The 143212-nt window shown below is 44.7% G+C and overlaps 3 protein-coding genes and 1 long non-coding RNA gene across 28 annotated transcripts; 2 read left to right on the plus strand and 2 right to left on the minus strand.

Annotated features, from left to right (window-relative positions):
- Positions 1–968: 968 nt before the first annotated feature.
- MED1 (mediator complex subunit 1) lies at positions 969–25465 on the minus strand. Of its 2 annotated transcripts, XM_014833535.3 has the most exons (17): positions 25231–25465; positions 23123–23229; positions 20908–20986; positions 18825–18879; positions 18588–18720; positions 17854–17882; positions 15590–15661; positions 14722–14796; positions 14121–14194; positions 13413–13502; positions 12557–12668; positions 11923–12047; positions 11284–11402; positions 10303–10504; positions 8767–8862; positions 8543–8648; positions 969–7392 (listed from the first exon to the last, which is right to left on the minus strand). In XM_014833535.3, exons 1-17 carry the CDS (start codon positions 25253–25255, stop codon positions 4146–4148), a joined length of 4746 nt encoding a protein of 1581 aa, XP_014689021.3. In that variant the 5' UTR covers positions 25256–25465; the 3' UTR covers positions 969–4145. The 2 variants fall into 2 exon arrangements, with proteins under 2 accessions (XP_014689021.3, XP_070339255.1); XM_070483154.1 differs by lacking the exon at positions 18588–18720 and having other exon boundaries at positions 25231–25455.
- A 5711-nt stretch (positions 25466–31176) lies between these two features.
- Positions 31177–103537, plus strand: CDK12 (cyclin dependent kinase 12). 23 transcript variants are annotated; one of them, XM_070483163.1, is made up of 19 exons: positions 31177–32911; positions 36849–37736; positions 44394–44570; positions 45374–45513; positions 46583–46753; positions 49971–50160; positions 54815–54871; positions 55250–55351; positions 59680–59757; positions 60762–60878; positions 61353–61484; positions 63200–63411; positions 64339–64791; positions 68870–69287; positions 80957–81062; positions 81550–81646; positions 85337–85436; positions 98025–98119; positions 99919–100045. In XM_070483163.1, exons 1-15 carry the CDS (start codon positions 31863–31865, stop codon positions 81054–81056), a joined length of 4284 nt encoding a protein of 1427 aa, XP_070339264.1. In that variant the 5' UTR covers positions 31177–31862; the 3' UTR covers positions 81057–81062; positions 81550–81646; positions 85337–85436; positions 98025–98119; positions 99919–100045. The 23 variants fall into 23 exon arrangements, with proteins under 23 accessions (XP_070339264.1, XP_070339261.1, XP_070339269.1 ...); XM_070483160.1 differs by lacking the exon at positions 99919–100045 and adding an exon at positions 87882–88082 and having other exon boundaries at positions 98025–98163; XM_070483168.1 differs by lacking the exon at positions 99919–100045 and adding an exon at positions 87882–88082 and having other exon boundaries at positions 68897–69287; positions 98025–98163.
- Positions 103538–104109: 572 nt separating this feature from the next.
- On the plus strand, positions 104110–106219 carry LOC139040044 (uncharacterized). 2 transcript variants are annotated; one of them, XR_011493821.1, is made up of 3 exons: positions 104110–104247; positions 105155–105257; positions 106084–106219. It is a non-coding gene; the product is annotated as an uncharacterized lncRNA (long non-coding RNA). The 2 variants fall into 2 exon arrangements; XR_011493822.1 differs by lacking the exon at positions 104110–104247 and adding an exon at positions 104599–104733.
- Positions 106220–130088: 23869 nt separating this feature from the next.
- NEUROD2 (neuronal differentiation 2) lies at positions 130089–133358 on the minus strand. The gene is made up of 2 exons (XM_044745920.2): positions 133138–133358; positions 130089–132012 (listed from the first exon to the last, which is right to left on the minus strand). Exon 2 carries the CDS (start codon positions 132005–132007, stop codon positions 130868–130870), a length of 1140 nt encoding a protein of 379 aa, XP_044601855.1. The 5' UTR covers positions 132008–132012; positions 133138–133358; the 3' UTR covers positions 130089–130867.
- Between the last annotated feature and the right edge of the window lie 9854 nt (positions 133359–143212).

The following is a 143212-nucleotide window of genomic DNA, read 5'->3' on the forward strand; positions in this document are numbered from 1 at the left end:
ATCAGGGCTCTGGTTGGTGAGAACCTGATCCTGACGCCACTTTGGCGGGAGAAACAAGCGTGTCTGAACGAGTGGGCGGGGGGTTGCCGAGCTAAAACTATGACATTCATCTGACTTCTTGGCTCAGTCTATAGAAGCTAGCGTCTATCATCATACTTTTATACTTTAGCAACTCCAGCCCTTAAGGTCTCGAAACTTATGATCGAATTACCATGAATTAAGGAATAAGAGTTTACCCTTAAAAGAGCGACAACCTACAGAATCATGCACCAAAGATAAAATATTAAGAGCTATGTCATAAATTCCAGCAGTCCTGGCAGGACCACTGCCCCTAGTTGTATTCCAACGCAGATATGACTTTGGCTTCATACCTCTTTTAATTCGCAATTCTAGTGACTGTCTTGTTAAGAATCTGATTAAGAGATGAGCTTATTTAAGAGCAGCTAGTGCTGGAGAGCTTTAAAAATGGTCATATTTTAGCTGGAAGGCTTATAACCCAACTCTTCAAGCACTTTTTAAAAGAAAATTTCAGTTTTTATCCTAGAAAGGGCTTCCTAGGAAGGGAACCTAGTTTCAGAAACTCATTCTCAGGCCCACAAACCCAAGTCTAGATGTTAAAATCTTGTTCTGTCGCAGATACTTTTAATGTAATTGCTTCACTTCAGCCATATAAAAACAGCCTTTTAGTTCTCTCATCTAAGAGCAGTTGTCTCCCAGCAAGAACTACTGATGAATTTGGTGACTAAGGCCTGCAAAAGATAGTAAAATTGGCTGGAGCAGATAAATCAACTGAAGAAAACTCACAGGTCTGTTTCCCTATGTCAGTTATCCTTTCCAGTTAACCTATTTCGAGCAATACTCAGAGAAGACTTTTGCTTTCTGATTGAATTCTTTTGATTGGTTGGACTCTTAAAGCAAAATAAATGAAAATTATTCAAAGGTTAATTTATTACACGTAGACATATTACTTTTTATCAAAGAAATTTATTTGCATGTAAATAAACAGGTTCTTTTGTAATGTTTTGGGAAAAAAATCCCACAGATTTTGTCTACTTTCAAAAAAATGAAAAACCCCAAAGTATTTACAGAACGGCCATATGCACAGAAAACCAAATTGGAAAGATTTTTTTTTTAGAAAAGACCCTCCCCAACTGCTCCTGATGTACATTTTTAAAACTCAAAATTCAAAGCCCAACTTTTACAGCTGAGCACGTTTCCCAACCTAGCTTCTGAGATGTTAAATACTTCCTACCCCTCAAAAAACTAACTCAAGCGTAGAAATAAGGGGGGAAGGGGTTTGAAAAGAAAAAATGATGAAGAAAATGAGATTGCCCAGGGATTGTGAATAATGAGTTTCATATACTGGCATCTGCTTTAAGTGACTCAACTAGATACTATATGATTCACTGGCTCCCTGAAAGGGTTTCTTCTGAGAGTTCATGATATTGCTGCACTAAATTTTCAGACCTAGGCCTTAAGGAAAATCTTTCCAAGAGTCATCAACCTCAAGCCTGGTTTTGGCAATTAAATCCTGCTTCATCCCCCCACCCCCCCCAATACTTTTGTTTTAAAACACACTAATTTTGAACCTCAAATCTTCATGTACATCAGAGCAGGTTTTAACCAAGAACCCCTAACATGAAGCCAAAAGACAAAAGAGGAATCAGGTCAAACTAAGAATACATAAGACACCAGCAGCAGAAGATAGGTAGAAGTTGACTTCATGTCCTTGCCGTCTTTTGAAACAGGAGAATGAGTACACCTAGACAGGAGGGAGGTGTCCCAGGCTTGGTTTATTCTGCCTCTTCTCCTCCACCCTGTGGAGAAATGCAGTGCTCCCTGGTTCTCAGGCAGGGTGAAGCAGTTTAGCCCCGGCTCCCTGTTAAGCAAGTTCAGATGCTGGGTCAGTGTGTGGGGTGTGCCCATCGACAATTCAGGGGCTTATCCTTCATCCAGATCCTAACTCGGGATTCTTTGATCTGGGATGAAGACAGAAAGAGAGAAAAAGCTTCCCAGTTTACTCATTTTGGTATTTGTTGGCTCTGCTTGGGGGAGCTGAGCCCCTGATACTATGTAGTACATTCCCCATAAGATTTTCCCCACCCAGAACAAACTTAAAAACCATGTAACATTTTTGTTTTTTTTTTTTTCCTGCAGAAACCAATGGGATAGGATTCAAAACTAGGTGAGAAACTTGTGAGAAATCCAACCTGGTTGTATGTCTGAGAGGCTGCTACTGTATCAGCATCACAAGATAAAGCACTCTGGTATCACCTTGCCCACGTCCTCCTTAGTGTCACCCAAGACATTTGACTGTGATACGGTAACCGATAACTTTTCTTGCTCCACTTTGCAATGTTTCATTTCCTACTTCTTATTACCTTGGGACACAAAAGTGGCAGAGTTGTTGAGAGTTGATGACCAGAAAAGGGAGAACACTAGAGGATATCAGAGACAGTCAGGAGAGAAAGCCAAAGCTGATTTTCCAACTCTATGCTAACTCCAACCTGCAGAAGAGGCTGAATATAGAATTCTTCTTCTTCAATATCTGATGAAGTCACTCCATTTATGACACACACACACAAATGAATCACCTGGCTTTTTTTTTTTCTTTTTAATCCAGAAGAGTTGTGCTGGGGACCGTGCCCCGTCCTGCTGATACAGATCCTGAATGGAATCATCAGGAATGGCACAGTGCAGGTGTCAAAATCAAAGTAAGGCCGCAGAATTTTGAGAGGACCCTCCAAATACTGAGAACTTGTGTTGCACTCAAGTGGTCTCCTGGATTTCTATATTTATGAGAAAGGCTTCTTATTGATGTCCCCCAGAATCCAGACTCAGACCTATTCCTCCAAAAAGGTCCAATTGTGTTGCTACATAGTAGCAAGGGTTTATCTTCATGCCCACCTAGCATTCCAGGCCCCCATTACTTCAAGTGAGCTTGAAATTATTTTAAGTGAACTATGGCTGCAAATATTTTACTGTTTTATCTAAGGGAGCATACAGTGGAGTGATGTAAAGTCTGGACTCCTTCTCCTTCTGAGGAAGAGAAACAAGGAGCCCAGCTCTCAGGAATGGCATCAGTTCTCCTACAAACAAAATGCTGGGATGTGGACTTTTGGCACATTGTGGAAATAGGAGAACTATTAATTCTGTAATGGTTTTTATGCCACTGGGTCTGGGAGGCTGTCCCACATTAAACCTTACTGCATCTGAAACATGTTTCTATCCCAAGAAGCTAGCCCAGCTTTTTTTAAAAGGAAAAAAAAAAAGACTATAAATCAATACCTCCACAGGGAGGTAACTCCTAATGTTCCTATGATGTTTGAACCCTATGAAAAACCTCCTAAAACAAAAATACCATTTTGGTTTTTCTACTTAACTCCAAAGGTGGGCCTGACTAATCTGCTTGGGCTTGATACTACAGTACCAGCACAAGCTACAAGCTCACTACCACCAAATAAGCCTTACTCTTCCACCTCCCATCATTTTGAACCCTGAACCTCAAAGAATAGAAAGAAACACTGTATAAAAACAGATAAAGGGTTAAAATATTACAAATAAATAGCTAAAATTATCTTCCCTCCCCCCCATCACTCCTAAGAAACAGACACCAAACATTACTTAAGTGTCCAAAATGACCAAAGTCCTTCATTTGCCCATGCTTCAAATGGACAACTACCCAAACAAAGGTGAACAACCTTCATGCAAATGCATCAAGGAATGTATTGCTTTTTCATTTTCTGCCCAGCCCTTCAAATACATGCACTAAAATGAGTTTAAAACATGGCCTAAAAATGGAAAAAGGGAGAAAAAATATATATGAATATTTCCCACAAAACTGTTTCCCACCCTTCCCTCTCCCTATGTCCCTCCCACCCCCTCCCTTTCATAAGCAAGTATTTTAACTTTTTTTTTTTCCTGGCAAAGGAACAAGTGATTCTTCAAAACCAGAATCAAACCCTATGGTCTCTTTAGTAGGGTCTGGCTATGCCTTTCTAAATTCACCCAGCTCACTGTCAAAGCCATGCCATTTAAGATTCTTAAACACAAAATCAGACCTGTCTCACTCACCCCTTACGGTGGCTTGCCTACAACCTTAATGAGTTTTTCTCTGGCCATGTTTGTCTTAAAAAGTAAGGTTCTTAATTGCCAATCAGGGCCACATCCATAAGATCGTCATCTTCCTCCCCAATCATGAAATCAGGGCTGAGCCTTGAGGGCCTGTCTGTAGATAAGATTGTATTACTTGTCATAGACAAGGACTGGTCTGAAGAGATGGGTGATTTAGACCAACTCTCTGGCTTGATGCTATGAGATTTTTTCTTGTCTCGGTCTTTGTCCCGGTCCCGGTCCCTATCTTTGTCTTTTACTTTCTTCTTTTCCTTTTTGTGCTTCTTATGCTTCTCTGTGCTGTATTCTGGAAGTGGTCGGATGCCATCATCTGAGCTGGGACTGTTTTGATAAGATTTCTCTGCTATGGAGGAGCCTGACTCACTCTCACTGTCCAGATTCTGGGGGGTATATGCTGGTGACTTACTATGGCTGGGAGAGCCACGTTCATGCTTTGGAGTGGAACCACTGATGAGTGGAGAGCCATAGTTTTTGGAAGAGGCCATCTGAGGCCTGAGCCCTTCTCCACTACCTTCCCCAGGTTTTTGCAAAGTCACTTTGGCTTTAATGCTGGGGGATCCCCCATCGTGCTTGCTGATGATAATTTTTGCCACACCCGTGCTCCCCACATTTTTTGACTCTGAGGTCTTCTTAGACGAGTCCACTGACCCCCCGGAGCTGGAAACCTTTGATTTGTCTTTATCACTTTTCTCACGCTTGCCCTGAAACTCTCCTCCTGACATGTTATGTTTGGAGGACATAGGATGGCTAGAATTTGTGCTCACTCCCATCTGGCCATCCATTGGGTCTTCACCCCCAGGGCCACTGGTAACAACCCCATGCTTCAGTTTATCTATGACAGCTGTTAAGGACGGCTTCTTATTTCTACTGGGAGATTTCCCTTTGGAACTCCCATGCTGGTTCTGAGAGGATGACATGGAAGAGCCACTTGAAGAAAAGGAAGAGGAGGATGCTGTACAAGAATTAGATGATGGGGGAGTTTTCTGAGACAATGAGCCTGAGGATCCTAACCCTGAAGATGACTTCATGCCAGTGCTTGAACTAGTTCCAGACACATGGGAACCACCAGAACCTGAACTGATAGGGGACTTGGCTTTTGAGGATGGGGGAGTCCCAGGAACAGGCTTCATTGGAGAGGCAAGCTTATCAGAGCCTCCAGCTGGCCTTGAATGAGAAGGGGATATGTTTGGTTTACTTAAAGAAGGATTCATAAGTGATGATGGCTTCCCTTGAGGTTTCATCTTGGTGCTGCTGGAGCTACTGCTCAGTCCATGCTTGGTAATAGGAGAGGAGCCTGGCTTCCCCCCAGACTGAGATGAGTTTTTGGACTGGCTAGATCCAGAAGACCCTTGGCTAGAATATATACTGCTACTTAACTTGGAACTTGATGAACCTTCTGATTTACTGCTTTTCATCTTGCCTGAGTTGGAAGCAGAAGACGAGGAAGAGGAGGAAGAATGGCTATGGTGGCTTTTACTGCCTGAGGAAGACACAGAACCACTGCTGGTATACTGACTGTGAGAGGAGGGCTTGCCCACCATCACGGTTCCCTTAGGAATCTGAATAGTGATTTTGGGAATGGGCGGTGTGGCAACACCTGGGGGAGTCTGAGATCTTCCTGAACTGCCTGGAGATTTGGATCCACCTGTGCTGGTAGGTGGGGTGAAAGGTCGGTTAGAAGAACTGTGAGACGGAGACTTTCCCTCAGTGTCTGCCTTCTTCCGCTTTGTAGGCTTATCTTTGCTTTTGCCATCATTAGAAGGGGTCCGACTGCGCTTCCCTGGTTTGCTATCTAACCCTGGCCCTGACAGACTACTATTACTGGTGCCATTGCCTTCCTTTACTCTCTTTTGACTCTTTTCTTTCCCTAAGTCGCCAGCGGTTAATAAAGGACTCTGGCTACCACTGTGATGCTCCATAAGATCTGCAGGACCCAAAGCCTTACCAGCCACTGCTATAATACTGAAATCAACTGTGTCAGCTTGGCTATTGCCTTTAAACTTAGCCTCCCCATTATCACCTCCAAGCATTGGCACTGCCAAAGTATTTAGTGCCTGAGATGCAAATCCTTTGAAATCATCATTATCTCCACTTTGGCTGCTTTCATCAAAATATTCTTCTCCAAAACCACTTTGGCTCTGGCTGTTCAACAAATCAGGATTGAAATCTACTCCATCAGGAAAAAAATGATTGGTAGGAGAGTCACTACTGGGGCTTCCAGCAGCATCTGCAATAAGGTCAGCTGGATCAGTGTATGGATTTTCATTATTATTGGTTTGAAAGACATCAGGGTCAAAGAGGGCACTCTGAGAATGCCCAGAGCTTGAAGAATCTCGAACAGGGGTACCAATGTGTGGGCAATCGTCACTAGTGCTGGGAAGCTTAGAGGCTTCTTCTGCAATGTCTGAAAGGATATCAGTTACATCTGGGCCAATGCTGTCTGAACTGGATAGTCGGACCATCCTTTGAATACTGGGTTGGGGGTGAGGTACTGGTTGTGGGTAAGTTGTTGGGGGAGTGCTACACTGGCTTGGAGCTGGAGTGATGTGTGGCGTATCCAGCGTGTCAGCTGTCATGTTGACATCAAAGATAGGGTTCTGTGAGTCAACATCCATTGAAAATAGCTCCCTCTGAAAGTCATCTTCAGTCTGGTGCTTGGGTTTGTCAGGTGGTAATCTTGATGACTTCTTCTTCTTTGTCTTGTTGCTTCCCGAGCACATTTCCATCCGGGGTGAGCCAGAAGAGGAATTCTGCCTTTCTAAAGGGCTGCTTCCATAAAGAGTTGAGAAATCCTGGGCAGGATTATCTTTAAGAAGGTTCATGAGCATCGGGTGGTTCTTGGTGTTGCCGGCCATCGAAGAGACAGGTGGCGGCGTGTGATGAGGAGGGGTCGGACTCGAGCCAATGGTAGACCCCCCGTTCCCTGTGATTTGCAACAAACTGGTAAGAATTGGGTTCTGAGACACCTTGCTGAAGTCCTCCCCATGGCCCACCGACTCATGCCGATCTTTGATGCTCATGCTCATATTAAACAAGGTGGTAATGGGACCCCCCGGAAAGGTGTTGGTTGGTGTAGTGGTACCACTCATTGGGTTGTTGCCTGTGGTCATGCCATACCCTGGGCTGCTAGCCGGGGGCAGGTTCTTTTTCACCATGTCTTCAACTGTCTCTGCAATGAGGGACAGTGCTGGGGTGTCGGCCTGAATGGTTTCAGCTTTCCTCCGAATAGCCCTCATCGTCACAGGGATGGACATACATCTGTAAGATAAGATGAAAAAAAAAAGTTAACATTGCACTAGCTGATGAACGAAGGCAATTTTTCATTTGGGAAAACAGGCTTTAATTTTGCCTGGGATTTAGATATGCCATCAGAGGTTTGCAGTAAGCAGTTTTCAGGTAAGGCAAATAACCTGAAAGGCAGGAGCAGTTCTATAAAATGTGAGAGCTTTGGGTAAATTCATTCTAAAAAGAACCTGGACCAGCAGGCAATTGTCAACCTCTTTTCTCTTTTGAAGCACCACCAAAAACCAACCAACCAAACAAGAGTCCAAATAATCAGGCATCATATTGAACTAAAAGAAAACTGGTAATAATGAATTCAGTAAAAAATGTCCTCCTTTTGGGGCTTCATATGTGATTAATGGGATATATGGTTTATCTTAATTAATGAACCACTAGAAAAATCTCGACCTATTAAGTTCTAAACTTTAATGGCTTAGATCACCCCTAAGCTGGGTGAAAAATGTTACTACTGTTATGAAATCTTGCTTATTTTAAAGCAAAGCACTTTTTATCTTACAAATTTATATTTATAAACATATGTTTGAAAACATTTTGCTCTAGAACATGTTAGCCATCCTTTCTTAAAGGGCCAGAGAATAATATTTTAGGCTTTTGAAGATCATATAGTTTCTGCCCAACTACTCTGCCATTTTAGCTCAAAAGCCACCAAAGACAATTTGTAAATGAACAGGCATGGCTGTGTTCCAATAAAATTTATTTACAAAACAGGCCACTAGTGCCAGCTCTAGAAAAATCTCAAAGTTACATATTAATGTTCCTGGGAAGTTGACTGCCTTAAGTATCTTCCCACATACTGCCATTTGACATGTTACACATTAAAAAGTGACACAGAGAATAAGTGAAAAAAGACCTATATCTTATTTCAGCTCTCTCCCTCCTAAAAGAACCCTAATGCCAGGCCTGAAGTTACCTACCTACCTATTATTCTCATAATGGTATTTAAAAAACCAAAGCTCATATTGCTTTTGAGTCTGAAAGCAGAGAAGGATGAATTCAAAGCAGTGACTAAATGCTTTCCTCCTAAATTTCAATTCACTCTAATACTGAAAACAGCACTCCTTATACACCTCTTAATAGGACTCTGATGGAAAAGGGCCAGTGCTACCTTTGAACAACTTTGGCAATGAAGTCATCTGTGCAGATGAGTGCATCTGACAGCCCCTTGTAGAGTTTACAGCTGACATGTGTTGAGTCCTGCACATCCATTACCACTGGAAGACAAAATATATAGGAGGTATTTGAGATAGATTCAGCTTTGGACTTTTCATAAAAAGGTAAAGGGACCAAACCGCTGCCCTGAGAGAAGTGCCAGCCACCCACACAACTCACCACACACCAGGGAGTCATTCACAGGGTGCTGAAAAGATACGCTGAAACGGGACTCTGAGAGAGGACACACTTCAAATTGCAGGAGCCCAGGAGAATCTAAAAAGCAAAGAAAAGGATCATAAAATAATATAAGACTTGAGACAAGTAAATAATCCCTAAGTACACAGACTGAAATTCTTTCTCTCCCTCCTTGGAAACTAAATCCCACACATTATTTAACACACAAAATCTACTATGTCATCTACAGGAGATAGAAGGAATAGATTACAAGGAATCTGCCAGTTTATGTTATAAATATATATATAAACATATAAACTTCAATTTTCTAAAATAAAGTTATTTAATCCCTAAATTGTTAAAGACCTTGGCAGATATAAACAACCTGCCCTGAAAGTGAATTCTGAAAATAAATATGGCCAAGAGGAATTTCTCATTCTATTTGATAAGCAGACATCCAGAACTACTGCCATAAACCCTGCTTTCTATCAGTGTTTGCAGCTGTTGGCTGGGAAACCCAAAGTTTGATAAGCAGGGATGTAAGGGCTACAATCTAAAATGATATATTTATGCCAAATACACATATATATCTGTCATCATAGGTTCCTAAGCCAAACATGGTAGCAGCCCAGAGATAATGATGATATACTTTCTTGGGAAAAAAGTATGCATCTCCGTAGGACTAACTTCATAACTACCTTATTAAACCTCATTTTTAGATGCTCTGAAGCTATCTGGAGAATTCTCCTTGCACTCAATATGTGAAATAGAAGGGCCATAAGCACACCTGCATATGCCCTGTGTTATTACTCCAACTCTCTAAAATTTCTCATTTCCAAAGCAATTCTTATTCCCATAAAAGATATCTCCTGATTTACCTTCCCTGTTTCTTCTTGCCTTCCATTTGCACTGATACATCCCTATCACCGAAGTGCTTTACAACTAAGGTAAAAAATTAACTATGGTTAACTAGAGCAGCCAAAATTCACATCAAGGCTTCTAACAGCAAACTGTGTTTGAAAAACATCAGCATTCCAGAATCCTGGGAGAAAAAGAAAAGGGCACAAGTTTCATCCCTTTTCAAACAATATGATTAAGTTCTCCAAAGAATGGGGAAAGGAAATATATTCAGAACTAAAAGCTGGGAAGCACTGTCCTAACAACCTAAAATTTGGATATCAAGAAATTCTCTCTTCCTACAGCATCCCAAGTTCTACCTTATATATCTGCTGCAAAGTTCAGGCCCGTAGGTACCCAGTTATATTACTGTATGAAGCAAAAGAGTAAGTCCACTGCAAAAAAACTCGTCTTCCAGATCCCAATTTACAGATTGGTTCCATCAAAATTATTTGTGGAGTTTAAACTAGATTCTCAACTCCTCCACTGGGGTTCTAATTCAGTTCGTCAGGCTATGGAAACCAAATATCTGTATTTTTAAAAGCTGTGCCACAGGTGATAATGATGGGCCACCAAATTAGAGAACCACTAGAGTAAGCAGTTTGCAAATACCAGTAAGTATATCAAAAGGAAAGGCAGTACCTTCTTTCAAAATAGTTCTTTTGACACAGCTTCCAATTAGGGTGTTATAGGCCACTTGGTGTCTGATCAGATTTAGGATAAGAGGAACCCGGCCAGGGTGCTGAAAGGTGATTTTGCTAACAAGGGTTCCCTGTAGACTTCTGCCATCTGGAAGAGGAGCATCTTTGTTGAGGAAATAGCAGTGCTGCTGACCTGGAAGAGCCTGGGTAAAAAGAAAAAAGTAAATGAATTCTGGCTACTCACCCATTGTACTCCAACCACAAACTATCCTGAAAAGAAATCTACGTCTCAAAAATCAGCAGCAATTTCTTGGTGAATAATAAAACTCCATAGTGAATTCTTTGGTCAGCTGATGTTATAAATACCAATTACTCACTTGGCTGAAAAGACCCCTTTATTGTAAATGTTCTGCTATTCGTTTCCTAACCTAGCTAACACAAAAAATCAGAAATCTGTATAAAAGAGGATCCTGAACCATAGTGCAAAATCTGTATTTTTAATAAAACACCCTATATAAGTATAATGCAGCTTGAATTTGGGAACTGCTACTTTAATCTAGGCAATTGTCAAACAAATTCAAGTCCAGATGAGGTTTTGGAAACTGAACCTTCCTTACTTTATTCATTCCAGCACTTTCTTCTCTGTATGTACTTGAAGGACCTTCCCAGAATATAAACTCATCACACTTGAAAGAATTAAACAGTAAGGATTCTTAACACCTACTTATAAGCTTATAAAAGCTCAGAATACCATTAAAAGACTTGCATCTGAAATTTCAACAATGAAATATACATTGTTGTTTCCTGACTTGGAAGCTCATGCTCTCTTCAGTATGTTTCAGAGTAATTTCCTGCCTGACTGAGAAAATTGGATATGATCTAATAGTCCAAAGAATGTTACCTGACCTCAGTAATCCTATAAAGGAAGATTCTGATCTTGCGTCCAAACATAACCTACAACAATCCTCAGGGCCTTACTTACAGCATAAAATCGCATGTTGTGATTCAAAGGTATGGGGTCAGGGTCCTTTGACAGCTCAAATTGAGTGATCAGTTCATAGAGGGGTACGTAAGTTGGTTGAGTTTCAAACAATGGAATTCCTGGAAAAACAAGGATCAATATAATGATCACAATAAGATCAAAAGGTTGACAGCTCAGTTTTCCCTTCATGACTTTATTCATCCATTTATTCAAAAAGTACTTACTAAGCTTTAACTAGTACAAAGCACCAAGACATCTATACCCATCAGCTCTTTTCTGAGGCCTGCCAAGACTGAAAGACACCTGAGATAATCTGATTTTGAGGTTTGCTTTTCACGTTTTTTTTTTTTTTTTTCAGGAAGATTAGCCCTGAGTGAGCTAACATCAACTGCCAATCCTCCTCTTTTTGCTGAGGAAGGCTAGCCCTGAGCTAACATCCACGCCCATCTTCCTCTATTTTAGATGTGGGATGCCTACCACAGCACTGCTTGTCAAGTGGTGCCATGTCCGCACCCGGGATCCAAACCCATGAACCCCGGGCCGCCAAAGCGGAACGTGCACACTTAACTGCTGCGCCACCAGGCCGGCCCTACTTTTCACATTTATAGTAAGCATTAACTCCTAATGCTTAAAACTCACCTGTGCAGGTCTGTAGTTTCTGAACAAATGCTCTAGATACTGGGATTGGCTGGGGAAATTTCAAGAAGAAACAGGCAGGCAGATCAACACTGTTGGCACTGGTGATTGAGGAGAAGGAAGGAGTCCTTCAAAAAAAAGGAGGTGGTTGGATTTTGACTTGATATGAAAATGAAGAATCTAAACACCCATTCTTAGACATGTCTGTATCATATAAACACATACAAAGCCTATCAAAAAGCTCACTCTCTGAACTTTCTTCCCCCAATTCCAAAACATCATATTTGTTATCCCTAAAGTATTTAATCAAACATCTATCCTGAGGCATGTTCTCTAGTTATTTCTCCATTAACTCCAAATCAACATATGTTCCATAACAAAAAAATGAGCAACCATTAAACCAGAGGAATTAGCACAGTTCTCTTCATTCTCTCTCAGGATAGAGAATGTGTTCCATGGGCAGACTTCAGAGGGGAACAATTTTTAGATACTGAAAAGAGAAATTAAGTGGATAAAACAAAAAGCCAAGCTCTAGAAAGACAAGTGGGGGAAGAGCCAAGAGAAAGTAATACTTGTTTCACACTGGGCTTGAAGTTGAAAAAAGGACTTCGCTACCCTAGAATTATATTTAACTTACCATTTGTTGTCAACTGGATGTGACCCCATAATTAATGGTGCAATTGGGAGTTTATACATAGCAGATGTTCCTTCAATTGTCACTGATGCATTCATGCCCAAAGACCGAGGAACTGGGAATATGAAAGAAAAAGGGTATTTTCCAAAGGAACACAAATTATAAGGATCTTAACATTTTAAAAAAACAGGCTAACTTCTGCATAATTTGTCAGCCCTAATTTGTCAGATGCTGTAATACCTATGTGACTTAGAAATGCTAGAAGTTACCTTTGTAACCAACCAATATTTCTGTCAGTAAAAAATACCAGAAACAATGCAGTCCAAGGAAAAATTTTCGTAAAAGACTCATTACCAATGCTATCTTTTCCAACTTCAGAATGCATTTAAAATAGAATTATGATTACAGGATAGTCAATGATTGAAGCTACAAGGGAACCAAATGAGGTATTAGGCCATTATGTTTTAGCAAATTAAAATACAAATAGAAAATAACATCCATTATTGTAACTCTTGAGTAAGCTAGCTAATTTCTTCACCTTTAAAGTAATGACTAAAGGGGATTATTTCAATTCAGATGGTTTATATCTTCTCATTCACTCATTTACTTATTCAAAAGCACTATTAAACTTTTATTATTATGTATGTATGTGTACATATATGTGTATATACATATGAGAGAAACAGACTGTGTGTGTGTGTGTGTGTGTGTGTGTGTATCAGGCGAAACTGTGGTAGGAATGGCAAACTTATAGGGAGTACAAACCAAAAAAGTACAGGCAGGCTGGGCATTGAAATTTTTAAAAATATGTTTTAAACACTGAACGAAACCTTCAGTTGTTTTATGGTTAAAGTCTTACCATTATTCTCATGCAAAATGATGGGAGATGATGTCTTATCATCCAGCAGGTCAGAAGGAGAGGCATAGTACTTCAAGTTCATTAAATGACCTATGAAAAATAAAACATCACTATATCTTTATCAGGTAAATCACAAATAAAAACATTCCCATTTCTATAAACTTAAACTTATATACAAGAAAATAGTTTCACTGATATGAGGACTCATGCTCCAAAGCAGCTTATGAAATATGAGAAAAGCATAAGTATTGATTCTACTGGCAACAATTTACTTCACATTAAAAAAATAAAACTGGGAGACGGCAGATGTTGACACCTTAGAAATTATTTAAAAATATATAAATTACTGTTAATTTTCTCCCTCTCCTTATAAACCCAAGATGAATTTTTTTTTTTTTTTTGAGGAAGATTAGCCCTGAGCTAACTGCTGCCAATCCTCCTCATTTTGCCGAGGAAGACTGGCCCCGAGCCAACATCCATGCCCATCTTCCTCTACTTTATATGTGGGATGCCTACCACAGCATGGCATGCCAAGTGGTGCCATGTCTGCACCCGGGATCCAAACTGACGAACCCTGGGTCACCGAAGTGGAACGTGTGAACTTAACCGCTGTGCCACCAGGCCAGCCCCCCCAGGTGAAATTTTTAGTAATGACCCCTCAACTAGAATTAGACATTTTTCTAAAATACGCAAAATAGGATCACATACCCCCACTTCTGGGAGTGAGATAACCAACACTTCCATGAAGAATCTTATCCAAGGGGCCAGCATTGGTTGCTTTCCTGCAAGACAAATGATCCATGCTTGCTTCTGTTTAAGCCCTCAAGGTATTAGTGCACAATGTGATAAGGAGTTCAGCTCTTAAAAGTCTTGTAATATTATCCTAACGACTCTGTCCTATAATTGAGAATATAACAATCGTATTTCACCTTCAAAGTGAAGGGATTATTTCCAGGTATACACCAATATGTAATATGGTGAACAAAAATTCGACCGGACTGTAATTTATCAGATGGGAGGCCAGATTTGACAAGTCTTTAGATAAAACCTATGGAATATCAACCAATAAATTAGAGATACTGATACTCAGAAAATGGAATGCAGTCATCATTTGGGAAGTAAAAGGAGATGGACAAGATTTATAATATAGGTAAAATATAGATGTGTAATAATATAGATGTAATATAGATACATATTTATCTATAATATAAATAAATAAAATAGGACCCTACTAACCCCTTAGATGAAAAACTTTAAGAACAAGGTACTCAGAAGGGTCATACAGAATTTACACCTTAGCCAGTCTTACCAATACATAACTGCCATTTTAGATAGATCCTGTTCTAAGGATTGGAGAGCCAAGTACATTTTAGTCTTCAGTTTGCTAGAGAGTAGAAGAAGAGAATAAGAGTTAAATAGTTGAAAGATATACATACACAAACACAAACACTGATACAGAAAGCCTAAAGGACAAGTCTATATTGGAAGCAACTAAAATACCCATTAAAAAAAAGTTTTGTTTTGTTTTTTTTTTAAAGATTGGCACCTGAGCTAACAACTGTTGCCAATCTTCTTTTTTTTTTTTTCCTCCCCCAACCCCCGCAGTACATAGTTGTATATCCTTAATTGTGGGTCCTTCTGGTTGTGGCATGTGGGAAGCCGCCTCAAGATGTCCTGATGAGCTGTGCCATGTCTGCACCTAGGATCCAAACCAGCGAAACCCTGGGCTGCCAAAGTGGAGCGCACAAAACTTAACCACTCAGACACAGGGCTGGCCCCAAAAAAAGATTTTTAATGTTAAAAAAAAAAATAGTGATCTATCAAAGCTAATTTTTATCTCTGTTTAAAAGAGCCAAGCAAGTTAACAGAATCCCAGGTAGGTTAAAAATAAAAATGACAATGCAGTTCCACAAGAACTAATTTCTTTCAGCCTAGAAATTAATATGTTGAGGAAATCTCAAGATTATAGTCTACCTTTTAGCATTATAATCCATCAATGCAGATACTGTTTATTTAAAATACTTTTAAAAGGCATAAAGTTAGAAGCTGAGCTATATATTGTTGGTATGAGTAGAAATCACAAATGAGATAGGCAGAATTGACAAATTTCAAAGCACAAAATGGTTTACAGATTTATACTGATTTTTCCAACAAAAGCAAAAAGTAAAAATACTTACTTGTCACCTGGAAGGTTATAAAGATTAACAAGACCCTTAAGGTGCTTAGAAAATTCATCAAAATTTTTTTCCCTATAAGGAGTTCAGGAAAGAGGGGAGAGGGAGGAGAATAAAACATACAATTACTACTCAGTCTTAACAGCAAAGTGCCAAAAATCATGGCTATATAAAAATAATTTTAATAATTTGCTTTATTCTTTTTCCCTCAGCCAAAGTTTTCTAGAATCAATCAACAGTAGCAAAAGAAAATGAAATGTTTTCCTTTCTCTGCCCCATTTTTCTGATGAAAGTGCTAATAAGCAGTATAAAAGATAGTCAAAAAGACCTGATAATTCACATAATAACTCACTCCAATGTAATGAGACCTGGGTTTAAATAAATCACTTTCTTTTCCTCTTAATATGTAACTGAGATGATTGGATGTCATGAAGAAAACAAACTTTTTGATTGGAGAGGAAAAAGAAGTAAATAAATTGGGAAGTAAAGCACTTGCATGTATATCGCAACATAGAGAGGGAAAATGAGCACTAGGAGAGAGGTGGGACACCTAGAGAAAAGAGGATGGGTACTGTGGAGGCAAACTGCATAGTCCAAAATGTTCCTATGACTAGACATGCCCCAGGAAAAAGAAACTACCACCATGACCCCTGGCCTCCTAGAACCCAATACTATTCAGGCTTGGATTCTTAATCAAACAGGCTTTTGTGGGCAGGCTTAGAAATCCAATCCAACTCAACAATTCTAACTCTCGAACTTGAAAAAAAAAAAGTCTCTTGAAAGCTAAATTGCCCTGATAATGTCAGATACTTGGTCAGGCATTTTTGAGCATTTATTGAACACTTAATGCCCAAAGTGCCATGAAGATAGTGAAAAGAAACAAGAGCAGCAGCAAAATGTATTCCCTACCTTAAAATTACTGTCAACATTAAGTGACTAAAAACATCACGTAGAGGCTAATACTTTTTTTTTAATTTTTTAATTTTAATTTTAATTTTTTGAGGAAGATTAGCCCTGAGCTAACATCTGTGCCCATCTTCCTCTACTTTACATGTGGGACACCTGCCACAGCATGGCTTGATAAGCGGTACGTAGGCCCGCACTGGGGATCCGAACTGGTGAACCCCAGGCTGCCCAAGCAGAGCACATGAACTTAGCCACTATGCCACCGGGCCGGCCCAAAACTAATATTCTTTTTGTTGTGCCCACTGCCAAATATGCTTACAAATTAGCTCTAGAACACCACCAGTTCATAAGTTGGTGCAGTCTCCCACTCCAGAATAGAACTTGAAATACTGGCTTTCTAAACTATTTTGGTAATGCATCTTTGCTAGACTTATTGATTCAATGAAATCATAAAAAGGTTATTTTTTATATTGCACTGCAATTTTTTTAAAGCTGGTTCAAATTTGGTGCATTTGGCTATAAACCCATTAAACCAATCATTGAGAAAGCTGAGTGTAAAATTTATTTCCTCAATATTAACACCCTTTCTATGACATCTCTGTGTGTATCTGAGAACTTCACTATATTTAAAACATAAAATTGATGTAATCATTTTCTCAAATTCCCAGAAAGTTAATTCTGGGTTTAAATTTAAGCATGGAAATTTCCACTCAATTCAAAGGGAAACGATAAGCCAATGGAAAAAGCCATTAACTACTAAAAGAGACTGTCTTCAAGCCTAGCACTTTACAACGCTGGGAGTTTATCACACATATACCTGAAGTGTAAAACAATTTTTCTCAAAAATTAAAGTGAAAAAGAGTTCTTTTCATGATAAGGACTCAATTTTCTCAAGCCTTCTGATTCAGTAATTAGGTTCCATTTATTTTTGTTCCACACAGAATTCCTAAGGCTAGATCAGTAGTTCACAACCAGGAATGCTCTGGCTCTGCAGGGGACACTTGACAATACCTGGAGATATTTTGATTCTCACGACTCAGGAGATAATACTGGAAACTAGTGGGAGAGACAAGGGATGCTGTTAAACATCCTACAATGCAGAGGGCAGCCCCTTAGAGCACTGAATTTTCCAATCCAATTTGTCAATACTGCCAAGGTTGAGACACCCTGGGACAGACTGAGCAGGATGAGAACTTAAGCTAAGTCAATTCTAAAAGTGAAGAAGTACAAACTCTGAAAAATCTTGACCCAAGAAAATAAATTTGTTCCTCAGAAAAGTAACTTCTGACCAGCCTCAAAACCCAGCTATAAAGAACAGCATTGTCTGCCAATATCAGGGAATATAAATGTCATTTGCTCACCTTAGCTGCTGTACAAGCTCTGGACAGCTCTGAAATTAAAGAAATTATGTTAAAACTTTAAACTACTTTACGACTTTTGAAGACATTAAATTTTTCTCTTTTATTACTAGTACATGCTTTATAACAGAAAAATTAAACTATACAAGGTCCTTAAATTAAGATATCAAAAAGCATCTTCTTCCTACTTGGTAGACCATGGGTTTGGGGCGGGAAATGAAGATCAAAATATATCAAATAGTTTATAAATGAGTCAACTTTCAGTAGCTTGTTTAAGACATTAGGACCGCTCTTTAATGCGATCCTTAGAATTCATATCCAACTGTCTGGTTACATACATTTTAATTCATCTCCATTAAAGGATTTTTCAAGACATTAGCTATGTACAAGAGTATCTGTCCTTCTTGATTATAAGCTCTTTGAGGACAGGAACTTTAAGTTATTTATCTCTGTATCCCCAGCACCTATTCAATTGCGGCTCATGTTTGTTGATATGAAATGGAAAGGGTTCATCTGGTGTTTCCACTTGTCAAAGCCTTTGGATGATGTCAGAGATGGACCCATGTTATTTTAAATTTCATTCTATAGCTATTGACGTCATAAGCCCATCACATCATCTCTACAGTGGCTCATGAAAAAACCTAAACCCAAACTATTTCAAACCCCAACAATTCATTTTAAAATTAATGTCCCTAAGTAAACCCCACAGATTCCAGTGAAATATCAACAACACATACCACAGGATTCTCCCCATGGTGAGCCACTTTTACATCACAAAGCTGTCCTGCAGGATCTAACTGCACTTCCACATAGAACATATCTGACGTGATGTAACATTCAGTGCCACTGGCACTGAGATGAGAGCCCAGTCTAGCAGGAACAAATCAAAACAAAAATTAATAGAGGACACATAAATAAAGCCACCCAAAGTCAACACTAAGTTAAACATTTCTGCCTAGAGATAGACTACTTACCCATTCTGTCTTGCTATAGACTCCAAACGGTCAGTCATTGCTGGTAAAGATGTCACTATGAAAGGGTGAAAAAAGGAAATCACAAAGGATGCTCCAAATAAATTATATTCTTCAAATAGAGAAATATGCTGAGGAGTAGAACCATCCTTCCAAAGTCATAAACACATTCAATAATTAAAATGCTTATAATCTGCACAAAGTTCATTAGTGAGGCTTAGCTGTGACCTAGGCAGTAATAAGGGTCAAAAGAAAGTCTATTCAAAAACATTATTGGACTTTTCTCCTATCCCTTTTTCATTACTTATTTGGGACAAGTTATCTTTAACTTAAAGAAGAAACACTTAGGGGCTGGCCCAGTGGTGTAGTGGTTAAGTTTGCACACTCCGCTTCAGCAGCTGGGGTTTGTGGGTTCAGATCTCAGGCACAGACCTACACACTACTCATCAAGTCATGCTGTGGCGGCGTCCCACATACAAAACAGAGAAAGACTGGCACAGATGTTAGCTCAGGGACAGTCTTCCTCAAGCAAAAAGAGGAGGATTGGCAACAGATATTAGCTCAGTGCCAATCATCCTCACCAAAAAAAAAAAAAGGGAGAGAAGAAACATTTATCTGCTAATGCTAGAATAAGGAAGATTAACATCAAAACCAATACTCAATGTTCATAGTGGCATTATTCACAATAGCCAAGAAGTGGAAACAACCCAAGGGTCCACTGATGGATAAATGAATAAACAAAATGTGGTATATACATACAATAAAATATTATTCAGCTTTCTTAAAAAGGAAGGAGGGGCTGGCCCGATGGCACAGCAGTTAAGTTTGCACGTTCCACTTGGGCGGCCCAGGGTTTGCCGGTTTGGATGCCTGATGCGGACATGGCACCACTTGGCACGCCATGCTGTGGTAGGCGTCCCACATATAAAGTGGAGGAAGATGAGCATGGATGTTAGCTCAGGGCCAGTCTTCCTCAGTGAAAAGAGGAGGATCGGCAGCAGTTAGCTCAGGGCTAATCTTCCTCAAAAAAAAAAAAAAAGGAAGGAAATTCTGACATATACTACAAAATGGATGAACCTTGATGACATTACACTAAGTGAAATAAGTCAGTCACAAAAGGACAAATACTGTATGATTCCACTTATATGAGATATCCAGAGTAGTCAAATTCTTAGAGACAGAAAGTAGAATGGTGGCTACCAGGAGCTGGGGAAAGGGGGAAATGAGCAGTTATTGTTTAATGGGTACAGAGTTTCAGCTTGGGAAGATGGAAAAGTTCTGGAGATGGATGGTGGTGACAGTTGCCCAATGTGAATGTACTTAATGCCACTGAACTGTACATTTAAAAGTGATTAGGCGGCCAGCTCAGTGGCATAGTGGTTAAGTTCACGCACTCCAGTTCAGTAGCACAGGAGTCACTGGTTCAGCTCCCAGGCCAAGACCTACACACCACTCATCAAGCTATGCTGTGGCAGCATCCCACATACAAAATAGAGGAAGACTGGCACAGGTGTTAGCTCAGGGCCAATGTTCCTCACCAAAAAAATTAAAAGGTTACTAAAGTGGTAAATTCCATGTTATGTATATTTTACCACAATTGGAGGAAAAAAAGGAATATTCAGCTGAATCAGCTCCATTTGTGGTGGATCAGAGTAAAATCTGTTTTTATTTTCATTTTCCCCCTAAAATAGATAGAAGTAGTAATCAATGAATAATCAAGCTCATGATTTAAATTTTGTTTGCTTTCCTGAAAACATTGTCCATAAACAGTCTTTTAGAGTTAAAATGTCCATCTTCTAATTAGAAGAGAACATGTGAAGAAAAAAAAGGGAACTCTTCCTTGCTATCATATAGTTAGCCTTCATCAATTATCTTTTGAGTCCCTACCAGCCTACAAAATAGGATCAAAAACAAATGTTTCAGAAGTTCAGATAAGAGCTCATCTCAACTCCATAATGAAAGCAAGAGCAATACCTAGCATAGAAAGTTGACCTACCTCAATTTATATTTCTAGTGTAAGTATAAAACAGTCTTTCTTAAACTGGCGGTTTTAAGAAATCAGCATATTTCAAAGATGTTTACAAACCTTTGAGAGCTTTCTGCAATGTCTCCAAACAGCTGACCAAATGTTGGTGCCCTCCAGAACTCATCACAACCCTCTTCTCCTGTATTAAGTGGGAAAATATTTGAGGTAAAAATTAACCAAGCCAACAGTGTTTCAGGTAAACATGCACATTATCCTACTAGTAATATTTCAGGATAGTCTATAGACAATATGCTATAGTCTCTGTATTCTATATTCTCTACATACTCTAGTCTATAGACTTTTAACTGTTGCTCTGTCCATCCATCCAAAGAAGGAAAAGTTCATATCCATAGATACATCCATATCTATATACATTAAGGTAGGAAAAGGTATTCCCAGATCTAAAATAAGATAACCTGCAGGAAAAATTAGGAAGAATCAAAATGTAATAAGTAAGATCAGCCTTCTGTAGAATTTAAGTATATCCTAAGATTTAGGCACTTAAATGGGTGGCTTAGGAGATTTGGCAATTCCGAAATCCAACAAGGTGATTTGCATGTAATCTAAGAAATATAACTAGACCTTGGTCAAACTAGATTGACTCTAAGAAACAAATATGTAGTCCAGAAAAGGGACTCTCAAAGAGCAAAAAATTTGGCATAGTTTTTCTAACCCTATCCAAGGAAGAAGTTTCTCTCTGCACAACAGTCCAGTCCCTAGAACTGTGAACAGTTTTATAATAACTGGGTAGTTTTTCAGCCTTTTCCATGTCCTAAATCCATCTCTCTTTGCTCTAATTCCACCCTCACAAAACAAACATCTGATTAATTAATAATCCGGCTTCCCTTGTACCTTGAATAGACAAAGGGGTGCTCTGGACAATGGATACCAGTATTGCGGTAACTGGAAAGATAAACCCTCTGTTGTAAATTAATAAATTGGCATTCTGATTTACACGTTAATCTACTGAGATTTTGTTAGTATGTCAGTTTTTGAAAGCTCTTCCAATAAAATTAGGATTCTGAATCTGTAAAAGTGAGAAGTAGACAGTGGAAGCTTTGGTGACCAAACCAAGACACTGGTATCCCAAGAGAGGGTCTTAGTAGCCACCTGAAATTCGTCTATCTCATGATGTGTCTCTAATGCAACATCATTTATAGAACATATTTCAAACTAGAATATGGCTGCCTTGTGGTATAAAAATGACAACCTCTGAATTCCCAGACTGGAAAAATTGCCATTCTTTTATTTAAGACATTTTTTAAAAAATACCTTCTATGTACACAATTCTGAACCAGAAGATACACATACATTTGTAGAATTTACAGTTACAGAAATCTTTTAGCAACACAACACTTTGATACCCATTGTCTCATTTGATCCTTACAAAAAAACTGGTATTGTGTGCATCTGCTTTCTAGATGAGGAAACTGAGACTCAGAGAGATTACATAATTCATCCAAAGTCATGTAGGTCTGGAGTCAAGCCTAAAATATAGGTCTTTGACAACAAATTCAGTTCTTTTGCAAGTGCTATACTGATATGACTATTTTAAACACTAACAAATCTACTAAACTGAACTTACTCTGGACCCAAAGTAAGATTTAGTGGGGAGGAAGGGGTACTTTCACTGAAGTACAATATATATACAGAGAAGTATATGAAGCTTAAGAGAGCCATGAGTTATCACAAAATGAACACACCCATTGCCCAGGTCAAATCATAGAAGTAAAGGTTTCCTACGTTATCTAACTACCACTGGAATCATATGGATGAACTTTCAATATCCTACCACCACCCCTGGTCTTTCACTTAACTGGGGCTCCCCATATGGTAAATGACTCAGGAAGAAGTAGTACTGTAGAGAAAGACGTTGACAGGGTGAACAGGTGAAGCTAAGAATAAATTGCAAACTCTACTAGTAGTAGAAATACAATAAAAGTACTATCACAGTAGAATCAACAAATTTGACAGGAAGTGAAGAATAAGTCTCTCTACACCAGTCTATCATGTGTCTCTCTATAGGTGTATCTCTCATCACCTTTGCCTAAAGTAACCCAGGGTACTTTAACTCACAATTAACACAATTTTATAAATATACCTCCCTCTTAGGCAGACTCTTAAAGTTGATAGCCACCATATACTCAGGTATTTTATGATAAATAAAACTGAATACACATTATAATAACTATTTTGAAAAAGCCTACACAGGGAGCTTAGCTTATTAAAAAATTATCTAAGCACAACACTTTATCCACTTCACCACAATCCTCACCATGACTTGACGCACAAGCTTAATGGTTTCACTCCAAGGTCTATTTTGGTTAAATTTTGCATGGAGCCGTTCCAAGAGAGAACTCATCTTACTCAGCTTTTCCGACTCTATGATATAAATCAGAAATATAATTAGAAACTCTTCTTTCAAGTCCTTCCACAGTTTTTCCCACAAATGAAACCCCCATTCTTCATCCTGGTAAAAACTCAGTTAAAATATTTTTCAACATCATTTACTTCAAAACATACAAAGAATTTATTTTTAATGATAAGAAGACACACAAATTATGGGTCTATTCTAACGAACACCATAGAACGAGACTGCTTTCTATTCAAACTTTTAACGAGAACCAAAAAAAGAACCATCTCTAATTATGTTTCAGGATTGAGACTACAATTTAGTGGCACAATCATTTCATGATATGCATGAAATCCCTTGCATGATATATGTACAGCATACATTTGAACATGGCCTTACTATGGTTAGTTCAGTTTCAGTGTGAAAATACAGACTTTCTTAATTTTCTGACATAATTTTAAGAGATCAATTTATAAGCATTATCAAGAAAACAGGCTTTATTTGCCATTCAGATTTTTCCTATTTGAATTCGAATTAAAACAATATGGACAGGCAAGACGCCAATGACTAAAGGATGAGTTTCTAGCAGAGCTAAGAGAAAGGTAGAAAAGACTGGCGTCTGAATTAGGCATGTGAACAAACCTCCTCCACCCTCCAACCCTCCTCTAATTCTCGTACTGCTCAGTATGAGCAAGGACCTGTGCTGGAAACCACTGGCAATGCAAAAACACACAATATGCCTGAGATGACATCTGTGAGGGGGTGTGGACAAGTTAACGTGGAAATAACCATCACAAAAAGCAAAAGGAGATATGCTCTTAAAAACAGAAACATTACTAATGAAATTCAGAGGAGGAAAAGTTCCTAACTAGTTGCAGAGATGTTACAGAAAACACGTCATTGAAAGATGAATGGAATGTCAGCAATCAGAGTTAAGGCAGTGCCATCTTCTAAATCAAGATCCAAACATCTTCCCGCAATTCCCTCATCTTCTGGAAAACTGGTTTGGGGCTCTTTCAGCCAGTTTATAGTTCTGGACACAGTTTGGGCAATTCCCATTTTCAAGACTCATTCATTCAAGCACTATTTTAAGTGCTGGGGATACAACAGTGAGCAAACTAGACAAAATTCCTGCCTCATCGAGTTTCCATTTTACACTTGTCATTCCTCTACACCCAAGGAGTATACCTTTCTTTTCCTCTCCTTCAAAATACACCCCCCCTTATTTTGCTTGAGAAGCCTGATGATAGATATCTTTACACAAATGCTCAAATCAAACACTTTTTGAGCAACTATTATGTGCCAGGGACTATGCAATGATGAGTAATGCAAGATCCCCGATCTACAAACCTCAGAATACAGTGGGGAAGATGAGTAAATAAAAATATAGTAAGCTGTATTAATAGAACTATGTCCAAAATACTAAGGAAGCATTTAAGCTGGAATGTGGAACTTTAGAGGATCTAAGTAAGGTTTCACAGAAGAGTTGTTCTTCAGCAGTTCTGAGTTAGTCAAGTCACTGAAAGGAAGAAATTCAGTGCATTTTTAAAATATACAATAGCACAAGATCTGAACACTGTGACATTCTAGGAAACTGCTGGCTTTTAATATCTTAAGGATCCAATCATTTCACTTAGGCCAAAACATCCTCCGGCACTTTCACACACAGCTCTGCATTATTTTTTTTTTTTAATGTCATTATTCAGATGTCTCTTGAGCTGTAATCAAGTTTTAGATTCACTCGCCTGGTCTCCCATCACTTGAGACTAAAAACGCTCTTGAGGCCCAAAAGATTGTCCCTAGCTATAGCGGAAACCTTCACAGAAGTTGGGAGCCCCCATCACCCCAAAGTCGGAGCTCTCCATCACCAGTGAAGGCACAATCAGAATCTGAAACTCACACACATCCCGCCTCCTGGACTCTGCGCCAGGGGGAGAGCGGCCCCCGCAGGGGCATCGGCCTCCCCTCCTCTTACAGATTGGCTCCCCCCAACTGTGTCCCGCCCCCTGCATTCCCCCTCAGTCACTCACCCTCGGTTTCCCCCTGAGCCTTCATCCTGACAGCGGGGAGGGCCTGAGTCCTACGCAAGAGGATAAGCCCTTCCCCACCAATAACGGGGAAACCAAGTTGGTTCGGGCTCCCGGGACGCAGGGCACCAGCCGTCCCCACTCTTCCCGGGAAGGCTCAGTCTGTAGTCCCCGGCGGCAAGAAGAGAAGGGTGCTCGCGGCCGCCGCCATCTTCCCCAACGGAACTTGCCAAAGATCGCGAGATTAACCGTGATCCTGCGAGAGGGAGGAAAAGGGCTGGGCACCAAAATATCGCGTAAAATGGTTAATACGGTGCTTCTCGCGAGATTATTCCAATCCAGTCTTCCCTCTCGTTTGTCTCTGACTCTTGCTGCTAGGTCTGGAGATTGTTACCGGGTGGCCTTCGGCTCATCTGCGAGACCTGGCGTTTTCGTTTTGGAATTTAAGCAGGTCGCAAATTAAAATACCTGACTCTTTACTGAAAAACTAGCTTTTCGAAGAATATTGATATCGGGAATATTTTACTGAAGATAATACGCTTTCTTGAGATACTAGATGGAATAATTATACCGTAAAAAAGATACTGGCTATCTGTAACACCACTTTCCAAGCCAGCCCGGTACGCTTAATTCCTATTTGCTAATTTTCTTTTTAAGTTTCAGACACATTTCTTAAGCAATTCCAATATTTTTGAAGATCTGGGAGGTTTTGGATTAAGGTAAATTGTTTGCAGCAGAGCATCCGATTCTATTAATTATATTTAGGGTTCCAAAGGTGTTAACAATTGATTGTGTCCCTTTTTTGTAATCGTAGTGAAAACAAGCAGGTTAGCTCGTACTCTACAGGTCACAAAGGATGTGTAGTCATATCTCTCGTGTAAGTAAATCCTCGCAAAGAGAAATTTGGAGTAATGCTGAGAAGTTCATGGCCAATAGAACTGAAGAACCAGGCTAGAATACAACAGTGCTTGCATTAGGTGAAAGATGTTAACATAATAAAAACTACTTTAAAAAAATTTTTTTACCATATACTTCCTTGAAAATAACTGCTGAAAAGTTGGATTTTACGTAGTTTGCAGCAAGGATTCTAAGGAGTGGATTTCTGCTGGCTCTCTAGTTTCAGACTTTCCTCACATTTCAAAAATGCTATTCAAACATCCTTCAAAGCCATTCCTGCAGATAACTGTAGTTCAGGTGAGCAGGCACATCAGTGTAAATTTAATAAGAACAAATCTTTGGAAATGTCTGGGACCTTTTTTTTTTTTTTTAAAGATTTTATTTTTCCTTTTTCTCCCCAAAGCCCCCCGGTACATAGTTATATATTCTTCGTTGTGGGTCCTTCTAGTTGTGGCATGTGGGGTGCTGCCTCAGCGTGGTTTGATGAGCAGTGCCATGTCCGCGCCCAGGATTCGAACCAACGAAACACTGGGCCGCCTGCAGCGGAGCGCGCGAACTTAACCACTTGGCCACGGGGCCAGCCCCTGGGACCATGTTTTTATTGCCACAAAGATAATCTATAACCATGCTCCTTGAAAGTAGAATTCAAATTTTATTTCTTGTCTAGTCCTCTTATCCTCACTCCCTTGAGTCACTAGGTAGTGAGTTTCTTGGGGCAGGAATTGCTGCTTGTTTCTGAATTCCCACTACCTAGCACTGTACCTGGGCTTAGTGGGCAAATCTTACTGGGCCTGCAAAGCCTTGCTAGACCCAGCTCTTCTCCCATTGCCAATCCCCAGCCACACTGGCCTTCTCTCCTGTGCAGAAAATTCTTGCACTCTTTCCTCTCCCAAGGTCCTTGAACAGGCCTTCTTAACTCCTGGGAAGCTCTCCCCAACCCGCCTCTCATCACCTCATTAAGGCCCTCTTATTTAGATCCCAATTTAAATGTCTCTTCCTCTAACTAGAGAAGCAAGCCTTCTCTAACCCCTGACTTGATCAGATCCTCTCTTAGTGTTTCTTTAATAGCACTTTGACTATCAAAATTAATTAAGTGCGTGATGATTGGTTTAATGCTTGTCTTCCCTGTTAGAATGTCAACTTCAGGAGGGCTGCACTGCGTCTGTTTCTTTCACTGCTGTCCAGTGACATTGCCTAGCCCAGCTCCTGACACATGTCAGAGACTCAGTGCATATTGTTGGGATAAATTGATAGGGTTGCCAGATAAAATACGGAACTCTCAGTTAAATTTGAATTTCTGATAATCAATGATTATTTCTTAGTATAAAAATATGTTCCACATATTATATAATATAAATCTAGCAAGCTTAAAATTGATCAAGTATAGAGAGCATGTATCCAAGTGAGAATTTTCAAAGATAGTTCATATTTTAAATGCTATTGCCTTCACTGTTGTTAAACAAAGTGCTCTTCATTCAGCAAGCATCTATGGAGTCCTAATTCTTGTATATTAGGAGCTGGTAATATAAACATGAAAACACAGCCCTAGCCCTTGATGGGCTTGCCTGATTTAGAGCTCTGAAAAATATGATGGTTACTCTCATCACAGGTACTCAAAAATTTTTTAAAAATTTATTATTATGCCAAAAATATCAATGTTAGATACACAGCTACACTTCCTCATGGAAACTCTCTGTACGAATAAATAATAATGTCTGTTCTAAGTGTAGCTAGAAATTTTAAACCTTATAAAGCTTGAAAATAGAGTAAACTTTACCAAATTTTGGTCACAGAATAGAATGAGAAGTTAGAATTTCTCATCTGAAAATGCAGAATGGCATCGTTGAAAAATTTGTACTCTAGAAGTAAAGATAGGAGAGATATTGGGGCTGGCCCAGTGGCGCAGCAGTTAAGTTTGCATTCTGCTTGAGCAGCCTGGTGTTCACTGGTTCGGATCCCGGGTGTGGACATGGCACCGCTTGGCAAGCCATGCTGTGGTAGGCATCCCACATGTAAAGTAGAGGAAGATGGGCATGGATGTTAGCTCAGGGCCAGTCTCCCTCAGCAAAAAGAGGAGGATCGGCAGCAGATATTAGCTCGGGGCTAATCTTCCTCAAAAAAAAAAAAAAAAAGAGATGTGTCATTTAAGCAAGAAAAGCATTCAAGGCCCACACAGGAACAATCTTCCTGTATGACAAGAAGGAGACAATGGGCAAATTTTAAGGGACTAATCTTTGAGGGAGACTTCAGAAGACTCTTTAAAATCTAAAATCTAAACTAACAAATTAGTCTGAGGCGGGGTGAAGTTATTGTAACTTTAGTTAAATATTTCCTCTTGCGTACAGCCTCAAGAGAATCTTTCTGGCCTGCTTTGGGGGATTTACAGAAAAAGTAAAGTCATCACCTGACTGATCACCTTGGGGTTCACACTGTTGCCCTGACTCCTTGCCCTGGGAGGTCATGCAAATAAAGCAAACGGCACAGTCCTGGAATTTCTGAGTTCAAAGTTCTTCTGTAGAGTGAAGCAACCTTTATTTTACGAAAGCACTATTTTCATTAGTTGTTGGACCAATCCATGCAGCTTACAGTAGATTTTGTATTTAAAAATTTGGACACAATCTGAGATTTCCTGGAATAGAATTTTTTCCAGGTCTGTTGACAAATAATTGACGTTAGAGTAGAGTTTTCTCCACTGAAAAGAGAAAGTGTAGTGCACTAGAAAGAGTACTGGTTCAGGATTAAAGAGCGAGCTGTCCCTGTCCCTGGCACTTGCTACACTTAGTGTGAACGTGCTCCTACTCCTTCTGAGTCTCAGTTTCAGCTTTTAATAGATGCATTTAATAATCCCCATTCTGGCCACCTCACCAGGTTATTTATTTGTTCAACTGATATTTATCGACAGGCTTGAAAGGGTTCTGTGGAAAATTGAAAAGTGCTATAGAAACATAAGACAAAAATTCAGTAAAAACCTTCATTCATTTACTCATTAGGGGTCTCTACTCTGCTTCAACAGGCAACAAACAGATAATTAAGGAAGTTTCTATTGCTGTTGTTTAATTTGGATGATGAATTTTATTCCTCAAGATTTTATTTGACACATCACCGTAATTCCTTCCGCCGTTCCCACTTTTCCATTTTACTGTGGGTATGGGTGCATCCAGTCAAAAACTTGATCTCATTTAAAAGACAGAAAAAATCAGAGTAATTTTGCTGACCTCATGCCAGTGTTTAATAAGATGAGCCAGTCACTTCATCTAACTGACCCATTAAACTCATGCCATCTGCTATCATGTCAGACAAGGGTGGACACCTTTATATCCAGACCCTCTTGCAGCAATCAGTGAGGAGTTACCACACCTGAGTTCCAGTACTTTATTCTTTTTTTCTTGTTTCTTGACAGCATTAATTTTACTTCAATAGACCATTAAAAAGTTGTCATGAAAAATGTGGTTGTTTTTATTTTTAATCAAGATTTGTGGACTCAATGGGGCCAGCCCGGTTGCATAGTGGTTAGGTTCACACCCTCCACTTCTGCACCCGGGGTTCACAGGTTCAGATCCTGGGTGCAGAGCTAGCACTGCTCATCAAGCCATGCTGTGGCAGTGTCCCACATAAAAGAGAGGAAGATTGCCACAGATGTTAGCTCAGCGACAATCTTCCTCAAGCAAAAAGAGAAAGATTGGCAACAGATGTTAGCTCAGGGCCAATCTTCCTCACAAAAATAAAAATAAACAAATACAATAAAAATAAATTACTGCAACTTATGTTTAACTGATAAAGGTATAGTTGACCTTCCAAGTAGAAAACTGGACAAAATAAATTAAACAGTAATTTTAAAAAAAAATTTATGGACTCAAACATTTAGGTAAAAAACTTTTTTTGGTACCCGTGTGACCAAAAGTAACAACATTTTCAGGGAATGATTTTGAGAGCAGATTCTTCTGCCTTCGTTTAGAATGTATCAAGCTCCTAATTTACTGGCTGATCTCCCCTTCTTTGCCTATACAAATCCTATCTACTTTTCCTGGCCCCAATCAAATGCCCTACTTATATAAAGCTTCTTCTTAACACTCCCAAACTGCTTTCAACCTGCACAGTTCTCTGTATCATTCTTATGACATTTATCATCTTTTATCTTGTGGTATGACTATATTGTCTATATCCTACTTGAGGGTCCTGATTGGGCCCTATTACACAGGGAAGGGCCTTAGAGTCTCACAGATAAATGAGTTGAAGAAAAGAATGAAGAAGCTTGGACAAGTGACTTAACTTCTCTGTGCCTTAGTTTCTTTTCTCACTTAACCCTGTTTCAGAGGGTTGCTGTGAAGATGGAATGAGTTAATGTGTGCAAAGGAGTTTTGAAAAGTAAAAAAGGAGCGGCAGTGTAAGATACTATATTTTCTTATTCAAGAATATTATGCTTTTTTTGTTCATAATTGTAATCTTTTGTGCGAAGATAGAAGGCTAAATGATTCCAGAAGAGCCGTAGATGATCCCAAAAGGTTATGAGCTTTCAAGTTCTTAGATTTTAAGCAGTGTGGACAGAGGCGGTGCCACACAACGATAGAGCTTGTACTTTAGTGTCAGACATGAATTTGAATCTTGTCCTTGGTACTTGCTAGACTGGCTTTGTTACCCTAAACTGTTTAACTTCTCTGAGTCTGGGTTTCCTAATCTGTAAAATAGGGATGAGGATATTGTGTTTTGCAGGGTAGTACGAGAATTAGAGATACTGCACATAGTACACACTTTATAAGTGGAAAGCATTGTTAATACTTAGGGACTTGGGTTGAAATGTCCCCACAGTTGCCTTTTCCTGTTAACAATATTTTCATTCTAGTAGTTAAAAGAGTTGTTAAAAGTATGCAAAAATTAGTTTGCGCCGGAACCCGGAGTATTTGTTCAATGAATTATCAATAAAGTTTGAAAAAAAAACACCCTGCTGGCTCCGTTTCAATAAAGCTTTGCTCAAATAGGGAGCGGGGAGCTTATCGCGAGAATCTGGTGGACCGCGTTTCTTACTCAGGACCTGCTCTCGCGTTCTTTGACCAACAGTGGCGAGAGGTGAAAGGGAAGCACGAAATACCGCGAGAGCCCAAGGGATTCTCGCGATATTTCCTGGGATTGCCCCCTCCCCCCCCCTTCCAAGTGCCGTTTCGGTTTAACCTAGTGTGTGACTGTGAGTCTGTGTGAGGGAGCGAGTGAGTGTGTGAGGTACTGAGGTGAGGCAGAGGCAAGAAAAGGGGCTCCCTCAGGAGCGAGGGACAAAGGGGGCGTGAGGCATCTAGGCCGCGGGACCCCAGCGACAGGAAGCCGCCCCGAGCCGGGCTACCGGGTAGGGGAAGGGCCCGCGCAGTCCTCACAGGGCCCCAGAGCCGGAGTCGGCCCCGCAGCCCCGGGCCGTCGGCTTCTTACTTCCTCGACCTCCCCGGCTCCCGGGCCTGAGGATTGGCTCGGCCGGGGGAGGAGGGGAAACAGACTTGAGCAGCTACCCGTTGTCTCGCAACTCCACTGCTGAGGAACTCTCATTTCTTCCCCGGCTCCTTCACCCCCCACCTCATGTAGGAGGGTGCTGAGGAGTCGGGAGGGAGGAGGAGCCTGGGCTACCGTCCCTTCCCTCCCCACCCCCTTCTAGGGGCGCTTTGGTAGGCGTGGGGTAGGGGTTGGGGGGGAGGGTGGGGGTTACTTTTTGTAGTGCTGGGGAACTTTTTCCCCTTTTTGAGGCCAGGGGAAAGGGAATGCCCAATCCAGAGAGACATGGGGGCAAGAAGGACGGGACTGGAGGAGCTTCTGGAACTTTGCAGCCGTCATCGGGAGGTGGCAGCTCCAACAGCAGAGAGCGTCACCGCTTGGTGTCGAAGCACAAGCGGCATAAGTCCAAGCACTCCAAAGACATGGGGTTGGTGACCGCCGAAGCAGCACCTTTGGGTACAGTTATCAAACCTTTGGTGGAATATGACGACATCAGCTCTGATTCAGATACCTTCTCTGACGACATGGCCTTCAAACTAGACAGGAGGGAGAATGATGAACGTCGTGGAACTGATCGGAGTGACCGCCTGCACAAACATCGTCACCACCAGCACAGACGTTCCCGGGACTTACTAAAAACTAAACAGACAGAAAAAGAAAAAAACCAGGAAGTCTCCAGCAAGTCGGGATCGCTGAAGGACCGGATCTCAGGCAGTTCGAAGCGTTCAAATGAGGAGAATGATGACCACGGGAAGGCACAGCTGTCCAAAAGCAGCAGCAACAAGGAGTCGAGGTCCTCCAAACTCCATAAGGAGAAGACCCGGAAAGAACGGGAGCTGAAGTCTGGGCACAAAGACCGGAGTAAAAGTCATCGGAAAAGGGAAACACCCAAAAGTTACAAAACAGTGGACAGCCCCAAACGGAGGTCCAGGAGCCCCCACCGGAAATGGTCTGACAGCCCCAAGCAAGATGATAGCCCCTCAGGAGCGTCTTATGGCCAAGATTACGACCTTAGTCCCCCGAGATCTCACACCTCTAGCAATTATGACTCCTACAAGAAGAGTCCTGGAAGTACCTCAAGGAGGCAGTCCATCAGCCCACCTTACAAGGAGCCTTCGGCGTACCAGTCCAGCACCCGGTCCCCCAGTCCCTACGGTAGGCGACAGAGGTCTGTGAGTCCTTACAGCCGGAGACGTTCGTCCAGCTATGAAAGGAGCGGCTCGTACAGCGGGAGATCCCCCAGTCCCTACGGTCGAAGGCGCTCCAGCAGCCCTTTCATGAGCAAACGGTCTCTGAGTCGGAGCCCGCTCCCCAGGTGAGCTGTTTGGCTAACACTCCTTTCTTCACTTAGGGTGGGTTATGAGGAACTAGCAACTGGTCATGTTAACATTTTGTTGAAGACCCCAGTGTTCATCATTGACTAGAACACTTTGCTGACGGCTAGTCATTCAAGTAGGTGAATCTGGTCTCTTAACCCAGATTTTGAGAAGTGGAGAGTTCACATGGCTAAAATTACTAAAGGTAGGTACTTCCAGTGGTGGGATCTTCGCTTGTGAGTTCCTGTGTGTGAAAAGTCATGGGCTTCTGCCTGTTGAGTACATAGAGTTGATACTGGTTCCCAGAGCTTATCTAGCTATTTTCTGTTGCTTTGTCTTAAATTTTTAAAAATCACCTTGGTATTAGTGCTTTAGACGTCATTGGATCTGACTGGAGATGTAAGAAATTACCTATTTTCATTTGTGTTATCTTGAGGCTATTTGCCTAGGCCATCGATCATTTGTGCTGTCCACTGAGTCTCCAAACCTGTAAGTTTGTTTCCTAAATGACGATGTTTTGATAACTCCTCTCTTTTAACTGATGTTTCTAGTGGAAATTCCGCTGATTAGTCCTTTTTCCTTTTGATGAGATAGACTAGCAGAAATTGCTTCCAAGGATAATTTGACTTTACAGCACTGCCATTGACCTACCCTGCGACCACTGGCAGTTTTCAAAATCTTTCTCTAAAAACATGATAATAGTGCTTTCACCATGATATTTTTGTGAGAAAGCCATGTTAGTTTGAAATTTATTTGTTGGAGTGAATTATCTATGGAAAACCGTATTCTTGTTTCTAGATGATGAGATGTACTTCCTTCTTTATGGACTCAACTTTTGTCCGAAAAAAACAGAACCTGGGCTTTGGAGTTATACCTGAGTGGAATCTTAATCTTATTTTGTGGCCTTTGGCAAATAATTTAATTTCTCTGTGCCTTAGTTTCTTCGTGTGTACAATCGGAACGATAACTACCTACTTCTAGAGTTGTGAGGATTAAATTAGTAAATATGGAGTGCATAGCACAGTGCCTGCTACTTGGAGCCACTCAGTAAATTCTGTCCATGAGTGAGGAGAATGTTGCTGAACACTAGTAGAGAAATGCTAATTTGAAAAAAATCCATGGACGTCTTTTATATGTCAATATGAGTAATTTTGCTGACTTAAGGTTATAATTATTCATAAACTAGTTTGAATTCATCAAGCTGCAGGGTTCCTAGCTGTCAGGGTCTGAAGTTCCTTAGTCTCCCCCCCATTTTTACACAATTTTTCACACAGAAAAATTGAAAGAATTATAATGAGGATCCATATATATACCAGCTAGAGTCTATGATTAATATTTGCTATATGTTTTATCATATCTATCCATCTTTCTATCAATCCATCTTTTGATTCATCTCAAAGTAAGTTGTGCACATCAGTTTACTTCACTGATAAAGGCTTTAGCATGTATACCGTTAGCTAGAGCTCACTTTTTTTTTTTTTTGGAGGAGTGAGGGTTTGTAAAATTTACATATAGTAAAATGGATGAGTTTTAAGAGTACCATTTGGAAAGTTGCTTAGTTTTTTAAGGAAGCCTAAGAAATATTCTCAGGCTATTTGTTTTCTTGAGGGAGTAGTTTCATTAAAGCTCTTCTGAGAATTTTTATTGTTGTGGAGTTTGGGAATAAAGAAGTATGTTGAGGCTAAAACACTACCACGAATTTCAGTAAGAACTACTGCTTTGCAGTGATCCTTTTGGATTATATCTCAAATTCTCTATTCCTCTACTCACTTCATTGGAACTAGTGCAGTGTGGTAAAAAGAAAGAAAGAAAGAACTGGAGACATAGTATGATAGTATGGGACGCAAATATAAACACTATGTAATGGTCCCAGAGTCACATGCACATTTTATTTGGCTTACAAGAGAGCATTATATGTTTGTATATGTGCATTGCATATTTTCTTCATTGATTGGAATTCCAAACAGTAAGCATGCTAATTTCATAGAGTGAGAGTAGAGGAACATACAGATCCCTTCTATGGTATTCTCTGTGTTTTTTCCTTGGGAGACACAGTCACAATTAAGCAATGTTGTTTTAAAAGACTGAAAATGCTTTGGCAGAAATGCAAGATCTTTGCACCCAGCAAATTAGTAGTGATTAATAGCAATTTCATTTCCAGTGGGTGGAACCTAACAATTCAGGGGAAAGATAACATTTGTTTTTTAAAGACAAATTTTTTATCATTGCCTGCCTTTATCTATTTGTTGTCCCTTCTCCCCCACCTGTTTTTCCTTGAAGAGTGGATCTGGACCTCAAATACAGCATATGTGTTACTAAAAATGCCATAAGTGTATGGCCATCCAAATGTCCTATTAACAGTAGGCTTTTGTTCAGAAGTTGAAGGGTCTGTAGCAGAGTTTCTTAGGAAGATTTAGTCATGCCGAAATATTAAAAAAACAATGGTTTGTAGAGCATGGTCTTTGACATTACTTAGTGTTTGGTTTTTTAGAAGTTTTTCCTAGGATAGAGATATTAGTTTTACCCCAGCTATAATTCAATCAGAGAAAACCTCTTGTTTCAGCCAGTTATTTACAAGAGAAGTATTAGTTTTCTTGAGGGTAAGTGGATATTTGGTAAATCCACTTAACTACTTTCAATATTTTGTATCCTCATGTTCATGTTTATGTTGTTATCGTTATTTTGAGTAATTTGATTCCAATAATGACTGTATTTTAACTAACTTTTTGGAGCAAACTTCCAAAAAGCAGTATAGGTATAAGAAAACAATGGCTAACATCATGTGTATTGTTTCCCCTACACGTATATGCTATTTGTTTCGAAACATTTTGATTTATGTCAGTCTTACTAATGATCGAAGATAAAGAGAGAGATTGAAGATCTGGAATGGGAACAATTTGTTTTAGACTACTGGGCAAATTATGTTTTGTCCAGTCACATTTTTAGTGCTAATTTTTTTTCCGCCTTCACATTGAGGCCTGAGCGTGTTAGGCTTTATTAAAGAGCAAAAAGAATTAATGAGGGTTGGGTTTCAATTTAGAATAATCTGCATCCCAGGTTTTACTTCCCAGTCTGCTTCCTTAATAAAATAAGTTGAACAGACAATAATACCTTGCTTTATGAGTCCCTAAATAGCTGATTGGAAATCATTTTATATTTGAAAGTACCAGAAGCCATCATAGTTTTGAGAACGTCTAATAAATTATTTTAGTAAGACTGTTTCTCCAGTTTATATATTTTGTAAGTCTTAACTCTTGTAAATGTTGGGGGTTTGTTTAGTATAGGCACAACTTAATTATAAACTGCGGATACAAGAAACAAAATCTTTTCCTAATTAAAAAAGTTAGGTTTTAGTGAAGCATGCTAGTTACTTTTAACTTCCTGATTGACATAACCCACCTTTAGTGTAAACTATGATTTTTTTATCATGTTTTCACTTTATTAGAGATTTAAACCAAAATTTAAAAAGTAATCATTGTGAATATGGATATTTTCCAATGTGGGGAAGAAATATCTATCCATCTTTCTTCAGTTGAATAAATAGTGAATAATTGTTAATGTTATATGATTGAAATATATTGTCATGCAGGATTTAGTTCCTTCTAATCTATTTTTTAAATAAACTTTATGTTTTAGAACAGTTTAGATTTACAGAATAATTGTGAAGATAGTACAAAGAGTTCTTATATGTCCTTGCACCCGGTTTCCCCTATTATTAACATCTTATATTGGTATGGAACATTTGTTATAATTAATGAAGCAATATTGATGCATTATTATTATTATTATTTAATGGCACCTAATTTATTTTTAAGATTACTAAATTACTCAAAGTGGGTTTTTTAAGTTATAGTTCTTCATAGGTTGTGTAATTGATCTATTTTCCTCCATATTGCTGTAGCCTATCCATTTTAAACTGCTTTTTTCTTTTTCCAGTAGGAAATCTATGAAGTCTAGAAGTAGAAGTCCCGCATATTCAAGACACTCATCTTCTCATAGTAAAAAGAAGAGATCCGGGTCACGCAGTCGACATTCCAGTATCTCACCTGTCAGGCTTCCATTGAACTCCAGCTTGGGAGCTGAACTCAGTAGGAAAAAGAAGGAAAGAGCAGCTGCTGCTGCAGCAGCAAAAATGGATGGAAAGGAATCCAAGGGTTCACCTACATTTTTGCCTAGAAAAGAGAACAGTTCAGTAGAGTCTAAGGATTCAGGCTTGGAATTTAAAAAGTTACCCAGAGGTGTAAAAGTGGAAAAATCTGCCCCAGATACTGAACCGGTGAATGTAACACATCTAAACACAGAGGTCAAAAATTCTTTAGATACAGGGAAAGTAAAGTTGGATGAGAACTCTGAGAAGCATCCTGTTCTTAAAGATTCGAAAGCACAGGGAACAAGAGACTCTAAACTCGTAGCATTGAAAGAGGAGATTGTTACTCCAAAAGAGACAGAGACATCAGAAAAGGAGACCCCTCCACCTCTCCCCACAGTTATTTCTCCTCCACCTCCTTTACCAACTACTACCCCTCCACCTCAGACACCCCCTTTGCCACCTTTGCCACCACTACCAGCTATTCCACAGCAACCACCTCTGCCTCCTCCCCAGCCAGCATTTAGTCAGGTTCTTGCTTCTAGTAGTTCAACTTTGCCCCCTTCTTCTCACCCAAGGACATCTGCTGTGTCCTCTCAGGCAAATTCTCAGCCCCCTGTACAGGTTTCTGTGAAGACTCAAGTATCTTTAACAGCTGCTATTCCACACTTAAAAACTTCAACGTTGCCTCCTCTGCCCCTCCCACCCTTATTACCGGGAGATGATGACATGGATAGGTAAGTCCCATATTTAACTGGGAAAATTAGCCGTCTTGATCTAAGTGTAAGACATTTTCTGTTCTCAAACTTTGTCAAAACTGCTCTAATGCATGGCTGTTTAGAATGCTTTTATGAATAGGAAATGCCTTTGATGTTTGGTTTTCAGTGGAAAAGTCCTTATTTATGACATTATTACTTGAGAGAATTACAGTTTGAGCTGTAGTAGCCCTTTTTGTCATAAGTTTATTGATAAGGCTAATTTTGATTGCAATTTTAAAAAATCAGCATATTTCTCCCTAAATTTTTATGTTGAAAATTTTAATAGCAGTAGAAAAATTAAAAGAATAATGCAGTTAACACCCTTATATTCTTCACTTACATTCACCAATTGTTAACTTTTTGCCACATTTGATTTAACTGTTAATATCGTAACACTTCTGAATTCATTAGCATGTCTTTCTTAACAAGGACATTTTCCTACATAATTATAATATCTTTATATAAAAGATATAAAAACTTATCATTGATTTAATATAATAATAATCATAAATAGCATAATATAAATAACAATGTTAAATATCCTCAGTGGTCCCAGAAATGTCTTTTATAGCTTTTTTTCCCCCCTCCTGATCCAGGAGAAAAATAAACCAGGTTTTTTTTTTAAGTGCTGCTTTAAAAAAAAATTATCCTGTAAGAAGCAAAAGAACGACATGTAGAATCTTTGCTGATTAGAATATAAATTCACAATGGAATGATGGGAGGAGCTCTAATTTTAATGAGTCCTCTGAGTATTGAGAACTGAAATGATTACGAAGCACGAATCTGATTTTATGGAAGGCATTAGGAAATATGTTTAATTTCTTGGTAAGACTATCTAGGCAAGTATCACCAAACAAACCTAATTTAGCAGTGATGTACACCGTGGCAATCTTTGTGTTACTGTTTTTTCTACTGAGATCCTGCCCTCTTGTTCTCTAGGACATGGGTTTCATTAATTGCAACAAACTTTCATTGTAAGCACAAAAATAAGTACCACTGATCTTACATCCCAGACCAATTCCCAAGCCTCTGTTACTTTCCAAGTGACATCAGTAATTTCATCGGCAATACATTTCAGCCCTTTAGGTCTGTATTTTTCCAGACTTAAGAAGGTGCAAGTGCAATAAATGGGGGGGGGGGGAAGACAAGAGTATTTAATAGAATGGTTCCATTACTATTCATAGTGGTAAATCTGATTTTAAAGAAAAATCCTACATGCTCTTTCTAATATTAATAGGTATTTAGTAATTCTGCCATGTCTTGAGAACTACAAAGGAGAAGAATAGAACCTGAAATTTATGTAGAAAAATGTGTTTGAGGTACACAGTATACTTCTCATAGATACAAGCTATGTGTTTTTATAGTTTTTGTTGGAAAAATAGTCAGTTGAGCATTATGCAAAGGGACCTAAGGCCATTATCTACCCATAGGAACCGCTTTAAATATTAGTTTGCATAGTGGCTAGAACAATATCAGTATGGCTAAGAAACTTCATTTTTAAATGTTTGCTTGGCTAACCAAATAACTTTTGAACCTCCCTACCATGTGTCAGTGAAGAGTGCAGATTTCCAGATGTGGAATGATTTTATAGAAGGCTCATAGGGATTTCTGTCGTTCAGATTGGGGATGAAGGGTAAAATAAGACCGTTCAGTGTTTATTTGATTATATGTGGCTGTCTTTAAGAAGGTATATGAGAGAAAATGAAGTGAACAAAGCTATTTTTATAGATCAATTCTGATTCTGAAAATGTAACTTTTATTTCATAGTCCACTCTACTTATTTTTATTTTATTTTATTTTGTTTTATTTTGAGGAAGATTAGCCCTGAGCTAACATCTGCTGCCAATCCTCCTCTTTTTTGCTGAGGAAGATTGGCTATGAGATAACATCTATGCCCATCTTCCTCTGCTTATATGTGGTATGCCTGCCACAGCATGGCTTGATAAGCGGTGTGTACCTTGGCACCCGGGATCTGAACCAGGGAACCCCAGGCCACTGAAGCAGAATGTGCAAACTTAATCACTGCACCATTGGGGTGGCCCCTGTACCTTTTTTTTTTTTAAGATTTTTTTTTTCCTTTTTCTCCCAAAAGCTCCCCAGTACATAGTTGTGTATTTTTAGTTGTGAGTCCTTCCAGTTGTGGCATGTGGGACACCATTTCAGCATGGTTTGATGATCGGTGTGCTATGTCCCCGCCCAGGAGTCAAACCGGCGAAACCCTGGGCCCCCAAAATGGAGCGTGCAGACTTAAACCACTCGACCACGGGGCTGGTCCCTGTACCTGTTTTTAACTGTGTGGTGATTATGAGTTTTCCACATACAAGTAAATTATTAAAGGTAGAAAAATAGAAATGAAGATTTCTTTCACTATCTATTAATTTTAAATTCAAGATGATTTTTGTCTTTATTTTATTTATTTATTTATTTGTTTATTTTTGGTGCACTCTACACCCATGTACCAGCTGCACCTATCTTTCACATGAAAAATAATTTTTTTTTTTTTTAAAGATTGGCACCTGGGCTAACAACTGTTGCCAATCTTTTTTTTTTTTTTTCTGCTTCATCTCCCCAAACCCCCCCGTACACAGTTGTATATCATTAGTTGCACGTCCCTCTAGTTGTGGGCTGTGGGACCCCGCCTCAGTGTGGCCTGACGAGCGGTGCCATGTCCGCGCCCAGGATCCGAACCCCGGGCCGCCGCATCAGAGTGCATAAACTTAACCACTTGGCCATGGAGCCAGCCCCAAAAAATAATTTTTATGTAAGAAAAATTTTCAGGAAGAAATCTGAAAGTCTCACATAGAACTCACATTCCTCTCTATTTTCTCATGTGAGACTGGAGCAGCTTAAATGTTGAGAATGTGACTTATACATCTTTTTATTGCCTACAGTGCTTTTAAACAGAGAACACAGAATGCAATTAGTAAATATTGGTTATTTGAATGAATAAGTAAAACTGCTGAAGGAGCCAGGGTCAGGGCTTGTATGAAATGACACTGGCCATTTGGTTAAGAAATCAGTTGGGACATGGATGATATAAAGCATGTATTAGAGGATTTGTCTTCTTTTAAAGTTCTTTTGAGAAAAGTATGCAACTTTTCTTTCAGACATATATATTGGGCAGGAGTATATTATATTTACTCAGGTATCAAATGCAAGAGTGAATTTAACTAATGGTATTGCATAGCCTTTCTGATTCGTGATCTACAATTCTTGATTTCAGGAAGCAAAGGCTGCCAAACACACCTCAATACAGTACATTCTTCATGAACATAGCTATTCATGGGGATCTCCTGCTTTTAAGAAGATGATCTGTATACTTTTCTTTAAAATTTCAGTTAACTACCTAGGGCTTTTCAAATCTTCTTTTCTTCTTTACTTGTTTTTGATAGCCTGGTTCATTTGGAGTTAATTAAACTTCAGCAGAGTCTACATTATTCTTTTGTTTCTATTTTTGTTTTTCTGAGGAGGATTTGCCCTGAGCTAACGTTTGTTGCCAGTCTTCCTCTTTTTGCTTGAGGAAGATTCACCCTGAGCTAACGTCTGTGCCAGTCTTCCTCTGTTTTTTATTTTATTTTATTATTTATTTATTTATTTAATTTTTTTGAGGAAGATTAGCCCTGAGCTAACATCCACAGCCAATCCTCCTCTTTTTGCTGAGGAAGACTGGCCCTGTGCTCACATCCGTGCCCATCTTCCTCTACTTTATATGTGGAACGCCTACCACAGCATGGCTTGCCAAACGGTGCCATGTCCGCACCTGGGATCCGAACAGGCGAACCCCGGGTCCCCAAAGCAGAACGTGCGAACTTAACCGCTGAGCCACTGGGCCAGCCCCATTCTTCCTCTGTTTTATATGTGGGTCACCACCACAGTGTGGCCACCAGTGGATGGTGTGGATCTGTGCCCAGGAACTGAACCCGGGCTGCTGAAGTGGAGCACTCTGAACTTAACCTCCAGGCCACAGGGCTGGCTCCGAGTCTACATTATTCTTAAAGACTATGTCTTTAAAGTATTGAGCTTTGAAGAAAAGAAAGGATCTGTGTGAGCATTCAAATTTGGTTTAGGATTTTGCTTATAGAATACTTGGTTTCCATTTTTAATGTATTCAACTCAAATTTTTAGTAGAGGGGCCAGCCTGGTGGTGCAGCAGTTAAGTTCGCACATTCCACTTTGGTGGCCTGGGGTTTGCCAGTTCAGATCCCAGGTACAGACATGGCACCGCTTGGCAAAAAACCATGCTGTGGTAGGCGTCCCACATATAAAGTAGTGGAAGATGGGCACGGATGTTAGCTCAGGGCCAATCTTCCTCAAAAAAAAAAAAAATTTAGTAGAAGTTTGTAAAAATAAATCACTTTTTAAACAACCTGCTTTAAGGGGAAGGGGATAAATGATCATATTTAAAGTAGTTTATGCTATTAAATTTTGAAAATTATCTAATTTTTAGAACAGTTCATATGTAAATTCATATTCTTTATTAACAGTAAACACTTTTTATTAGAGGTGTTTACATTGTACCTACAAATTAAATCTCATCATCATAAATTCCAAGAGACTATCCAGATTCTAAAATTTGGGCAGTCCTGGAGCTTGGCAACTGGGGGGTTTTTTTTGTGCTTTTTTTAATTACTTTACTCAAGCATTATGCAACCTACTCACCACATGTGAACCCGTCTACGGGTATAAATGGGGAACTGGGAAGTAATGATATTGATAAGGTAGATCAACACTTCCTGGTACTCAGTCTTCAAATAATGACTTTGATGTTAAGCATCTGCTCCCTTATGTTGGACCCTCTCTGCATCTCTCATGTGTCCTCAGCACTATAAGAGCTGAGTGCCCTACACTAAAGGCTAAAGACCATAATGTTGTTCAGCATTGCAATTTTATGGGACAGTATTTCAAGGTTTTTGGTTGGACTTTGTTGAAACATGATTTGACCGCTATTCAACTTGTGTGCTCTGAACTGGTAGTACATATCCTATCAAACACTCATTCTTTCTTGAAATAAACATGCTAAAAATGTAATTTTTCAGAAGCAATGCATGTTTTCACGGTAGCAAACTATATTTGAACCCATAAAGTAAACATTGGAGAAAACAAGACCTAATTTAAAACATATACTGAACTTACATGAAATGATGGTGAGAATTCAGATCCTTTGATTCTAGTGAAGCAGAACCAAGAAGTAATGTATTTCTGAATCATTAAGAATTGACATTTATAGAGAATATTCTGACGGTAGTAGTTGAGAAATTAAGAATTTTCTTTCCCTAAATGTCTTAAAATTGGAGAAATTTTTAAAATCTATATTGCATCTTGACTCAAGAGTTTTCTGATGATAGGCTTTGTTCCCAGGGTAGAAAAATCTTAGTGCAAATTATTCTAATGTTGTGTGTTCATCACTATCAGTAATTTAACAGAAAGTTTCAGATGATCATTTTGCACTCTATCGACTACCCCATTTCTGGTTGATTTGGTTTAAACTAATTTAGATTCTCTTGTTCTGTCTGATTTACAGGAGATTAAAATGATGAAAATTGTTAGGAAGTAGTAAATTTTGAGATTGTTTCACATACAAAGGGAAGCGATTTGCTTTAAAAAGATACATTGCAAGGAATAGATCTGTTCTTTATGGTTTTATGGAAGTATTCATGAAATGATATATTTTTTTATAACCACTTGTCAAAAAAGTGGAGGAGGCTCCTACTGCAGTTAGAGTTCTCAGATCCTAGTCAACCTTCTGACACTGTGATGGAATAGAAAAGACTATCTAGCATGGTTTTATTTGTAGGCATGAATTAGTATGTTGCACTGTCTTTTATGAGGACATGCATGGCGCAAAATCCTTCCTTTACTCATAAATAGAAATGGTTAAAAAATTGGATCTGAAAACTGACTTTTCTAACCTATTCTAGGAAAGCCATCCTCCCCCGCCCCCACTATAATTTGTTGATTATCATGAGAGGCCTTCTGCTTACCAGCTGTTTTAATGATTCTGAAATAGTTGCTTGGACTCTTTCTCCTTAGATTTTTAGTTTGAGGGTTATTTATCCATTTTGGCTGGTCAGATATGGTTGTCTTTTGCTTGCAAACCAATAAAATTAAGTCAATATATTTTTCACTAATTTTGATTTCCAGCTTAGCTATATTTCTTACTATTTCCTTTTTCCAAGTTCTCTCCATAGCTTTAGTAATATAGTAGTGTTACACTGTTGAGCTTTCATTCATTATTTAAATTTTTGCTGATTAAAATATAGAGTAGGTTGGTGACTCCATGAGTTGCACTGGTACTTTATGAATTTAAGATTACTTCCTACAGTTTATTTCATTTCAGTAAAAATCCAAATAGAATCTTAAGAAGGACATTAAAGAAAGAGTTCGTTAAAGGACCTATAAGTAATATCTCAAATTTTTAATCATTTCTTTAATATACTATGGATTTCTTTTTGCAGAATCTGAGTATTTTAGCTGTGATAAACTCTATATCTTTATGTTATATTGTAGAGTTTTTTCCCTTAAAAGTAAAATCTTTGTAATCTTTTAATAGCCAGATGTTACAATCTTTGAAAAGTTTTATTTGCATATTCTCTAGGTAATTTTGATCTTTTTCTTCTCTTCCTCTCGATTGTTTAGTCCAAAAGAAACTCTACCTTCAAAACCTGTGAAGAAAGAGAAGGAACAAAGGCCACGTCACTTACTCACGGACCTCCCTCTCCCTCCAGAGCTCCCTGGTGGGGATCCATCTCCCCCAGACTCTCCAGAACCAAAGGCAATCACACCACCTCAGCAACCATATAAAAAGAGACCAAAGTGAGTTTTTGGAGGGACCTATGCTTAGTTACAGCTTTCTTCCTTACCTTTGGGCCCAAATCTCACACTTTCTTCTATCTACACCAGTAGGGTTAGTCCTAATGTATATCTTTCATTTTATTTTAATGGATAAAAGCCTTTCTGGGAGTTCTGTTAATCTGCACTTATGGATACCCAGCTATGTTTTTTAGAAAAGCAGTAATTTCCCAAATCCAAATATACTCTGAACATTAATCCCATTGTATTTTTTGAGTTCATAATAGAGTATTAAAGAAGAAAAAAGCCCTTTTATTCAGCGTGTCAACTATGTACACATTAATGAAAAATTAATAGATGTGGGATTGTTTTTTCTTCCTAAACCACATAAGTTGCCATGCCATAAATGTAGTGGAATCTAGTTTGATGTTCTGATTGTTAGCATTCCTCTCTTAATGATAAAAATAGTTACATTTATTGAGCACTTATCATTGCCAAAGTTTTATATTTTGTTTTCTTAGTGACCCTTTGATGTAGGTATTCTTTTCCTATTCTATAGTTGAGGAAGCCAATACTCATGAGAAGTCAGAAAGGAAGTAGCAAATCTGTTATTTGATCTTATGTCTTCCTGAAGCAAAAAATCTGTGTCTTAGCCACTGTAAGAGACTGTTTGAACTATTTATTTCATATGATTTGATTCCTACCTTTTCAATTAAAAAATTCCTGAAAGAGTCAGGAGCCACAGAAATCATTGTAAAAGAATTCTGTTTTCTTCTTTGAATAGACTTAATTTTTTACATTAACTTTATTTGTTTTTGCCTTTTTAGAATTTGTTGTCCTCGTTATGGAGAAAGAAGACAAACAGAAAGCGACTGGGGGAAACGCTGCGTGGACAAGTTTGACATTATTGGGATTATTGGAGAGGGAACCTATGGCCAAGTATATAAAGCCAAGGACAAAGATACAGGTAAATACTGCCACAAAATTCTAGATGTCAGAAGGTTAAAAATGTAGCAATTCTAATGTCTTAAGTGGGTTCAAAAATAAAAGTAAATTTTGAGTGCTAATTTTGTTTCCAAAAGTTCCTAAATAGACTGAAATTTTCCAAAAGAGTAATAGTATTACTGTGTAGAAACCTTTCTTTTTGAGCCAGCTCTAATGGCCTGGCAGTTAAAGTTTGATGCGCTCTGATTCAGTGGCCCAGGTTCAGTTCCCAGGTGCGGAACTACACCACTCATCTGTCAGTAGCCATGCTCTGTGGCTCTGGCTCATGTAGAAGAACTAGAAGGACCTACAACTAGAATATACAACTATGTACTAGGGCTTTGGGGAGGACGAAAATAATAATAATTGTTTTAATAAAAACCTTCCTTTGTTGTTGTTGTCCATTGTAAATGTTTTATAATAAGCTTGCTGGGAATTTAAGAGAGAGTAAAAATAAAATATCTAGGTTGCTCCTTGTTTGGTGAGAGATTAATCCTTTAAGATAAAGTGAAGTAGTTGAATTATTGGTATATTTTAATAATCCAAAGTTTTTAGGCCCAACTGAAAACTGAATTAAAAATTTCAAGTCTTAGAGCCAGCCCCATGGTTGAGTGGTTAAGTTCACGCACTCCACTTCAATGGCCTAAGGTTCTGCCAGTTCGGTTCCTGGACATGGACGTGGCACCGCTCATCAAGCCGTGCTCAGGTGGCGTCCCGCATAGCACAATCAGAAGGACCTACGGCTAGAATATACAGCTATTTACTGCGGGGGGGGTTGGGGAGAAGAAGGAGAAGAAAAAAAAGAAGATTGGCAAAAGGTGTTAGCTCAGCTGCCAATCTTTAAAAAAAAGCAATTTCAAGTCTTCAGAAAAAATCAAAGCTAAGAAAGGGAATATAGGGTTGTTCTTTTTAAAGATACAAAGTATCTCACATATAGCATTAAAGAAAAGATTACGTCTGTCTTTCAGAGTGAGAACATGTATTGGCTGGCTCATGATAGTGACCAAAAAAATGTTAATTGATAACGTAACAGTTTGAATTTGTTGTGACAGGAGAGCTGGTGGCCCTGAAGAAGGTGAGGCTAGACAATGAGAAAGAGGGCTTCCCAATCACAGCCATTCGTGAAATCAAAATCCTTCGTCAGCTAATCCACCGAAGTGTTGTTAACATGAAGGAAATTGTCACAGATAAACAAGATGCACTGGATTTCAAGAAGGACAAAGGTACAACCAATTTCTAGGGTGGTTTAGTACATCTTATTTTCCTTTCTTAGCTTGTTTGCCTGCTTCTATTTTTTAACAGGTTGTACTAAAGTCCAACTTCTTTCTTGAATCCATACCAGAATTAAGATGTTAGCAGATTGCTTTCTGCTGAACAGTGCTTATTTTACAAAATATCTATTCTTTATCAGTGTACTCTTATACTTTTAGAAATTATTGTTAATCATTAAAATTAGAGTCTACAGTAACACTTAATAAGGCCAGCATGTAAACAATATGAGATCCTCTTCCAACCAACGTTTTAAACTTTTTTTTTAAGCAAATTATAATGACAATAATGGAAATTAAAACTCAGTTTTATCAGTTACTCCCATTTTTACATCATCCCCTCTGGTTATTGTTTATATACATCTGTATTTTTACATAGGTTTGCACTGATAGAGTTTAGAATTCAAAGCAGCTATTTCTAAAACAATCTTCAGGTTACATAGTGGTTTGTTTTCCTGGATTTGTAACTTTTGTCTGTTTGGGGGATAAAATTGTTTGTTGTTTCCATACTTATGTTTGAAGTAGTCTATATATGACATCCAACCTACTTTTATAAAGCAAATCTGATGGTTTAGGGGCCGGCCCCGTGGCCAAGTGGTTAAGCTCGTGCTCTCCTCCTTTGGTGGCCCAGGGTTTCACCAGTTCGGATCCTGGGCATGGACATGGCACCGCTCGTTGGGCCACGTTGAGGCGGCGTCCCACATGCCACAACTAGGAGGACCCACAACTAGAAATATACAGCTATGTACTGGGAAGATTGGGGGCGAAAAAGCAGGGGGGAAAAAAGATTGGCAACATTTGTTAGCTCAGGTGCCAATCTTTAAAAAAAAAAAAAAAACTGAAGGTTTAGTGATCAGTCACTGTGACGAGATGGCATCTGTAAATATAGTCTGGAGTGTTAAGAGAGAATATGATTGAAGTACATAAAATTAAGAAGGTAATGGATGGAGTTAAGCTGGACTTAATTACGGAGCCTCAAAGATATTAGCACTAGGGAAGTAGTACCTCTTCAGTTTAGTAGAAGTAGTTTGAAAGCAAATAAAAGGAAATTGTATTTATTCAACAGTATTTAGGTAAGTTTATGATAGATCTAAATAGGATTAAGAATACTAGGTTTATTTCTGGGTATGTCCTTTTTCTAATTATAAAAATAATATAGTGTAAAGCTAGTTTCTGTAAGGATGCACAAGAAAATGTTAATTTGTTGCTTCTGGAAAGGGGTTTATTTTTCATCCATGCCATTCTGTACTATTTAAACAATTTACCATGTACTGTTTAAATTCTTTTTTAAAAAGTCATAAAATAATAATAAATGAATGGATGGATATGATCTGTGCCTATTGAGGAAAAATTGAAAATATAGAAGAGTAAGGAAAATAAAATGGCAATTGCTTCTCTCTCACTCTGTCCCAATATACCACCATTCATAGAAAACCACCATATGGGGCTGGCCCCATGGTATAATGGTTAGGTTTGTCATGTTCTGCTTCGGCAGCCCAGGTTCACAGGTTTGGATCCTGGGCACAGACGTACACCACTCGTCAGCCATGTTGAGGCAGTGACCCACATACAAAATGGAGGAAGATCGGCACAGATGTTAGCTCAGGGCTAATCTTTCTCAAGCAAAAAAAAAAAAGAGGAAAATTGACAATAGATGTTAGCTCAGGGTGACTTTTCATCACCAAAAAAAGAAAACCACTGTAGTGTTAGCATTTTGGCATATTTCTTTCTAGTACTTTATATTATATATATTATATTTATTTTAACATAACTGAGATCAAAGTATATTTATGTTTTATAACTTATCATAAGCAATTTCCCATATTAACATGTTTTAATGACTGTGCATAAAGATAGATGAATCCAAATTTACTTCACCAGTCCCTGTTGAGCAATTAGTTGCCAGTTTAAAAAAATATTGTAATAGCACTGCATTGAGCATCTTTGTACATAAACCTTTGCATTTTGATTTATTTATTAGTATAGTTTCTTAGAAGTAGAATTATTTGGTCAAAGGGATTTTCATGTTTAATGTTAGATTGCTTTTAAGAAAGACAGTAGTAATTTATCTCCCACCAGTGAGTGCCCATCCCACTTTATCCTCCCTAACATTGAATATATCTTTTAAAAATATTGTCATCTTGATAGGTGAAGTATGGTGTCATTATTTTGGATTCCATTCCTAATATTACTTATGAGTTTTTTAATGTACTTAGCAGTTTTACTTATTTTCTCTTTTTTGAGTTGTCCTTTTGTGTCCTTTGTCCTGAGGTCTTAGTGAAATCTAAGGTATTCCTTTAATGCAGTGCCTTACCTTTTGGGGTTATGGATCTCTTTCAACATTTTATGGATCCTCTCTTCGAAAAAATATGTTTAAAATGTTGCATACTATTTCAGAGAGTTCAAAGAGTCCTTGAACCTTACCCCGTAGATTAAGAATCCTTGCCTTTAGGCTGTTAGAATTTTAGACTGGACAGATCATTGTCTAACTAGGTCTAGTATTTCTTATGTTATAATATTGACCTCTATCATGCTCCCTGCCAAAAGTAGAAAGATAGTGTGGATTTCAAACCTTTTACAGTTCTCTTAGCATGCTTTTCTTTTTATCTACTTCTGAGTTTAGGGAGTTAGATTAAATCATTTACCTTTCTTTCAATTCTTAAATACTATGAATTTCACTGATAATTTATACTAAATATACCATGCTGCCCCTGGCATATTATGTGAATCCTATTAACTAAAGTAAAGACTTCTACAAAAGTAGTCATAGACAATATGTAACAAATGGGCATGGTTGTGTGTTACAAATAAAACTTTTTATTTACAGCAACAGACAGCATACTGGATTTGGCCCAAGGTCTGTAATTTGCCAACTGACTTAGATCTTAAAAGATTAGTAATATAAGCTGATGGGGGGCAGTTGTCCCCCTCAAGATATAAGTAGTCCAAAGAGCACTGGACTAAGAGTCAGAAGATTAGTTTAAATAGTAGTTTTGTTATTTATTATTAGAAAAGGCAAGTTATTCAACTACTCTTGAGTTTTAGTTTCTTCATCTAGAAAATTAAGCAGTTGTTCGAGAGCCTTATGGTCAACTCCAAAGTTATGTTAAAATTTGAGGCATTCCAGCATCCCTTTTCTCTTATTTTTAACTTTTTCTTTCATTTTATGTAGGTGCCTTTTACCTTGTATTTGAGTATATGGACCACGATTTAATGGGACTGCTAGAATCTGGTTTGGTGCACTTTTCTGAGGACCATATCAAGTCATTCATGAAACAGCTAATGGAAGGATTGGATTATTGTCACAAAAAGAATTTCCTGCATCGGGATATTAAGTGTTCTAACATTTTGCTGAATAACAGGTAACATAGTAATCAAATGAGGTTAAGCATTTTCTCCCTCTCTTCTGACCCACTTACTTTCAGCTAGTTAATTGGGGTTATAGGTGGACCCAGTATTGCAGTTTTTTGCGTTTACATACATCTAATGTTTGTACCTTGGGAACCACTTGTGATAGGGATACTCTGATTAGCAGAGTCTCCAGACTCAGTGTTGGTAAGGAATTAACAGAGGTAGGATGATTGTAAAGGTTTTTTTAATTACAAACATTTTAGGGCATCACTCACATTCTACAAGAATATTCAGAAAGCTTTTTGTCATAGTGAATGATTAATATTCTTGTGGTCCTAGGCAAATTCAAACACATATTGAGTTCTTAGTGAAACTCTCCCTTGTTTAGTGGGGAGAAATGTGCCTGCTCTTTTAGCTGCTCCTGAGACTTTCTCAGTTATCAAATTTCAGAGTAAACACAGGTGTACTAGATGATTGACTTTTCTGCACAGTACCTTACTCCCATGTTTTAATAGTGTAGACAGATAGGAATTTGATAATGAACAGTGTTAATTCTTCAGAAGTTTTTATCATCTGCTTTCTTCCTCTTTGGCTATTTGCCTAAACTGCATTGGTGATATGAGATGTATTATGCGCACTAGTCTTTGGTAATAGCCCTACCTATTGAGGAATAAATAGCAAATCTAGTACCATTGAAATCAGGGCAGTGTTTGGTTCTTTAGGTGTTTGGGCTGTTTACAGCCATCTTTGTCTGATTCACCCATTGTTTTAAACATTTCTCTTCAATTCTATTTAGCAAACATTATCTAGATAGGAATATGGAATGATTGTTACATACTTCCTGTCTTTGCAACCCCAACATCCAGGGTCATCCAAGACTATCCTGGTTTTAGCACTGAAAGTCCCACATGAAATGGTTGGTCACTGGAGAGCTCAGAGTTTAGTAGGAGAGCTAAACAAATATATTACTCAATTCATTGAACATTTGTTAAGCCCTTTTTTTTTCCTTGAATTTTGGAGCTCCTGGGAAGATGCAATCATGAGGAATAAATAGGAATTTATCAGAAAGACTGACAATAGAGGGTTAAGCTTCTAGGCAGAAGAAATTGCATGGACAAAAGCACATAAATGTGAAAATAACATATTATGTCTGGAAAACTGTAAACAGGTCAGTATTGGTAGGGCAAGAAAAGTCAAGCACGTAATGGCATGAGATGAAGCTGGACAACTGCAAGGAGCTAATTTAAGGATATTGTATATCTCACTAAGGAGCTTAAACTTTCTCTGTAGGTGTCAGGCACTGAAGTATGCTGGTTGGTTAATTTTTTGTTTTTAAATTGTGCAATCAATGCATTATTTTAAATTATATATAGATATACATACACACATACATACACACACACATATATATATATGCCTAAGTACCTCTGTGAGACAAAGCATGATGTTAAAAGATTATTCCTTTCTGTCACTATCTCTATGACCCTCAATTATCATTAAAGCTGGGCTTGGTTAATGTACATTCATAGTAGTAATACTTCAAAACCTTAATGATGATGGATATCAGCTTGTAGCTTTCTGGATTATAGTCTTCATATGCTTTTTTCTCTTCCTTTTGCTCCTCTATAGGGGGATGTCTCAGGCTAGGGAATAACTGTTTGGTGTTCTTTCTGCTGGGTCAGGGTACTCCCTGTCCCTGACTTGCCGTATTCAGGAAGCTGATGAGGTTCTAGACTAAACTGAAGTTCCTCTTCAGGTTGTTAAGCAGGACGTAAGAGTCTCATGGTCTAGTCTGATCCTTCTATCCTCTGCTCCTCCTCATTTAGCTCTGTCTTCACAGAGGCTTCTGGGTCAGATGGCCTGGAGAGAATGGTAAGCAGTCTTTAGCTGGACAAGGAAGAAAAGGCAGTTGATGAGAGCGGGAGGAGAGCAGGGCTGGGCTCTGTGATGTTCATTATATCTTAATTATTCCAGTGTAAATGAGACCAAATTATTTTAGATAGAGGAGAGACACAATTAGTTTCCTGTTTTAGAAAAGTCACTAAGTGGTCACTATATGGGTTATAGACTGGAGGCAGGGAGACCTATTAAGAACACCATAAGAAATGGTCAGTACTTGACCTAACCAAGGCACTGGTAGTAAAGGACAGGATGGACTTAGTAGATCAGTAGACTTTGGTGAATTAGTGAATGATGGGGAATGAATGGAAGTATTTTAAGATAACTCACAGATTTCTGACTTGAGAAACTAGCTAGATGGGTGTCACACTGGTCAGTATAGGGAATACAGAAGGAAGAGCTGGATGTGTGGGGTGAAGAGTAAGTCCCTTTTGGTTATGTCTGTTACATATCCAGGATATCTAATAGGCATATGATCACATGAAAGTTCCATGTTAGCAGTATAGATTCGGGAGTTATCAAGTGTAGAAAAAATGTCAGAAGATGGAATCTGAGGGAATAGTCAGAGAGATAGGAAGAAAATAAGGAAATACCATGAATGCAAAATAGGCAAGCTTAAGAAGTGAGTGGTCACAGATGTCAGGTGACGCAGACATTATAAAACTTAAGAAGAGAATCTGAAAAGTAAAAGGTTAGTGATGACGATGTGGGGTAAGTGGGTGGTTAGCACAATTAATGGGAAGGTATTAGTAGGTGTATCTTTAATTTTTTATTTTTATTAATTTTTTATTTAAGGATGCAGAGGTTTGAGCATATTTAAATGCTAAGGAAAAAGAAAATCAATAGAGAGGGAGAAGTTGAAGATTCAGGAAAGAACCAAAATAATTTAAAGGAGCAAAGTTCTAGAGGAGACGGGATCAAGGCCACAGGTGGTAGTGGCCACAGATATAGGTATTGATTATTCTTGAAGAAAGAGATTGACGTGTTTTTTCCTGTAATCAAAGGAAAAGAAGAAAGAAAGGTTATAGATGTAAATAAGTTTGTAGGTGAAAGATAGGATGTTAAGTAGCTCCCACTTGGTGACCTCTGTTTTCAGTGAAGACAAGGTCACTTACTGAGAGTGAGGGAGGGGATGGATTAGGAAATATACTAGGTACTAGTGATGTTTAGTTCTAGCCTAATTTTCTGTAACTATCTATTGCCATCTTAACTTTCAGTCATACCATGTGCCTTGAGTCTTGGATCATCTCAGGCTCTCAGAGTAATAATGACAATAAATTTGAGGAACCCTTTTTGTCCCAGTGTAGGGTTCAAGTCAGATATTCCTTTCCTTTTTGCTTTTCTCAGAATTTGCTTATAAATTGAACTTAAAAATGTAATGATGTTTGGGGCAAGTGGGTAAGGTACCCAAAGCCTTTACTAGGAATGATAAGCGTTGATTTAATGTAAAATTTTGTTGCTAGTAGTTACCTTGTTTTAATATTCTGTTCCATTGCTCATACTTTGAACAGCACATCCTAGCTTAGCCCCTTTTTTCTTCTATTCACTTTTCTGCCTGATCTGACATATCGGGCACCTGAGATATCCCCAGTCCCTTAACAAAGAGTGAGTTGGCTTTTCATTCCCCAAGAGATAACACTAGCTGTAAATGTGAATATATAGGCTAAACAAGAATTTAGATAAATGTGATTATTCCAGATAGTTAATAAATGGTTTTTAAATAGTTTCCCAACCTTTTGTGTTGTGGTTTATTAAAATATTATTTGACATCACTGTCAAAGACAGAATACTTAGAGTGAAATGTGAGTGTGATCCCTTTAAGGGAGTGGTTCTCAAAGTGTGGTTCTCAGACCAGAACCATTGGCATCACCTGTGGGCTTGTTAGAATTCTGAATTCATGGGCCATGACCTAGTGAATCAGCATCTCTGGGATTGGGGCCCAGCAAATTTTTAACAAGCTTTTCAGGTTATTCTTATTTCATATTAAAGTTTGAGAACCCCTCTAAGATATAGGAAGTGATGGCAGTATGGTGGTAGAAGGGGGCCTCATTCATCATAAAAATTGTTTGCTCAGATCAAAGCCGTGTTCCCTGATTGAAAAAATCTGTTATAGCCACAGTGTTGTTGTGGTTTGCTTTTTATCATGAAAAATGTCAAGTTACAATAAAAAATTGAGGCACTAATTAAGAATTAATATACATACAATTAACCTTTTACTGTATTTGCTCCCTTTTTATTTTTCTGCTTTCGTTGTTTTAAAGTAAATTACAGACGTTGTTACATTTGACCCTAAATACTCTGACAGAATTACCTATTCTAACACTCAGTCCTTATATTTTTTCCGTTATGTCAGAAATATCTTTTGTATAGCTAGTTTGTTCAAACCAGAATCAGTCAAAGGATTATGAATTGGATTTGGCTGTCTCTCGTAGTCTAAAGCAGCCTAATCCCTTTTTCCCCAACAATAAATATTTAATCTGTCAGGTTCCAGCCATTGTTGTTTGTCAAGAAATAAAAAAAAATTTTAGTTAAGGAATCAAATCCAAAAATACAGTAGTAGTCCAAAAAAACCCCCAAGTGTTTGTAAACTGGAGTAGACAAAAGAGGTTTAATCTGGGAGAGTGACCCTTAAAAGTAGAACTAAGAGAGGAGAGGTTAAAATTCATTTTTGTAACTCCTTTACCTCCTAAATTAGCACTTCACTTTACAAGTGTAATTTAGTGGCTGCTGCTGTTACTTATGAAAATAATTGTTTTTGTTTTACAGTGGGCAAATCAAGCTGGCAGATTTTGGACTTGCTCGGCTCTATAACTCTGAAGAGAGGTGAGGCATTCATCAAAATTACATGTGGGCAATAAGAAAGAATCCTTTTTATTCTTGGATATCCTAGTATTCTGCAAGTTGCAATAACTGTGAGAGTTCCCTAATTTTCTAAATGTGTTATCACCTAGATTTTAGACAATAAATTCTATCTAAATTCTTGAATCAGCCTTAGACTCAAATAAGTCAACCCAAATTGGAATGGAAGTTATTTCTACATCTCCTACTTCTGTCCAGTTTACTTTTGAACTGTTAGGTTGCTGTGGAGCTGTTTTGACAATCCTATCTTCAGTTGGCATCTATTTCTATTTGCATTTAATTGTACAGATATTTCATCAGAAGCCATTGTAAATTTATGTCATGGTTGGTTTTGCATTTCAGTCGCCCTTATACAAACAAAGTCATTACTCTTTGGTACCGACCTCCAGAACTTCTGCTGGGAGAGGAGCGTTATACACCAGCCATAGATGTTTGGAGCTGTGGGTAAGGCTCTCTTCTGCACTTTTTCTTTTGTTTGTAACTCACATGTTATTGAACTGGTATCTTATTTTCTCTCTGCATTGGCATTTTGCAGCTTTTCCTTAAGTTGGAAAGGATGAAAGTAAAGTTTTAGCAAGATTTCAGAGAAATCTGGTGAATATTTCTTGATATCAGAGGCAACGCTTTTTTTTTTTTAATAATTCCCTTTTAAGTTAGTTTAAATTGGGATCCAAATACATTCAAATAAGGTCCATAGATTGCAACTGACTATCTCAAGTGTTTTAGTTGTAGATTCTCCCTTCATCTCTCTTGGGTTTTTCTTCCCTTCCTTAAAATTTCCTTAGAAGAAACTGGGTCATTTGTCCAGTAGAGTTTCCCACAGTCTGGATTTTGCTGATTGTGTCCTCCTGGTGTTTTTTTTAGCATGCTTCTCTATCCTTTTTACTTCCTGTAAATTTTGGGTGAATTCAAGTTTGATTCCTAACCACCCACTACCCTGAAACTACTTTACAAGTGGTTTTGAGTACTTCTGACAGATTATATTGTCAATGGTATATCCAGGTTTGGGGTAGGAGGAAATGGGAGCCTCTGCCCAGAGTACAGGCAGTAACTGGGTACATTATCTGTTGAGAATTTAAAAACAAACAGACCCTTATAAATTAGTCTGATTTTTGGGGCTGGCCCCGTGGCCGAGTGGTTAAGTTCGCGCGCTCCGCTGCAGGCGGCCCAGTGTTTCGTCGGTTCGAATCCTGGGCGCGGACATGGCACTGCTCGTCAGACCACGCTGAGGCAGCATCCCACATGCCACAACTAGAGGAACCCACAACGAAGAATACACAACTATGTACTGGGGGGCTTTGGGGAGAAAAAGGAAAAAATAAAATCTTTAAAAAAAAAAAAAGTATTCGAATCCTGAATAAAGGCTTTCTTAAAAAAAAAAAAAAAATTAGTCTGATTTTTATTATCACCTTATACAGGCAATCCTAAACAATGTCTAAGAAAATAGTCATCCCTGTCAGGGCAAATTTATACATATACGCACCACTTTTCATAATACTCAATTGTCTCTTTAAAATGTTATCAGCTGTTAATGATTCACATCCTTTAATTCATTTGTGGTGGTTTTGTGATGGGAATATTCTCCACATCACATATCGTTCCTTATATCATTCTCCCTCTCAAACTCTACTCTTATATCATTCCTTCCTGGAATAAAGATAACTTATCTATTGGTTAACCCTAGGTCCAAATGATATAAAAAAGGTAGGGATAAAGGTTTAATTCTTTCATTTTATTTACCAGTTTTCTAGATAATGAGGTGGTTTCCTAGCATCCTCCAAAGATGACCAAAGAGAGGGTCTTTGGGGTTTATTTTTTAGTTTCATTATCAACTCATGGATTTAAACATATTCTGTTTTAATCCATTATGGTTATCATTCCTATTCCTGTTCAAACTTTTCAGTCTTTGGCCAGTGGGAGTTTATTCGGATTAATTCTCGAGTCCTTTTGACACAACCATAGTGGTCTTTGATAGTCTTCCTTATTTTCTGGTTCCAGGCTCATCCTGTTCATTTCCTGCCCTAGACCTGGAATTGGCCATTTCTCTCAGGAGTCTTAGTTTTTTTAGTGGAAAATGGTATTTAGAGACCACAGTTTGTGTATTAAGGGACATAGACATTTTAAATGGGCTGTGTTAGCTAATTGTTTCTTATGCTTTATGTATACACACGCTGTCCTTGATCTCCATACTTTAGGGTTCTGACATATATACTTCCCAGTGGAACATGTCCCTTTTTTCCATTCTTTGCCTCCTCTATTAATGTCAGTCTTTAAAAGTACTGCAGGGGGTTTATTTCAAAATTCAAAAGGGTGATGGAGAAAGAGAGCGTAATTTCTGTGGTGGCCTACGCTACTCAAATGAAGCTTTAGTTAAATTTTACTGACTCAAGCTGGGTATGTTTGTGTTCTGGACTATTTGCTTTAACAGTATTAGCATTTAAATTGTCACAACCGGGCTCTAAAGTTAACGCCCCATTAAGACACACAGGGAAAGTTCATAGCTCTGTTGGTACTATTATTTCAGTCTGTGCAACCTGCCACCTCAGTGCAATAGCAAAGTGTTGATTACATAATGATGTCTTTCCCACCAAAGGACTGGAAATTGAAATTAAAAAAACCACAAAAACACAATTGGAAATTAAAATGATAGAAAATTAGACTTTCTCTAAAGCCTAGTGACTCATTGAATTGAGATTTTGCTTGACTTGATGTGAACTTGCTGCTTTGGTGATCCATGGTAGTCCCTCTGAAGATATTTTTGTGTTATGTTCTTTATAGAGAATTGATGGTTAAAACTGCTCGTTCAGTTTGAAAATCAGGGGAGAAACTAAAAAGACTAGTACAACAAATTATACCTAGACTCTGAAAACCCAGCTGGGGTGGTTGGTTGGTTGATTTTTTCCTGCCTCTTATTTTACCAGTTGTGACAACACTGTATTTGGAATTTGATTGGCAGTTAATGTTGGAAACAGAATTAAATTTTGCTTTTTACTTTTCTATCTCTGGATAAGGTTTAAGAGAATAATAGAAGTAAGAGTTTGTCATTTCAGGTTAACAAATGCTAATAAAAAGGTGCTAATAACTTTAAAAGCTATGTTTGTTTTGCTTTCTCAAATTTAGTCAAGCTACAAAATTTCAAAGTAAAACTATATCAACATTGATTTTGTGAGTATTTGTAAATAAATCTTATTTCAAAGCACAGTCCAGAGAAGAGATTTCTTTGTCCATTTTTTTCTTTTCCCACTTTTTAAAAAATGAAATATTTCAGACGTATGAAAAAGTATAGAGCATTCATGTAAATTTTTTCCTTTGTTTTAAATTTCTTTTGAAATAATCTCAAATGTACAGAGAAGTTACTAGAATAGTACAAAGAGATTTAGTATAACCTTTATCCAGATGCACTAAATTTTTTTAACCTTTAAATTGAGGTATACAATAAACTGCATATATTTAAAGTGTACAATTTAAGAAGTTTTGACATATTATATACACCAGTGAAACCATCACCACAACTAAGATAATGATCACCTCCAAAAGTTTCCATGTGCTCCTTTGTAGTCACATATATTTTATATTCATATAACTTCATATATGTATATGCATGTATGTTTATCATACAACATAGAATATATACAAAGAGAAAATGTGTGTTTATATTTTTATCACATATTTTTTCCAGAATTATTTGAAAGTAGTTGTATATATCATGCTTCTTTCCCTCTAATATTTAATGTACATTTCCTAAGAACACAGATGTTCTCTTATATAATCACAATACCATGTTCAAATTCAGGAAATTTAATGTTGATACACTGTCTTTATTTAATTGAGTACTTTAGCCTACAATCCATATTCTAATTTTGTTAGTACCCTAGTAATGTCCTGGAAACAATAACTCACCTGATAAATGATCCAGTCCAGTATTATGTATTATATTTAGTTGTCGTCCTTTAATCTGGAACAGTTCCTTGGCCTTTCTTAGTCTTTCATGACAGTTACATTTTTGAAAAATACAGACCAGTTTTGGCTGGAATACTCCATAAGTGTTCTTTCCAAGGTATTAACATTTGTACTTACATGAACCCTATTTGCTTGTCATTGATGTTAATTTTGGTTGCTTGGTTAAGGTGTTGTCTTTTTTCTCCACTAAATAGTTACTAATTTTCCTTTTGTAATTAATAAGTAATCTGTGGAGAGATACTTGGAGACTATGTAAATATGTCAATATAGTTTTGAAAGGCCTTTTGAAAATGGTAAAAGTGTTTAGGCATAATGTATTTGAAAATCTTATTGAAACTGATCCTGGCTAATGGCAATAAACTTTTCTTTGCATGTACAGTGCCAAGAGGGCTATAGTATAGTGCACATTCTACAGAGCAAATGAATGAAAAAAGCTAATGTTCTCTTTATAGGAACTGCTAAGCATCCTCATAAAATTGAAGTGTGGGGTTTTTGGGGTTTTTTTGGTCTTTAATCTTAATTTACAATGGAATTGGTGGAAAAAAGATTGTTGACTCCCTTTCTCTGCTTATAGACTGTCCTTTATAGGTGACAAAAGTTGATCTACTGGCAAATTTGAATCCTTTATACAGTACTGTTTATTTTCGCCGCAAGAAACGTTTTCTTTTATGAAACTCAGACACGGCAGTTTTGGGCTAATTTACAACATGGTATATTGGATCCAGCCAAATATACTATAAAAGTTTATTGAGACACACTTTAAATAGGCTCCAGGGATTTCTCCCTTGACCTCTCAATTGTACTCTTTCTAGATGCATCCTTGGGGAACTGTTCACAAAGAAGCCTATTTTTCAAGCCAATCTGGAACTGGCTCAGCTAGAATTGATCAGGTACAGCTGTGCATGTGCTTTGAGTGCCCAGGTGTGATAGGTAATCTCATCATCTAATTTCTAACACTTTTCAGTCAGTCTTCTAAATGATTTTATGCTCCTTATGTCCAAGTAAGTTTCTCTTCACTCAATCAGGTTTACCATGTATTTTGTTATGGGCTGTTTATGTAAAGAAGTTGTATTCCTCCTACTTTTTAGGTCTTACTTAGCATGTTTTTTATTAGTCCTTCATATAAAAGAATGCCTTTTCAGGATAGTTCCATTGTTACGTTATATTAAAATCAGATTTATTCAGCAAACATTTATTGAGCCTATTCTGTGACAAATTCCTTTGTCTTTACACTTCAGGATTCAGAGATAAATAAGATAGGTCCCTGCCTTCAAAGAGCTCAGAGTTTAGTAAGTGATACAGCATGTAAACAGATAATAATGAACTAGATCCTATAATAGAGAATTTCAGGAAGGCCTGTGGTTGGGATGGAATTTGGGTTTGTTTGGTTGGGTTTTTTTAAATAAGATTAAAGGGAAGACTATAACAGGCTAATGTAAACTTTTTTAAAGGTGGTATATAAGTCATTATTTGTTATGCAGTAAATGCAATTTTCCATCAAAATTTCCAGTCTTAGGCTCTCTTCTGCCAGTTTTCCCTGTAGGGACATTAAAGGACCAGCTCAGCACTTTGAAATTAATACTAACTGAACAGAACAAAATTGGTAATGAAAACCTTTGTGGAAGATTAAAAACATGTTTTATGAAACCAAACATGTGGAACATTTTGGACTTCTGTGCCAGTGTTTTCTGTTAACTATCTTGTAACCAGTTCTTTCTGTTCTGTTCTGTCCTTAAAGCAGTGAGGTCAAGTTTTACCTTTCTGCATGCCCACTAATTTAATAAGCCAAGATTCCCTAGACCCCAGGAGGTAACAATTTCTGCTTCTGGAACCTCCAGAATTCATAATACTGACTCACTCACTTCCTCGTTCTTGGTTTTTGCTTTGTTTTCAGTCGACTCTGTGGTAGCCCTTGTCCAGCTGTGTGGCCTGATGTTATCAAGCTGCCCTACTTCAATACCATGAAACCGAAGAAGCAATATAGAAGGCGTCTGCGAGAAGAATTCTCTTTGTGAGTTTGGCAAAAATGTACATCTAGTTTCTGTGTTTGGCTGGTGTTTGGACTTGACTTTTTCCTGGGCTAGGGAGTTAGTGTTGTCCCAATTTATTATGGCAGCACCTCGCAGGAAAACATTTTATTTTTGAGCAATATATGAATTTTATTATAGCCCTTTCATAATATTCTCTTTTGAAGGCTTTAGATGATGGAAAACCATTTTATTTTGAACAATATATAAATTTTCTTACAGTCCTTTTGATCTTCCCAAGACAAAAAGAAAACTGCTGGCTTCATGTTTTCTACCTTTATTATAATATTTATTAAATCCTTTATGGAAGCCAATCTGCTTGCTTGTTTAGCCAGCTTCCAACTCCCTTTCCACAGTTTTATGTGGAACTGGAAATTCAGAGACCTTTGACACAAGGTTACAGATTTAAGAACTGTGGGGTCATTGTGAACTTGTTCTTTCTCTCTCTATTTCCACAGCATTCCTTCAGCAGCACTTGATTTACTGGACCACATGCTGACACTAGATCCTAGCAAACGTTGCACAGCTGAACAGACCCTACAGAGTGACTTCCTTAAAGATGTCGAGCTCAGCAAAATGGATCCTCCAGAGTAAGTGCTGGTGGCCATATAGTGACCCTAAACCTCCTTGTGGGCCTGAGGAGATGAGAAAGTCAAAATAATAGGTTTTTTAAAGGAACTGCAAGTGGCCAAGTCCTAAATGGAGAGATATTCTTGAATATTATGGTTGATAAGAGGTTTGTTTTGTTGCTTTATGTTTTATTTTTAAACAAGGAATAGATTAGTATGATATTTGTTCTAATTTGACTCAAGCTATCATCTTTTGTCCCTGGATCCCCAGCCTATTGCCCTATACAACCTCTTTGAAAGTATTCCTTCTAGTTTTTGCTCTTAACTGTTCCATCTGCTTGAATCCCGTGTGTCTGTGGTCACCGTGTGTATCCCACATTTGTGAGGAGGATCCTGATTTTAATAGTTTGTGTCACTGTAATGTCATATGCCCTGAATTTTTTTTTTAAAGATTTTATTTTTCCTTTTTCTCCCCAAAGCCCCCTTGGTACATAGTTGTATATTTTTAGTTGTGGGTCCTTCTAGTTGTGGCATGTGGGACGCCGCCTCAGCGTGGCCTGACAAGCGGTGCCATGCCCACGCCCAGGATCCAAACTGATGGAACCCTGGGCTGCCACAGCAGAGCACACGAACTTAACCACTCGGCCACAGGGCCAGCCTCATGTCCTGAATTTTGATGTAGAAAATATGGTCTTTGAATGCATCTCTTTTTCAGGAGAATCTTATGAATTTCCTATATTCTAGAGGATCCCCAGATGTTCTACACTCACATCTCTCATTCTGGCAGATGAAAAGTCTTTTATCTTTGAATTTATCACTGAGAGCATTATAGCTTTCATGTCAGAGTTTTTGGGTGTTTCTTGCAGAAAGACTGTATCTTAAAGAAATGGATAGGATGTTAGTACATGAGTAGGTAGTAATTACAAATCTGGTTGTTCCAAAGAAATGTCCAAATTCATGTACTGCACTAGAGTTTTGATACAGTGAATGTGGCTTGAAATACATAAGCTCTTTCTGAAATTTGGGAACTGTTGTTATAGAAAGATTTTGGCTATCATAATCTTTATTGTGGTAAGATTTGACCTACTAGGACTGTTTGTATTATTAAGTGTGGGGAAGTCTGGAAATATATTGAATATGTTAAAATATCTAATAAACTCACCAGTGAAGATATCCAGTCATGGCATTCAGTGGGCAGAAAGATAAAAGAACCAATGTTTTGGTTCTCACAGACCAAATAACACGTAACTGGATTTCACACAGAGGTGATTTAATCATGATATGCTTATGTGATTCCAGGATGTAAATCACCACATTGCCTGGACTTTTTGTAGATATTGACAAGCCAGTCATCTCTGTCCTATTTATTCCCAAGTGAATTTGACCAATAAAGTTCTTTATTCTTGTTATGCCAAGCAAGAATGGTTATAAGACTTAACTGTTTGGCTGGAATATGACATTTATGTGGCAGGTGTGTCTCTGGTATTAGCAAGATCCTCATTTCTCGCTGTAGACCTCTTTTGGGCTTTTGGACTTTTATTTCCTCAGACTACCATATGCCATGATTCCTTTTATACTGCTACTATCTATTTACTAACTTTGCTGGTTATTTTTATGTTTTCCTTATCCTTTCCATTTCCCACTGTTCTTTGCCTTCCCATTTTAATCTCTTGTTCCTCCAGTCACTCACCACCACATTCCCACACGCATTTCTCCTTTGCTTTATCTTTTTGCAGCCTCCCGCACTGGCAGGATTGCCATGAATTATGGAGTAAGAAACGGCGACGGCAGCGACAAAGTGGTGTTGTAGTGGAAGAGCCACCTCCATCCAAAGCCTCTCGAAAAGAGACAACCTCAGGGACAAGTGCTGAGCCTGTGAAGAACAGCAGCCCAGCACCACCTCAGCCTGCTCCTGGCAAGGTGGAGCCTGGGGCTGGGGATGCAATAGGTCAGTGCTGGGATGGAGCCTTTGTGCTTTTATTAAGCACATTTTTGCAGGTTTTGAAGGTCAAGTGCAAGGATTTGTGTGTATGTCTTTTAGTTTTTGGCCACTGAAGCATTAATAAAGAAGTTGGTGTCTTCATTATGGGGAGAAGGAGATAAACCAAGTTTTGTACATGAGGTCTAGAAAGTCTACAATAGATTATTTTACTTTCCTGAAATAAGGAACACTGTATCTCAATTAGATGTATGGCATACATCAGTGAATTAGGTAAGCCAAATTTAATTTAGGGTTATTTCACCCATGGCTCTCTAACACATAATTTGGAGCCCTGTTTATGTTAGATTTGATAAGACCTTCTTAGAATCTAATCATGTTAAATCACAATTGGTAAATGTAATTAGTTCCGTAGACTGTTTTTTCATCTAAATATATCCAAAACTGTGTAATAATGAACTGTTATAAGAAAGTAGTTCTCCTATGGTACTACCAATTTTTCTGAACTACAAATATCTTTTCCTTGGCTCTCTTTGGTTCTCAATGCTGGCTGCACATTAAAATCATCTAAGAAGCTTTAAAAATAAACACCTCCAAACAATTGCCAGATCTCTAGGGATAAGACCTGAGGCATCTGAATTTTAAAATCTCTCCTAGTAATTTTGATGTATAGTAAGGGTTGAAAATCACTGACCTTGAAGAATATAGGTAAAACGAAATCACTTTTACTCACAATACAGAGATGTTTTACTTAGTCTCTGTATTTTTAAGCAAAAATCTAAAAAATAGCAGAATGTGTCATGACAATTTGAGGCATGAAAAATGAGACATGCAAAATGAAACTTCTTTCATTGGATATTATAAGTTGCTATTGCCAGTTGAAGAAGGCAGAGGTCCTTGCCTCATCCTCTTATATTGGCTCCACTGTCTCCACAGGCCTTGGTGACATCACACAGCAGTTGAATCAAAGTGAATTGGCAGTGTTATTGAACCTGCTGCAGAGCCAAACTGATCTGAGCATCCCTCAAATGGCACAGCTGCTTAATATCCACTCCAACCCAGAGATGCAGCAGCAGCTGGAGGCCTTGAACCAATCCATCAGTGCCCTAACAGAAGCCACTTCTCAGCAGCAGAACTCAGAGCCTGTGGCCCCAGAGGAATCTTTGAAGGAGGCACCCCCTGCCCCGGTGGTCCAGCCTTCAGCAGAACAGACGACCCCTGAAACTTCAAGCACACCAGCTGACATGCAGAATATGTTGGCAGTTCTCTTGAGTCAGCTGATGAAAACCCAGGAGCCATCAGGCAACCTGGAGGAAAACAACAGTGACAAGAACAGTGGGTCACAGGGGCCCCGAAGAACTCCCACAATGCCACAGGAGGAGGCAGCAGGTAAACAGACCGGTCATGAATCTCATTAAGCTCAGGTGCTGTTGATCCTCTTAAAAATCTCTTTAACATTTTCTTTTTCACATCAGTGGCCTCGTTTTCAGTTTTTCTGTAACCTAGTCTACAGAAGACCATAGCACCAAGTGATGTATTTCTTGCCCAGTTTCTTTTAAGTCTCAAAGCTTCTCGAAGCACCTTTTATATACTGATTGTTTTTCCTTTTCCTAGGACGTAGGTAAGTAAACCCCTGTGTTCTAACCCAAGGAAACCGCATTCATAACTAGTGATACATCTTGAACCACTGTGTGTATGGTGGCCAACTAGTACTAGCATTTGAAAGTCTGCCTTCCAAACAAACAGATTGTACAAATAATCAGTTGTACTTTAGTGTAGTGGATGCTGGATACCAGAGTCTTGCCTGAAAGATACAGTCAAGAAAAGCCTAATAAAATATTGTTAATTTCCTGAAGAATAATTTGGGAATATTTCTAAGTGGATAATTAATACCATACATGTCCTTTCCAAAATATAATAGCATATGAAAATGATTTCTTTAAATCTGTATTCCTGAAAGAAATAATTGAGCGGACCCCAGATTAGTAAATGAGCATTATATAATATAAAGAAAAAAGAAAATATGTTATACCCTTGATCTCACATTATCACAGTATGCAATTTATTAGAGGGAAAAGAAGTTTAAATTTTCTAATCAATTCTGATTCACAGTCTTTGTAAGATCATTACTTATCTGAAAGTATTATCAACTACGTGGAAATTTTCGCTATCCATGAAGACCCTGTGAATTGGGGAATGAGAAGAGGCACAAGGGCTGACGAGGTACACTAACGTTCAACTTTAGGGTCCTGCATTCACATTTCATATGGGATGTTCCATAAAGTATATGCCTTATTTCCACTGGTATAGGGTCAAATATGTAAGTTATTTTTCATATGTAAAGCCTTTTAAAACTGGAAGATAACAAAATTATCCATTTTACAGGTAGGAAAACTACAATCTAGGATCCAGGGAGTTTAAATAAGCCTGCCTGCCTATGGTCCCACTGCTGGAAACATATTATTGGCAGAGGCAGAGCTAGAACTCATGTACTTTCTTAGTGTGTTTCTTTTTAACGTGTTCCTAATTCACTTTGCTACTCTGTGATACTGATTCAATTGTTTTTAAGAGACTCTGGAACATGGAATAACAGAGAAAGCTGGTCTAGAATTAAAGCAGGCCTCTTAGTCTCATATCTCATATGCCACACCCCCCCAAAAAATTCTTCGGGGCCGGCCCTGTGGCCCAGTGATTAAGTTCACACACTCCACTTCAGTGGCCTAGGGTTTCGCCGGTTCGGATCCTGGGCGTAGACATGGCACTGCTCGTCAGGCCACGTTGAGGCAGTGTCCCAAATGCCACAACTAGAAGGACCCACAACTAAAAAAATATATACAGCTATGTACTGGGGGGATTGGGGGAGAAAAAAGCAGGAAAAAAATAGAAAAGAAGATTGGCAACAGTTGTTAGCTCAGGTGCCAATCTTAAAAAAAAAAGTCTATAATTAAACACCTAAAAGACATGGTTCAAATTAAATAGCATAGTGATTGAAAGAAATTCACCCAATAATTGAGCCGACAAGCTATTGGTCAAAATGAAATTGAACTAAAATTAAGACCTGGCCTGTGGTCATAAATTGTTGGATTTACTTTTCAGAGTAAAAATGCTGCTCCTAATTATTACAGTCACCCCTGGATTATCCAGTTGGTGTCTCTCCTATGTCTCTCCTGTTCTTGTTTCTCCCCTGCTGCCTTTTATTTGGCTATTTTACTGTTCATTAGCATTTCCACCAGAGGGCAGACTGAATAAGAAGGTGAAAATCTATCACTTTGGCTACTGTTCAGCTACTCTGTATTTGTTGGGAAGGGGTTATGATTGAATTAAGTTATTTGTACATTTCATTAGTCCCTCGTCTGTTATTACAGACTGTTAAGGATTGGCAATATTGTTAACACTTTAAATCTTTTAACAGTATGATTTTTTTTCAATGTGATCTTTATTTTTAATTCCCTTCAGAAGTTTTATTAACCTTTTTTTAATAGTTCTTTATAATCCATGTGCTTTTGCTACTTTGAAATAGTTTTCATCCTCTTATACATGTGAAAGAATTTGAGCTCAAGAATTAGTTCTCTTGAAACACAACTAGGCTATTTAGCTAAAAGGCAAAGTTTAAAAATGAAAAGTGGTATAGCTGGAAGAATATAAGTTTAGCTTTGCCCACTTTTATAGTTAGGCATTTTTAAAGTTGTTGGCCCTCAGTATTAAAACAAACTCTGGTGTTCCATTTCATGTATAGTCCAAAACTTTTAAAAAATAACTGGTACTGTGATGTTCTTAGGTAGTGAGATATGTAGTGTTGACAGCAAAAAGCTCTGAAATCTATAGAGATTTATAGTCCAGTTAGCTCTCCTTTTTCAAGATGTCTACTTTTCAAGTTGTGAGTTTTCCATAGCTAGTTTTTTGTCCTTAAATTTACTTTTCCCTACCACCTAGTCAACCAGCCAATCTGTTAAGTAACCTGGGTGGTACTTTATGTAGGATGACCAGCTCATCCCAGTGCTGTCCTGGTTTTAAAACTGAAAGTCGGCAACTTGGGTACCCCCTCAGTCCTGGGCAAATTGGGACTGTTGGTCACCCTACTTGTGTGTTACATATAGCACCTGACCTCATCCTTCCACTGCACAATTTTACAATTTTGTAGTGTTTTCATCTGCACGCCAAGAGAATGCATACTTACTTTACTGATTGTCTTTACAAAATATAATTGTGGTAAATATGCTATCAAAATATCAAATTATAACTAAAAACTATTTTCAGCTTGTCTGAGTAATAACTTTTTATCACTAGCTCAGACAATAAACTACTGGCTATATGGACATTTAAAACTATGCTTCCACAGGGAACAGAAAAATTGTTCCTTTGGAAGATATCTCAAAACATTAAACCTTTTCTTCAGCAGAGTGACTCGCAACTCTAAAGGCACTATTCTGACTGTACTTGATTTTGTGTGTCCTCAAACTTACACCATTTTACATCTCTGCTCTCCTGCCTTGACAGGATTTCATTATCAGACAATGATTACCATGCTTAGGCAAATTTAGCCAGCAGTGGGGGGAAAAAATGTCTGGGGAGTGGTTCAAAAAAGACAAAGATCTTTGGAAAGATAGAGTATAGTATTTAATACATTTCTGAATACTCAGTTCTTGTCACTGGCTCCAGGATAAACAGATGTTTATCATCAGCCCATTCTGCATGACATTGCTATAGTCATTTTTTTTCATAGCGTGGAAAAATGCAGGAGGTTGGAAAACAACATAGAAAATTATGATAGAAGAAGGTTACTTTAGTCTTTATAATTACTGTAACATAGGAGGCTGAATGAGAGTATGGTGGTTAATGTCCCTTTATTCAGAATGTGATTATGGGGAGAGGGGACTGAAGTGTGGAAAAGCAAGTGTATATTTATACATGACAGTAATGAAAGGTTTTTACTTTATTTCCTCTCTCCTGTATATTATTTAAGTTCCATTTCAGGTGTTAAATGTTCTGTAAAATGTGTTAGCTAAGTCCATGCAAGGTCTCCTATTGTACAGCAAGATTATGTCCTAGAAATGTGACCACAGCATGTGTGTATTGTTCACTCTCATCTTCCTTCTTTATACTTTATTTTCATTAATGTTTTGATCCAACAGCATAAAGGGGCGGGGAGGCTGCCAACAGCCTACATATTAGAACAGTTCCTTAAGGAAGGAAATGGAGGAAATCTCAGACAAAAATCAGGACAATCATTTGAAACATACGATCTTGTTACACCAGCTGTTAGATCCAGAATGCAACTGTTTTACTTTCAATCACTTGGTTTTATTTATAAATTGCCATTTCTGATCCCACGATTTTATTCTTTATATATATTTGGTTACTTGTATTGATATTTGTTTTTGTTGGGCAGTGTGTGTGTGTGTGTGTTTGTGTTTATAATCACATGTGATTTATAAGATGGTGTTTAAAAGAAGTAACCCTTCCACAGCGTGTCCTCCTCACATTCTTCCACCAGAGAAGAGGCCCCCTGAGCCCCCCGGACCTCCACCGCCGCCACCTCCACCCCCTCTGGTTGAAGGCGATCTTTCCAGCGCCCCCCAGGAGTTGAACCCAGCCGTGACAGCCGCCTTGCTGCAACTTTTAACCCAGCCTGAAGCAGAGCCTTCTGGCCACCTGCCACATGAGCACCAGGCCTTGAGATCAATGGAATACTCCACCCGACCCCATCCCAACAGGACTTATGGAAACACTGATGGGCCTGAAACAGGGTTCAGTGCCACTGACACTGACGAACGCAACTCTGGTCCAGCCTTGACAGAATCCTTGGCCCAGACCCTGGTGAAGAACAGGACCTTCTCAGGCTCTGTGAGCCACCTTGGGGAGTCCAGCAGTTACCAGGGCACAGGGTCAGTGCAGTTCCCAGGGGACCAGGACCTCCGTTTTGCCAGGGTCCCCTTAGCATTACCCTCAGTGGTCGGGCAACCGTTCCTGAAGGCTGAGGGAAGCAGCAACTCTGTGGTACATGCAGAGACCAAATTGCAAAACTATGGGGAGCTGGGGCCAGGACCTACTGGGGCCAGCAGCTCAGGAGCAGGCCTTAACTGGGGGGCCCCAGCTCAGTCTTCTTCTTACGGAAAACTCTATCGGGGGCCTACAAGAGTCCCACCAAGAGGGGGAAGAGGGAGAGGAGTTCCTTACTAGCCCAGAGACTTCAGTGTCCTGAAAGATTCTTTCCCTATCCATTCTTCCATCCAGGTCTCTGAACCTTTAATGAAATCATTTGCCAGAGCAAGGTAATCATCTGCATTTGGCTACTGCAAAGCTGTCCATTATATTCCTTGCTCACTTGCTACTAGCAGGCGACTTAAAAATAATGATTTTGGCACCAGTTCCCCCTTGATGGGCTATAGCCAGAACATTTACTTCAACTCTACCTAGTAGATATAAGTAGAGAATGTGGAGAGGGTCATTAAATTGAAAAGTAAATGTTTTATTAGTTCGTTCATTGCCTGCACTTCTTGAGCAGAAGGAAAAAGAGAATGATTTCAATTTTGAGATGGCTCAGGAGAGGCTCTCTAGGTTTTTAAAGTTTTGGGGGTTTTTTATGGTTTCTTTCTTTTGAATTTAGTTGCTTTGTTCTTCTTTAAAGAGAATAGTGTTCAAAAAATTTGAGCTGCTCTTAGGTTTTTGTTATAAGGGAAACAGAGTGACTGGCTGATTTAAATAAATGTTTCCTTCCTCTCCACCATCTCACATTTTTGCTCTCAAGTGAACTCTTTTTTTTTCCCCATTGAGCATCTTGAACATACCTTTTTTCCAAATAAATTACTCATCCTTAAAGTTTGCTCCACTTTGACAAAAGACATGCCCCCTCTCCCTGCACATGAAGCAGGTTGTAGAAAGTGGCATTCTTGGGCAAGTAGGTAGACTTTACCCCATCTCTTCCCATTTTTACCCCATCTTTATAGAGTTTCTCTTTCTCTCTCTCTCTCTTTCTCTTTTTGAGGCATTTGTTTGGAAAAAATTAATCGTTGAGATGCCCAAGAACCTGGGATAATTCTTTACTTTTTTTTAAATAAAGGAAAGGAAATTCAAACTCCTATATTGTTCTCTGTAACTCTTCAATTCTAAAATGTTTTTTGTTTTTTTAAAACCATGTTCTGATGGTGAAGATTTATAAATGCAGACAGCCTAGAACATTGCTGCTGAGCTGGGGTTAGAGATGATGCCTCCATACCTAGAGGGCTAATAAGAGCAGTTAGCATACTGTTTACACATATATTTTTATGTCAAAAAAAACTTTGAAACAGTGCATTGTAATATTGTCAAAGAGAAAAAAAGACATCCTGAAAATACATGAAAATGTAACCTAGTTTAGGGTGGATATTTTTCTGAAGCTATATCAATACTTGAGACCTTTTTTAAAAAATAATTTTAAAAGAGCAGACCATGAGAAAGAACAGTATTGACATATACACATCTTAGCATGTATATCCTGCCAGTTCTTTTAGGGATTTTTCCTCGAGAGAGATTTGGTTTTGGTTTTGATTTTGGTAAAAGGGGTTAAATTATGACTTCGTGGCAAGAATTTTGCCGTATTATAAACAGGAAGTGGAAAAGAGAAAGGCTTTCAGGGTGGGATAACTTGGAAGGCTTCTCATTCTGGCTTCCATTTCTATGTGAGTACCAGCATATAATGTGTTTTAAAAACATACACGTTCATATAAATTATCTGCACAGACTTAGACCTTTGTGAAATGTAGGTTAGCTTCCTTTTACAAAGAGGGCAAACATGCTTCAGCATCTTGGAGAATAGTTTTCAGAACTCAAGTAAAGTTTCGTGTTTCAATGCCAAGTTCTTATATTAAAAAATAAAAACTACTTGTAAGAGAAAGGTGCACTAATAAAAAAAAAAAGAATGTTAAGGAACTGAAAGAAGAATCCTCTTCAGATACTTACATGAAGACTATTTTCCCTTGTTACTGAAATAGGTAGATATCCAGTGTGTGTATTTCTTTATTATTCTCTGGGTTTTGGTCTGACCTTGCCCTCAGGGCCAAACATTGATCAGAAAGAGAACCTTCTAGCCGTTTTGGCATTGATGGCTTTTTATAACAGTGTGTCCAGTTAAATTTACTAGGCTCACCGACTATTGGTAAATTGCATTAAAATTCATCTGAACCTTTTGTCTGTTGACTTCTTAGTCCTCAGACATGGGCTTTTGTATTTTAGAATATTTGAATTTAAGGCATTGGGCCCCACTCTCTGTTTTTGATTAAAGAACTTAAGCCTGGGATACTTTCGAAAGTATCCAGTGAAAAAAATTGGTTTCCCATCAAAATAAATAAAATTCTCTATATATTTTAATTGTATTTTGGTTATCAGCAGTCATCAATAATGTTTTTCCCTCCCTCTTCCAACTTCTTATTTTTAATTATGCCAAATATTCTAAATAATATACTTAAGTCTCCATTTCCCCATCCCTACTACTAGGGAAGGGGGTGAGTGTGTGCACGTGTGTGTGTGTATGTATGATCCCATCTCACCCCTCAACCCCATTTTGGGAGTCTAACCTTTAAAATGAAGAAAAAAAAAAAAAGCCTGGTAATTTTGACTATTTCTAAAAGCAGAGGAAAAAAGAAACTCACTTAAATATCCTGGAATCTGTATGGAGGAAGAAAAGGTATTTGTTAATTTTTCAGCTGTGTTATCTATAAATGTGATGGAAGTGAAGGTTTGGCAGAATTTCAACTTGACTATTAGAAAATTACAAAGCAAATTATATTCAAAAGTGGGTTTGTTTTTGTTTTAATTATTGTACAATGGGAGGTATTACGTGCATTAAATACGTTATTTTGAACAGATGAGAAATCTGATTCTGTTCATGAATGAGAGGCAAAACTGGTTTGACCATGATCATTTTTGTGGTTTTGAAAACAAATTTGCTTGACCCAGTTTCCCCAGTTTCCTTAGTTTTTTCTTCACTATACATAGGAATGATAAGGATTTGAAAACAACATCAGATCTGTATGTTTAAACGCAGGGCAGTTAGCACAAATTTGTAAGTAGGACTTCGGTTAGCTTATGCCACAGACATTACCCAACCACTTGTGTGTGTGTGTGTATATATATAATATGCATATATAGTTACAGTACTAAAATGGTTACCAGCAGGTTTTGAGAGAGAGTGCTGCATCAGAAAAGTGTCAGTTGCCACCTCATTCTCCCTGATTTAGGTTCCTGACACTGTATTCCTTTCTCTCTCTCTTGTTTTTGCCCCCCATCGGGTGTACCTTGTCTATGTACAGATATTTTGTAATATATTAAATTTTTTTCTTTCAGTTTATAAAAATGGAAAGTGGAGATTGGAAAATTAAATATTTCCTGTTACTATACCACTTTTGCTCCATTGCATTTACTTCTTAATTTGTACCCTCTGAGCAGATCTAATTATGTATAAAGGGCATTTTTCCTCCACTTTATCTTAGGGGTCCTTTGTCTCAGAATCACCGTAGACTTAGAAACTACCAAAAAAAAAGAGTAGGTCTCAGAGTTTGAACAAGTGCTTCGGAACACTAGACTAGGAACTAGAAAATAAAAAAAGAGTTGGGAAAAACCGTAAGATGTGATTTTTTAAAGTAGAAAACAGTTACACAAATAATGATAGTGCCAGGCCATCAAGAGTTGAGCTTCGTGTACCCCAACTCCTCCTGAAAGGAGAGGTAAGTGGGTTTGAGCTCAACTGTCATCAAGGAAAGTTGGTAAGAGGCTGTTTAGACCAAAGAATAGTCTCTTAAACCATAACTCTCTAGCCCCCACCAGTTCCTATGTTACCATGAGTAGGGTCAGCATTCGGATTAGTGTTCCTATCTCTGTTGAGATTTCCTGATGCATTGCCAATCCAGGAAGTGAGTCAAAGTTGTTTATAAGGGTAAATTTCCTATTATCTCCAAAATATTTCCTATCTCCGCCTGAGGAGAGGATTCCTTTCCCTTTTTCATGGTTTAGGATACTGAGAACTAAATTTCCCTTGTATGTGCTGCAGTCCTGCTAGTTATGACATAAGTAGGCAGAGAGCAGATAAAATCCATCAGGAAACAGGAAGAAGGGAGAATAGGTATCAGGAAGTTGTGAGTGGGGTGAGCAATCGTACAAGGTTAAGGGATACAATAGAATAAGGAAATTAGAAGTTGAGTTCAAAAAGTAATGATGAGGGTTGCCAGCCTGTTTTTGGAATCCCCAAAGTTTAAGTGTGATGTTCACTTGCCTGAGGGCTGTCATGTCTTTACCCAGAAGGAGAATGGGGGGCTCAAGATTTTTCCAATGCCTGGAATCCTGTGTTCCTGGTTAGCCTCCAGAGAAAAGGAATTTGTTTTCAGTCTTCATATATTGCAAGTTCATGACTACGAGTGTGAACTTCAACCTACTAGAGAGTGTTGTCATAGCAGTGGCTGTCTTCAATTCTAGGCCTAAAGGCTGAGACTTAACTAACCTGGACTTGTTTCTGTTTCACACCCAAGGCTATTTCTAACTAGAAACCGTGCTGTGCAATACCTAAATTTCTTAGGCACCATCTTCCCAGACAGGCATCCTTAACTGTATGGTACGGTTAATGCCTCAAAGAAGTTAACAGTTAATGTTGCTGAATTGGGATTTCCATTGTTATTAAAGATTGCCCCATAGCTTGACTGTTTTTTAAGTATTGAGTTACTTCTCTGTTCACAACTTAGTCATCCTGAAGAGCTAGGTGGAATGGAAGTGGGGAGTTCCTCAAGTGAGTAAAATGTTCAACCATCCCAAGGGAGAGGCGAAACTGCTAAGTCTTCTGTGGTCCTGAGAGGCAAGGTGAGCATTCCTGGACACTCTGGTTAATTTTACTGTCCAGGTGTAGCATTTCTCATCTATAGAGACACTTTTTAGTGTTCCTATAGACTTAGGAATACTTTCAAGTTTACTTCAAGAGTTGATAGACTTTGGGTGAAGTATGACAACTGAAGGAATTACTGGTGGTATTTTACCACTCCTCGCTGTATGTAGCTGTCTCTAATCTGTCCACCCACTTCTTTTCATTTCCTATTTTTTTCCCTTCTCCCCACTCACTACCCAACTTGTATGCTTTAGGCCTATCAGAGGTATTGATTGCTTAACCCTGCAGGCGATATAGAGTTATTGCTGCTTCATAGTTTTGAAGGGTAATGGGAGGCAATTCAGAAGACAAATATCTATTCCAGATCTTCAACTTATGGGGTGATAGGTGAAGGAGAAAGCAAAATAACCATGCTTTCTTACTGCTGAGAGCTATGAAAGAAGCTTTTAATTTATGTTGTGTGGAGTACAGGAGATTTTTTTTTTTTTTTTTTGCTGGTCTAGGAAAGGCAGAGAGTCTCAACCTTCACTTCTTCATCCTCATCCCTCATATCCTGAGACTGTTGCTTTTGCTGATGACATTTCTAAGCTCAGTTGCAGATGGTGTCTGTGACAAGTAAAGCTTGGTGAGAAGAGGGCTCTGCTATCCATTAGAAAGCAGATGAGAGCTGCTTTGATACCCTGGTGATTAATCAGTAGGGTGCCAAAACACTTTGGCCACTGGATTGCTCTCATTATATCTCTGTCTCAAAAATTAGTAGTCCAAGGCGGAGAGAAAGAAGCTGATATGAACTTGGTCTTTAATACTCTCTAGATGGGTATTTGTTAGTGAAGCTTACTCAATATGCATCCCTCAGCCACAGCATGCTTCTCTGGAATGAGAGAGTATAGCCATGAAATGTAAATTCACTTAGACTTAGGTTCCTTAAGACCTGAAAATAGATGGATTTTTGGATGTTTTGCTCTAGGATGGTTGTAAACTGAAGATAATGTTGATAATTCTAAAGGAATGAAGGACATTTTATCCAAGCGAAACTATCCCTGAGGGAGGCAGCATGGAGAGCTTAAAAAGGCTACAATGTAGCAGTCAGAGCTAAGTGAAAAAAAAAGCCTGAGTCTTGGAGGGTGTCCTTTCTTTACCTTAAGAAGCCAATCTGGTAGGTTGTCTCAAGGAGAGTATCCTTCTCCCCCTGTGTCTCAGAACTACAACAATGCCTCACCTTGGGTGAGGATCAGCTTGTAGACAGACAACCCTCCCTACCAAGGCTAATGCAATTTTGAATGCTTTCAGCTCTAGAGAAAAGAGGCTGAATTCAGACTTAGAGAAAGCTTAGGAGTCTGATCCCTTTTGTAAGTTCAGGAACTTCTGAGTTTGGCCTTGTACCAGTATTTAAGTTTTCTGTTAGGGAACCAAAGATCTCATATAAAATGAAGCAATATAAGAAGGAGATGGGAAGAAGGGAGAACTAGAGCCGCCTGGTAGCTGGGCTGCACAAACAGACTTAGGGTATAATTGCTTATAAAGAAGAGAGAGAGAGATGGAGTGGAAGGAAGAGTTATGTTTGGGCTAGTGAATGTTAGGGGATAATTGACTTAATGGTTCATGATTCATTTCAGGGAGGCCCCATTAAAGCATTACTGTGAGTAGGGGATGCCCCTCGATTACAGTAGTGTTACCTTTATGGCTGGAGGATGGGTCTAGAACCCTTAGGCAGGAGGATGCTCTTAAGACATTTTCGCTAGGGAAGCTATATTGTATTAAGCAAATAACTTACATAGGGACATTTTGCTTAGCACTGCTATCTACATAGTTCAAGAGAGTAATTCAGGAATAAGGAGGGAATGATACGGATACATTACGTTAAAAAGTTATTTGTATTTTTTGAGTTTTAAAACTCCTGCAAGTGGTTTTATGTATTTTAGGTCAACCTGGAAACTAGTATTATTCCTCTCCCTTTCATTTTAGATCCAAGTGAAGGCAATGCATAGAAGTGCAAACAAACCAAAATATGTGAATTAGAGTCACAGAATGTTAGAGCTACAAAAGGACATTAGTTTGTCTAGTTCAGTGCCATCTTTAGCCAGTGAAAAAATGGGCCCTAAAAGGTTGAGAAACCTATGGTGTTGGGAGAAAGAAGGGAGAGAACGGAAACTAACATCATCAGGAACCTACTATGTGTCGAGCATTGTGCTTTGCTTTTATTATCTTGATTCTTAAGCACCTTGAGGCTAAAGGATAGAAGGAATAAAGGGCAAATCCCTCTTATTATCTTGAGCAATTTGTAGGAGATAAAGGGGAGTGGCAGATCACTTTTTCTGGTCTAACCACACAGGGCTAAACTGGAGGAAGTAAGAGTCAGCATTTGAGAGTGAGGTTAATCTAAGGAAGTACTCACTAGTTGAGAGAGACTCATGAATAACTTCTCTATTCCTAGAGACCTTGCAAAAATGTGATGGTCAAAGGCAGTCTAGAGGCAGGCCTGGTAGGGAACAAGATTACTATTGGCTCTGGGATTGACTTGCATTCTAGAAAATCAGGTCTTGACCTGAGAGTATGGGAGTAATCTTAGAATTAGGGAGCAAAATGGGGCTTCTCATTCTAAGGGGTCTTCAAAGAAAATAGTGGTTATATACTATGAATCAAGGAGATAAACAACTTCTTTTGGTGACCGTGCTTGTTTTGGGGGATTTTGTTTTGTTTTTAACACACTTTGAAGTCATGAAACAATTTGTAATTTTGGACAGACTCAGTGCCAAGTTCAATGTTGGTAGAGGCAGGTGGCAGCCTGAAAATTGACAGAATAAGATTATATTCCTTGTAGTTGTTTGATATGATATCCCAAAAGTTATACCATGAGGGCTGCCTCAGTGGGGAGCAATAATATCATTAGCTGAGTCATGTCCTGAGTACAGGGCAACTTCTGGGGAAGATTAGGGGAGGAGCCACCTTTAGGAAGCTTCTGGGTCTAGTGAGAGATGAGTCTTATACCTGAATGGGAAGTGGGAAATCGGTATTTATAAGTCAGCACATTAATGCAGGTTAAAAAATAAAATAGTAACCTAGTACAGAGGGACCCAAAGCAAAAGAATAATCAGAAAAATTGGAGTTAACCAGAAAAGATTCTTTGAAGATAATGAAGATAGAGGACATGGAACAGAAGAGAGGAAGGTGATCAGAGGAAGAAAACTTATGGAAGAAGGTTTATGTGTGTTTTGTGTAGAGGACTGTGAATGGACTAGTTAGTGTGGTACGGGAAAGCAATGTTAGGAAATGAAGTTGGGGGAGCAGTCTCGGCCTGAATGAGGAATTTGAATTTGATTCAGTAAGCAGCAACCGGGAGCAGAACATGATGAGATGAATATGATGTTGAGAACTTTTCCAGCTGTACTGGGTCAAGGAAACAGGAAGGCTTGCTAGGATATTGTTGTTCTTGTCCAGATGTGAGGTCCTGGGGGCCTGCACTAGAGTAGGACAAGGAGAATGAGAAGAAAGGGGGTCTATAGGAATTAGCAAGGCTTGATGATAGTTTGGATGTGAGGAGAGGGATAAAAGCCTGAAGATGATGGCCCCAGGACGTATGTATGCTGTTGATGGTGATGAGATCTTGGAAAGAGATAGCTGCTTTGTTTTTAAGAAGTAGAAATGTAAAACCACTTGATGGGATGTGTCTGTGTTCAGTATTGGAGAGTCTAGGAGGGGGCATTGCCCCTGGAAAATAGTGGAGCATGTGCTGTGTGCCCAGATGGGCACTTGCACTCTGCCCTTTTCAGGTTGGAGAACCAGGTGAAAGTTTATTGCTGGGGTGTACCCACAGACTTCAAGAATGCTATCCCACTCCAGATCTGGGAAGGAAAATACAGTTTTTTGCCAATTTCTTCCCCTTTAATGCTTTGAAAATAGGATATGACTAGCCTGTGGCAGCGTGTGCCTGTGGATGCACAATTCTCTGGCTTGATTCTTGGAAGGCCTTTTTCTCTTCCTCCCTGGGGGTCATTTGTATCTCTGGTTCCTGCTCCCAGAGCCATAAAGTGGGAGCCCCCATTTATTAATTGGGTTGGGACTGGGGAGGGGGTCGGCGGGGGACTCTTTAGTGTGGCAGGTGGGGGTCTTCCCGAATGAGCCCATTAGCCTGCCCCAATGGCAGCTGAAACGGGGCTGCAGCCAAGTCCTCTCCGTTTCAAAAACCCTCCATCGCCTGCAGCAGATCAGAACAAGGCCTGCGGGAGCCCTTAGCTTCTGATTGCAGCTGTGAGGAAGGACAAAACAATTTATAGGAAGCCAAGTAGCTCCTGTCTCTGCCTCTTCCTTTCTGTCGTTGAGGAGCGGGAAGACTGGAATGTAGTGTCCCCTCCCACCATAGCTTCTTACAAGGCATGTAGAGGCCTAAAGTAGGAAAGAACAGGAGTGAGTATGTGTGCGTTGATTGGACACTTATGTTGATGCTCTGGATGTGTTTACACATGTCCTTGCTTGCTTCTTCCATTCACACACAGTTGTATTGGATAAGCAGCCACTACTTATATGGAGCTCTCTAAGGGAAAGCCAAGTGTATGCTCAGACTCTTAAATAGTCTAAGGTGTGTGTAGGGGGGGCATAGCTTATCATACTCTTTTTCTGCCCCATACTTGCCTTGTCTCCTATCTCCTTTATCAAGATTCAGGGTTAGAGTTAGATCACCTTCTTAATATCTTTTCTTCGTAATAGAAGGAGTTTGGCACTTAAAGGAAAGCCTCCTACTGGGACTCTCTTGTTTGTCCCTTTAGTTAGGCCAGCATGAGAAAGGCAGGCATCTACAGGGATGCTTCTTTCTGCAGTGGCCCAAAGAGAAGGTATGAAGGACAGGAAAGTCTAACTTCCTGATGGGAAGGCACTTGGGTCTTCTCCTTTTATAGAATCGTTAAGTGTTCAGACCTAGAAAGGGACCCTAGAGGTCACCTAATTCAGCCTCTTACTTTACAGAGCAGGAAACTGAGGCTTAGGGAAGGGAAGTGCCTTGCCCACAGTCTCACAGTGAGTGAGTTAGTGGAGGCCATCCAAGACCAGACTCTAAGAGGCCAGAATCTTAACCTTCATGAGTACGGAGCCCCTAACTTTAAGATCACCAACTCCTAAGAGCCCTGAGCTTCCTCAGGCAAGGAAGGTAGGACTGTGAGATTTTGAGGGAGGAGGGACAGATTGAGCAGGAAAGGTAGATTTAAAAACCGTTAGTTGAAAAACTAAGAAGCTTTATATATTTTTACTTCAAAGACTAATTTTTCAATGACATGCAAATTGTACAAGTGTAATTTTTATTTAGAGTCAATAGTTCTGGTTCATTGGGAAGCAAGTGGCCGCCACAGCCAAAGATCCTGATGCCCTCAGAGTTATCCCCCAAGTATGAGGAGCACTTTGACACCACCTCTGGGGGTTGGATAGCAGAAAAAAATCCTAGAGAAAATGTGAGGAATTTACCCTAAATCTCAACTCAGGCTCCTTTGCTTTACAATGCAGCTATACTGAAGCAAAATTAGAAGGAAGGGAGAAAGAAAACACATCTCACCTGCTGGGAAACTGAGAGGAGTCTCTTAATTAGAGAAAGGAGTACAGAACTCTGAGTAAAATGAGATATTTTCTGAGATTACAGGAAATTGGGGTGGGGGAACCCTCTACTCCTATTCCTGTTTTTTTCATTTTGAGTTGTCGGTTTTCTCTTGATGAGGCAAAAGGAAGGTGGTGTGGTGTTCCACAGGGACCTAAGCCCTAAGTAGTGTGCTCAGTGAGCTGACATGCACAGCAGGTTCTGAAGTCATCTTACTCTGGTGCTGAGACTCCCTTCCCTTCTTTGGACCTTTCTCAGATGTATCTACAGTTCCAATACTTCCAATGCTTATTTTCTACACATATGAGTCTGAGAGCCAATGAGCAGAGAGAGGAATGCTGAAGAGTCCGTAAACTGGAAGCAGAATCTTGGAGGGAGAAGGCACCACTGGGCAGCTTAGAGGAAAAGTTATCGGTCTGGGTTAGAGGGGCAGGGAATCTGAAAAATGAGCATTGTCTGCTGATGACAAAGAAATAGATCTCAATGCATATCCTTTACATTTTCTCCATCACACTCTAATTGATAGCGTAGGGGAAATGTGGAGTTGGTCCCCACACAAATTCATCTCTACCTAGGGAATGTGTGATAGACTTACTTTCCCAAATTGTATCGTCTTCTGCCCCTCAAACCTGCTTTCTGTCTCATAGGCACTTCTTTTTTTTCCTCAAGCCCTTCTTGAAGAAGCTGTTTTGGACAAGCGAGCCTCGAATTCAAGCTGGTGATCTAATCTAAAACTAGATGGCCTCCTCTGAGTCACCTTGCATTAACTTTGCATTAACCTTGAACCTTCATTACCCTTTATAATTTTGGGTTTCAGAGCTTCTATTTTTGTTGAATTCCTAACTTATCTCTTAAGTATTGGAAATATGGTTTTTATTTTATCAGACTGGGAGCTGGTTGCCTGGAGGTAGGAGTCTTAGAACAGTTATAACTCTCTCTGGGAGCGTACCTAAGCTTCCTCTGAACCCTTCTGAGCTTCATGAATTCAGGTTTGAGGGAATTAGAAGAGTGGTGACCATCACTATCACTGTTATCTATCAAGGCCATGCTCCCTGGGTCAAAGACCAAAAATCCTCTGGTGTCTGGTCCCTTGTCTCATGTATAGTGTAACCTGTCATTTTCCTTTACAGGTGGCAGCAGCAGCAGGAGGGATGGCCTCTGAGGAATTTGATGTCCATCAGCCACCTGGCATCCGGAGCCCTGACAAGTTCACTCTTTCACAGACTCTAAAGCCAGGTATGGACCTAAGGCTAATCAGAGACCTCTAGCTTGCTTCTGTAAGGATAAACACACACACACACACACACGCACATGCACATGCACACAGAGTCTCAGGGAAGTTTCTTATTCCCAAAGATCTTCAGAGGAGTTTTCTTATCTTTTTGTTTGACCCATTATGGTGTTCTACCTTCTCATTAACAATTTCTCCCTCCTGGATAGAGTGGGTAACCCCCTTTATTTGCATTGGTGGTCATTTCATTCTTGTTCTTTCCTCTTGGCCAGCTGTGCTAATGGACAGTCCTCCCCAGTGGGATGCTGATATCAGTTACTCTCAGCCTCTCCTCTACAGCAGGTGCCCCACTTACCCACCACCTCATACACACACACAGCCCTGCCTTCTTCTTCCCCAAGAAGCTGTTTTCTCTCCTTTTCTTCTGAGTCAGGGTAGGGCAGTGCTATCCCTTCTTACTACCTCTCATCAGCTATTCCGCTTCCTTTCCAGGTTTGATGGGAGATCCTATCTGTACAAACACTGTGCGAGACACCAGAAATAGAGGCCTACAAGCCTGCTTCTCTCCATCCTCAATGCCCAGAATCAGGCAGGTTACCAGCCTCTATTGCCCAGCCCTACTCTTCTTGTTGCCAGGTAGTATGCTCCTCTCCCTCCCCACCAACCCCAAAGAGGGTCATATTTCTCTCTGGGAGTATTTCTTTCTTTGGTAAATATCTCCAACAAGGGGAAGGCCATGGTGACTCAGCTCTCTGCCTTGGTGACTTCCAGCTCTAATCTTTAGCAAGACCTCCCTTATGTTAAATCTCCATCCCCTCTCTATAGTTCAGAACTATTTCCCCCATTTAGTGGGTGTGGGAAGAAGGAACCAGTAAAAAGATAGTATTTGACTGGGGAAAGGGTCTAATGACAGGCAGCCCTTCTCTTGGGGCTAGAAGTCTAAAGTCCCAGACATGCATTCTGTCCAATGGCCTGGAATCCTTGGGGAGTACCTGGATCTTTTGAGGGAAAGGTGTTTTATCTGCTGTCCATTCCCAAGGACAAGGATGTCAGGCTCTGAGAATCTGTCCCTGTTCATTCCCAGACCCCCCAGGAAGTGGAGAATGGATTGCCATAGGGCAGAACCCACCACAAGGTGGTACTCTGTCTCGAGCTCAGATAGAAGCTCTTGTTTGGCACCTATAGAGAGTTAGCTGGGGTGCCAGAGCCTCTCCTGCCATTGGAGGTAACATCAGCTTACCCTTCTGATGTTAGGCCTCCTCTCTCAACAGTGCATTTCACCCATGCAATCCAGACAGCACAAGCAGCAGGCCTAAATAAGTGCCAGCTCTGGGTAAGGTGCTTCCTTCCCCTGGTAGGCACATACCTTGAGTTGGAGTTAGGATGGGGTGGATGGAGGGCTGGGCAGGTGTTAGAAAACAGAAATGTTCCTGGAAGTAGTTGAGCAGTAAGTATGCATGGGGTACCTTGATGGCACAGAAAGCACCAACATTTATAACCCTGCCCACCTGTCTGTCAACCTGGATTTCTGATTCCTCAAGGAAGCTGGCCCACTTGGCCAGCTGCAGTCTTGGTTTCTGCCACACGAGGGTGCTGCTGACCAATTTAAACTCCTGCCCCTTAGCGGACAGAGTTTGGGCAACCAGGGCACCTTTTCCCTAAGACAGGGGTCAGAAACACTTTGAGAGAGCCTGAGAGCTGGGGCCTCAGAAGCCAGAATAATAGTTAGCACCACTTGTTCTTTCTTAAAAATGGCCTGAGACTCTGAAGACTCTGCCCTAGTGGCCTGACAAGTCAGTATGTTCCCAGCTGAACTTGAGAAGCCCCCTAACTCTAGACACTGAACGCCTTGCACAGGTGCTTCTTTCCCTCAAGATGTAGGAGGCTCCAGCTGTCCACCCCACTCTCCCCCTGCTTTCAAGACAGTCACTTTCCAGTTCAGAGGGTGGGGGTACCTGTGCTTTTCAGAGAAAAAAGTCTCTTACAATTTACAAATCTCAGAAATCTCTTACTTCTCTTAAAAGTATCTTCATTAGTGAGATAGTGTTGGGGAGAGGTCTGAGAAGACTGAGAGTGGGAAAGTTCAGCCTTCTATGCCCCCATCACCTCCCTTGCACAAACCTGCAGAGCTCCAGATGGTCTAGTGGATGTTTGCAGCCTGAGTGGCTGGAGGACACCCCAGGACTCTGAGCCAAAAAAAGATGTCAGAAAGCAGGATGGGGAGTGAGGCTCTTTGGCCCATGAGCCTCATTCTGACCTCATACTGTGTAATGGCTCTGCCAGAGGTCCAAGTGGCCATGGGGTCCTTAGGGAGATGAGGTATCCCACAACTGATCCTCAGTCTTCAAGAAACCTTTGCACGTTGAACAGGCTAAGGGAGATAACAGAGGTTCTCCTCCTCCCTCCTACCCCCATGCCCGAGGGCCCCTCCCCAGGAGGACAGCTTGATTAAACAGTCGGTGCTGCTGGAATTACTGCACAGCTGGCGCTCCCCCCTAGCACCCTGAGCAGAGCAGCAGTGCAGATTAAAATCTCCAATTAGCGTTAAAGTGAAGTGAGGAGGTATTGAGGCTGCCAAGGAGACCAGGTGGGGGCCCTGGGTTAGCAATCCCCCCCTCTCACCTAGGTTCTGAGAGCACCCTTGGTCATCTCTTCTTTCCTAGCTCCTCTCCCAACAGCTCTCGTGCCCATTAGCTTTGCATTGCTTGGGGCCAGAGGGCTTCACAAGGGGCAGAGGGAGGTGGGGCAGATGCCTTACCTGACAAAATGCTGGGGACACCACAAGTGTGGAGGAGAATGAGTGTGATCAGCGCCCATCAAGGGAGATGCCCTACTCACAGCCTGCCAGGTATCCAGGTTGAGGTGACTTCACACTACTGCTGCTGCTTTTTGCCTAGAGTAAGGGGAAACAGGACAGGTCCTTCCAGACCCTCTTACCTATAAGGTGCTGGGGGATGTAGTGTCTACACAAACATCTATCCTTGTATATTTTATCCTATCTGACCCATCTGTTCCCATCCAAATTATGGTTCCTTCCTTCCTTTCTCCTTCCGTTCTTTTCTTAGCTTTCCTGTGGGCAGGGGTAGGCACAGTCTGGCTTGGGAGCATTGCCATGCCCTGCCACCTGGGTCCCAGCCGGCCCTTCTTTATCTTTTTTGCAGTTTGGGGAAGAGCAGGGGTATACCAAGAATGGAAGCCTCAGCTTCTCCCAACCCCTGAACATCACACTCTCTCCTAAGGGCTCTCTACCATTTACATTTCTGCCTTTCACACACCAAGCCCAGAATGAGGGCAGCACAGCTAGCCACACCCTCTGATTTCCCTCTGCTCCTTTAAGGGAAATGGAGGTGGGTACCCAGCTGACTGAACCTACTCACACCTCCAGAAATTAGACACCAGGGCACAGTGCCACCCTCCCAGGCTGGCACATGCTACCCTGGCAGAGATTCAAATAGTGCCCCCCTTCATATCCCTACCCCTATGTCTTACTCTTCTCTCTCCCTCTTTCTTCTTCTCTTTTTTTTCTCAGCTCAAAGCACAGCTGAGCCTTAAAAGTGCGGGGGGTGGGGGGAGTGGGGAGACCAAGCTGGGGCAGGGGGGTGGAGAGCTCCAATAGCACGTTTTCACCTGCCATTTAATTGGATGTATTTTTAATTAATGGGACCTCAGGGACCAACATGAGACAATCTGATCTCTGAATAGGGACAGGGGAGGGATTGGGTAAGGGAGGAGGATTGGGCCACTGGGTGCGGTTACCGGGAACCCAGGCCCATCAATCACTGGCCACTTTGCGTTCTGGCATGGAGAATAGCGAGGTGGAGGAGGAGGGGAAGCACTGGAGAGAGGTGCCAGGATTTCCCCCGAACTGCTAGGACCTTCAAAAAGGATGGAACTGTACCGATTGACTCTGGTCTAGGGCCCAAAATTGCAGCCAGAATATTAGGTAAGGCTGTTTTCTTGCTCCTAGGGTTTTGTCCAGTTGGGCTTATCTCAGTGAGTCCTGTAAAGATGTGAATGGAAGTTGGAGACAGAGCATTGAGGTTCTTGAAGAGAGAGGACAAGAGCTAGGGACCGTAGAACCAGAGACTGTGGAAGAGGGAAGAGAAGGGCAGAGTCCAGAGATATTTCTGTATGTTTAGACATAAAATAAGTGCCGTTGCGATTACATGCAGAACGGCATGCAAATGAGGCCTGGTGCCTTTCAGGTATGAATCATAGAACCTTACTGTTGCAAGGAAGAGAGCTTGGAGCTCCTCTTGCTGAACGCTTCATTTTACAGATGTGGAAATGGAGACCTAGAGAAAGGAAAACAGTTGAATCCTGTCCTGGAGTTGCTTTGTGTTTCTGGATTTGAAGAGTTCCTGGGAACACAGGGAAAGGTAGGTAGGTAGGATTTGGAGAGGAAAGTTAAGGGAAGAGGGTTGGTGGGATGTTACTCTCTCTTGTGTCTCTGGTCCCCGAGTCTTGGAAGCAACTCAGGGGAGTCAGGCAGGTGCTTACTGGGGGGGCATTGCCCTCATACAGCCTGTTCCAGGGGTCATCTCATTTATTCCCTTGCTTCCAAGCAGATAGATCCCCCACAGCCCCCCAACTCCCATGGGATTCTACCATATTCTGTAAGGTCCACAGGGAAGGACATGCACCAACTACCCTGGTTCCTTAACTAAGAAATAAATCCCCCAATGATGACTAAATATTAAGCTTTTTTTGAGATCTTATTACAAGTTTCCCTGTTGCAATATAAGCTGCTAGAGAAATTATGCCAAAAAATGTAGCAAAGAGTGGTCTTTTACTTCTTGTCCTATGTCTAAGCTGAGAACAGAGATACAATGAAACTCAAGGCTCTGAATGCTGAGTCAGAAATGCCCCTGTATTCCTGTGGTGCCATGGCCCCAGAACTCTAGTCAGGCCCCATCTGGCTCTGTGTGGTGTTAGTGCACACTAGAGAGAAGGGCATGTTACCAGCTGTCCCTATCTCCACCTCCCTGTTTCCTTCACTGTTCAGACACTGGTTTAAGGAGCGTAAGAATAAAGGAGAAGAGGGGCTTTCTCACCAGGTTACCCAAGGTGGTGTTTCCTGGCATCTTCTTCCTTCCTCAAAAAATTTAACATTTTTTTTTTTCTGTATTTCATGAGAGTAAGTTGGGATCAGGGCAAGGATGGGCACAGAGCTTGGAAAGCAGTGTGGGTAGAAACTTTGTCATGCTCTTCAAGCCCCAACACCTTTCTCCTTCTCCCAGAGTTGTCTGCTCTTCTGTCTTAGCACCCCATTTGTTTTTTTGTTTGTTTGTTTGCTGAGGAAGATTCACCCTGAACTAACATCTGTGCTAGTCTTCATCTATTTTGTATGTGGGTCGCTGCCATAGCATGGCCACTGACAAATGAGTGGTGTAGGTCCACGCCAGGGAACCGAACCCAGGCTGCTGAAGAGGAGTGCGCCGAATTTAACCACTAGGCAACAGGGCCAGCCGTTAGTACCCCTGTTTTATACGCCCAGAGGCCCTATGGAAGAGTAGGATATGCCTCTTTTAGTGCCTCCCAGCCTCAACCTGCCTTCTCCTTAGACCCTCAAGGTCATCTCCTTGGCTGTCTGATTCTCTGTCTTCTTTACTGCCAAAAAAATGAGAAGGGCCCCTTCTCATTTCACCAAGACAGTCTGGAAAGAATTCATCTAGCTCCCCACCCTGTTTCCAAGGGCCTGCAGGGGGAGGGGTAGCAGAAGAGAGCTGTGCCAGGGAGTTGAAAAGGAAAATTCTCTTGTCAAGGGAGATCAAGAGAAGCCTGAAAGTGGGGAGAAGACAGGGAAAATTTGGGAACTGAGGCCTGAAGTCCCACCTGTGTGTCTGGCTGCCTAACATAGAGCAGGCCATTCATATTAAGTATTGTTTGGGGGATTTATTAGATGGCTCCTATTTACAGAGCTGCTGTTTCTCCTCTGAAATACAGAGCAGCAGAGAAGAGCATGCAGTGAAGAAGAAGGGGAGGGGGTGTCAGGCTTTCTGTAGGCCCTCTTTCACACCCTTTGTCTCCTCCTAGTCCAACATTGGAGGCATACTGGAAGGGCAAAAAGGCCCTTAAAGGATTCAATCTAGATTCTGGATGTTTCTCTAGGGAACAGGGCCTCCCTTCCTCCAATCCCCACCAGCCCTGCCTTACACTCTAGTGGTATGTGGCACACTCTAAAAGTGTCAGATCTACAGACCTGGAGTCAGAGCCTAGAGCTTGCTCTGGAGTCCAGAAGAAACCTTGAGCCTTTGCAGGGAAAGAGGGATAGACTTGAAGTAAGTGGAAGGCAGAGGTAGCAGTCCCCAGAATATCCTGCACTCTGGAAAAAAAGGAATTGTTGAGGAGCTCAGCATTGGCCCAGGGTTTAGCTTTTACTCTTATGGGATCCCTTCCTCTTTCTCTCTCAGTGTGTCCCACTGGCTGGTGAGAGATCTGTATGTCTGAACTTCCTGTTTTAACACCTTGGAAGTTGTTATGCACGTGCCCTATCTAGCTCCCTAAGCCATGAAGGAGGGGAAGAAAACATCTCAGAGGTGGCAGTGCCATGATGTCCATCCAGGAGAGAGGCTAAGGAGAAGAAACATTGACCAGAGAGGGAGCCAGGAGGAGATGCCTGCTCCTGAAACAGCCTCTTTACCCAGTTCTCTCCCACGCCCCCTCTCACATGCTGACAAGGCTGTGTGCCCAAGTGTGCCAGCTCTCCTGGCTGGCGATCCTGCTCTGCCGTGCAGGCAGCCGGCTTTCTGCTCCAGGACAGAGCACGTGCTGGGGTCTCTTGCACTCCTTTGCTCACTCATCTCAATGTTTTCATGTTGCAGATTCCTAGAGATGAAGGAGGGAGCTCTGGCCCTGCAAGTAGGAAGACAGTGGGCTCCAGGGCCCTTTGGGTGCATATCTGCTTGGCTGGAGGAGGCGGGAGGAAGAAGGCTGCTGGCAGCTCAGCTGAGCTCAAGATTCTGGTGACTCATAGCAATGGGGGCGGCTCATGAAAGCAACAGAAAGGAAAGAGGTCCAGGCCTGTAAGAGCTCTCTTTTACCCCATTTCTCCCTGACTCTCAGCTCTGTGGATGAAGGTCTCTCATCTAGATTGTGGGGCAAGAAAAGACCCTAGAAAGAAGGGAAGGAAATGGGAGAGAAGAGAACAGGAGAAGCTGAGCATTCCCAGTGAGAGGATTCCCAGTAAGGAAAGAATAGGAGAGGCCAGTTATTCTTGCCTTACTGTATCCATTGGCTGCACAGAGAGTTCTGGGCATGCACATGTGCTGGGGTGGCTCAGCACTGCTGGGCACCTTCCCAGGAGTTTTCTAGGCAGACACAGCTACTCCTCCCTGCCCTCACTACTTGTCCAGAGCTCTAGGTACCCAGCTGATACCACGTGACTTAGGAATTTTTTTTTCAAAAAAGCATTGTTACAAGACAAGAACCTGAAAAGGTTACCACTTGGTAACCTCAGTACTCGCTTCCTTGGAAACAGACACCGTAGATCTCCAAAGGTGCTAATTTCCTCTTCCCTTACAGGTCAGGTTGGCAATGTGCATCTTCTCCATCCTTTCTGAATTAGGGGGATGATAGGATACTGTGTTTGAGATCACACCAGCAGAAAGGGACCAGAAGGTGGACCAAGAGAACCATTCATGCCTCCAACCACAGTCCCAGGGGCCTCGTTGTTTCAGCAAAAGGAAACAGGGATCTTGGATACCAATGTATCTGGATACATAATAATAAATACCCTTCCTGTAACGTCAGAGAAGGATTTACTAAGAGGAAGGGGGTTCTCTGATAGCCTGAGTTTTCAATTGCCTATTTCTATTCTTTTCATTGCTTGTGGCTCTGCTCTCCAGCTGGTGTGAGGGTCTCTCTGCTCCTGGAGATCCACAGACAGTTTTGGTTGGAGAAAGGGACAGACAAACTGCTCTTCATGTAGAGAGATGGGACCAGCTGCACTCCCCCAGCTCTCCCTTGCAGCATTAGGAGCCCAAAGGACCTTGCTGGAACACCCGTAATAGAGCTCAGTCCTGAACTGAACCAACACATCACCTGGCTCTCGTATAAAAGTGGTGCTATGAGGGGGAGCCTGGGTGCACCAGGTGGGGTGTAGGCAGATGTGGGGAGTTCAGCCCCAGGAGAGAGAGAAGAATCACTCCTCAATACCATATGCTCCTCCTCTTTCTCAAACCTCCTTGGCCCCTCTTTTTTTCTACCTCCCTTCAGCCAACTCCACTCCTGGGCACCTTATCCCCTCCAATCTGAGAAGACATGGTAAGTAGTTGTCTGTTCCCTACACTTTTGTATCTCTCATTCTCCTCCTTTGCTTCCAATTCCTAGCCAAGAGTTACCCCATTTGAACTCTCCACCAGTGATGCCATCAGGATCTGAACCTAGAATCCCCAGCCTCTCCCAACCCTCTGACTCTGAGAATGCCACTCTGACTCATCAGTCCTCCTCCTCCCCACAAGTACCGCCAGGCCAAGACTAGTATGTCCACCAGCACCAAGGACCCTGACCTGAAGCAGAGGGCAGCCCTAGGGGGTGCATTGGGGCCCAGCCCTAAATGCGTGTATGCCTGTGCATTGGGCACACTGGTTTATTAGTGTTATTTCAGCATTGTGATGCAGAGAGAGTAAGTGTAACAGCTGCTCCTTGCTTGCAGTGTTTATTGTTACCTAGAGACAACCTCCTGGCTTTTTCCCAGCTCCCCCTCCCCCCAGCCCAACCCCCTCCCTGCCAACAGGCCTACTCTCCCCACACTGATGGGAAATTTATAGCTTGCCCATACCATGCCTTTAACCCTCTCCTGTCCATAGGATAGGTGGGGTGAGGGAAGCCAAAGTAAGCAGTGGTAGCCCCAGCAGGGTAGAATAGTGTGGAGCAGGGAGGGAAGGAGGGAGAAGACATCTCCCCTCCCCAATCTGTGTGTCCAGACTCAGGTCCCAGTTGCCCTCCTGGGTCTCCTGTTGAGAGAAAAGAACTTTGGACCTAGCCTTGGGATCCCAGCATCCTCCTCACAACATAATTCTCTTCCCTGGGCACCTCTGAGTCCCCTATTTGGGCTGCTTGGTCCTGGGCAAGTACATCAAGGTAGTATTGAAACAAGAGGAGTAAATACAGAGGGGCAGAACCCCCAGCCCCCTCCTTTCTATAGAGATGTCATATTGAGACAAACAAGAGGCTGTGGCATGAGGGATGCTGGCCAGATCTCCATAGCTAGATCTCCACAGGTAGATGTCAAACATGAACCTGGCTGCTGAGCCTAGTGGGAAAAACTCAAATTCACCCTGATCCCAAAACAGGTCCTGAGAGACACTCAGGCCATCCTTTAAGCTGGTCTTCTTGGTCTGGTTAGGCTACTCCTTTCTGCTTTTCTTCTGGTCCATTTTCTCCTGCTCATCTTTTGGTTTGATACCTTAGGGCAGATCCAAGAGACCAAGGGGACTGAGGCATCCTAGTCAGTGTCTCAACAGAACTGGGGAAGCTCCTCTCTCCCCTCCTGACGTAGGACTTTTCATGGAGAGGAACCATATCATATATTCACCATCCCCACTGGAAACAAGAGGAAAAGGGATCAGATTTTACCAGAAAGGATAGAGCTTAGACATATGGAAAAACTTACTCATGGGCTGTAAGACTTCAGAATGGGCCTACTTCTCATCAGAGATTTTTCTTCTGCCTGGGATGTGTTTAAGTCTACCTAAGGGGCACTGGAAAAACAGGGTTACTTTTCTGGGGCTCCTCCAGATGTAGGTCCCTGTGCAGTTTCCACACAGTGCACCCCTCCTCAGCCCTTCTAAATGTATGTGTGGTGGTTAGATCGCAAGTTTTGGAAGCAGACAGCCTTGGGTTCTAGTCCCAGCACTGCCATTTATCAGCTGTGCTACCTTGGTAAGTCACTTAACCTTTTTGAGCCCTAATTTCCTTGTCTGTGAAATGCAGATAAACAATCTCTTAAGGTTGTAGAGAGAATTTAGTGAAATAATGTGCATAGAGCACCTAGGACAGTGCCTCATACTCAGTGGGTGCTTAGTCAACCATTGATGCAATAGTCTATTACTTTTATGCAGTCAGCAGGGCTGAAATTGCTTCAAAGACTCCATGAGTCCCCTGAAATTGTAGGCCAAATGTGTTTATGTGCATATACTGGGGAGAATGTCCATACTTTTCTTCATGATGTGGGGGGGGGGGGGTGCCAGTCTCCTGGAAAGGAAGTAGCCCCAATCTCTTGACTCAGACTCCCCAAGAAGTCAGTTCCGTCATTCCCATGCCTCTCAAGCCAGGAGCACCTTAGGCAGTGTTCTTCTACCTGGAAGTACAGCTTCATCTAAGATGGAGCTGGGGAGAGACAGCCATTAGGATAGCAACACCTTGCATTTGCCAGGCACTTTACAGTTTGTCAAGTACATTTACCTACATTTGCTCTTTTGATACCCAGAACATGACAGTAAAGTGAAGCGAACTATCATTTATTGAGTGTCTAATATGTGCCAGGCATTGTGCTAGGTGTATTTTTTTTAAGTATGTTTAAAGTCTGTAAAGTGTTTCGTCACCTAGATATGCTGTGATTTATAACGCTCATCTCCTATTTTTAATCATTTAGATATTTTTACTGAAATAATATCACAATGAACATCTTAAGATATAAAACTTCATGCATTTTTTATAGTAAATTCTAAGAAGTGGAATTATTGGGTCAACAGATACAGATATCCTCCCCTCTCTATAGTTATGATCATTTTATTGATGAACCCTAATGAGAATAATATTTTTTAATCTTCCTCTTTGGAATTCTGCAATGGAAACACAAGGGCAGCCCCTTCTCTCTCCTATACCCAACAGAGACATTAATAATCTATCATAGCTTTTTTTTAATTGAAGTAATTGTAGATTCACATGCAGTTGTAAGAAATAATACAGAGAGATTCCATGTACATTTTATCTACTTTCACCCAATGGTAACATTTTACAAAACTATAGTATAATATCACAACCAAAACATTGACGTTGATACAATCCACCAGTCTTATTCAGATTTCCAGTTTTACTTGTTCTTGTGTGTGTATTAAGTTCTATGCAGTTTTATTATCTGTGTAAATTCGTATATCTACCACTACAGTCAAGATAATTGAACAGGGGCTGGCCCCGTGGCCGAGTGGTTAAGTTCACATGCTCCACTTTGGCGGCCCCGGGTTTCACCAGTTTGGATCCTGGCCATGGACGTGGCACGTCTCATTAGGCCACACTGAGGTGGTGCCCCACATGCCACAAGTAGAAGGACCCACAACTAAAATATACCACTATGTACTGGGGGGATTTGAGGAGAAAAAGCAGGAAAAAAAACCTGAACAGTTTTAACACCACAAAGATTCCTCATGTTGCCCTTTTATAATCATGCCCATCTCACCCCTCCTTAACCCTTGAGAACCACTAATCTATCCTCCACTTCTAAAATTCTGTTGTTTCAAAAATGAAGTCATATACTATGTAACTTTTTAGGCTTGGCTTCTTTTCAGCATAATTCCCTGAAGATTCATCCAAGTTTTTGTATGTATCAATGGTTCAGTCTTTTTATTTATGCCATGGTATGAATGTACCACAGTTTGTTTAACCATTCACCTGTTAAAGGACACTGTACTCTCCCTTTGTATTCACTAGAAATTAATGAAGTAGCTCATTTTATGTGGTGTGTTGTGTGTTTCATATTCACAATTATTAAGCTTATTAACTCTTCAAGCATGGCACTATGATTATATCCACTTTATAGATGAGGAAAATTGAGGCTCACAGTAAATGATTTTCTCGCAATTACATGCTGTTAAATGGCAAAGAGCCTGGAACCCAGGATAATAGGGCTCTTCCACTAAACCAGGCCTTCTCAGACCTTGCTTAAGGTTGCTGGGAAGAGGGTGTGGGTGGAACCAGAAGAGAGATGTTGGGGCAGGAAGAATACTGGAGCAGCCTGGGTCAATTGAGGTCCTCACAGCTAACTTTGGTTCATAGGTTAGAAGATAAACAGTGTCATGGAACAGGGGGCAACATGGTATGAGCCTTTGAAATTGTTTCCCCCTTGCCAGGGAAGAACAAGGCTAAAGTGGATGGAGCCCATGAGCAATCTGCCCACAGACCTGGGACCTGGAATGAGAAAGGGAGGAGCTAGCCTTTAGGTGTCTATCAGAGAATGAGTAGTCAAGGCTGTCCTTGAAAATGTGAAGTTGAATGTGTCTCTAATGAGGTCTGAAGAAATTGAGGCCCATAACAACAAGTGAGCTCTCTATTCTGGATGGAAAAGGGAGATAGTAGCACTTTTTTGGGGAGGCAAGGGGGACTACAGGTCATTAACACACACACATAAACCTTGGGCAGGCTCAGTGTCAGGAACATGGTACAAGGGGCAAGCAGAGTAGAAGCAAAAATGCTAGACCAACACTTACTGCTGACTACCACTGCACTTTCCCTCCAACTGAAGTCATGGACAGCTAAGTCAGAAGGAGCTGGAGAAATTGTTTGGTCTGTCCCTCAGCCTCTGGGCACTGGTTGAAGCTGACAGGTGGAAACCTAGAGTTGGCTCAGACATGATGGATGGTAGAGATGCCAACTTGCAAGAGAGAAGGTTTGGCTCCTCTCCTGGGAGCTGTGTCTGGTCAAAGGCTGCCTCCTCCCACCTCCTGCTGGAACCAGCTCCTTTATAGTTGATGTTACCATTGCTCCCTTGGCCTATTCCAGTGGCTGTGGACTCATAACAATTTTCCCCATCTACTTACAGCTTTAGAACCAGGCCAAGAGCATGTATCACTCTTCTCCATCTCTTTTGGCTCATCAGAAATGGCATATCTTCTCCCAGTGGGACGCACCATGCTTACCCAGTAATTCCAGTCATGGAGAATAAATACCGAGGCCTTCACAATTTATAGGGACTACATTGCATTGTTGAAACAACCAGAGATATCCATTCTGAATGTCTTTTTGTTGGAAATTCTTAGACAAAGAGAAACCACTCTTTACCAGCTCTTATGCCTACTGAGATTTCCTGACTGCCAGAGGTCCTAAGTGTGGCTAGAAGAAAGCTACCTTCCCTTGGAGCCAAGATGGTTCCTAACCAGGAAATCTCAGGACCCCCCACTTACTCCCTTTCCTTGACTGCCCCTCTAGTCTAGGTCCCCTCCTCTTCTGCCACCACTCCCTTCCCATTCCTCCTTTCTCTTCTACTCTCTCTCTCAGCAAGTTTTTTATGTGATTACAGGCACTGCATGGTAATTAGTGCTAAACTCATTTGCACAACTACAGTTAATTGGCTACAACAATTAATTAATGTGTTGGAAATTTGGCACTGGAAAAAAAAAGTTTGTCATCAAAAAAAGGGCAAAAAATTGTAGAGTGAGATACCCATAAAAATCGAGGGCAGGCTTCAAAAGCCCAGCTGGGCCTCAAACTTCAGGCCGGCCTCAGATGCCTTCCCATTCTCAACTTCAATATGTTTTCTTCTTTCCTCTGTTTTTTTTTTTCCTCTTTCTTTCTCTATTTCTCTTCTCTCTCTCTTTTTTTTTTTTTTTTTTTACAACTTAAGCAAACTCATTTCCCTGATAAAATATAGCATGACTAATGGCTAGAGCATGTAAAAATCATTGGGAAAATGTCCTTGGAAGACGAATGCATTTTCAGCAGAATAATTAACTTAATTAACAAATTCACATGCATATTCATCAGGCTATTAATGTCTTCTCGGCTCAGCTTGATGAACATTGCGGTAATAACCATCTCATTTACATACTGCATTCTACTGCGATCCAAAACAGAGACAACATACAGGCATACACACACACACACACACACACACTTGCTTGAATACACACAACATGCCTGGGCCGCTTTGACTTCCAGGTTGGCTGGGAGTGTGTGTGTGTGTGTGTGTGTGAGTGTGTGAGTGAGGCAGAGGGGTGGATGGGAACCTAACTAGATGGTGTGATCTTGAGAGGGTCATGAGTGCGGTGGGCTAGGGATGCCAACGTGTGGATGTGGATATCTGAGAGAACTTTAATTCTCTCTCTCTCTGTCTCTCTCTGTCTCACTCTGCCTCTTATTCCTTGTTTCTTTTTCTCTGTGTCATTTTCTTTCTTCTTCTCGCGCACCCTCCCCCCCATGTCTCTCTAGGGAAAAACTTGGTATCGGTGCCAACTTTTTACCCCTTCCCCTCCTCCCTCACTCTCCTCCTTCCCCTCTCCCAACTGCTGCCAGCCGGCATCAGCGCCGAATTGCCATCTCCTTGAGCTCTCTGTGGAGCAATCTCAGAGAGCAGTAAGGTGTGACGCGAGGCTCTGCCGGCTTCGCAGCAACCGCCTGCGGAAAGAACGCAGGATGGCGGAGGAAGATTAAGAGAAATCGCGAGCAGGGCTCGGCTGCAATTGGTGTGTGCAAACGCCGAAGAGGAAGGGAGAGGGAGAGCGAGGAGGGAGGGTAGAAGTGGGGGAGGAACCAGCAGCTGTCGGCCTAATTCTTCTAACACTCTGCTTGTGGTCATATTAGAAAAACAGATTATGCCCCTCGGTGCCACTCACTTATACTTGACATACGTTAATGTTCTATATCTCCATTCTCGGGTCTTGACGTCGGTGGACTTAGGGTCAAGGAGGATGGTGTTCTGGGTGGCCAAGGGGCACAAAAGATCCTGCCTCTACGTTTTTCCTGACCTCCAACCCTAGTCTGTAGTAGCCCTTTAGAAAGCAAGCCTGGGCCCAGAATTTGCATCTGATGCCACCCTTTGGCCCAGCTTTTTGCAGCCCCATAAGAGGTGCAGAGGTCAGAGGACACCTGGAAGCCCTTTCCCCTAAAAGTAACTCCCCATTTAGAGTCTTAATAGGTCACTTTAGGGCCAAATGAGACTAGCTTTGTAGCACTCCTACCCCTAACATTTCTAGGGCCCTCCCCCTTAAATCAGAAGTTGGGGGTCAGAGAAAGCTATCTGTGGCAATCAGTGCTCCCTGAGGGGGTTACAGAGAAGCCAGAAGCAAACAAGGCCAGGATTGTTTCTGGGTTGCTATGGAAACCAGGTTCCCGCCTCCTGGCAGGATGGGAGGCGTGCCTGAGGCCTTCCTCTTTCTACCAATCCTGAAGGCTATAAAGGTGGAGTTTACCAAGGCCTGGGGCATAGGGATGGTCTTGGAGGACAAACCAACCATTCCCAGCAGCCCTGCTTGTCAGTCCATAGCCCTTTGACCCCCACCTTCCCTACCCTCTCACCCCAATATTCAGTCAGAGGAGACTTTTTCCACACAGTATCTGTCCTCTATGGAGACCTGTTGCTTAGCAACCACTAGTGCCTTCTTCCTAATAACTTGCAGGGACTGAGATATAATATCTGTCTCTCCATATTCAGTTTCCCTCCTCTGTCTATTTATATTTAATAACTGAAGGCCTGTCTTGGGTTCCTTTGGCACATGTTTTAGAGGACTTTTAGAGGATTAAGCTGTAGCCTGAAGAAATAAAGTTACACCTGAGGAAGAACTTCCAAACAGGGAAGAGTGGGAGAAAAGACCGGAGTAGGTAGGGAAGCTGTGGAATCATACTCTCTTAAGTATAGGTAGAGAGAAAAAATTTAGAACTTGGAATGTGGGGAGGGAATGTCTACAGGGATTCCCAAGGGTGCTCTCCTGGACCTGGAGTAGACCTAACAGAGCTGCTTCCTGGGCTAGCATTTTCCATTCCCCATACTCTGCCCTGCCCCTCCTTGCTGACCACTTCAAGTCTAGAGCCCTCTCATATTTCTATATGTGGGAGGCCCATCCCTCTGAGGATGCCCAGTTTCCTAGTATCTAGATGTTGGTATCCAGGAAGAGGGGCTGTGTCAGTGTGTGTCCAGCAAGGTGTGGGTGTCTTCCAAAGTTTTTCAGTCACAGGGAGGGAGTTCTTCTGAGCTCTCTACTAGAAAACTCCAGACCTGATCAAGCACAAAGCTGTCTAGGGAGAGTAGCAATGTCCCTATAATCTTCCCCACCTCCAGTCCCAACCTCTGACCTCTAGTTCTCCCTGCTGACACCCCACCCTGACCTGCTACCCTTCTCCCCAGTCAGCACCTTCACTGCCATCGTGCTAGCTCACAGACTGTACGATTTCACCCTCCATACCCTGCTTCTCGGCACCTCCTCCAACCCGAGCCTTCTGTAGGAGACAGATGGGATGTCTGTGATGGAAAAGGCTCTGGGCTCTACGCCGCCTTGGGTGGGCAGCCCCCTCCCTATCTCCCCACTACTCCCTCTCCCTACCTAAGACACTTAGATTCACCCCAGGCAGCTTTGGGAACTGCTGAGGATTCCAACTCTCTTCCCTTCTCAGACTTGGCCCCAGAAGCAGAGCCAGAATTGCATCCTTCTCCAAGTCTAGACTTCAACCCCTCTTCATGGAAGACCAATGCAAAGGAGGAAGTAGGTTAGGGAATGGTAGGGCTCCATGTGAAGGGACTAATGTGGAGAGGCAGGAGAGGCCCAGAGTCCCTGAATGAGGACTGGATGGCTAAGGTTTGGGGCCTAAGTTGACAGAGGAGGCTGAGCCTAGGCAGTTCCTTTGCTCCAGAAATCTGGGGTCCCTGGAGGGAGGCTCAGCCTGGGGAGGGGGGAAAGGGAGCTAACCTTACAGAGCACCAACTGTGAGCCAGGCATGATGCCAGAGCCTTTTCATACCTGTACTCAACTAGCAGGTGAGAAGTCAGGGTGAATAGGTGTCTCATGAGTCTTAGCATCTCTCAGCACAGCTGACCACCTCCTCCTTTGATTCTATGATATCATTGCCAATTCTTCCACCGCTCTAGCTGCTCTTTCTTTGTCTCCTTTGCAAGCTCATCCTCAACTTCTTAGACTTAGCCAAGTCCCCTAATTATACACTTTTATGGTACTATATATCCTTATTTCAGAGCACTTAGCACAGTTATTTCACACTTATATGTGCAGTCATTTGAATAATGATTCTATTTCTCCCACCAGATGGAAAGTTGCACAAGGACAGTGACCACATCTGACCGTGTTCATCAGTGTGCTCCCAGTGCCCAGCACAGTGCCTCGCATAAAGCGGCTGTTTGGTAAATATTTGTTGAATGAATGAATAAATGACAAAAGGACACCTCTCTGGGCTAAACTCAGTTTCTTAGCCACTCCCTCACCCAAGAACTGACTCAACCCCAATGTGTGGACCAGAGAACAGGGTACCTACGAGGTCAGGCCACCTCATTCTCCCTGGAAAAGCCATCAGGACAGGACTAGCCCAAGTTCCAAGATAAGGGGCCTGCCCTGCCAGAGCCTGGCCCTGCCTATCTTCTCTCCGGCTTCTCCAGGTAATGAAAGAATTCAAAGTTTCAACAACTTCTCCCCATATTGGGGCCTGAAATCACTCGTGAGCTGGAGGGGAGGAGTTCCATTGGAGAAGGGTGCTCTGCAGAAAATTCCTCTTTTCTGCCTTAGCTGAGACTGCAGAGACCATCTGCTGCCACCCTTCTGTTTCCTTCTGTCCCCTTCCCCTTGACTTCAGGGAAGGGGCTGGTTTGACCAAGTGGGAGGGATAGATGGTAAGAGCAGGACAAGCTGCTTGTTTCTTGAAATGTCTGGGAGGCTGCTGATGAGCCTCAGCCAGGTGATCGGAGCAGAGGGACACAGGATCCCCAAAGGACTTGAGGCTGCACACTCTAGACCCTGGGAAGGAGTAGACAAAATGACCTCTGGGTGGTTACCAGCCTTCAGCCCAGGGCTTTATCTGACCTCTTTGCTGCCCTTGCCATCTGACCTCAATCAGTATTCCTGAGTCTGAGGAAGTTAAAGTTACGCCAGGCCCAGCAGCCCCTTGCTCTCCTTGGCCACTCCCCATTCTAGCCAACCACCCAGCCCGGAGCATCTCTCCCACACAGCTTAGCACCAATACCTAGTCCTCACTGTGGCCTCTCACCCAGTCCCCTTATCCTGACAGTGCCCCTCAGCACCCAGGCACCTGGGGTCATGGATCTGGAAGCCACTCTAGGCAGTGTTGTTCTCTCTGACCCCACCTGTTCTCTGGGCCCCTAATGAAGTAGGACAGCTCAGGCTGTGGGCCAAGTCCTTGTATCCTCATCAAAAGCAACATCTGTCCCCTCCAAGAAGATAACCCTGGGAGGAGGGGAATGAGACAGGCACAGGGAAGAAACCCCATTCCTGCCTGGGGCCTCACCCCAGATTCCACTGCAGGCACAGATTGAGGGTGAGGACCAAGACAGCCACAGAGGCCTACATTTGCACATGCCCCTGCACCGACCTTCATGCCTCTGAGCCCCAGAATACGAGGGCCCCTCCTGGGTTTACCCAGCTACCTGGGCTGCTGCTGCTGCCAAGCCGGCCTTCTTTTATTCATGCGTTGTTTTATTGCTGGCAAATGCTGCTGCTTGCTGCTGTTGGAGGCGTTCCTGCCAAATCCATCCCAACATCTTGGCCTGGCATCAGGGCGGCATGCTAATGTGGAAATTTAAAGAGCCGCTCAGCTTTAAATCGGAATTTTAAATGAGCAGCAGTGCTCCTGAGGGACCTGGGCAAAGCCAAACAGTATCTGATCCACCCTTCCTACTCCCACTCCCATAGCATCCCCCCTCTTCTTCCCATCTCTCCCCTTGACTTGGACACTAGATGAAGTGGCATGGGACACTGCCTAAGTTGGGGGAAGAGGGAGCTACCAGGGTAGAGGAATTGGTGCAAGATGGAGTCATCTAGGCCAGTAAAGAGCTGGGATCCCCCAACTCAGGACCAAGAAGGGATCCACTGCTTGCTGTCACGGGCAAATGGAAGCAGAGACCCTCTACGCAAGGGAGCAGGGCTGGGGATGGTGAAACTGACATTCCTACTCCACTTCCCATTTTACCAGGAAACAAGAAGAGAAGGCCCAGAGAAGAGAAGAGGGAAGATGGAACTCCATGAAGACACTCATGTGCAACATACACTAGTGCACAATGGGATATGTGCACACAGCTGTGTGTGCAGGTCAGGATGCTTGCTGAGGCCCCCTGTAGCACGTATACACACAGCTCGCACATCACCCAGGCATGGAGAGGAATTATTCACATATGCAGGCCAGTCTTTCCTCCTATATTCAGGCCACTGTCCTAACCAGAACAAGCTGGTTTCTGCAAGTTGCTAGCCTGAGCTGTGCCCCAGGTTTTTCCCATAAATCCTAATGCACCAGCATTCCCCAGCTCCTGGCAGCTACCTGGAGTCAACCGTAGCAGTGACAGAGCCAGACAGCAACTCTGCCAGGATAGGGGTGGAGGGCACCTGCGCTCATCCTGTGCACCTGTCTTGGCTACAGTGTGGTGCCTTCTCTGGTGATTATCAGATGACAGGTTCAGACATCTCACCTGGGAGAGAGATGAGACATCTCACCTCATCTCACCTCTCACCTGGCATAGCCTTGGTTCAGAGGAAAGAGGGGGCTAATAGGAGGTGAGAGAGGCAGAATATGTGCTTCTCTGTGACCCCCTTTCATCTTTACCTGTCTCCAGGAGATAGGTGACCCCCCATTATCAGGAAACACTTCTCAAGTGCCTACCCTCTAGGAAACACTATGCTTAGTTTAGCACAGTGCCTCACAATTTTCTGGGCTGGGTTGATAACAGCCCCAAGAATCTGGATGTGCTGTCCCCATTGGAGGATCCACAGTAACTTGCATGGTAACCTCAACCTTACCCATGTTAGGCTGCCAGGCCAAGGGATGCTCCCTGACCTTCTCCAGGATTCCCCCTCCCTCAAGGAAGGAGCCAGCTTCTCCACAGACTGGTGTGGCTGCCAGCCAAGAGGCTTGGGGCAGGCCTGGGGCATGCAGCTGGCACCTGCCCACCAGATCCCTAAGGAGCACCCTCCTCCTCCACTCCATAGCACCATTCAGATGGCTCCTGGGCTACAGGGAGGCAGAGCTCACCACTCCCCATTCTCAGAGAAAACCTCAAGCTGGAAAGCCCATCACCACCCTTTCCACTGTAATCTGCTCTAAGATCCTCCACCAGACTAGATATACTAAAGACCCACTAGGTACTTTTTCCAAGCAGGACCAAACACTTAACACAGTAGGGGTTGGTCTGGGGCTAGGTAAGGGGCCTTGAGGTGTGGGACCTGGGCTGGAATTATGGGAGGAGTTGCTGAGGTCAAGAGATGGATGAGGAAGAACTTGATGGGAGTGAGATACGATGGGGGACATGAAGAGAAGGGGCTGAGTGAATTTGCCTCTCTCATCTAATTAGTGGTATGCAAATGATATGCAAATGACCCCCTCTTTGTTTTGAGACCACAGGGCCTATGCTTTTTGGAAGTGGGCTACAGAGGGACTACCAGGCAGCGTCTCTGAGGCCTTCAGATATGGGACACCCAGGCTCAAGAGGGAGGCCAGAGTGCAGCCATCTGGTTCTAGCTTATTTCCTGGACGGCCTTACTCTCTATGAGCCTCAATTTCTCTATGTGTGAAATGGCAGGACTGGACTGGATGGTCTCTAAGTACTGTCAGTACTGACAGTCTAGGGTTCTCTGATCTGGAGCCCAATGCCAGCCCAGGGTGAAGGGATTGATTCCATTCTGGGGTGGAAGCTACTTGGCTCTTTGCCCCTGCTGCCCACCTCAGCAGTTGTGTCATACCACCCCCATATCCCCATGCACCTGCCATGCCAAACGTGGGCAGTTCCCTGCAGGCGCTGTCCTCTCCTACTCCTTGTCTTTACCCACACTGTTTCTTCTGCTTGGAATGCCCTTTCTGCTTTAGCCCCTCACCTGGCTAACTCCAACTCGAACAGCCTTACCTACCTTACCCTTCCACCTTCTGGGCATCCCTATGCGCTGTTTACTTCTCTCATTTCCCACTAGACTGTGAACTCCTAGAGGGCAGGTTCTGGGTTTTGCTCAAGATGGAATCTCTGATGTAAGTATATTTATTAGTTTCCAAAGGCTGCCATAACAAATTACCACAGCCTTGGCAGCTTAAAACAACAGTTTATTCTCTCACATTTCTGGGGGCCAGTAGTTCAACATGAGTTTCACTGGGCCAGAATCCAGGTGTCGGCAGGACTGTGCTCGCTCGGGAGGCTCTAGGGGAGAATCTGTTCTTTCAGCTTCTAGTGGCTGCTGGCATTCCTTTGCTTGTGGCCGCATCACTCCCATTTCTGCCTCTGTCTTCACATCGCCTTCCAGTCTTCTGTGTGTGTATAATCTCCCTCTGCCTTTCTTTTTTTTTTTTTTTTTGGAGGAAGATTAGCCCTGAGCTAACATCTGCTGCCAATCCTCCTCTTTTTGCTGAGGAAGACTGGCCCTGAGCTAACATCCGTGCCCATCTTCCTCTACTTTATATGTGGGACGCCTACCACAGCATGGCCTGCCAAGCGGTGCCATGTCCACACCCGGGATCCAAACCAGCGAACCCCGGGCCGCCGAAGCAGAACGTGCGCACTTAACTGCTGTGCCACTGGGCCAGGCCCTGCCTCTCTCTTATAAGGACACGTGTGGTGGCATTTAGAGCCCACCCAGATGAGCCAGGATAATCTCCCCATCTCAAGATTCTTAATCCCATCTGCAAAGACTCTTTTTCCACATAAGGTCACATTTACAGGTTTCAGGGATTAGGATGTGGACATCTCTTTGGGAGCTGTTATCAGACTACCAAAATAAGTAAAGACATCTTCAAATTTACCATTTATTAAGCATTTACCATGTGCCAGACACCCAAATACATTTTTCTCACTGCATTTAAGTCTTGCAATAACACTGAAAGGTAGATATTATTGCCTCTACCCTACAAATGAGGAAACTGAATGAGTCTCAAGGGGATTGAGTCACCTGCCTAAGTTCACATAGCTGATAAGTGACAGAGCCAGGATTTGAAACCAGATGAGCTTGGCTCCAAAGCCAGCATGATTTTTGCTTCACCAACAGTCTCTGATCCTACCCCAGGCCCTGGCACAAATCTCTTACCTGAATGGATGTGCAGAAACAGAAAGATAGGTGGACAAGGGAAGGGAAAATGAGGTCCAGCCTTCTTAATGATATTGACTCAGGCTTTCTTTTGCCAAAGCCCCCTGACTACCCCTCTAATCTTCCCCCACCACCCCTGACCTCTTGTTTCAGAAACCTGGAATCTCCTCCAGTTTGCATCCTCCTGCCAACTACTGCTGCCCAGGAGGGTGGCACAGTGCCTGGACTTCAGGCAGGAGATATCAAATCACAGAACCAGAGGGACCTCTGGAGGTCACCTCTTCTAGCCCTCTGCCCACATACAGACCTGCTCATGAGGACAGGGGAGACGGGATCAGGGTAGTGGGCAGCAGAAGGGAGAAGTAGCCATCTCTTCTTTCAGCTACCCTTTTCTTCTCACTTCTTACACGATTTGTATTGGGAAGTCCTCACTCAGATTAACCTTCTAGACATCATGCTATATTGAAAGCTGACCTGAGTCATAAGTCCTGTGACCCAGTCCTAGATTGTCCAAAACATAAAACGAGATTTTGGCTAAGTCCCTTCACCTCTCTGGGCCACTAATTCTTCATCTTTAAAACAGAATCGATAATGACAATAATGATGATAATAATAATACCCATCTCACAGAGCTGTTGGGGGAATAACACAGTCCAGGGAAGAAGCATCCAACCCACGGCCTGGAGCAAGGCAGGTTCTGCAGAAATATTTTGTAACAGCTCCTCAGCTCTCCAGTCGATGCCCCTTCTTCCTGGATTTCACAGGGCTTTGCTCACCTCAGCCAGTCTGGTCAGCCTTGCGCGCTAGACTGTGAACTCCTCTTGGCAGGCCCTTGTTCATTTTTTAATCACTGCCCGTTCCCCTGCCCAGTATCTAGCCTAGGCTCCATCTATTTTTGATAAGTAAACGAGTGAGGGTCTGAGTTGGACCCCCAAGTCTCGAGAGGCACAGAGCCTGACTCCCACCACTAACCCTTCTGGGCGCTACCATTTCTCCTGGGGTCCAGGAGGCGGCAGCGGCGAGGAAAGAAGGCGCTGCAGCTTTAAGATTCCTCTCGGGCGTCCCGGTTGCCAAGGCCCGGTTGCCAGGGATCTGCGCGGAGCTGCGTCCGGCCTCCGCGCGCCGGCTTCGGGCTTCCGCCGCCGCCGCCGCCGTCTCCGTCTCCGCCGCCGGGCCGCGCCGGGCTCGGCTCCTCCGAACCGTCTGGCGGACTTGGCACCGGCCCCGGCTCCTCAGTGCCCCCGCCGTGCGTGGCAGGCTGTGGCTTCATTATCCTGATTGATTCCTCCTGCTCCCCGACACCGTGGGGGCCCCGGCCAAGGAAGGGGGGCCGAGCGGCATCTGCGGGCCCCTTACTGGCCCTCGCCCCCAGCCGCTCCTTGGGCGCTGGCCCCTCGGTGTCCTGCTGCAGTCGGCCGGGGTGACGAGGGAGGGCTAGCCAGGCCTTTGCCGCACCGCCCCCCGGCCCCGGTGGGCGGGGAGGGCCCCAAGGAGGAGCGGGGTGTCTGGCTTGGTGCTCCTGCCCAAGGTGCCCTCACTGGGCCCCATCGCCGCTGGTCTCTGGGCCTGCCTTCAGCAAAGGTTTTGCGCCTTCCCCAGAAGGATATGGAGCATTTGGGATGGGGAGGGAGCACAGTGATGGACTGAGAACTGAGGGAGAAGAATAAGCCTTGGCAAAATGGGAAAAGCGACATCTTTGAGGAGCACTGATCACGTGGGTCTGGACCGAGTGGCAAGTGTCTTATCTCATGCTTTCCTGGGCGCCTTAAGTACAGTTCTCAGGTGAAGCAGAGACAGGGTCTGTCCAAAATCACAGGACAGGGCAAGGATCTGAGCTCAACGGAAGGTCAGGGGCTTCTGTGAGTTAGAGAACCTATCCCCAAATCTAGCATGGGGTGGTCTGGCCACGAAATCATGCCCCGCCACCCCCACCCCTCCCCTGCTCCCGGAAACCAAGTGCTGAGGTGATGCTCAGTGGAAAGAGTATCTAGGGGCCAGACCTGAGATTAGAGTGTCTTCTTATTCTGCTATTTGGTCTGTGATCTGGGCAAGTCATTTTACCTTTCTTAGGCTTGGTTTATTCATCTGTAAAATGGGGTTAAGACCTTCCTGACAGTTGTCAATGGCTAAATTCGATAATGTGTTGATGGCAGGACCCTACCTAAATTCTCTGGCAAGAAGGAGAAAGGGAGATGAGGGGCTGGCTTCCATCTCTGCTGCTGTGTTGTGTGGATCCCTCCTCTTTCTTTGAAGGAGGTAAGTCTCTTCCATATGCTTAAATCCCTTCTTTACTGGAAGATGACCTGGAACTCTCCAGCTGGAGTTGCTTCCTTGTCAGGGTAGAGGGCAAAACTGCTCTCCGTCTCATTGGCACAGCATGGATTTAATTTCTAAATTCACATCAGGCTCTCCACCACTCCTATTCCTCGGTGGGGGGGGGGGGGGGGGGGGAGCGGCTATTCCTACAAGCCTTGACAGTCTCCCTCTAGTGCCTCTGCCTTGTCCTGTCCAAGGGCTAGACTTATATAGGCTTAGTCCTTTTGGCTAACTCCAACCTTTAGCTCTCCTTAGCCCTGGGAAAGAGGGAGCTGCTGGAGAATTTGAGGCCAGTTTTTCCAGACCCATGGCAATCATGTTTGTGAACATGCCCTGGCAACTCAGTGTCTATCTCTGTGTCTGTTTCCTCATCTGTGAGTTTATTAATTTATTCTTCCAACCTGTATTTCCTGGGTGACCACAGTGGGGCAGCATGGTACACCCAGCAGGTGGGAATGTGGAAATAACACAGAGTGCGTGGGAAGAACTCCACTCTGAAGCTGCTAATCTTCTGGGGAGAAAACAGACAGACAGACATGTCAGCCTCTCCAATACTAGGGTATTTGCTTCAGGAGGACCTCCCAGATTCTAGAACATTCCACATTGTCATGATGCTTCCCCCCTGCTTCCTGAACACAGCAGACTCTTGCCCTGGACTCTTCACCCAGAGGCTAATTGCTTTCCTATGGGAAAAGACATCTTAAAATTTGAGTCTGATGGGGCTGGCCCAGTGGCATAGTGGTTAAGTTCATATGCTCTGCTTCAGCACCCAGTGTTCACCTGTTCGGATCCTGGGCACCAACCTACACACCACTCATCAAGCCATGCTGAGGTGGTATCCCACATGGAAGAACTAGAATGACATACAGCTATGATATACAGCTGTGTACTGGGGCTTTGGGGAGAAAGAAAAAAAGGAAGATTGACAACAGATGTTAGCTCAGGGCCAATCTTCCTTACCAAAAAAGTAAATAAATAAAAATTAAAAATTTGAGTCTGGGGATTTTGTTCATTCGATTTTGTTGGAATTGTCTTTATAACAGTCATGCATTACTTTCATATTAAAGGTAAAAACACAAAAACATTCCCAAGTTTGGGAAAAAAGATGTCAGGGAGGATTTTTTTCCTCTGGTGACCAGAGACAGGTCAGCACATGTATCTAGGCCCTTGATTAATGCACCCCTGTGAGCAGCAACATCAGTCTACCCACTGACCTGGCCTGCTCCATCCTCAGTGCCTGTAGGCCTGGGCTGCATTTCCTATTAATACAAACCACGTGGGACCCTCTCTCTGGCGTTTCTAGGCAGAAGAGGGAGCCACAGCCGCCTAGTGGCTGCCAGGGAGGCTGGCAGGAAGGGGCATCTCCATCAGGCGTCTCCAGGGAAACAGCGAGCTCCCCAGAGAAGGGACATTTGGAAATAAAATTCTTGCCGCTGTGTGTTTGTATGTGTATGTGTGTTGGGGCGGGAGAGGGAGTTAAGAAACCTCTCCAACCCCCTCTGCTCTTCTCTCTCCAGGGAAAGCCTCTCTTAGCAGCCCTCACCTCCTCCCAAAACTCCAGCCCACACCCTGGAAACGGTGTAGTCTCTGCTGGGACGGGACAAGTGGCCTAGAAAATGTCCCTTCAGATTCGTGATGTGGGTGGAGAAGAGCACTGGATTGAGAGCCAAAGGCTCACATCGTCAGCTGCCCTGCCTCACCCTGTGGCCCTGGTCAGTTAGACCCCTTTTCTGAGTCCTGGGTTCCTCTGTAAAATGAGGGTAATGGATGCGATTTCCTCGTCATTCTTAGTCCCCATGTTGGGGGCTCCTCCACAAGGCCCAAGAATACGGTTGGGGCATTCTAGATGACTCTTTGCTGCACTTGGTGCAGATACTTAATAGGTGTTAATGATTCTTTGTGTGACCTTAACTGGTCACTTAAACCAGCCTGAGCCCTTCACCTGCACATTCGTTCATTCAGATATTTGTGGGTGCTTATTGAGAATGATATCTATACTGAGAGGGTCCAGAGACTGCCCAGATTTCCATGAAAGAGGCACCTCAGTCCCTCTCCCCATGCTGTCCTGCACCAGAGGCCAGCTGCATGCCACATTCCTACCATGACGACCCCCTTCACATACAGCTGGAGGGCCCTGGAATCTTCTCTTTCCACAGTGCCCAAAGTCAACCTAAACTAGAAGCCATGGTGCCTCCTGGGGAATAGAACTGGGGGTGATGTCCCTGCCCCCTCCCCTCTCTCACACCCACCTGGTTCCCTTTGCCCTCCCTTGCTCTTGAGGGACAAAGGCCACACTCCCAGCCCAATCCACCTCTCCCTGGTAAAATATGGGGTGCCCAAGTTGGGGACAGGAGCCCTTTGGAATCCACAGACAGAGGTCAGAGATGACTGAGTAAAAACAAGTGGCTCTCTCCCAACTGGAGTGCCTCTCCTCCCGGCCCCACCTCCTAGAGCTCCCCTTCCTCAGGAGACCCCACCTTCCAGACAGAGTGGGGGTTGCTGAGAGAGCTCTTCATGTGGGAGGCAACCCCTACAACTTCTGGAGGAGACAGGGGGGCTCGAGAAAGGAACAGGGCTGAGAACCCTGCAGAGGCCAGGGGCCAGGCCTCCTTCGGGTGTCCTCTTAGGAGGAGACGTTGACTGGCCCTCATGGCCTGACCTGACCTTCTGGCTTCTCAGCCCCAGGTTTGCCCTGGGGGAGGGGCAGGGAGTTGGAGGTGGGAGAGAAGAAGGTAGGGGGAAGGGAGGGGGAGATGCAGCAGACGAAGGGAGGGGGAGTGCTGATCTGGAGTCTATCACCTTTACTGGGCACCTACTGTGTGCAAGGCGATGAGCTCTGTCCCAGTTTTACCTGGATTATCTCCTCCGGTCCTCAACCCAGCCCTGTGCCAGGGTTATTATCCTGCTTTGACAGAGAAGGAAACTGAGACTCAGAGGCATTACATAACTTGCCCAAGGTCACACAGCTTGTCAGGAGTGAAGCCAGGATCCTAGCCCAGGTCTGTCGGCCTCCAGTGGGTTCTCCCTGCTGCCAGAAAGTCCTCCTCCTGGAAAAGCAGGTCTGGGGTTGGGGTTTTCAGTCAGAGCTCATCAGGATCCCCAGAGGCAAATCTATTGTCATCTGCCCTCCTCCTCCTCACCCATCTGCCAGGCAAGTCACAGGTGAGCTCCCCGCCATGGCCCCTACCCCAGCCCCAGGTGCTAGCTCAGCCTTGCCTGGCTCCCCGCCTCTCCCTGGTGCCCCCAAGGTGGCTCTGAGGTCACCCCACACCCCAATGCCTTCCATTCTGCATTTGCAGATCTCAGAATGCATAGGAAAAAGCAGGAAGAGAGAGGAGGTCAATTGAAGGTTGGAAGCAGGGGCTCTGGTCTTGGGCAAAAGACTGGGGAGCCTGGTTATCTCCTTCTATTCAAATGAACCCTTTCCCTAACTCCCACCCCTCACCCCCAGAGACAGCCAGAGCCTTGCTTAGTTAATGAAATACAAAAGAAGGAATCAGGGAATGGGGGGTGGCTCGAGAGCGCTGGAAAGCGAGGGAGAGAGGAAAAGTTGGGTCTCTTCCAAAGAGTTAATGTTCCACAGTATGATCGATTAGGTGTCAGATGTAATTTCAAACCAATACAAGATGAATGGCATAATTTTCCCTCTCTCATTTTAGACAGAATTAAGAATCCATTAGCTAACACAAATTTTTGGCAAGTTTAATAGGAGCTCAAATCTACATTCAGAGGAAACGCTCCCCAAAGCCTGTTTCAAGCTTTTACTCCTCAGGCCCCTTGCCTCCAATGTCCCCTCAACTCTCACAAGCCCTCTGTTGTCTGTCCACACATGCAGCCCTCTCTCCCTTCCCATGGTCCCCCTCCCCAGCGCAGCCCAAGATTAACTGGCCTGACCCCTCTCACAAAGGCTGGGCCTGCCCACCATTGTCTTCTAGTGGCAATGGGTGAGGGGGAAGGGGCGGAGGGGCTGGCAATGGGCCCAGAAAAGGGAGGAGGTTGCTGAATTGGCCCCAGGCTCCAGACAAACCCTGGAGAGAGGGGTGAACTGGGGCTTTGGGGCTAAGTCTCAGCTACTCCTCAGTTTCACCCCCAGAAAAATTCTTATTTTTATCCTAGACAAACATTGCCCAGTTTACATGGGGGACGCAAACCCCATTCTTCCTCAATATCTCTCATATTTACAAATGTTAATCCACAAAGTAAACCTGAGAGGAAGAACAGCTATCATCCCATTTTACAGATGGGGAAACCGAGGCCCAGAGGGGTTGATTGGAGTCAGCTGGGTCCAGGTTGGAACTTGGCTCTGCTACTTGCTTGCTTACTAGGGTCCTAAGGCATTTACCTCTGGGCCTCAATTTTCTCATCTGTAAAATGGGAAGAACATTTGTACCCAGCTCATAGGTTTATCCTAAGGAACAAATAAGAAAGCTCTTGATAAAAGAGAGTCTTCATGACTGTCCATCCCGGTGGAGGTGCCAAGTGTCCTCTCTGCACCAGCCTGTGAATCAGCTCCAGCCCCTAGCCTCCGAGCTCACAGCCTAGTGGCGGAAACAGTCATGTAGACCAAGCCCTGCCCCGAAAGGCAAGAGAAATTAGAATAATAATTATGGCAGCTCACCCTTACTGGGTACTTACTCTGTGCCAAGTGTGGGAGCAAATTCTTTGACACATAGTAACTCATTTGCTCCTCACACCTTATCAGATAGATACTATTATCCTTACCCCACTTTCCAGATCAGGAAACTGAGGCGCAGACAGGTAAAGTTACTTGCCTGAGGTCACCCAGCTAGGAAGTGATAGAGCTAGAATTCCAACCCAGGCAGCCTGGTCCTAAGGCCTGTGGCTCTTTTTTTAAAAAAAAGATTTTATTTTTCCTTTTTCTCCCCAAATCACCCCGGTACATAGTTGTGTATTTTTAGTTGTGAGTCCCTCTAGTTGTGGCATGTGGGATGCCACCTCAGCGTGGCTTGATGACCGGTACCATGTCCGCGCCCAGGATTTGAACTGGTGAAACCTTGGGCCGCCAAAGCAGAGCACGCGAGCTTAACTGCTTGGCCACGGGGCCGGCCCCGGGCCTGTGGCTCTTAACCTGAAGCGAAGCAGAGGTAAGGGCTGGAATGTTGGAGCACCAAGAAGTGATCAACCCTGCTCTGGCGTCTGCGAAAGCTTTGCAGAGGACAGTGGGCTTGAATTAGGTCTTAACTGATGAGTAGGAGTTTACCAGGTGGGCAAGGAGAGAAAGAGTGTTCTAGGCAGTGAGAACTGTGTGCAAAGGCTCAGAAAGAAGTCTCAACGTGGGGAATGGTGAGTGCCAACCAAAACATGGGGTTCTTGTGGAGGGTAGCAGGAAACAAGGTTGGACAGGCAGGTCAGGTGCTTTGTTCTGACAATCCTGCTCTCAAAATTGGGAAGTCTTTCCTATTGTCTAACTTTTATAGACAGCCTTGCATGCCATGCTCAGGAGTTATGACTTTTTCATGTTGTCATAATAATAGGTAGAGCCAGCATCTTCCATGTACCAGATGCTTTATATCAAGTGCCTTGTTTCTTCATTATAATAACCACACAAAGCGGGTGCTGTTATCCTATTTTTCAGATGAGTAATCTGAGGCTCGGGGTTATTAGGTAACTTGCCCAGGAGACATAGCTAGAAAGCAACAGAGCTAAGCATCAAACCCAGGTCTGACCCCAGAGCCCAAACTCTTAATCACTCTGATTGCTGTGTCCTGGTAGGCAGTGGGGGACTTTGGAGGAATTTTCAGCAGGGAGTGATGGATTTGGATTGAGTTTTAGAAAAAAAAGAGAGGTTAGATTGGAGCAATGAGACTGGAGGCAGGGAACCCAGTTAGGAAACCATTGTTCTGGTCCAGATGGAGAACGATGCGGGGAAAGGGCCTCCCTCATCTATGGGGCTGAAAGAGAGGGCCTCCTGAAGCCTAAGTAATAATAATCATAATAACACTAACTATTAAGGGCCCACCTTGTGCCAGGAACTTCTCATAAGCCATGTCCAACTCATACAATCCTGTAGGCCAGATACTGTTAGCCTCATTTATAGATGAGAAAGCTGAGGCTCAGAGAGGTTGACCACCTTCTCTGGACTACACAGCTGTGATCAGGCAGAGCTGGGACTGGCCTGAAGCCCTAGCCTTTCCTTCCACCTTACTGCCAGAGGGCGGTTGGGCCACACATCAGAGGTCAGCTCTTCTCTCTTGACATGGCTTAATATTCCCTGGGATACGTATGGAGCTGGCCCTCCACTTTGGCCCCAGCAAGTTACCTCAAACTGAGGGAGGTAGAAAAGGGGATGAGAGGGAGTGGAGGAGAAGAGAAGTTGGAGAGGGATGAGCTGTGGAGCTCTGAGGGGAGAGCTGGCAGTCATTTTTACCTGTTACTGACCATTCAGGAAGATGTACAGGAGGGCATGCAAGAAGATGAGTGCATTTAATTCTCTTAGCCCTTGAATGGAGAAGAAGCTTCATACCTTTACTTAATTTCCTAACTTTTGAGAAGTCCCTCCTGCTATCTAACTCCTATCCTTCCTAATAGTCACAAACAACCCGAGTTGCCAGTTTCAAGAAAGAGCCCCTGCTCCTGCATCCCACTATGAGGACATATCTCGTCACCTTCCTCGGGGGGTCCGGGGATGGGGGAGTATTGTGCCTACTCACCTTTATGTTACTGCATACCCAGAGGTGGGGTGGGGGTGGCTAGGTTCCAGGGCATCCCACTAAAAGGAGGAGATGACCAGGCCGTCTGGCTCAGCCTCCCCTCAGCAGAGAGAGGAAGGAACAGCAGTGTCTGGGGTGGGAGGAGGAGACCTGCTGGAGCCACAGCCTGAAAAACAGACCCAGGGCTCCTGGCTTGAAGGAAGGAGGGTCTCCAAGTTTTAGTGAATTCCTCAGCATCATGCTGAGGGTATATAAAGGAACTCATATCCCTGCCTGGGCTAGACATTGCTGGGGCAGAGAAGTCCTGGTCAGCCCAACGTCACCCTGAGAGAGGGAACTTGGGGAGAGGGCTGCAGAGAATATGCAAGAGACAGATGGTTTTGAGGGAAAGAACTTGGGCTTTGGAAGCAAAGGGGTTCAAGTTAGAATCTGAGCCTTCTTTGCTGCAAAGGCAGAAGTACCTGCGGTGAGTTTGCTCATTTATTTGACATATTTTCATTGATATCCTACTATGTGCCAGGCACCATGTGAGGCTCTGGGATATTTCGGAAAGAGATCCTTGCCTTCAAGGAACTTACATTCTAGCTGGGAGACAGACATAACTTAACAGTAAATTATATTTATGTTAGAAGGTAATAAGTGCTATGGGGCAAAAGTTCATGAAAAAGTGATCTAGATTGGGGGGTGGAGGTTGCTATTTTAAGTATGGGGTCAGTGTAGGCCTCATTTGGAAGGGTAGCATTCTTCACCTGCAGGAGGTGAAGAAATTGACAGTGTGGGTATCAGGGAGCAGCCAACAAACAGGCTATAAGGCAGGCTTGGGCCTGAAGGGGCCTGGAGGGGTTGAGGGAGACCAGTCGCAGGCAAGGTCTGAGCGGGAACGGAGGGAGGTACAGACTGTACAGGGTCCCATGGGCTTTGATACAGACTTTGGTTTTCTCTGGGAGTGAAATGAGGAGCCCTGGCCAAATTTCCAGCAGAGGGAAAACATGATCAGACAAATGTTTAAAAAGATCACTGTAACTCCAATAGCGAGAAGAGACTGAAGCTGGGGGAGGGGGCAGGAGAGGCAAGGGAAGAAGCAGGAAGACCAGGTAGTTGCTGAATCTGAGTCTCAACTTTCCCATCTGTCAAATGGGAATAAAAATGTGTCCCGGGAGTTATTCGATAAAAGATTTGTGGGCATATCCCCAGCCGTTAGCCGTTTCAATGAAGTCTTGTTGAATGAAAAAATGATTGACTGTCATTCCATGCCCTCCTCACATATGTAACTCCTACCCCAGGCCCTGAAACAGTTCCTCAGAAGATTCTAGAAACCAACAAACCTGGATTCTCATGATTAGCCACTCTTCTTCATCTGTAAAATGGGGATAATCGTACATACTCCCCAGGGTAATTGTAAAGATTAAATATAATAACGTGTCTAAACCTGTATCGCCCAGTTGGGAGCCGCTAGCCACATGTGGCTTTTTAAATTTAAATCAATTAAAATTAAATAAAATTTAAAATTCATTTCCTCTGTCACATTTAGCCACATTTCAAATGCTTGATAATCTCTTACTAGCTAGTGACTACCACACTGAACAAACAGAAACAGAACATTTCCATCCTTGCAGAAAGTTCTGTCTGACACTGCTGGTCTAAGCACCCAGCTCAGGGCCTAGCCCAGATTGTATGCACAATAAGGGAGCACCGTCACTCATGGAGGACTCCAGTAGTGAGACTGGTCATCCTCCCAATAGCCTGCCAAAGACCATCCATTGGATGTTCTCCAGGGTGAAGTCTGAAAACTAAGTGGGGAAGAGTCAGGGGCTGGTCAGCGCAGGAGGAGAGAAGGAGGAGGGACAAGTCTACAGGTTAGGGAGCTGGTGTTAAGGGTTGCCCATGAGGTGGAGATGTGTGAAACATGTGTCTGAAGCAGGAAAGAAAAGAAGACCAAGAGGGAAAAGGGAGAGAAATCCAGGCATCCAAGAGCTGGACCCCAGGATGGTCTTCATTGCCTTTCCCTAGAGAATGGATGCCACTTTTGAGATCCCTGATCTCAATACCTTTATTATTGAGTGCATTCATTCATTTGTTCATGCAACATTTGTTTATTGATCATCTACTATGTCCCTGGTCTTGTCCTAGGTGCTCTGAGTGCTACTATAAATAAAGCCCCCACCTGCAGGGAGCTTGTGTATGAATGTGGGGTGAGGAAACTAGACAATAGACATAATAAATGCATAACATATATAGCAAGTTAGGTGGCAATATGTACTAAGGAGAAAAATAAAGCAAAGAAGGATGGGGAAAGAAGGTGCAGTTTTGGATGGGGTAGCCAGGAAAAGCTTCTTAGAGAAGGTAATGTTTTGTTTCAGTTGCCTAGGGGGTTTGGGGAAATGGGGAGTGAGTGCTAATGAGTATGAGTTTCTTTTCAGGATGGTGAAAATCTTTAAAATTGATTGTGGTGATGGTCACACAGCTCTTCGAATATGCTAAAAAACCATTGAGTTATACGCTCTAAATGAGTGAATTTTATCAAAATAAAGCTGTCTTTCAAAAAAAATCACCTGGCTGCTGCACCAAAAATAGACTGAGGGGGACCAAGGACGGAAGCTGTGGTCATCCAGGAGAAAGGGGACAGCGACTTGGGCCAGGGCGATAGCAGGGGGGCCATGAGAAGTGCTCAGATTCTGGATTGATTTTGAAGGCAGAGCAGACAGATTTGCTTTTCAATCAGGTGTAGGGAGTAAAAGAGTATTGTCAAGGATTACTCCAGAGTTTTGGGCTTAGGAAGCCAGAGGAGTTGAAGAACTAGAGTCCTGGAAACAGAGCGGGGCTGGCTGGCGAGCACCAGTCACCAAGGGCATCACCAGGACTCTGCAAGGAGGCAATATTATTAGTTAGGTTCTAAGACCCTGGCCTTTTAATTTGAATTCCAATCCTACCATATTGCAGAACTTTCTGCAGCATCAGTTTCCTCAGCCTGTCTTCAGGGAGCTGCAAAGACTGATTAGGACAGACCTGACTCATTTAAGGTGCTGGGAGAACATTTGTTCCTTTTCTTTCTCCTTTCTTCCTGACCTACCTGAGACAGCTCTGAAGCAGGAGCCCAGGAGGGAATGAGGAAGGGAAATATTGCAGACCATAGGCCCCAGAGAGAGTGCTGGGCTGGCGTCTGGGCATTGCTCCCGGCTGTCTGAGTCCAACAATGGGGAGAGAAGTGGGGGAATATGCTCCTTCCCCTGAGCCTGAACTGCAGGCAGCCTGGGTCCTGTGCCTCCGCCTTCTCTGGGGACAGGAGGGATGGTGCCTACACATTTGGAGTTGGCAAAGGATGATCTCCTAGCCAGTTTTCCCCAAGCCAATGGGAGATTCTAGGAAGCCTTTATTTATGCCTCAGAGTGGATGCTAGGTTAATACAATGATTTGAAAGGTGTATTTTTCAATTACATTTAACGAAAAGATTCTTAGTCAGGTAAAATATAATTAGGAGGCTGCTGGGAGACAGGCCTCCTGAGAGGAAGAGAGAGAGATGAGACAGACCCCTAATGGGGCAGATTGGAGTCCAGAGTATAGGATGTGCTTGCCTTTCCCCTCCCTCTTCTAAGGTGTCAAACTACTCATCAATTCAGCCATTCGAATACATTGACTAAGTAACTACTTCATGTTGGGCCCAGAGTTTACTGTGGGGACAGAACAAGTGCTGTGGTCCCTGCCCTCAGAGAGCTTACAGACCAGCAGGAGAGGTGGACAAAAAATAAGTCAACAATTAAGTAAAGTGCTTTAAAGGAAAAACAGAAGGCTGAACTAGAGAATAACTGATGGATACCTTTGGATTAAGGCATCGGAAAAGTTTCTCATGGGGGTGAGGTGAAAAAACTAAGACTTGAAGGAGCCAGGCCAAGAAAAGGAGCCAGACAAGAAAAGAGTGGGAGGGAGGTGAGAGGATTGGTTGGACCAAGAAAGCAGCCCAGCGCCCAGGTTGGAAAGGTGACCTTAGTGTTTGCAGAGTGAAAAGAAAGACCAGTGAGCTGGGGCATGGAGAGAGAGAGCCAGAAAATGATCCTGGGGAGGGAGGCAGGGACCAGCTCCAGCTCTTAAGGAGTTTGGATTTAATCTATGTGCTAAGGAAGCCACTGCAGAGTTTTAATCCAAAGAGTGAAAGGCCCACCTTATATTTTTTTTAAATTACCCTAGCTGCATTATTCACAATAGCCAAGACATGGAACCAACCTAAGTGCCCAGCAACTGATGATTAGATAAAAAGATATGGTATATATATACAATGGAATACTGCTCAGCCATAAAAAAGGACAAAGTCGTCCCATTCACAACAACATGGATGGACCTTGAGGGTATTATGTTAAGTGAAATAAGCCAGACAGAGAAAGATGAACTCTGTATGACTCCACTCATAGGTGGAAGTTAACATATAGACAAAGAGAACTGATCAGTGGTTACCAGGGGAAAGGGGAGGTGGGGGGAGGGCACAAAGGGTGAAGTGGTGTACCTACAACATGACTAACAATAATGTACAACTGAAATTTCACAAGGTTGTTAGCTATCATAATCTTAATAAAAAAAAAATTACCCTAGCTGCTGTGGGAGAATGGATCAGAGAAGGGCAAAATGGGAAGCTACAGCAGAGACCCAGATGAGAGATGATGTGACCTGGCTTAGGGGGAAGCACTGATGAAGGAGAGAAGAGCCTGGACTTGGGGTATATATGGGAGTGAGAATCAGTGGTTCTTGGTGAGAGTCTATAAAGAGAGTGAGAGGTAGGGAGAACTCAAAGACGACTCCCAGATTTCTGGTTTGAGCAACTAACTGGGTACTGCCATTTATTGAAATGGGGAAGCCAAGAAAAGAAATGGTTGGGAAGACATGTGGATAAAGAGTTCGGACTTGGAATGGAGACCCTCTAGGGGCTTCCTTGGCCCTAAAGGATGAAGATCTGGATGCCCCATCACAAGGTGGTCCCCTTTCACCACTCTACTCTGTTGTTTCCTAGCTTGTTCTTCAGCTTTTTTGGATGTCTAACTTCCATTCCTCTGCTGAACTTGGAAATGCATGCCTCTTGAGTTTGCAGAGATAATTCTGTCAGTCCCCAGCTCCCTTTAACTGCCTAAACTCCTGAAATTCCACCACTAAATTCACACTATACTCATATTCATTGAGCACACACTGTGGGCCAGACACTGTGCTGGAAGCTTTGACTACATTATTTCATCTGATCCTGCTAACCACTCTTTTCATAGTATTAATATAACAATACTAATAGTGAGAACTTAAGGATGACTCTCTTGAGCTAAGCCCTTTATATGAATTGTCATATTTAAATCTCACTGAGAAATAACCTGCCGAGGGTCACACAGCCAGTTAGTATTGAGACTGGGGTGAGAAATATGGGACTCTCTCCAGTATACCAGACTCTCTGGGGGGATGAGGACTGCATGGGTGATGGAAGGGAGGAGCCACTTGGATGCCTTTCCCTGTCCCCTTACTTATTTTTTCCTAGATGAAGCACAGAGGCAGCGTTATCCTCCCAGACTTGCCTGGGTGCAGAGAGCAGACAACTCTGATGACAATCCCAGGGCCTGTGGAACAGGGAAATCTCCCTGTTTCTTCAGGAAGGAACAATTTTTGTAGGAGCTACCAGACCCTTAGAGTGGTTGCCTGGTATCATAGGAGGGAAGTGCCCACCCATGTAATCAGGGGTCCTGTTCTGTAATTCAAAGGGGTGATTCTTGCTTCCCCCATCCTCTGAGAATGGCTTAGGTGTTTGTGTATGTGTGTGTGTACATATGTGCAGGAACTGGTGTGCAAAGGGCAAGGTGATTTGCGTGTGTGTGCAAGCCAGAATGAGCCTGCCTTCTGTGCATTCCCCTCAGGATATGTGTGTGTGTGTTGGGGGGTGGGGGGGCGGTAATGGTTATCTGGTTGTCTTGGCCCTCACACAGGTAAGTAACTTGTGCATTTACTCATGCAGGTGCCTGTGAGTGGAAATGGCCCGGCCCCAGAGTTGAGCTCTGAGCTCAGCTCCCCACCTCTTCTTGCCTGTCTCCAGCTCCCTGCATCCCCTACCTCCTCCCCCCTCCACCACCATGCCGGGCAGAATGCCCTCAGCCTGTGCCGGCTGGCACACATGCCACATGGTGCCTGGCGCGCGTCTAGGCAAGGATGACGCCCCCAGGCCCGGCTGGGATACTAAGCCACCCGCTGCCTCCCCCACTTCCAGAACGGAGCGTCCCCATCCCGTCCCCTTTCTCAGCCAGGGACACAGGGAGCAGGCGGGGACACGGCACAGACAGATACAAACACACAGATGCACCCAGAGACTCCCACAGGCGTGTGCCCCAGAGAGGCACAGATAGACACGTTCACATAGGCTCGGGTACACTTACATACACACTCACATACGCCCAAAGACACTCTTGGGCATTCACCACTTGCGCAGATCTCCATAGGTTTCGGTCCAGCCAGTTAGGCAAACCCACCTGATGTCTCTGTCCGTGGTGCTGAAACCAGACCGTCCTCCTTAAAGAAGGAAGAGACAGGGAAGAGATGGGAGGAGACCTGGGATGAAGGGTGGACAAGAAAGAAGGAGTGGAGGAGACAGATGAGAAGGGAGGGAAAAATCCACAGATAACGGAAAGGGGTAGAGTTGAGAGGATTCCAGGGGAACCAAGGAATGCCTGAACACTGGGACTAGGAGAGGGAAGGGAGGATGAAAGGTGATCTCAGCTCCCTATCCCTGCCGAAGTGCAGGCTCAGGCTCAAGGATTTATTGGCCTTTCCCCTTTAGGACCAAGAATGGAAAAATTTTGGTAAGATTACCATGGCAGGCGAGGGACCCTAGATATGTGGTTTCTGTGGCCTCCATTTGTCCCTTTCCAAGTGCCTCCTTGCCCTGGAAGATCTTAAAATAGTAAGGAAAGGATACAGACACCAGGAAAGCCTGATAACGACCCTGCAAATAGCTCCCCAATTTGGATTTCTTATCCCAATTTGTGCTGGGCAAGTGGACAACAATGTTGATCTGGATTTGTTCCGGGGATTTCAGGGATTTAGTGACTGCTTAATGCTTATCCACAAGATCGGATTATGGGTTTCTATCTCCCTCTCTTGAGACAAAAACTTCCCTCTGGTGGGATTGCCTAGTAGGGATGGAACCCCCACCAGCAGCCCCTTAGTTGTGAAATTTATGGAACATGAGTAACGCCCACTTTCCTGGTTGGAGGGGGATTTTCAAGGACCAAAGGGCATAACTAGGCAAGAGGGTATGAAGGGGAAGACAAGGAAGAGAAAGGGGAGGAGAAAGAATTGTGGAGATGGATGACAGGATGAAAAAGGAAGGGAAGAGGAAAGAGATTGTAGAAAGAGGAAGTGGGTGGAGATGCAGATGGCAGGAGTGAAACGGGGCATGAGTGACCCAGACAGACCCAGAGAAAGGGCAGAGGAAGTATGCCAGGTGGAGCATATTGCTTCCCTTGAGCTTCCCTGGGGCCCAGATTAGATTGGAAGTCCAACCTAGTCTTGCAGCTGTTCACAATGGCATCCTCCACCCAGAGCTTCAAGCAGAAAGACCTCATGGGCCAGGACTACATATGTGAGAAGGAGCTGCCCTAGCAAAGAAGGTGGGGTCAGATGTAGCCAAGTCTGTGTGTGCAGTTTCCTCACGGGTGGGATGGGGAGAGTGGGTGCCTTCTTGGAGCTGTTTCCATCTATTTGCATGTGGGCAGTGGCAGGAAGAGAAAGCCACATATGTGGGTGTTCAACAGAGAGTGGAGACTGGGTTGAGGGTGAAGAGCAGGCAGAGGAAGAAGGGATGCATTAGGAGAGGAGTAAGTGGAAAAGAAAGGACAGTGGATCTTCTAAAAATTTTTTGATCTTCTAATTATTCTCTCTTTTTCCTACCAAGAGAGAAGAAGCCAGGCCTGGGATAAAAGCTGGGCATGTGTGTCCCAGTGTTCTTGTCTGTAGCATAGATATAATGAGAGTCCCAACTTCATAGGGTGGTTGAGATGATTATCAGCTAACATATAATGCTTAAGTTAGTTACTGATACATAATAAGCTCCAAATATATGTTAGCTTCCATGTTGTTGCTATTGTTGTATCTTGATCTTGCACTGGGATCAAATGGGAAATCTTTATTCATGTTTAACTAGACCTTTTGTTACAGCCTCAGGCTCAACCTAGGTTCTACCTTTGGGCAGCATGGAGGACCATGATTTCCTAGCTCTTCAAGTTTATTCCTGAAGAGAGGAAGCCAGGACACTTTCTGGGGTGAATCCTATGGTAAGGAAAGTATCAAGGTCTAGGGAACAGTGTACCAACCAGGGAGGGGCTGTCAAGGATGTTTTTCTGGATTCCTGAAAAAGCTGTGCTCCAGGCCTAGATCAGTGCCTCCCTACCCAGATCGGAGTCTCAGCACTCCATCCTGTTCAGTTCAGGGTCCCTGTCCCCACTGAGGCCTGTATCTTTCCACTGTATTCAGATAGCTCCAGCCATATATCATGCATACATGGGACACCATGCCCTCCTATTGCATATAGATGTGGACATGTGGTTCATTTCTTCCAGATTGTTCTTCCAACTCCAATCCCTTCCCTTTTTTCTACCTATGCTTCTGCTCCTTTCTTGTCCCCTTCTTCTCAGGAATCTAGTTGGAAGGAAAGGCATTCCCTCACTACTTAGTGGGGTCAGATTTCCCCACCCTGCACAGGCAAAATGGATAGTCTCATTCTGGAGGTCAAGGAGGCATGTGGTGGCTGGCACAAGGAGGGGTGAGGGGTGGCAGGGCAGCCCCCATGTCCTCCCATTCCCCCCAGCTCCTGTCTCATCACTGTCACCATTCAATCATAGCAGATGGGCTGCAGCTGTGAGCGCCAGCCCGGCACACAGGCTGGTCCGTGCCACTTGGGAGAGAAGGAAGAGAAAGGGAGGGAGGGAAGGAGGAGGGATAAATGGAGGAGGGAGAGAGGAAAAGGAAGAAGAGGAGGAGGAGGAAAAGGAAGAGAGTGGAGGAGGAGAGAGAGGACTTGAAAAGAAAGGACACTTGGTACCTTTTATGCCTCTCTCTTCCCAGGAGGAGAGCAGAGGCCAGGGCTGGGCTCACAAGCTGGGCAGTGCCAGGCGAGATGGGCATATGCCCTTGATTACTACCAGGACCGCAGGCCAAGCCTCCACTGCCGCCACGGCCTCATAAATCAGTTTTTAAGTAGCAACCACATGGACATTTCCCAGCTGAGAGGCCTGGCCTCTGTCGGCCCAGCCAGGGCAGCCCTAGTGGAAGGGCAGGTGCCAGGCCAGGGCATGGCAAAGAGAGAGGTGGCCATCAAGGCTTGGTGGGAAGTGGGGTTGGAGCTTGTTCAGGCAAAACCTGGGGACAGGGACCCCCACCAGTGAGGAGTAGGTAAGAACATGACAAGTGGCTGGCAGTGGGTCCAGAGCCCCCTGTTGGGGCTCCTAGACCCTGTCCTGGGTTCCCCTGGGGAAGCCACTTACAAATGATGTTGGTATTGGAACTCTCTCCTTCCAGGTCCCACTCCCATTAAGAACAGAGTCTGTGTGAGTGTGAGGGCAGTGTGTGGGCCTGTGCACTTGGGTGTCTGAATGTGCTCACAGCTCCTGGTGGGTAGGAAGGTATCTCCCCAGTATCTAGCCCAGGCCCAGCACGGAGCAAGTATCCAGTAAAATAATAAATGAGTGAATAAGTGATCGAGTGTGAAGGGGGCTAGTTATGTGTATTCACAGGAATGGGAGGATTTATACGGAGTGTGTATGATTGCACATGATGGCTGAGCCTGTGTGTATGCGTATGGGGGGGTGTCTGTGGGTGCTCTAGGGAGATCTATTCTGACAGACATCCCTCCACACCCTCCCTTTCAGGAACTCTGCCCTACACAGCCCTCCCCTGAGCCCTGACTCTCCCCTTCTGAGGATCCACCAGTAGGACAGCAGCTTGCGCATTCCACACCCCCTAAGCCAGTCCCCAAGTTTGGTGCCCCTTCCTCTCCCCTTCTCAGGCCAGCGTTAGTGGCTGAGGGTAGGGACACGGGATGGCGGGGAGTGTGGGGGGGGGGTGTGGGAGTCCCGCCCCTGGAACTGCGCGGAGAGCTGGAGGGGTGGCGGCGCCCAGCCTTCTTGCGCCCTACGTCTCCTCCCCGGGTGAACAGATGTCTCGGAATTTTAGATGTGCTCTCCGCCCCTCCTCGCAATAACTCCCCCCGCCCCCAGCTGGCACCGGCTGTGGCGTGGCGCCCTCCCCCTCCCCCACCTCAGATAGCAGAACGCTCTGATGGATCAGGGAGCGCGGCCGGAGGCCTTGGCCAAGAGGCTAGGGAGGCCCGCGGGGTCGTGGCAGCCGACTGGACCGAAACCCGTAGGCACCTGGCTCGGAGAGAACCGGGTCGGCACTGCCCCAGCCTCTTGCCTTCTCCCTTTCCTTCCCTTCTTCCGCGCCTCCTCAGCCTTAACGCTCTTCTGTCTCTGTCCGCGATCTCCGGTCTCTCTCTTGCTCTGTGTCTCTGCCCAGCCCCGAAACCATCCCGCCAGCCGCGTCTATGCAAACCCTCCACACAGACCCTCACACTTTGTGACAGAAACTCCTCCTGGCAACTTCAGTGGAATTCTTCCCTCCAGAGACCCCTTTCCCTGCATTCCGTGAGCCACCCCACCCCCAACTGGCCGCCTGCCTGCCCTCAGCAGAAACCCGGAGTTAATCCGGAAAACGTGGAGGAAGGGCAGGAGGGGAGTGGGGATCGAGATTAGGGAGGCCAAGGACACCGAGTCGGCCCAGGCTGAGACACCCAAATTTTTTAATCACTGCTAATTAATGAACAATCCAATTCCGTGGACCTCCAACTTGGGGAAAGGGGCGGGACCCACTGAGGGCAGGAGAGGGCCTTGGCAGGGCTTGGCAGCCAGGGTGGTGCCAGGCGCCCTCCCCCACCCCACCCCCACCCGCCAGCATTCCGAGGTAACAGGCATTTGTTACCCAGCTCGTGCCAGGAGCGATTGGCAGGTTCGAGTAGGCACAGTCATTCCGCACACAGATGTCCCTGCGTTCACTCTTCTGATATGAATTCTGTCAGCTCCGAATCTGAGGGAGAGGAGCAGACAGCCACACAGACAGAGTTACAGACAGACACAGACAGAGCAATTGTCTGGAGGACAAAGAACTCCACAGATATTTATTTTTCTTCCCTGAAAAAAAATTTTTTTAATGAAAGAAAAATAAGAAAGGCTCCTACTAATTTGGGGGGGACACATCTGAACCCCGGAGAGTGTCCCTCGCTCCTTCCATCCTCCCCTGTTTGCCTGCCCAGTCTTTTTCACTCTCCCCCAGGGCCCCTTGACATCATCCCTGAACCTCAAATATGAGTGGTGACAACAAAGCCACCGAAGTCTGGAAAGTCTGCTCCCTCACACAGGACCCCAAATTTCTGAATCCCTGAAAGTTCTAGAATACCACCAAGGTGCAAGTTCCAGCATTCTAGAATCTCCGAAATTCAAAATTCCTGAACTCCCGCTCCTCAGCAGATTGTGCTCAGTGCCCAAACCTTGTACCACCCTCTCCATTAGAGAGGGGGAAGTGGGAGCTGTCCTGTCCGGTGCAGGTGCCGTAATGGAGGGCTCCACATACCTGGTCCTCACCCGCTGCCCTAAGCCTTGGCAACCAGCCAAAAACGCAGCCTGCCCTTTGAATTAGGTATGTGGAAAGTTCAAGCCCCCTGACTCCTACCCCTTTCTGGCCTTCCCTCCCAGCTCCAGTTCCCATCCTGACCCTCCACACCTGACCTGGCCATCCGGCCTCTGCCCGCCCCAGTGGCTGTGGGAGCGAGCTGGTTGGTCACTGGGCATCTGTGGGCAGGCTGGGCATGAAGAGCCACTGGGGCTTGGTTCTCCCTGGGCAGCTTGACCAGTGGAAGAAGAAGAGGTGGGCAAAGGGGGCAAGGAAACCTGCTAACGTCGGAGGAGAGGGCACAGAGGGGTTTGGTTTGCGGTTTGTTGGGTTGTGTTTTTTAATTTTTTTTTTTTTAAAGAAAAAGCCCCCATCCTGTGTCATCATTTTTATGGGATCTGCAATTCTGGCAAAAATCTGTCTTTAATTTAGCTGTCCATATAAAAATCCTCACTGTATAATAATGAACAGATGCCATGGAATTTAAGCTGGAGCCTCGGCTCCTCCCCGCCTTCCCCCCGCGCCTGGCACCGGGCACCGGGCACCGGCTGAGTGGCACAGACTGGGACCGACGCGCGAGTGAAGGGTGGGCAGGGGGCGACCTGGGCTCGGAGCCAGGGCACTGGGGTGGTGAAGGGGTGTCCAGGCGCCTGGCTTGGCCAGGCGGGAGCTTTTTCGTGGCGGCACCAAGGACGAAGTGTCTGAGGGATTTTTCTGTCTTTTTTCTGCAAAATGATCACTAGTTAAGGATTTTGGTTTGGTTTTGCTTAGGGGTTTTGCGGTTCTTAGATTTTTCAAAAAGCACTGCCCTTTCCCTAGTATACACCCAAATGTTTTCGATATATTAATTGAGTTGTTTTTAACCCTCCCCTTGCGCGGCGCCCCGGCCTCGGCCTCCGAGCCCAGGCGAGCGCGAGTTCGCTGCAAGCGGGATCCGTTCCGCATCCGGCCGGCCCGCAGCCTCCGCGGTATCCCGGGCGCCGGCGCCTCCGGGGACTCCTGGGCAGCTCCGGCAGGGCAGGAGCACCCTGCTGTCCTCCAGGAATGAGTCCCCATGTGGTATCTGATTGGGGAGCGGGAAAGATGAAGGCAAGAGAGAAAGCCCCACTTGCCCACACCAATTCTCTCGTTTTTCCCAAGGGGAAAGAAAAAACTATGCGAGTCCGGTGTCCGCTGCTGCCTCCGCCTGCGGTCGGGAAAGCAGGCATCGGCTAGGGATTGAGGGGATGGTTCTGAGCCCCCCCCCCCCACCCCACTCCTTGCCTTTAATGCGACTGGCGAGAACAGATGTCCCAAGCCGGGCGGACTGCCCAGACCCCGCCCAGCTGTGCCCTTGGCGAAGACTTGGCTGAGAGTAGGAGCTGGCATGCGGGTCCCCAAAGAGGATTGAGGGCTCCCTTGGCCCGACGGGACCTGACCTCTTAGCCTTGGCCTCCTGGCCAGCGCAGCCTGGGGCGCCAGGTGAAAGCGCCCCGGAAAGACCCGTTCCTAATTCAGTTAATTCCAAAAAGAGTAATGAGACATAGACAAGTGGAGCGAAGCCCAGGGAAAGGTTCGAATAACCCAACACCAGGCACAAACTTTGGGTGTGAAATCCTGTCCGTCCCAGTCTGCCCTGTGAGACCAGGCTGTGCTCCTGTGCTGGAGTGGGCTGGGGAGTTGGCAACGCCAGAGGCACACCCCAGCGAACATCTGGGCAGTGTCTCCATCCATCACAGTGCCCCAGCTCCCTTGGCTCAGCCAGGATCTAAGGGTTCCCTTGCCCTCTCCCCTCTGAGTGCCCCAGCCTCCTTTCCCCACACTAGGGGGGTGAGGCGCCACCGCCCCTGGCATGTCCCCCAGAAACCCATTGCCCTCCAGCCTCGGAGCCCAACCTTGGCCTGGCCTTCTCAAGCTGGCACTCCCTGGCAGGTGGGCACTCCTATACCAGTTCTTTAGGATAGAGAAAGTTTCAGAGAGCAGAACAGACCTCACAAGGTGTCTGTGCCCTTTCTTGCCTTTTTTCACCCAAGAAAACTTTGTCTGGAATTTTTTAAGATGCAGAACAGAAAGGCAGAGGCTGCTTCAGGATTTGGGAGAGGAGCAGGGTTTCAAGGTTTCTCACAGTCCGGGTCTTCACCTCCCCTCTGGGCCTGTGGCCAGTGCCTGGGTACCCCAGCCTTAAAGACAGAAAATTAACGGTGTCTTGGGCTGTGAGCTGGGGAGTCTGTTGTGACAGCTGAGGCTCATTCCCCCCTCCCACACCTCTCAAAAAGAAGCTTTCTCCTTTGAGCCCCTAGGAGCAGGTCAGGTGTAGAGTCCTGGGTTGAACCTGTTGTCACATGGGGGAACTGGGAGTGGAGGTCGAGGCCAAGGCTGGTCAGACCTGGCCTGAGCTATCTCTTTCTTCCCACCTTCCTTGAGAACTAAACTGTGGAATCTAGAGCTATCCTTCAGTCTCAACGCCCCCTCAAATCAACAGATTCCTCTGAGGAGCAGGCAACTTCAGATTAAAGATTTTGGGAAGGAGGAGGAAGTAAAGGTCACCTAAGAGGGAGCAAAATCTCTGACCTCTGTGGGAGATGATTGCATCCACGGACTTGTGGATTTTCCCATAAAAGGGAAAAAGGGAGAAGAAAATACAACCGAGTGCAGTCTAGGGAGTGTCAGGGTTTCCCTGTCGCTGACTCCCATGGGGCTCAGTTTCCCTGGATTGTACTCAGTGGTTTATTGGGCTGTCCCTCTGAGTGATGAAATCAGAGCTGGACATTCACTGGAGGTTCACTGGGGGTCAGGGGCTCACCATCTAGATCCTGGCTGGAATGGGGTTAAGCAGAGAGGGAAAAACAACAACGGCTTCTCCTCCCTTTCCTTCTGAGGGACAAATGGCCTGGACTCAGAGACATCTCTGTTTCCGTGTCATTTCCAAATGTTGAGCTTTGGCTGGTGGCCAGAAGATCAAGGGGAAGACACCCTTCTGATTGATCCCAGCTCCAGCCTTCAGGTTTGGCAGACCAGGGGTTGAGCTGAGCCGGCTGGTGTGTGCTTGGAGATCCTGCTGCTCAGGCTAGGGCAAGGAGGGCATCCTCTTTGCGACTCCCCCCCGCTGCCCCCTCCCTCCCACTGCTCTGGCCCCTTTTATCCATATACCTCCCCACACACACCTCCTTCTGTTGCTGGAGCTTCTCTGTGTGTGTGCGCACAAGCGGGAGAGCAAGCGAGAGGAAAAGACCTGCGAGGGGGAGTTTGGGGCCGCGTGTCTGCGCGCATCTTCTTCTCCTGCTCATCTCGCCATCTCGTCAGGGAAGTTGAGTGTTGAGGAGGGGGCAATTGGAGGATAGAGTGCAGCCAGAGCGCAGGGAGTGTGGGGGAAGGGTCAGGAATTGGGAAAGGGGAGACTCCTGTGGACGCCGGGTTTCATGAGAAGCTGAGGTGGAGGCACTCCGGATCTCTGCATCTCCGCTCCAGAAGGAGCCTAGGCTCCCCCCACCAGCCCAAGGTGACCACGAAAGCAGTGGCCCAAGAGTCATCAACATCTTTCAAAAGGGGCTGGAATCGGCTTCAAAAACAGAATGGAGCTGCGTGGAGTAGCCATAAGAAAAAAGTGTAGGAGTCTGTGGTCTAGCCAGGGGAGCCACGTGGAAGGGTCTTTTACTCCCGGCCTCACACACAGGCCACCTGGATGTCGCCCAGCCTAGACCTCAGAGAGGGTTCTGGGAAGCTGACTGAATGGGGGAAAAGCCCAATTAACCTTGCTCCCAGGGCAGGATAAGACTCACTCCTCGGGATGGATGCCGAGTTCCTTTTCTCTCCGGCTGTCACTGCCAGGCCTTGTCCTACGCCATGAGCAGACCAGACTCCAGATTTGGGTCTGTAATGAGGGCGTAGCTCCATATTCCACGCAAGAAATGGGGAAGGATTAGGAATAGGAGTGATTCAGAGGTCTATAAGACCCCTTAGACCACTGACAGAGGTGAATCCTGGCAATGAAGGGCCCAGTATTTAATTTCACTCTAGAGAGGCAATGAAATGAGAATTTCAGAGGAGGTGAAATTTTGAAAGGATTCCACTGAAATTCTCCGAAAACTGCGGGAGAAATCTGCCCCAGAATTCCCGCAGGACGTTGGAAAGGGCCTCACGCTGCGCCCGGCTCTCCAGGGCCAGACGCGCGTGGCCTCCCTCTGGAAGGCGCGAGGCTGGCCTAGAGTCAGCACCTGGGAGCGGACAGCTCCAGTCCCGGGCCGGCTCCTTCCGGGGCTGTCCTGCGGTGGGCGAGGGAGGGTCTCCTCTCTAGTGGGGAGACAGAGAGGGTTTGGGGGTGGTCACTTACGGGAGCCACTGAGCTCAAGGCCAGGCAGTATAATCCGATCCACCCTTTCGCATTTAGGGCTTCCTTCTTCAACTACCCTCCCCTTTCCCGCTTTTGTCAGAGCACTTTAATTTGGGGATCTTGGATCCAACCTTTAAAAGCCTTAGCACGCCTGACCTCAAGCCCCAACCGCACGAGTACCATCCTCATCTCTACTTTAGTGAGCAAAAGTGTTTTCGAAATAATTTAAGTAAGCAGCATCAGAAACAACCGAGTCCGGTACTTCTAAGTGTGTTCAGGTTTTGGGTTGGGGGTCTTTGGGACTCAGACTTCTCTCCAAATATTCCAGGAGTCCGGTGGACACTGGTGTCTGAGAGGGGCGTCCTTTCAGGGAGGTCAGTTCATAGCTGCCTCTGCCCCTGAGGCTCAGAGAAAGAGAATAGTAAAGCTACTCTGCGGTGGGAAGCTGCTTGGACAGAATAGGCTCCTCTGTGGTGCCCTTCTTGAGCCTCTCTAGGCTGAGGTCTTCCCTCTGTCCGGAGCTGCACCAGACAGGAAGGAGGCTGTCCCGGTGGACCAAAGAGGTTCCCGCTGCCCTGTCGGCGGAAGCTCAGGGCGAAGCCAAGCTCCGTTCTATGGGGCGGGTGCCTAGACTCAGGCCCCCTCATAGAGCTCTGGGGTGTTCCTCCAATCTCATCAACACCCCTACAAATTTCAACCTTCCTGAGGCCATTTCCCGAGTCCACTGAAACACAAATTTAAGACCGAAAAAACTACCTCCATTAATATTTCATTCTCATGACCTTATAGCTTTTTTTTATTTAAAAATATCCCTGTCTAGCTCAAATGGTTGTCTCTTTATCTCTACACACTTATTTTTTGCAACAGTGAGCAGAAGGTTGTAAAATGACCGGCTGCTCCCAATTTGGCCATTTTTCAGTGATGGAAAGATATTTTGTTTTCAAAGGAGGTGCGTGTGCATCTTTGGGAACTGAAGGAGTATAAGGAGATTAGTGCATTGCTTTGTGCTGGGGGCTTGTGTGAGTCTGTGTAAGGTCTGGGAGGGGCGGCAAGTGTAGCTGTTTTGGTGCCCAGTGGGTGTGTGTGAGGGGGTTTGTAGGGTGGGACTCCCACCCAGGAGTGTCCAGGGTCCCTCTGCCTGGCCTCTGCACAGTCACTTGACTCTGTGTCTCCATCACCCCCAGCCCCAGCTCAATCCCCCGAATGAAATGGAATGAAATGAGGCCACCGTGAGAAACCGGACCGGCTTTGCATCTCATTTACATAAATATTTATTAATCGTCATTAAACTGAACAGAAACACGCAATGCACTTCGGGTGTCCGACGGGAGTTTCATCTTCGCTACAAGAGGAAGGTAAAATTGCGTGTGAGTGTGTGGGTGAGTGTGTGGGTGTGTCGCCTGTGGGTTTGCATCTTTGCATCGTGTATTTGGACGCCTGATCTCCTGCTTCCGGTGGGGAGAGGTTTTCCTTTTGCCCCTTTTTTGGGAAAACTCCAGAAGGAGCCCTCAGCCCTCTCCTCGCCCACCTGTCCGCCAGAACCGAGAGGACGCCTCGACAAAAACTCCCTCTCCGGCCACCGGAAATCGCCGGGCGCCTGGCACCCACCGAGGCACAGTCGGGCAGGGGCGGGGCTGCCCCCAGGTCTCGGTCTCCACCTTTACCCCAGAAAGGGGTAGAGGTGCCTGCGGGGAGGTGGGGGCTGGCGAGCTCTCTTCCCTCGGCCCCGGGACGCCCGCGCCGGGCCTGCGTGTGCGTGCGGTGTGGTGTGCGTGTGTGTGTCTCTCATGCAAACCCTCCCTCCCCAAACCGACCCCCCCAACAGTTTGCCATTCCATACAAATTTGGAAACAGGATTTTAAAAAACAGCATGACGCACAACGGGGACGGGGCGGGGGAGGGCAGTGGCACTGGGGCCCCAAATCTCGGAGTCACTGATTGTAAGAACCTGGGGAGGGGAGGGGGCGGCGCCGGCCCCCACTTCACCAAAGTGCACAGATCCGCGCCTGGGCGGCACGGCCCCGCGGGCCGGGAGGGGCATCCCGGGGCCGGGCCGGGCCGCTAGGCTCAGTCAGAACCTCCTTGCATAGATATTTGTGTCTTTTTATTATTGGTAGTAGTATTTTTTGCCTTTTATTGCTTCTAAAAGTTCTTACTGCGTTTTTTTCTGCGATCCGGACTCTGCGTTCGGCCTCCGTCGCCTCTTAGCTTTTTTTTTTTTTGTTTTTTGTATGTATGTTTGTTTGTTTAAAAAAAGGAAAAGGGAAAACGGATTCTAGTTACAAATTGTCTTGGCTTCTCTCTTTCCTCTCAATCCACATTCCCTCCCGCCAAAATTAAAATCACAAAACGCTGAGACTAGGGGTTAGGGGTGAGGGCGTTCTAGGTCCGGGCTCGGGCGCCCTGACTTCCGCCCTCTTCAAGAAAGAGGGGGCGCCCTGCTCCTCTCTGCCTTGGCAGCTCGGTGTCTGTTTTAAAAATAATAATAAGGAGAGGAGGAAAACAGTATCCCACAGCTCAGCTGCCCCCTTACCAACGCCTTTGGACCTTCAGGGAGGAAGGGGAGGAGGAAACCTAAGTGTAGGGATTGGGAAGGAGGGGCGGTGTCTCCAGGGAGTGCCCGAAGAGGGGTCCCTGGAGAAGTACTCCCTGGGAAAGAGGAGGAGGGAACTCCTTGGGGAGAGAGAAGGCGAGTCCCCTGGGGGAAGCGAGGCCCCTGGGATCGGCCACCCACAGGTAGGAGGGCCGAGCTGCCCAGGAGAGCCGCAGGACCGGCGGCCTGCTCCCCGCGCCCGGCGCCAGAGTAGGTGGGGGTGCCCCCGCGCTCGGGATGAGGGGGGCTGGGGGCAGGGGTGCGGGCAAAGGCAAAAGAAAAAGAAAGGGGCGGGCGCGAGGTCTCAGTTATGGAAAAACGCGTTGAGCTCCTCGTACATGGGGCCCCGGTCGTGGTGAAGGTGCATATCGTAAGACAAGAGATTCTCCGAGTGGACGCCCCCGCGCACAGCAGACGAGCCGAAGACCAGCCCGTGGCCCGTGGGCCGCGAGCCGGGCAGCGCCGAGTAGTGCATAGAGTAGTGGTAGCTCTTCTCGTGGTCGGGGGACGAGTCCTGCTTGAGGGAGAAGTTGCCATTGAGACAGAGTGGGGGGCTGAGCGGTCCCTCGTACTCGGAGCTGTTGTAGTCCGGGCTCGCGCCGCCGCCGCCCGCCGCCGCATACAGCGTCTCGTAGGCGGCGCAGTAGCCGTGGGTCCGCAGGGCGTGCGCCGCGCCGCCGCCCAGGCCGCCCGCCGCCTGGCACTGCGCGCCCGCCAGGCGCGAGCACGGGTACGGGTAGGGGTGCATGGCGAACGGGCCGCCCGAACCGTGGAAGCGGCCCGTGCCGTCGGCGCCCTGCTCTGTGAGGAAGTTGCGCGAGTTGAGCTGCAGGCAGCCGGCCACCAGGTTGGTGGTGGGCTGCGACAGACCCTTGCACAGCGTCTGCACGTAGGACACCAGGTCGGGCCGCTTGCCGGAGCGCAGGATCTCCGAAAGCGCCCAGATGTAGTTCTTGGCTAGGCGCAGCGTCTCGATCTTGGACAGCTTCTGTGTCTTGGAGTAGCAGGGCACCACCTTCCGCAGGTTGTCCAGCGCCGCGTTCAGGTCGTGCATGCGGTTGCGCTCCCGCGCGTTCGCCTTCTGCCGCCGCAGCTTGGAGCGCTCCAGGCGCGCCTTGGTCATCTTGCGCTTCTTCGGCCCGCGCTTCTTGGGCCGCTCGCCCTCTGCCTCGTCCAGCCCTTCCTCCTCTTCCTCTTCCTCCTCCTCCTCGCCCCCCAGCTCGCCTTCCTCCTTGACCTCGGCCAGCGCGGCCTCCGGCACCTCGTCTGCACGGAGAGGTACTGGCTTGGCGGCCCGGGCGGGCCCCGGAGCCCCGGGCCCCGGCGGCGGTGGCGGCGCGTCGCCCTTGTCGCTCCTCGGCTCGTCGTCGTCGCCGTCGCCCCAGCTGGCGAACTTGGGCACGTCCGAGAGGAGACCGGGCTCGCTGAACAGGCGGGTCAGCATGGTGCCTGAGGGCGCCCCGCGGGCGGGAAGGGAAGACAGATAGCAGAGTAAGGGGCGCGCTGGGGTCTTGCCGCCCTCCCCCCAACCCACCTCCAACCCCAAGTCTGGTGCAGGTTCCTCCCCAGGCGGCCCGGATGCCCACCTCCTCCGCCTGCCCCACCCAGAGCCAGCCGGCCCAGCCCTGTCCCGGCCGCCCGGGATCTCGGCCCAGGCCCTTTCCCCAGCGCTGGGCCCCAGCTCCGCCCCTCGCCTGAACGAGGGGCCGCTCCCCACGCTTGGGTTTTCTCTAGGTCAGGACAGGGACTGGGCAGGGGCTGTAGGGAACAGATTTCTTTGCCTGGGGAGGCGGCGCGCTCGCCCTGAATGCCTGTTCTCTCCCGGCGGTGGAAGAAGGCTGGGCGGCCGCCGGTGGGGACAGCTGCCCCGCTCGGCGGCTCTGGCGGCCCGGGCCCCTCGGCCCGGCTCCCCCGCCGCTCCCGTGGCTCTCACCCCCACGCTCCCTAATCCAATTTGCAACTTGGCCGCACGCCGCCCCCGGCTCGGCCCCCACCCCCGCAGCCCCAATTCCAGCGGCGGGAGGATGGTCTCCTCCAGCCGTTGCGTCCCCAGCTCCCGGAGCCGGCTCCAGGCGGCGAGGACTGAGGAGCCCAGGCGTGGGGAGGAGACCGAGAGAAGCGAGACCCGTCCGTCTCCCCTGCGGCTAGGGGCCCCCTTCCCCTCTTTAAACTGCCTCCCTCCCACACGGCTCTTCAGATCTCGTTGTATTTCGGGATTGACGGGAAAAAATCCAAATTTGTTTGTTTGCTTCTCTTTCTTTTGGTAGTGGGGAAAGGTCGCAGGTTCCTCTGGGACAACTATGGGGGGTTCCCATCTCAGCCTCTTCACCACCCCACCCCCCTCCATGATCCTTCTTCCCCCCCTCCCCAAGCCCATCGCAGGCAGAGACGCCTCCCTCCGCAGCCCCCTGAGCTGCAGCCCCTGGGGGAGAGGGAACCCGGGGCACCTCCGATGCCCACCCCATGAGGGGGCATCGTCCCAGGAAGAAAGGATTTGGGGACCTTCCTGTCGCCCGAAGCAGCCCCCCAAACATAACCGGCAGGTCAGATATAGCTCCCTTTCGGACAACTTACCTCGGAGAGGAGTCAAGGGGAGAGGGGAGGGGAGGGGGGGAGGGGGGCAAGAGAGAGAGGGGGGAGAAGAGGAATCTTCTCGCTTATTTCATTGTTCCCCCATCTTCAGGGAGCGGGGGCAGCGGCTCCTCAAGGCGGCGGGCGCCGGCGTCTTCAGAGCGCCATGCGAACCGCGGAGCGAGTGTGGCATCTCTACCAGGCGGGGTACCAGCCTCTATGCCAGGCCATATGGGCTTGGCACGTCACGGGCAGCAGCTATCACATGAGAGACGGTGATTGGCATGCGTCTGCATTGGGGGAGAGCCGGCTCCCCCGGGACCCGCCGCCATCTGTCACTCTCTACTCCAAAAAAAAAAAAAAAATTAAATAAATAAAGGAAATAAATAAATATCTCTGCCGCCCTCCCCTCCCCGCCCAACGCAGGGAAAGCAGGGATTGAGAGGGAGGTGGGAAGAATTGCCCCCCTTGGATATAGAGCCCCCCACATGGGAACAATGAGGTGGCAAGGCTGGAAATTGGGGGTTTGTGGTGGCCCCCAATTCTGTGCTCCCTGCAGGGTTCTGCTCTGTCCATTTCCTCCCTTGCAGGCCCCAAAGGTAGGTCAGGGACCAGACCCTCGGGTCTAGAGAAGGGACCTCTATGCTTGCTCCCAGCCCCCAGAACCTCCTCAGCCACAAAGGGACAGCTGAGGCCCCCTCCCACGGTGGGCGTGGGGGGCGTCCCTGCCCCAAGCCCCATAGGTAGATGTTGGCACCATGCCATCCCTCATCCCTGTCTGCCCCTCCCCCACCCACTCTCACGCACACACAACATATGTGGCTGCACGAAATTCAAACCAAGGGAAAGACAGAGAAAAGGAAAGACTTGCCTGGATGTCTGTGCCTCTGCATGGGCGTGTGTGTGTCTGTGGGGACGTGTGTATATCTGGAGTCAGCTGATGGGAGAGACTTCCTCGGGTGTTTGGGGGGTATATGTACATTTGGGTGAGGGTGGAGAGGAACCCCTGGGATGAGCCTCTGCACCCACCATCTGGGAATTAGGGAGGAGGTCTCAGACTGGATTCCTAACCCAGAAACCCCTCCCCCCCCCAAACATCCCCTTGCCTTGCTAGACAAATGACCATCCCACCAGTGGCTTTTTCTCCTGACCTTCTGACTTGCTTATTTGAGGGAAGAGCGGGCTGGGCTGGGAATAGCCCAAATTCCTGGAGGAGACTCAAGCATTCTCCTCCTGCTGCAAAAAGTACTGAAAATACTGAAACCAACTCCAGCAGTCCTGAGAGAGACCAAGGGGAGGTGGGGCAGGTCAGACAGGTGTCTTGATAAGAAAGGTCGGAAATTGCCGTTTTATCTTAGAGCTCATCTTTCAACCCTCTCACTGGGCCAGACGCAGATGTAAATGGCAGGGGTTAAAGGAGGTAACTTCACACACACATACATACACACACACACACACACACACACACCTGCTCCTCACTCTGTGGTGCAGAAAATGGATACACACCCCTACTCAGATAGATAGGTGTGTGAGCAGGTAATCGCAGCCAGGTGTAGAGAGACCTTTGCCCACACACTGATTCAGGCAATTCAGGGTTTCAGAGTCACCTTTCGTGTCCTGCCCCACCCTTCAGCTTACATTTGCACAACTTCAATTATACCTTAAGCGCACACACTTTCATGTCAACCATGTGCCAAGCACTATGCTGGTGCGAAGACTAAGGCTTCACCCTCAACCTGGGCAGATACAATTTTCTCCCTCTAGGGAGTCTTGGCCTGGTAAGACACTGATTTGATGCCTGGCAGAAGGAATTAGGTTCTAAATAGAGGCACACACAATGGTAAAGAGGCCTTGGAGAAGGGGCTCTGGCGCTGTCTGAGGCTCTCAGAGGCACTCGGCCGGAACTGAAAGGAGCCTCAGACCGCACAGTCCCAACACCTCCCTTTACAGAGGCCCATGGTGCAGACTGACTTGCCCAGGAACACACAAGCAGAGAACCCAGGAAACTGACTCCCAGCCCAGTGCTCCTTCTACAACCCCACAATCTGCCTCAGTGGTCACTGAGAATGAGAAGTCGATGGTAAGTTTTCCTCCATTCATGCATCTAGGTCTGGGAAGTAGAACCCCACCCATGGCAGACGGTCCGGGGCATTCTGGACATGGCAGAGAGAGAGGCCAAAGGATAGGCCTCAGGGGGAAGAGACTCAGGAGTGCTGGGCACAGCCCCAAAGCCTTTACTGTCCCTTTATTGAGGGTGGTGTCTTCAACCCTGGCACATGGCCTTTCTTGAGCACCCCAGTTGTGTGATTTTGGTTACATGCACATGCTTTGGGCTCTGATTCGTGGCCTACCCCACTTATCAGCTTCAAAGAATGCTGAATGCCCTGAGCAAGTTACAGAATGTCTCTTAGCCTTGATTTCCCCAGCTGTAAAATGGGGATAATTATGCTACCCCCTCACAGAGCTGTTGTTAGTACTAGATGGGATGACACCTGTAATGAGTTTAGCACAGGAGAGCAATCTAGTGAGGCTCCAATGAAGGCCAGCTCTCATTTTTATTTTATTAAAGCACTTTGTAAACTGTAACAAGCTTTACAGTATTAATTTCTTGCACACATCACCCCCCCCACACACACACACACACATTCAGAATGCTTTGTCTATATAGGAACTGAGTTTTGGTTGAACTAATGGGTGAATGAATGCATGAGTCAGTGAATGAATGCTTCCTTGGGGTAGAAAGATCCCCCTGCCTCTTCCTTGGACGTGAGGGCTGGGTTCAGCCTCACAGGCCCCTGACCAGCGCTGCTTTCTGCTCTAGGCAGAGGCTGAACCTTGCTCAGGGTAAGGGAGCCCTTGGAAGGTCCTTCCATCCCTCCCTGGCTCCTGTCAGGAGCAACCCATCTCTCTGGTCTGAGAAGCCCAGCTCAGTGCCTCGGAGAAGGAGGCCTGAGTGGGGGCAGGGGAGGTGTACCTGGCTGGTATGGGGAACTCCATCCCTCTCGGTCTGCTTCCTGCCCCTGTCTTTCCTTCCTTCAGAAAAATGGAACAAGTTTTTCTCACTCGACACATTTCAACTTTTTTTTTAGAAGATACAATAAAAAACAGGGGAAAATTGGAACAGAGGGAGGTGTAGGATGGGCCCGCCTCAGACATGGGCTTGAAAGAGGTACAACACATGCGTGTCCACACACACAAACAAGCATGAACATACAGGGACATACATGCTCCTCTCTGTACACCAAGAGATGCAGAGATGCAGCGACAGAGAGACAGAAAGAGCCAGAAATGGAAGGAAGGAGACGGAAGGAGAAGGACACCCAGAGATGCCATCTGTTCCTCCCCCTGGCATTGGGGGAAGGGAGTTGGTGAGGGGCCTGGTCCCCTCCGGGTCTCTGAGAGGGAAAGGGGAATGGTGGGCACCTCAGCCAGGCCTGGAAGAGTCCCATTTCTGCTGCCCACCCCCATCCAGGGCGCTGGGAGCTGAGGGTCTGAGGTTCCCATGGAGACATAGCCCCATCCCAAGGGAGGCCACAGTCTGGGCACCTAAAATGGCTGCCTCACAGGGGTGGCGGCCATTTTGTGCAGGCTTAGGTCCCAAGCGGGGCAGGAGGGTGGGGGGGCGGAGAGTGAGGAGTAGAAAGACAGGGAGGGGATAGGTCATTCCTGAGCAGTCTAGGGGAATCTTGCTCAGGGGACAGAATGAATGTTCTATAAAATGCTCTCATTACACCTCCTGCTCCACCAAAATAAATACACACACACATAAATCTGTAAAGGCTCCACTCCATTCTGACACCCAGAAGGACACTTAGCCAGCCGCCACCACCACCATGCACCGAGTAAGATTGGTGGGGACAAGTGTGCGGGAGAAGGAGACTTGATTTCCCACCAAAATGCCAAGCCATGGGGAGCAGGCGGACTACAACCCAGGTGTCCATTTCCCGGCCTCAGCATCTCCCTCCATCTCCTGGGGCCTCCCTGGGCTGAGGTGGGCGGGCAGGTGAAGAATGAGGGCGGAGCGTGGTGAGGAGGGGGCGGCCTATCCCTCCCACCCCCACCTCACATGTGAGGGGAAGGGCAGGAGACCCTCTGAGGGGCTGTGCTCCTGGTTTTAGCTGAGCTGTGGAGGGAGGAGGAGAGGGAGGGGCAGGCTGACACTGCCCAGACGGCGCCTGTTCCATCAGTTCGAGATGCTCAAAGCTTCTTCCTGAAGCGTCAGAGCACCTGCCACCCCCTCCCCCAGCTCCTGCCCCACCTCAAGCCCAGAAGGACCTTGGGGGAGGGGGACCTGCCACTTCTTCCTGGCTCTGGGGTGGGCACCTGCCCCGCTGCCCCCTCCCCCCACCCGCCGCAGTGTTCTGGGGAGCGGCGGGCACGCCAGATGGCGTGGCTGAGAATGCGGCGACGTTGCCGGGAGGTGAGGGCTGGCACGGGTGATATGCGGCTGCGTGCCTTGTGGTGCCACCGGGGAGGGGGAGGGGGAGGACCAGCGAGGTGTAGCCCCCTCCTCTGTGCTGACCTCCTGTCCTGACCTCCAGCTCACCACCAGCATGCTCCTCCACTTCCCCTGTCTGTTCCCTGGGCTCCAGTCTGGGCCTAGGCCCCACCCAAAGATGGGTGCGCACACGCCCATGGGGCCAGGCGTGACACTGAGAGTCCTGGGTCAGACCTCTGCTGCATTCTTTCTCCGCTCTCCAACCTCCCCCCAACCCAGGACAAATGGCAGCAGGGAGAGCAGAGATCAGCTATTCCTCCAGCAAAACCAGCCGCCTCAGGATTGTTCCCTTGCTCCAAAAAGGGAGTGACTTTTGCCCCATAACCTTTGACTTCTGGCTTCTGAGCCCTGTTTTTCAGATCAGAGCTCCTTCCCTGATGAGCACTGGTCCCTGAGTCTCCCTCAAACTCATCCTCATTCCTTACCAAGATGCTTCTCAGACACCTCCTCCTGAGAGCCCTCCCTGACCTCTCCAGGCAGGGCAGCTTCAGTACTTACCACCTGTGAGGAGGATCCAGTTACTCATCTGTCTCCCTGACTCCACTGTGGTGGCTACCTGTTTTATATTTCAATAGCCCAGTGCTTCACACAGATTGTATTGAGTTGGTGCTCAACAAATAATTGTTGCATTAATGCCTGGCTGACTTAGAGGGTTTGGGGTATTGGAGGCTGTCTCCCCAGAATCTCCTAAAGCAGTAAGGCCCAGGGTCCCGGGTCAAGTCCAGAGCCACCAGACCCCTCCTCCTGCCTTTTGCACCGGCGGACTTGGGATGAGGGGTCACAGATTCCCTGAAAGTGGCCCTCAGAGAGAGGGCTTAGGGCGCGGAGGCTGACCTGGCAGTGCTCAACCCCCACTCCTTGGACACCAAGCTCTGTTTCTGAGGCCACATGAGGCCCCCCACTGCCTCCCCCGCCAGGGTGTTCCTGCCCAGCTGTAGACCCCGGGCCTGGGCCTCACACCTCTCAGCAGGCTCAGAGGCCGTCTCCTTCCTCCCCCACCCCACTCCTACCCTGCACTGGGTGAATGCAACTCCCGGAGGGGAGGGGAGACGAGGTCCAGGGACACGGCTGAGTCCCACTCCCACTGCCTTTTTTTTTTTGCTGATGCTACTCCCCAAAGCCACCCCCAACATCTCAGAACCCTTCTGTCTTATGGACCCAGCCCAGGTCCTCCTCCTGGAAAGCCCTGACTTCCCACAGGCCCTCACTCCTCTGGCTTCCTGCACAGGGCCAAGACGGTCTGTCCTGCCCATCCCATCTGAAAGGCAAATCTGAACGTGATATTCTCCACTCAGATACCTTCAGTGGCTCCACATCACCCCTAGGATCAGGCCGTGCTCCTTAGAGACACCCCTGATCTGGCTGCTGCCCAACTCTCCCTCGACACTTGTCCCTGTCTGAGCTCTAAACTGCTTCTGCTTTCACGAGCCTCATGCCTATAAGCCTTTGCTCAGGCTGTCCTCTCTGCCTGGAGCACCCTCTTCCCTTTACTCCCCTTTTAAGCCTAAGCACCGCCTCCTCCAGGAAGTCTCTCTGGGTTAGATGCCCCTCCCCAGGCTCCCCTGATGCCTTCTGCACACCTCTACTGGGGCACAGGCCATGGCCTTTGCCTCATGGGTCTCTCCCATCTGACAGCACATCCACTGAAGGCAGGAACTGGGCTCAGAGCCTGGCGCATAGAATATCCTCAATAATGGTTGTGGCACCAGAGGCCTGTCCTGCCACTGCTGCAGGAAGTGCCAGTTCTACCCCAGAAACTGAATGCTGCAGCCAGAGCACAACCCCCACCCCCAGGAAGCTCCTCCTCGAAACCCTCCCTCCTTTGCCCTCAGCCTCCCCACCAATCCTGGCACTGACTTGGAAGTCAGCCTTCCCCTCTGTAAAATGGGCATGGTAATGACAATAAGACCTGCCTGCCCAGACTGTCGTGCCAACCAAGCTAACAGGTGTGAAAGGGCTGCCTCAGCCCACACTCAGCCCACAGTCCTGTCCAGACATGGCTGATTTCACCTCAAGCCCCTGTCAACTTTATTTTTTTAAATCTTGTTCCTAGGGGCCGGCCCCTTGGCCTAGTGGTTAGGTTCGCGCGCTCTGCCTCGGCGGCCCAGCGTTTTGCCGGTTTGGATCCTGGGCATGGACATGGCACCACTCATCCGGCCATGCTGGGGCGGCATCCCACATGCCACAACTAGAAGGATCCACAGCTAAAAATATACACCTATGTACAGGGGGCTTTGGGGAGAAAAATGAAAAATAAAATCTTTAAAATCTTGTTTCTGGAGCTCCGTTCACTACCACATCTTTGTTCTGCCTGTCTTGTCAGTTTTCCAAGTGAGCACTGGGGATGTCCTGCCCCCGTCCCTTCAAGGGTCCACACAGGACGGCAGTCAGATGAACAGAGAGCTCGAGGTGGCCAAAAGTGCACCAGACTTAGTAGGGTCTTGACCTTGGTCAAATCATGTAACCCTCTGCGTCCTCATCTGTGAAACGGGAACCGTGCCGCCTGCCCAACTCAGCACTGGTGGGAGGACCAAAAAGACAGCCGGTTATGAAGCACACAGAGGGGGATGGTGGGCACCTGATGGGCAGGGCAGGGCAGGGCAATGGGAAGAGCAGAGGGAGGACAGGATGTGTGTCCCGGGCTCTCTTTCCTCCAGGCGGGCTCTGCCACGAACCTCCCTGTGACCTGGGCATTTCCCAGTTTCCTCTCCTGGAAATCAAAGCAAGGGATCTGAGCTGGGGACTTCCAGGGGCCCAGCTCTGGTGTAGGGGGCCCCTGGGGCTGGCAGTGGGCACAGATAACCTGCAGTTGCAGCGGTACTGGTGCTCACAGGAGACAGCCCCAAAGGGCCATGATGGGGGATGTACATGGAGGGTGTGGCCAGGGCAGGAGGTCACAATTTAACAAGAGACCTCTTGGCTCAACTCCTGGGAGCCTGGAGCCCAGGACAGTGTGAATGAGAATAGCCATTACTTCTCTACTTCACTACCCTGAGGGGCCAGGGTGGGCGCAGGAGAGAAGGGAACAGTCTAGGCACTGGAGCCTCATGGACCGATGCCCCACTTGACAGATAAAGAAACCATGGCACACAGAGGGGAAACAACTTGCCTGATGTCACATATTAAGTGAGTAACAGAGCTGGGACTAGAAACGATGAGCCCGATTCCCACTTTGGGGTCCTCAGAGCTCTCAGTAGTAATGTAATACGTAATCTGTAATAATGTGATGATGAGGACTGCGAGCGTTACCCGGGCCAGGCATGGGGCTTCACATGCATCAGCGTATTTAATTCTCACCACAACCTTGGAGGTGAGAGTACTATTACCTCCACTTAAAGATGAGGACACTGAAGCACAGAGGTCAAGGTTAAGTTTGCTGTTCCAAGGTCACACAGCTAGTAATTGGCAGAGCCCAGATTTGAACCAAGTTCTGTCTGAGTCCATGCTCTTACTCACTATTACAAACTGTGTTCCTTTCTCCAAAACCCCCATATCTCCACATTCTGGGACCAGCAGACCCTGCAGTAGAGAGGGAGGGGAGGGTACCTTGGGAAGGAATGGTGCCCAGGGTTTGCCCTTTGTCCAGGCCCCTAGGTCATGGGAGCTAATGCCCAGAATTTGGGTTTCTGAAGTTCTACTCACTGGTGGGTGGGGGCTCCCTCTCTACATGCGAGAGTGGTCACAGTAAACATGGGGTTTCACCATCCTGTGTCCCCCTTCCCTCAGCTCCTTCAGAAGGTGCCCTCCTCACCCGTGCAGGCTCAGTGAGGCGCTTCCTCCACCAGGAAGTCCTCCCTGATGCCCCCTGAGGAAATGTCTTTCTCTCCTCCAGCTCAGTGGCACCACGTTGAGCACTTGGGGATGGACGGACCAGCTGGACCCCCAGCTCTACCACTTGATCACTAGCAGCCTGCCACACCTTCTGTTCTTGCGTCTGTAAAATGGGAATAAGGAGCCCTACCTCACAGAATCAGTGTGAGGATTGGAAGTGAAGCAGCGTCCTATGAGGGGGCACCTGGCACCCAGTGGGCCCCTGACACTTGCTCCTTCTCCTTCTTGTGCTGTCTTTCTCATCCTGGCTTTCCCCTCGTCCTTTCCTCATCGCCCCTGACCCGCGCCTGGCACGGGGCCCGGCGCGCCCCAGCCGCCCAATCCCCGCTCGCAGCCTGCCTGCCTGCCGCCGGGCTCCCTCGGCACGTGCCCCGCGCCCCCTGGGGCCGAGCCACCTCCTGGGCGGCCTCCGCGCGCGCCCTCTCGCCCCGAGCCTGGCTTGGGCCGCCGGTCGCCTCCTGAAAGCGGGTCCAGCGGGCGGCTCGGAGGTGGGGTTGGCGGGGGAGGGAGCGGACCGGCGGCGGCGGGAAAGGACGCTGCCCCTTTAAGGTGCCACCGCCGCGTGGCAGGGAAACAGCTTGTGCCAGCCCCATTCCGCCCGGCTCCGCTCGCAACAAGAAACACAATGCATAACAATCAGGCGCGCGCTTGGAGCCGTGCCCCGCGGCGGGGGCGGGGCGGGGCCGCGGGCGGGGCGGGGGCGCCTAGGTCGCGACCCCCGACCGGCGTCCGGTGGCTGCGGGCGGGCCCGGGCCTGGCGCTCCCCCGCGCGGCTGCTCTGCACCCGGGCGAGGCGCCCCTGCGCCCCGGCGCCCCCTCCTCGCCCCCGCGCGCCTCCCCCTCCCTCCCCGCCTCGCGCTCCCTACAAAGTTCATTCCCACTAACTCTTTTCCAGGCCACTTCCCCCTCACATCTGACAATCCGGGGCCCCTCATTCTCCCAGTAATCACTCCACTGCACTAATTGCACATGCAAATATGCAAATGCGTATTAATTAATTACTATACTAATTAGTTCTGTGGTATTTGCGAGTAATAAATCATTGGATGGGAGCGAGGAAGCTGGAGACCTGGCCCATTTTCATTCTGCATAAAATTTTAATGGTCTCTCTGGCTGATCCGGGACGGCAGCGCGCGGAGAGGCTCTTAAAGGGCCAGTGGCGGCGGGAAGGGGCAGGGGCGGGGAGCGCCAGGAGAGCCCTGCGGGGCCGGTGCCCTGGGCGGGCTTGGAGATGCCGCCCCACACCCTGCAGAGGCCATCTCCAGCATGCGGTTGGCTTTTCTCCTCCCCTCTGGGGCTAAGTGTCCTCCTGGGTGGCTTCTAAGGAGAGAATCCTGGCGGGAGGAGGAGGCCGAGCTCGGTTTCTTTAAGAAAGGAAAGAGGGCAAGGAGCTGTGAGAGACCAATGCCAAGGCCTTTGGGGCCCCGGGGAGACAGAAATGAGACTCCACCTCCAGGATGGTTGAGTAAACTGAGGCACTGGACAGGGCAAGCTTGGCTCTCACCCCTGCCTATCTGGGGGAGAGAGGGGGTGGGAGGAAGCTACTAGGAGGTCCTGGGTGCCCCAGCCTTTTCTTGTCTCTGGTGAGGGCCACCAAGGCTAGGGGTGCCTCCAGCTTCTCTTTCCACATGATCAAACTGCTGCCCCACCCCCGTGGCACCAGCTGGCACCCTGGCAGAGCAGTCCTGGGCTTGAGTGGGCCCCCGGGAGCCTGCTGTATTTCCAGGAGATAGTCAGGACCTGGGCACT

This window comes from Equus asinus, chromosome 13, assembly GCF_041296235.1.
Source record: "Equus asinus isolate D_3611 breed Donkey chromosome 13, EquAss-T2T_v2, whole genome shotgun sequence".
NCBI classification, from domain to species: domain Eukaryota; kingdom Metazoa; phylum Chordata; class Mammalia; order Perissodactyla; family Equidae; genus Equus; species Equus asinus.

Excerpts from the sequence above, each read along its gene's own strand:
- MED1 (XM_014833535.3), bottom strand. The coding sequence starts at position 25,255 with ATGAAGGCTCAGGGGGAAACCGAGG. Across the intron at positions 14,195-14,721 it reads AAAATGGCAGTTATGTATTG|GAAAGCAACCAATGCTGGCC; the intron begins GTAAGACTGGCT and ends TTTGTCTTGCAG. Across the intron at positions 10,505-11,283 it reads ACAACATGCGATTTTATGCT|GCTCTTCCAGGTCAGCAGCA; the intron begins GTAAGTAAGGCC and ends CTTTTTACCCAG.
- CDK12 (XM_014833618.3), top strand. The coding sequence starts at position 31,863 with ATGCCCAATCCAGAGAGACATGGGGGCAAGAAGGACGGGACTGGAGGA. Across the intron at positions 45,514-46,582 it reads AGCCAAGGACAAAGATACAG|GAGAGCTGGTGGCCCTGAAG; the intron begins GTAAATACTGCC and ends TTGTTGTGACAG. Across the intron at positions 63,412-64,338 it reads TGGGGCTGGGGATGCAATAG|GCCTTGGTGACATCACACAG; the intron begins GTCAGTGCTGGG and ends CTGTCTCCACAG.
- NEUROD2 (XM_044745920.2), bottom strand. The coding sequence starts at position 132,007 with ATGCTGACCCGCCTGTTCAGCGAGCCCGGTCTCCTCTCGGACGTGCCC.